Below are 126,853 nucleotides of genomic sequence, written 5' to 3'. Positions count from 1 at the left end.
AAATTCAGATGCTTGTGCCAATATGAAGGGTGGACACTCCTTACAAATAATGGAAAAGAAAAATCTACTATTTTAAAAGAATGTATCCAGAAATTTGATACTCATCAAATTAATGGAAGTCCATCAACAATCCAAGAATCATGCAGATTGAGGGAGTGCCCCACATGTAGACAAAATTGAGAGATTGATGGATGGAAAAAAACCTACCACTACCAAAGCATCTGACTAGCTGTGTATGAAGACAAAGATGGAAAAACAATAATAGAAGAGCATCTAGCCAGCTGCATATGAAGCCAAAGATGACAAGGCAATAATAGAAGAAAAGATGCCACTTTGATAAAAAGAAAAAAAATGCATGTGAAAATGTAGACCCCAGGAGGAAAAGAATGGAGATGCATGTGAGCCTTTTTTCAAAATTCTGATGTATGCAATGATGTAATAGATCAATAATAGTGAGTTCGAGTCTTGTATAAATAGAGGTCTTTGAGGAAAGAATGGGATATCTCGAGTTAGAAACCATTCTCTTTCCTTAAACTTTCAAAACCAGTTTTCTGGAAACCCCTTGTATACAATAGAAATCTTGTATAAATCATTATAGAAATAAAATTTCAATTTTTTGATATTAGAAAGACATGAATTTCTAAACTTCCTATCCCATAGATTCTTGATAGATTGAAGAAGAAAATTTCTTTCGTACTTTAACAAAGAGAGAATTTTCTTTACTTAAGATCTTTATTTTTAGTTCTAAGAAAAGATACAGTGAGGGTAAGAAGCTGAAATAGCAGAATTCCCATTGAGGCAAGAGGCCGTTTGAGGGAGCAGTTTGCAGATTCAGAGCCTGAAGGTCACTCGATTCTAAGAATACAGATTTAAGATCAAAAGTAAGGTAAAATTATTGTCTTTGTTAAATTTAGAAAGAATTCTTCTAATATCTTGAAAGAATCGTAGGGATTATTTTTTCATGTTTGCAAAAAACTTATCTAACATATTATTATTATTCATAAAGTTTGTAAGGAATTATCTGAATAATGTCAGGTTATACAATTAAAGGATTAGATAATCTGTTAGAAAAACTATTAGAAAAAATAAGAAATATTTTTGCCCAACTAGAGACTATGGATATTTCATCTAAAAAATATGATAATCTTAGTAAATTACATGACAATTATATTACAGACTATGCTAATTTATTAGATCAAAGGATGAAATTATATATTAAAACTCGAAATGAGAGAAATAGAGGAATTTTAGAACTATCCCAATAAATTAAGGATATCTTGTGCAAAATATGACAAATCCTTTCATTAAGGGTATTATAGACATTTTATCAAAAATGAATAGTGACAGGCCATTTATAAAAATCTCCCGTTCACACCCTCTGTCCGTAAAACTTAGCACATTACCCTCATTTGGTTAGCTAAAAGAAAGGGCAGTCATAATCCCAAAGACTTTTGTTGATTCATCTCCACATTTTTGTTTATTAAATGCTAAATATATTCACACCACAATTTTATATTTTAATTGCATAAAATAATCATAACATTTACATATTTCACATTTATGTCTCAAACTTTTTTATCACTTTCTTATTCTCAAAATAGTAATTAATTTTTCTGGTTATGGCGCCTCTTCAAAATTTTCTTTAAACAGAGTAAAAATACTCATTTATCTATTGTATTTTCAAATAAGCAAAATAAATAATAATACAAAAACAACATTAAATATTTGGCCCCTCATTTTAAAGCACGTTAACAATATTTTTGGACGAAAATCGTGATTAAGAACAAAATTTTCTGATTAATGTAATGTTAAAATAAGAATGTGATGAAGAAAAAAATTAAGAATATAAATATGATAATAAATATAATTAAAAAAATGTGGTATACCAATGAAAGAAGGTTGTGTAAATAATACCACCCTTAAATGGTCATAAATAATATGACATAAATAACATCCTAAGTAACGCCAATTTATGTACACCACAAATTAAAATCTCAAACAAAGTACAAAGCAACCTCGTACTAATTAATTAATTGTAAGGCATATGCTATAATTGCAAAACTTTTTGATTCATTCCAATTGCTCACGGACTGAAAATATATCAGAGTTAACGATTCACCGATTTAATAAATTGGGGATGTTTTTGCTCCCTTGCCAAGGTTGGAGATGTAACGACCCATTTTCTTTGGATAAAATTAGTATGAATCGTTATCAAAAGCTTTCTTTAAAATATACGAGTTAACATGCAATTTCGTATTAAAATTTAAAACAAGACTATAAAGAAATCAAACTACTATTTAATTATCAAAGAATAAATTAGTGTCGTGCCGGTGAGTATAACTTTTAATATATATGTTCCGTTTATTAAGAAATGTTGACGGAACAAAAACACACTATATTGAATTCTACCAATATATATTTTATTACGGTCGCGCTATACGTACAGAAACTCGTCTTACAGAGGCCATACAAAATGGCGTGGCAGCTGGAGACTTTTTAAGGAAGAGAAAAAAAGGCTGAAAAATAAAAACATTCATCATCCCTCATTTTTCTCCTTCCCGTCTCCGTTCAAAATTGGGAACCCTAAGAACGACCCACTTCATCTCCTCCGGTGCCCACTTGCGGTCAACCTCTGTCTGGCGACATTAAAGTGCGCACATCTCACGTCGAACCCCCAGTCAAATCGCCTCCTTCCTCTTCACCAGAGTCGCAAACAACGCACTCTTCCTCACCGCCATCACATACGCCGCACTCTTCTCAACCTTCGACCAGCGAGTCAGTCCACAAGAGCCAGGTATCTTCACCTTCGTTGTGTGGGTCTTCTTCTGAAATTTACCCCAAAGTTATCAAATACAGATGTTTGGGGCTTCTTTTGGAACGGCATAATTTACCCCAAATTTGTGAAAAACATTAGCTTCTTTCTTCTTTCCAAGCTGTAAGTGAAGTATCTTTCCTTCCAAACTGTAAGTGATATAAGTTCTAGAAAACTGAGTTTCCTCACCTTTGTTCACAGATGCCCCACAGACCTCCACTAGCAGCAGTCGATCAGTCCACAACAGGCATAAGTGAAGTAAGTTTCTTTTGAAGCTTGTTCAGTATTTCACACTTATATTCTCTGTAAATTCTTTCGAGATACTAGTGTAATTGGTCAGATTAGTAGAATTGCTGATAACATTGGTGTTTGATTCGTGTACAGGATGAGACAGAAGAATGTTGGTGTTTGTCACGCTTGTAGAAGTACAGAGCACTTCTTCAATGATTGTCCAGTTAAACGAGGATGTCCATGGTGTCCATGGGGATGGGAGAAATGCTTTGAAGTTGAAAAAAAGATAGACAACCAAGGGGCGATTATTTAGAACGTGCAGTAATAATTGTGGCTATTTCTTTTTGGTGGAGAATGAAGAATCACGTGGTGAATCGAGTATAACAAATGAAGTGGTGAATCCTGTAGCCATTGATAAAGTTGACGAAGATTTGCCAATCTTGTTCGATAGCCTAGCTCGAATAGCTGAAAAATGAGACATCTAGATAACGTTAAATGTGACATTCCGCAAGGGAAAGGAAACTGCAGAAGTGGCTGGAAAGGGAAAGGGCCGAGCTTCATAAGTAGCAGGATAATTTTATGGTTTTGTTTGTGTGTATTAGCTGTAGCAGGACCATGTTATGGGTTGTTTGTGTGTGTGTGGCAGCTGTAGTAAATGTGCAATTGAAATGTGTAAGGCTTCATTTTGCATCTTGAAAGCCTGAATCAAGTATTGATGTGCATTTTGTATGGAAGGCATGGGACTTCCTGTTATTGAAATATGTAGTTGGTGTTGAAAAACTTGTGTAAACCATGATGAATGAATTCTAATTTTCTTCCAAACTGCTCTCTAAATTGTGTATGGCATTTTTACTTATCTTGGTCACTGAATTGCAAAGATTGGTCGTTGAAAGAATGTGCTGCCAAGTTTTGGTTAGAATCAAGAAAAAAAAAATACATAAAGGTTGTTTTCAGCTGAACAAGCAAATCATCCCATGGAAGAGAACATAAGTAATATCCCAGACATTCTCCTGATTACCTAAAATTCAGAATTTCTATTGTACAAAACAATCCAAACGACAACATTGATGACCATTCCATATTATATAAACATATAACTGGACGCTATAAAGGTCAACCAAAATTTGAAAATGAACAATAGTCATACAAAATGATAGGAAAATACCCTGTGGGATGTCTAAAAATGTTTATCAATACATATGGGATGACATAAAACCAACACAAGAATGACAAAAAAATCGAGTTCCACACATATGTTTATAATTTAGGAAGTTCACATGGGATGCAATGGCTTTCGCTCCCATTTCACTTCCCATACGAGATTTCATCATCATTGTAATTTGAAACCACTGGCCGAATACGAGCAAGGTCGTCTGCAATGTGGGAAGGTCTTGGGAAATGAGTTCCGCCATGGAGCTGAAAATAGAATACAGACATTTCATTATCAGTGATCATTTAATGTTTTCACCCAAAATGCATAGGAAACAAAGTAAACCTTTACCTGAGTAAAATATGGAGCTGAAGTTCCTAACGTATGATATGGCATCAACACATGTTCACCTTGGGCATTGAATATGACATTAGTAGATAACGGAGGGATAAAAATGGATGACGATAACTGTTGGGCACACACTTGGCTTTGGACATCACCCTGCATCATATGACAACGTTAATGGAACTTGAAGTGAGCATGAAGTAAAATTTAATCAAATGAAAATCGTAAACTTACCAGCAACAGTTGCGAATATGAAAACGGGGTCGGCTGAGAATCATGAAGTTGTCCAGATAACTGAAGGTCCGATGCAGCCTCTTCCATATCAATACGGCCAACGGCTGGTCTCTTTCATTTGGATTTAGTCGAAGTAGCCTGTACATATACATGGAAAGAAATTAGATTTCGTAGCGAAGCTCCTTTTCTATTTGACGAGGTTAGTAAAGCAACTTACCTTAGCCTTCTTTGAAGTGGACTCCAACGCACTTTTCCTCCGAAGTTTCCTTGGCGTGCCCTTTCTATTCGATGTCATAGGATCTAATACATTCACGCCGCTAGGACTTCGTGACTTATTACGTTGGCCTAGTAAATGCATACTTGGCTGGGATTGAACATTACTACCATTACTCGAATTTAAAGACCTCACTTCTGCAGCTTGAGATTTTATCCAATCCTTTACCGCACAAGCCCGTCTTTCGTCATTTGCAACAAGGTCCGCCAACTCTAAAAATGTCTTACACAGATCATTGTATCGAATTTGTTCTGGAGTACTAGCCAACACATCATAGTTCACCGCAACTCTTATGTGTGGTCTACTGACGTCTCTCCTCCATCTCCTGACTATATACCTATCCGGCATTATCATGACATCATTACGATCTAATACTGTAATTGCATGCCTACAAATAATCCCTCGGAACTCAAACAAATGGCAGCTGCAAAGAACTTCACGTGTGTCCATTCGAAACGACACAAAATATGTTTTCTTTCTTCTGTCCTCGGGATACACTAAGACTCCCGAATCTCGTACTTTGTCCCAAAACATCCATCTGAAGCTGCAATGACATCACAATACACCTTCCCTATGAACTCATCTTGCACTTCCTTGAACTTGGATATTGTATAAATCGATTGAAATTGCTTTTCCATTTCGAAGGCAGTTGCACAAGGCACCATTTTAGAGTATGATCTAAAATCAGCTTGGAATTCTTTCTCGACCTTGCTCCGAAGTGCTCTTTCATACTATTCCACAAACTGCTTCAATGAGGTTTTCGAATGTACATATCCATCAAAGAATGCATTCATACTCTCGCTTCGTTGTGTTGTAGACATCCCTACCCAGAATGTTGTCTTCAAAAAGCACGGTACCCAACGTCTTCTATTATCATACAAGCTCGACAACCAAGCATTGTCATGCAATTCAAACTTTTCAACCATCGTTCTCCAACCTTCTTTGAATTCAGCAATACTCTGGGAATCATATACCAATCCATGTATAGATGAGAAAATTGAACCTTTGTTAATGTAATAACCAAACTTTTCTGGCAACTTTTTCATAATATACCATAAACACCATCTAGGTTTTGTATTTGGAAAAATAATCTCAATCGCATTTTGCATAGCCTTATCTTGATTCGCAATTATTCTGTGGGAAGGATGGCCATGCATGCACTTGAGCCATGTCTTGAACAGCCACACAAATGTACCCGTGTCCTCGTTCGACAACAAACCACAACCAAGCAATGTTAATTGTCCATGGTGATTAACTCCAACAAAAGGAGCGAAAGGCATGTCGTACTTATTTGTAAGATACGTCGTGTCAAAGGTAACAACATCACCAAACTCTTTGTATGCTTGCCTAGATCTGTTATCTGCCCAAAATATATTTTGAAGCCGTGACTCGTCATCCAAATCCATACTAAAATAAAATCCCGAACACCGTGCTTGCATATTTGAAAAGTAGGTTGTAAAGCTACGGCGTCTCCTTCTCCAAGTCGTAACTGTCTCACGTGTTCAATATAGTTGCGACAATCATTTTCAACATAAGTCATATTCTCATATCCACCTGCTTCGACAACTGCGGAGTTGTAACTTTTGTGCAATGACTCCTAACGGTTCTCATTCCATACAATTGGTATTATCCCCAACTATCTCATCATCAGACAACAATAAAGGGTCTTCATTCACATCTTCCATACTTTCACGTGTTGCAACCAAATTGGATGTACAAGATAATAAATACATTGTTAAGCCAACATGGATGTGATTTCACGCAGCAAATTTTGTTAAGCAAACAAATGTCTCAAACCATAGCAACGTCAAAGCGATCAATTACAGTGCTTAATAGCACTTTATTTTTTTAACTTTCAAAAATTTCCTTCAAATTAGCATATGGAGATAGATATTTTGTGGCATTCAGTTGCATATGAAGGTTTTGCTAATATATGGCGTTCATTTACGTGTGTGTGTGTGTGTGTTCATTCCTTTGCATAGGAGGGTACATATTCCAGCAACATTCATACATTTTTTTGACAGCATATTACGGTGTATTCATTCCTGTGGTGTGTGTTCAAAATGACAGGATTAATTTTATCCCCAAATGTACAAAGAAACGTTCTGTGGTGTGTTCAAAAATCATAGCATAGAAATTACATTTGGGCAATTACCGTCTCTGGGGTAGGAAATCGTCGCTACACTGGAGAAGACAGTGAACTCGCTTGCACCAGTGGAAAGAATGACGGTCACTCAAACACGAAAAATGCTCCAACTCCGGTGCTCTGCAGGTTGGAGAAGAAGTGGAGATCCAGCTCCGGTTGGAGAAAACAGTGAACTCGCTTGCACTAGTGGAAAGAATGAGGGTCGCTCAAACCCGGAAAATGCTCCAGCTCCGGTGCTCCAATGGTATCGGAGAAGAACTGGAGCTCCAACTCCGGTGCTCTTAAGGTCGGTGGTGTGTGGAGCTTTTTAGTTCTTATTTTGATGGTGAATCGAGAGGTGGTTCAGCAGCGTGTTTGATTCAATTCAGCTTTGGGGCTTCCATTTTGGTAAGTGAATGAGAGAATTTGGCGGGTTATGAAAGAAAAACCAAAGTTTTCCCTCTTTTCCTTCTGCCACGTCGGCAATGTTTTAAACTTCTGTACAGCTACTGTAAGAAGTCCTCTGTACATCTAGATTTATTGATTTTATTATAGTGCCCAAGTATGGCAGCCAACTAACGTTTAATTGGAAATGAGCTTGGGAGTAAGCACAAAAATCCAGATACTTTAAGCAGCGATATTGCTAGAAGGAAAATAATGTAATTTACACCAAACATTTGATTCTAAATTTAATTTATAAAATTGCAATCTAGACATTATCCACTAGAAGACAGACGGTTTTATCCAAATAAATACATACAACAATTTAATTAAACAAAAATGCATATTGCAATTAATTAAAAGAAACAAAGTTAGTTGCTTAAATTTTAGCCCCATGAAATGAGGCACGCGCACACCATCAAACCGTCAAACTCCAACGTGATCCATACTAACCTGTGCGGTAGAGGAAATAGGGTGGATAATACTCAATAAGATACGAATATTAGTACAAACCCGGATAATATTTATACATTCATATATCAAAATAAATCGTACTGTCATATCATATCTTTATTACTGATAAGAGCTCATACCATATTATATCATTTGCACCGGATGGCCATATCCATCATATCGCGTATCATATCACTAGTAAAATATTTATCAATATGAAATAACAAATATTAAACAAGACAAAACCATTTGTATGTCGTTATCCCACCTTGTAATCTTCAAATGCGTTTCTACTAAAGGAAAAACGCCAAGATAAAATATGTACTATAAATGCTATGGACAATTTCTTCTAGTGTTGATACACCAAAAATATGGAAAGAAAATTAGTAATAAAATATGGGAAGACAAGTTATGAAATGTTAAAATGAAAGAAATCGTGAGGTGATGTTAAATAAATAAAGGAATTTATGGAATCTTTCTTATTAGTTAAGTGGGGAAATGGAATGACAAGTGAGAATGCAAAAGTTTTTTAAAGGTAGTTAATTTGAGTGGAAGAGAGAGAAATTCCAAGATAAAAACGCGTTAAAATATTAACATACATATGCTTATAATTATACATATATCTATATATCTATCTATATATACATACAAAATTCTCATCTTACATTATATAACTATAAATAAAAAATCAACAATTAGAAAAATTCACATTTCAATTAAATTTGGACTGATAAAATAATTTGGGCATCTATATTGCTCCTTCACGATATAAAATAATTGGGGGTATTACTGGAGAAACAACAATTGTATAAATGGACCACATACAAATACCTCAATGTGAAAATGGTTCAGTCCACCTATGAAATATTTTCTTGATAATCTACAGTTCATTAATTAATTATAAGAGACATGATACAAGATGAGAATCTGCATAAAAATATAAAGTGGGGGTAAACCGAATTTGTGGAGAATAAACACAATTGCATGCTAAAAAGAAAAAAAGTACTCCAACAAGACTGTAGCGGACAACAACCTAAAGATGGTCGAGTTAGATTCCACTATGCAATTTTTTTTCCTTAAATAAAAAAAGTGTATATATATTTATACAGATACATATACTGGTCAAACAGAACCACAGACATAATCAATCATAAGGCTTGCTCCCGCTCGATCCAGCCATCATCCGATCGAGCCATTCATGCTAGGAACTATGGTGAAGGATTTGCAGGAAATGGTTTCAGCATCTGTTCTTGCACCTTTGAACTGTCCTTGGTGCTGCATTGGAATTCAAATGAGTATGTTTCTTCAGTTAAGCTTTCAAGTAAATAAAGACAGATCGATTTTGTTTAATTTGTTTCACAGTGACAGAGAATCACAACAATTTTATCAGGCATGTACATGTCGAATTGCCATGCTTTACAGGGCATGTTAGGTAAGCTCGACTAGACAAGGACTAAACAGTTTCATCAATCTTGTCTACTTTTGTTCAATTTCATCCAATCAAGCATCCCAAACATGCTCTAATTTCATTAGTTATAGGGTAATACCTAGTCCGATGGCTTCTGAACCCTTCATTATACGTATGCGTTTGCACGAATCAACAAACATCCTGGTTAGAGAAGGAGTATGCGTTAAGTGTTTTTAATTCACATAGGTAAATTTTGCTAACTACTGTGTATAAAAATAAGAAGAAAGCAAAAGAAACTTGAAAATGTAGGAACAACTTACTCCCACGGAACATCACCAACAAGCATCCAATCTCCATCTTTGTCTTCATAAGTAGGTACACAATCAGAACCATTCAAAAGATCAATCAATTTGCTCTCATTCATAAAGTCTTTTAGTCCTTGAGAACCACAATTACCTAAGTCAAGTGCAGCAATTTTCTGTTAGGATAATGTTGGTTAAATATTTTGTGTTATTAGTCAAAAGAATATTATTAATTCCCTATGTTTATATTTATTTATTTACCAATGGTGAAAGAGCTGAACATTTTGCTTAGGGCATCATATAGTTGTTGGTAGCTCTTATATATTTTTAAGTCCACTTTACGGAGGTAAGGTGCGCCATCCACGCTGACTTTGACAAATGCCATGTGGCTGCCACCTGATTTGTTGACATCGGTGGTAGTGGTATCCTTTTGGACGGCAAGGATGTTCTTCCTGAACGATCTAACTGGTGGCCATCCCACAACTTGGGCCCTGAAATTTCAGAAGTCCCATGTAAATTTACTATCATTTATTGTACTTCAAGTTAATAAAATAGTTCTCAATACATCAGATCTAGCAATCGATCGTATTTAATTACGCAAACGAATTCATGTAAATGGCTCCAAATTTACTGGGATTCTTATTGAATTTAATCAAACTACATGATTCAAGCATTTTTGAGGGGTGAACCGAATTTCTCTAATAGTGTAGCAATAAACTCTAAAGACCAGTTCAAGTTGTTCTACTTTGAGTACAGAAGTATGTTTTTCCTCTCCACGGACATAACAGTGCTCTATGATGCATCTACACGGATACGTGTGTCCGACACAAAAAAATGTCTAATATGACGACATGATATTTTTTTAAAAAGTAACAACCCAACATGTCGCCGATATGTTGATTAAATTCTTTAATATTCTTCATTTATATAACATAAATTTAATTTTATACTTGTTATTAATTTTTCTTGTTGAAATTTTTAAATATGAGTACCTATTTATGACAATGCTTCTTCTCAATAATTCTTACGCCCTCAACTTGTTCTAAACTTGCAGGACTCTGTTTCAAGTTGATGGTATGTAAATTTTATACTTCACACGCCCTATAAAATGACCTTCTATTTATTCGAGATTCAATACTATTAGACATAACTTAACACAACTAAGAAATTGATCCAAGTCTAATTCTATCCAATCTCAGCTGCCACACAACTAGTATAGCATTCATGGTGTCTTATCCAAATCTACTCACGTTTACTTTACTGAATACACAATTATTCAAAGGCGAATGTCTCCTCCACTAAAACTATGGGTGTTAAAAAAGTAAGATTCCATATGTTTTTTGTTTTATTATTGGATTATCCACGATATTATCAAGCCCACTTGAATATTGACAGGAGCCTCAGCCAGGTTTTAAAAGTGGACACATTTTCTTATCCCTTGAGAATAAATACAAATAGTACGATACCATCCGTCGGGTGATATCAAACTATTCATTGAAAAAAAAAAACACTAGAAATGAGGAAAGAATCATAATAAATGACTATTCTTCTAAAGTGTAACGAGAATTCAAGGATCAAGTATATAACATCAACAAATTATTCCGATAAATTTAACAATTTTATTTTATTTTCCCATTTCTGTAACACCTTTTTTAATTTCCAAATGCTACATTTTTCAATAACAAAATAAGGTTTAACTTAATATCCCGGAAAGTAACTTTTAAGCATGATTTAAGACGTAAAATCTGGATCTTCCTCTACATGAATAACATTACTCTGGAAAAATCCAAAGAAAAAGGAAAGATAAACGGGTACTAACTTGGTAGGTGGTTTAGCAGAATCACTGGAAGCCGGAATTATATTCTTCTGTTTCATATCCTCAACTTGATTTCCATCAGAACTGTTAGAGTTCAGATTCAATTTCAAATCAACAGTTTCCGAGAATCCTCTCTTCCCGCTACTATTTCTGGATGTTTCTCCTTCATTTTCACCTCCTCCGGCTCCGGGCAACCCCAGGCGGAGCTCCGTCTTCTCAAAATCAATCATTGTGCTCCTCATTTCTCCACAACCTGACCTATAAGACCTAATTCTCGCTTTCTTTTTCCTCAAATTTGCGTGCAGTTCTGAAAACTTATTCGAGCGATTACAGTGCTAGAAAAAGGCGAATTTAGCAGATAATAAGAAAAGAAAGTGGAGCAGGAACGGGTAATGATATAGGAAATTGCTGTGTGCACAGCACCGCCCAATGATATATTGGCAAAAAAAAATATTTGGCTTAGATATTTGGACGGATGAGATGCTGCCACATTGAGTTTTTGGATTGTCGAAATAGCCCCTATCCTGTCGGGTGAGTGACGTAATTAATGACATAATGTTATGCATTAGTGTATCGAGTTTAAGGGACAGAGCAGCTGGCTGGTTCTTTGGCCTTTCTTTCGGATGCACTTGCTTTATTTATTTATTTTCATTAATAATAATAAAAAAAGGTTAAAACAAAAATAAAGGTCCCAGGCTCCCAACAATCACATTACATTAAATATTACATAATAATAATAATCATGGATGAATTGAGAAAATGTAAAGGGTAGCAATACAAAATAACTAATCAAATAGGATAACTACACTTTAACTTAATTTTAGTTATTTCTTTATCTAATTTTATTTACAGAAATCAATGTTGCGATGATTTGTAAATAATGGTCATCACACGTGATCATCAGTTGCTAACTTGCTATATGTACAATTTTAGTGAAATAAAAATTGGGCTTCATTTATTGACTATCTTCATCGATTTTTGTTAGTCTAGATTACGAAATTGGAAGGAGCTATTCGATTGAAATCAAATTAAAATATAAATACTTAATTGAGTAAAATTGAAGTACAATTATATGATGACGTTAGGGTAAAGTATACGTACCACAAATGTACTTGTTTGTTTAATAATCAAACATAAGAATAAATAGCATAAAGTCAACGTGACTAATGAAGATATTGTATCAACTTGAGATATTAGATAAGATACTTAACATGATATTATAGTTACAATGATATTTAAGTTGAGTGACATTGTCATTCGTTTGCTAAAAAATGAGTACACGTTGAGTTCTCGTGGAAAAATAATTGTGATCTACACTCGAGGAGAGTGGTGATGATTAATTATTAATCAATAAACTTAATCCTATTTAACAGCTTTTAATTTTTAGATGGGTTGATTAAATTGTTGCAAATTTATTTTGCACACTGTAGGGACTTGTGTAACTAAAGATGCGAAGAATCTTTTAATAATTTTGCATCCAAATAAGAGCATTTCCATTACATCATATGGAGTATTGATTGCTATATATGTGACATGCAAGTTCAAAAACTTTTCAGTTTACGTCGTATTGATGTCTATTAATAGACATTCAGTCCAGAAATACTCTCCAAAATTTACAATATAATAATATTGTCTAGGTGTCTACTATTTTTTTTTTTTTTAAATTCAAAGAAAATCACATCTAAGTTTATATAGGAAACATAAATTTTGTAGAGTCTACATATTAATAGAACTTTTTAATCTATACAAAGCTCTAGACAATGTTTATTTTTTCGTCAAGAAATCGTTTGACAAAATCTTTCTCAAATAGTATATTCGAGAGGAATTTTATAAACATTGTTAATTTTACTTACGTAATAATTTTTTAGTATTGAAGATGCTCTATTCATATGTTTCATTTCAAGTGGTCTCATCTACATTCTTAAGGCCTTATTTGAGCCCCATTTTTTGGGGGAAAAATAAGTTTTAGAATAACGATTTTTAGAAAATGTGTGTTAAAAAATAGGGAAAATTTTATATTTAGATGTAAAATTATTTTACGAGAGAATGCGTGGTTGAAACTTGGGAATGAGTTTTCAAGAAATGAGCTTCGAAAAAAATGGAGCTCAAACATAGACTAAATTCAGTCCTAATATAGTATATGGCTTAAAATTTATATATCTTTGTTAGTTGGATTTGGTGCAATAATCATTTATCTAATCTTGGTATATATTTTCCATTGCTTAATAATGCAATTAATTATAATCAAAGTGGGCAACAATCCCGAACGTGATTTGGTTTGACCGTGATGGGTTGATTTACTTAAAACATTCTTTCCATTTACAGAAAATTCAGATTAACAAAGATATTTCACTGAGCTTAAATAGTTTTCCTTGACAGGATGAAAATGCTTATTTTAAGTAGGCCAACTTCCTTCCTAGAAGTTAAGGCCAAACACGCTTCTAAATAGCGAACGAAATTTTTGATAATTCAATTTATCTTTCTCAGGCAAAATCTATTTTTCTGATTTTTGTTATTCTCAGTCATATTCACAAGAGAACCAGGCCCCCTTTCTGTGATGATTAGAGAAAAAAGGATTCTCTATATTGATAAAAAAAAAAAAAATAAAAAAAAAGAAAAAAAAATTAAAAAAAAAAAAAAAAGGGTGAGAAATAAGATGTAAGCAATTTGAGAATGTAAAAAAAAAAAGAGAGAGAGAGAGAGAGAGAGAGAAAAGACGACACAAAGAACATGACTAAACAAATATTTAGTTAAAAATCATTTTCAAAATAAATAAATAGCTAAGTAGGTAATGCATTAGCATTTTGAAACGAGGTGGGCCAAAAGAAAGTGAATTTTGAATGGATTTTCGGACTCGATTCTGGGTGATATATGGTGGATTGCGTCTTTGCTATGCGTTATAATTTTTGAACTAAGTGGTGACAACGTCGTACATTAGTTGATACCAGGACTAGAAGTCAATGTATTTGAGTGAATACTGAAGCATTACCATACAATGAGTAGATAATATAAAGCTTGAAATTGAAGAACTTAAAGTGTACATGTGATGAATTCCCCAACTTGATTTTCTTAATTATAATTTTTAGGATAATACCCTACATTAGTGGGTCATCATTGGGTGTAGAGTTTTGAGGAGTATTTTTCATTGTGGCTGTCCAACATATTCATCGTTATTCCTTTACAAGTTGGGAGCCAAACAAAGGAGGGGGAATGTTTAATGGAGAGGAAAAAAGTCAAAATGGAGAAAAGCATGTGCTTAGCTTTATTGGAGCAGAGAAATGGTGAGTCGGTCCACTCTCATGTGCGAATGGGACAAGTAGGGCATGTCATCCTCGGTAAAGCATGACTCAAATTTAGTGAAATTTAATTTAAATAGTCACATGTTAGCGTGCGTTGCACGTAATTTTGAAATGCTTTATAAGTGTTGTAAAAATAATATTTGACGATGCATTAATATAAAAAATAGTTAAAAATTGTTTATGTGAAATGAACTTTTTATACAATTCAATTATTTATTTATGTGCATGTATAATAATTAACATTTATGTATATATATACCCTAATATAATTCAATCAATTAATACTTCGAGTTCATGTACACTTTATATGTTTTGGGGCTATATAATTAATCTAGAAGTCCTACAATTCACTTATTTATGTATGAGCATATATAATAACTAACGATTATTTATAGATATGTTAAATATCACATCAAGTCTTCGAGTTCATGTACACTTTCTATGTTTTGCAGGTCATTCAATTATTTTAGGAGTAAATAAAATATTCATTAATTACTATAGAAGTAGATAAATTATTCAAGTTCATGCACATTTATTAATTTTTGATATTATTCATTTAATCTATGATATAACACCCTTTGTCTAAATGTATATAAATTATTATTTTCTATATCTATTAATTCAAATTAATTAAATTCCATGTCGGTTCATGTATGCATCATTTGTCTAATTGTATATAAATTATTCATTTTCTATATTCATTTGAATTTTACGTTGGTTCATGTACACACCCTTTATCTAAATGTATATAAATTATTCTTTTTCTATATTCATTGATTCAAATTAATTAAATTCCATGTTCATGAATGAATTTGATCGTTTTTATACAATTCAATTATTTATTTACATACATGTTTAATAATTAACATCAACTAAATACATTTTGAAAAATGAAAAGAATGTATCATTGAAATAATTGAATTATAGTAGGGTTAGAATCGTCCAAAAAATGATTATCCCTTAATGTGATATTTAATATATTATAGATTATAAAAAAATTTAAACAGAGAAAGTAATAAATAAAATAAATCTTTTTTCTTATATTTCAGTTGATGTCAGGGATCCAACAAACTCACTTCCCTTCGTCACTACATGTCGGACCGGACCGATCGATTCAGTCTGAGAAATGTCTAAGAGAAATTGGAACAAATTGTTATCGAAGAGTTTGGTAAGGTAGAGATTAAAACCTGCGCTTTCCAGCCAGTAATATTACTTCCTTGACCATTATGAGACATGTAAGATTTTTGAAATAAATGTAAGGGAAATATATATATTTAAATTTTGAAAAAATTGTGTCATTTTGTTTTAAAAATATCATTTAATTAAAATTACAGTTTCACAATGATCTACCTGTTAAACCATTAACCCAATAACCCAATGATTTTTCTAGGTCGATAATAGAGCCGAGTCCGAAAACCATGCTGCAGGTGTATCCACCCATTTTGCGTCCGTTACTCTTAGTTGTTTAAATTTTAAAAACAAATATATGATTACTTAATGCTTTTTTATTGGGCAAGTACGGTGAAATTGAATAAATAATTAATAAAATATCTTCAATTTTTTTTCGATTAATTTCAACATATCAGGCGGGTATGCACTTTTCTTATATTAGCTGGTTACACTACAAATATTGGTTAAAATTAAAACCTACAAAAGAACAATACAGGAAAACATCTCTATCCTTATCTATATCTTAAATACCACACGGTTGCATTAATTTCGTACTATTGTTACCTTTTCATCTATGTCTTCATTTGACTTACTCCCTCGATGTCTATACTTCTTAGTTGTGTCCCTCTCAACTTGCCAAAGATTCAACAAAAGTAAGTGAAATGCCATGTATTATGTTATAATAATGGTATTGGATTTTTTAGTGTATCAAAGAGTTGTAGTTCTTATATTAATGTTATTGGATTTTATAGTATATCACTGAGATGTACAATATATCGATAGAGTTGTTTGATACCTCGATGTCGACTCGTCACATTCTATAATTGAATTTGATCTTTGAAGTCTACTTGATCTACAAGATTATGATTGCCCTTAAGAGCGATTGTAGGCCAAACTTTATATAGGAGTATTCAATACGATGATATCATTAATGGTAATCGACTAGACGACATGATATATACATTGATGTGCGAGCATCACACATTGGCATTTATGTTCTTTTAAAAGTTGTGCCGGTAATGAGTGTTAAGAACTGTTGTTCAAAACAATAAAATGCGGTATGTGGAATGATGAAAAAATGGGAAATGGAAGCTGTTACGTGTTGTCATACTTGGCCAACCTACTTGGGCCTATGGCCCACTCAATCCGAACCACGTGGTGCTCTAGCCAAGATTGTTTGTATGGCCGAGACTCATATGCCGAGGCCCGTGAAGATAGCCGAAACCCTAAAGCGGAAGTATTACGTGAGTGGCAGAAGCCCCGAATCTGAATCCGAAGCCGAAGCGGAAGCCTCTGAACCATGAAGGAACGTCTTCCATGATCACTTCTCTCAAGAGATCTTCTACATAAAGATCTTGTTAGAATGATTGATGGAACGTTTGTCATAAGTGTACATGTCAAGTCTTGTCATTAGCATGGGGGTTCTGCATAAGCAATAAATGCGCAGCAAGCTAGCAAGTCAAGAATGATACATAGGATTGGATGTTTGAATTAAAGAGATGAAGTCATGTGCCACCTCATCCAATGGCTGCCATTTCACATGTACCACTATAAATACTTCCCTTGTGTAACATTGAATGACTAATGCAAGAATCAATACAAGAAACCACACTTTACTCTATCTTTCATATTGCTTTACAACACAATACGAGTTCATACATATTTACATGCACATTTATGAGCACCGATTAGTAATTATTGTACAATCGGATTACGAACATTCCGTCGGATTTCGAACGTTCTCGTCCCACGTCGTTGAGCTACTTCCAAGCCCTTGATCTGTTCGTCCTAGACCGTCCACCTGTCTTAGCGTGTAGCACCTTCGCTCATGTGTGCGTGGGTAGGGTCCGACATCTGTTGGCAACATTTTTTGGAGTCAATAGATTGGCGTCGTCTGTGAGAAACCATACCATAACCACGAACAACCTTGTAGTGAAAGCTTATTGAAGAGCATTGGGCATCTCCCTTGAAAAATGATTTTTTCTTGAAAAAGAACAAGAGGAAGCCCCACAACTTAGCAAAATCTAAAGAGTCAGACGAAAAGAAAATGAGTTCAAACGAAGACACACCCCCCAGAAGGGTAAGAGAAAATGCAAATATGCCTCTTCCACCCACTGCCCCAGCAGCTCGGCAAAGACTCCACCACCATCAAAGAAGAGTGGAATGCGGGCGACGGCATGACTATCAAGAAAAATGGCTGCCACGGCGGCCAACATGAGGGATATTACTAGCCAAAACTTGGCTATGAGGGAGCTTATGGCCCAAATGCAGGACCAGGGAGGCTTCCTCATTCCTCCATATGCCCCTCAAGGGCACTACCAGCAAGAAGATGAAATTCAAAGTCATAGAGCTGCCTCGCAAGACTATAGCCGAGGTGGAAGCCCATTTGAAAGGGAAGTTGAAGTTGATGTTTCCTCCAACTACGCTTCTGGCTGCCCCACCGAGGTCTCATTGAACCATGATAACTTCCCACCTCCGTATGAGCAGGAGTCAAGACATAGGAGGGCAGGCAGTGTATTTGAAAGAATTAGCCTCGTTGAACCGAGGTTTAGGCAACAGTAGACTCACCAGCCTTGGACAAGGCCACCGCCTTCACCTCCAATGCCCCAGCAGTCGGAAGAAAAGCATGAAAATGCCCTCATGTTGCTCCGCCTAGAAATAGGCGCCAGAGGAAGGAGGAAGAGGCTAGGAACCGTCCCGGAACATCCCACCAACAACCACGGCATGAGGCCGATGAATACGATTCAGATAAACAGTAGAGGTCCTGTGACCTGGACGATGACGATGAGAATTTGCCGTTCTCAAGGGAACTAAGGAGTGCCCAGGTTCCAAGCCACTATGTAATGTCAAAGATACCAAAGTATGACGGAAGAGGCGACCCAGAGGAGCACCTGAATACTTATAAAACTCACATGAGCCTAAGGGGCGCCACTCCAACTGTGAAGTGTAGAGCTTTCCATTTAACATTTAATGGAGCGGCCGAAATATGGTACAGTAGGTTACCGCCTGGGAGCATAAGAAGCTGGCCCAAGTTCAAGACAACATTCTTGAAGAGGTTCGTGGTAAGCAAAAAAGGAGAGACCCCCATCCAACGTCTCCAAGACATGAGACAAGCACGTGGGGAGTCCCTAAAGAGCTTCCTATCACGCTTCACCGATAAGATAACGTATTGCGTGCAAGTCACCGATCGTGAGGCGCTATCCGCATTAAGGGAAGGTCTGAACATGAATACCCTATTCTGGAGGGACGTGCAAAATCAAGATCCCACCACCTATGACGTCCTACTCGAGATGATGAGGCAGGAAATCATCAATGAAGAATTGATTGAGCATAGAAACATGGCAAGAAGGGGCCTCCCACCTCCTCAAAGGCAGCGCGCTAGAGGGCCGACCTCCCACCTGATGGACTACCAAATGAACCAGGCTGGAAATGAGAGTTCTGGCCAAGCACTTGCCACCACCACTTTGAACTCGGTTCCTAGCTTAGCATATGAGGATATCAACCCAATTGCTAACATCCAGCAGACGGAAACCCCACAAGGATCTCGTAGGGAGAGAGGTCGAGGCCGGGGGTTCGGAACCTAGAAATAGGTCAAATCAGAACTCACCGGGATACTGCGTACGCCACCGGTCCTATGGACACGACACAGGGGATTGTCTAGACTATGCGCACCGCTCCCGAGTAGAACTCCCTAGGGACAGAAATGAATCGCCCCAGGCGAACAGGCCCCCGCCCAGACACGAAAATCGACGTGGGCGTGAGGAGGCTGCTCCCCGTCAAAGGGATATTTTCCCATGACGAAGGGAGCGTGATACGGAGAGGCCCAGGGAAGGGCGCAGGCACCAAAGAAACCGACACGCCCAGGATGAGGCCCCTATCCACGAGGTGGATACCATATTTGGAGGACCATATGTTGGCGGTAAAACATAAAACGCCAAAAGGAATTATGCCCGGGACGCTAAACACCCCCCTTTGGCAAGCTACATAGTGGACAGCAGCTCCCGGAGGAGCCAAGTTCTACCCATTGTCTTCACCCAGGAGGACGCCAAAGGAGTTCACTACCCCCACTGTGATGCACTTGTTGTGAGAGCCGTCATAGCCCAAAATGGGCTTAAGCGAATGTTAGTTGACAACGATAGCTCTGTCAACATTCTATTCGAATCCGCCTTTGACAAGATGATATTGGATCATCAGTTGACACCCACCATAACTCCTCTGTACGGATTCACCGGAGATAGCATCACTCCAAGGGGAAAGATAACACTTGCAGTGGAGATGGGAGAGTCTCCCCAAACTACGATGAATTTCATGGAGTTCCTCATTGTTGACAGTCGATCGGCTTACCATGGAGTATTAGGTAGGTCAGCCCTAAAAGAATTGGGAGTAGTAATCTCCATCCACCACTTATGCATGAAATTCCCGACGAAAAATGGGGTGGCAACGGTGAGAGGTGACCAAAGAAGATCGAGAAAGTGTTATCTAAGCTCCATCAAAAAGGTAGAGCCCCGGGACGTCCATGTAATCATAGCCGATATAGTCATGGCTGATGTCTTTAGGTGATGTTCCTACCGAACCAGAAGATATCGATATGATTGATGTGCCACCCAATTTGAGGTATAGGTCATTGATGAGATTGATCATCGCATAATTGAACCCGAACCTCAAGCATTCCCGATTGAGGAACTTGAGAGCTTCTCGATAGACCCCCGAGACCCATCCAAGATGCTGAAAGTAGGCATGGGCTTATCTAACATTTTGAAGGAAAAGATTAAAGACCTCCTAAGTAAGAACCTTGATATCTTTGCTTGGAGGCATGAGGACATGGTGGGCATAGACCCCAAGGTCAGTTGCCACCATCTGAAAGTCGATCCTAAGGTTGCCCCCGCACAGACAAAAAAAGAGAGCCCTCAATCCTGAAAGGTACGAAGCTCTGAAGGAAGAGGTTCAGAAGCTCATTCAAAACGGCTTTATCAGGGAGGTTACATATCCGAGGTGGGTCTCCAACCCGATTTTAGTGAAGAAACACAACGGCAAGTGGAGGATGTGCATCGACTTCATCAACCTCAACAGAGCTTGCCCGAAAGACAGCTTTTCTCTCCCAAGAATTGATCAACTAGTAGACTCCACGGCTGGGCACGAGTTGTTGAGCTTTATGGACGCATACTCCGACTACAACCAAATACGCATGCACCGGCCAATGACGAGTACACCTCTTTCATTACAGACCGAGGCCTTTATTGTTATAGGATGATGCCCTTCGGGTTGAAAAACGTCGGAGCGACTTACCAATGGCTCGTCAACAAAATGTTTATAGACCTTATCAGCAAGACAATAGAGGTATACGTGGACAACATGTTGGTAAAAAAGTTTGGAGGCTGAGGATCACATAACGCACCTCAATAGTACCTTCCAAATCTTGAAAAGGTATAGGATGAGGCTCAACCCCCTCAAGTGCGCCTTTGGAGTGGCCTCCGACAAATTCTTAGGATATATGATTAATCAATGTGGAATTGAAGCCAACCCTGAGAAGATTGAGGCCCTATACAAGATGAGGTCCCCCCAAAACCCAAAGGAGGTGCAAAGTTTGACTGGACGAGTGGCCGCACTTAGCCGCTTTGTCTCCAAAACTACAGACAAATGCCTCCCATTTTTTAAAGTGCTGAAAGCTGGGAAGAAGTTCCAATAGAACGAGGAACGTGAAGAGGCCTTCCAAGGCCTGAAAAGGCACCTGGGGCAGGCCCCCCTCCTTTCCAAACCGAAGCCCGGTGAGATCCTATAACTATATCTGGCCGTCTCCAATGAGGTCATCAGTTCGATTCTAACCCGAGAAGAAGGGACCACCCAACTTCCCGTTTACTATACAAGTGAAATACTCTTATCGTTAGAAACCCGTTACCCCGATATGGAGAAACTCGCTTTGGCCTTGATCACGACCTCCAGAAAACTGAGACCCTACTTCCAAGCTCACACCATCCACGTGCTGACAAACTTTTCGCTAAGGCAAGTGCTCCAAAAGCCCAATGCCTCAAGAAGATTATTGAAGTGGGCAGTGGAGCTAAGTGAATTTGACCTGATGTTCAAGGCTAGGGCAGCTATCAAGGGTCAAACCTTAGCTGACTTTGTGGTAGAATTCGCCAATTTACCCGAGGTAGATGAAATCATGGAACCCACTGAGCCCCCTACGTGGAACTTATTCGTTGACGGGTCGGCCGGAGACGCCGACTCAGGTGCTGGAGTTGTCCTCATCAACCCCGAAGGTCACAAGCTAAACTCAGCGGTGAGGTTCGAATTCAAAGCCACCAACAATGTAGCAAAATATGAGGCACTTCTTGCAGGCCTCAGGCTGGCCAAGGAAATGCAAGTAAAGAGGCTACTCATCAGCAGTGACTCCCAGCTGGTTGTTAGCCAAATAAATGGTAACTTCTCAGCCAAGGACAAAACGATGGCTTCCTACTTGAAAATGGTGATGAACCTCATCCCATCCTTTGAAAAGTTTGAACTAACCCAGATCCCTCGCATCGAAAATTCTCATGCGGATGCACTCTCCAAACTCGCTAGTAGCAAGGATTCAGAACTACTCACAGTAGCACCTATAGAGCATCTCCTCCTACCGTCAACCGAGACCCCCAATGTAATGTGGGTCACTGGAACTCCTACCTGGATGCAGCCAATCGTAGCATACCTCAAAGACCGGGTACTTCCCACTGACAAGCATGAGGCCTACAAGCTAAGGAGGAGGTCATCCCACTTCCTCTTCGTTGATGATGTTCTCTATAAGAGGAGCTTCTCCTCCCCACTCTTGCGATGCGTCGGAGGAGAAGAGACTACTTACATATTAAGAGAAGTCCATGAGGACGTGTGCGGCAATCACTCCGGAGGTCTATCTTTGGCACAAAAGATATTGAGGCAAGGGTACTACTGGCCTACCCTGAAAAGGGAGGCCCTCGAGTTTGTACGAAAGTGTGACAAATGTCAACGATTCTCTTCGATACAAAGACAACCGTCGCAGGATTTGACCATGGTCTCCAGCCCTTGGCCTTTCTTGAAATGGGGTGTGGACCTCATAGGTCCTCTACCTAAAGGTAGAGGAGGTGCAAGCTTTGCAATTGTGGCCATTGATTACTTTACAAAATGGGTTGAGGCTGAACCACTGGCAAAAATCACAGAAGCTAACACTTCCAAGTTCTTATGGAAGAATATTATATGCCGGTTCGGGATTCCCTACTCAATCGTCTCAGACAATGGTAGACAATTCGACAACAAGAAGGTCAGGGCACTATGCAAAGAACTCGGCATCCAGAAGCATTTCTCCACGCCTCACCACCCACAAACAAATGGCCAAGTTGAGGCTGTGAACAAAACAATCAAACATGTCCTAAAAAGGAAGCTTGATGTGTCAAAAGGGGCCTGGGTGGATGAGCTGCCACAAGTACTTTGGGCGATCTGAACCACCACGAGAACTCCAACCAGGGAAACACTTTTCCTCATGGCATATGGTACTGATACGATGAGCCCCGTTGAGGTTGGGCTTCCATCTCCAAGACGTCTGCATTTTAGTGAGATGACAAACGATAAGCTTCTAAGGTGCGACCTCGACTTCATTGAAGAAAGAAGATATGACTCCCAGTTGAAGCTCGGCACATATCAAAGGAAGATGATGAAGTACTTCAACTCAAAAGTAAAGAAGAAATCACTCTAAATCAATGACTTGGTCCTTCGGAGAGTTTTCCTCTCCTCAAAGGAACCTGGTTTCGATTCCCTGGGTCCGAACTAGGAAGGCCCATATAAAATTAGAGAAGAGATCCAGTCTGGGACTTACTAGATTGAAGACATGAACGACAAGGTCCAACCTCGTCCATGGAACATTGAGCACCCCAGAATCTATTACCAATGAATGTACTACCTCGCTGGACGATCTTTCCCAACTCTTGTAACATTTCTATGGTTCAATAAAATTCTATGATTAAATTAACGTGTCGCATTACTTCCTCACCTCAGACGAGAGGCAAGCATCCCATCTTTGGGCCACCTTGCTTGAACTCCGAGGCGCATGCACATGCCTCCCTTCGACGAGGCTGAACGCCAAGGAGAAAAGTCTCAGCATGGCTGCACCATCCACCATGTTGGGAAGCGTCGTCACCTCGAAGGAGAGGCTAGCGTCCTATCTCTGGGTCACCTCGCTTGAACTCCGAGGAGGATGTACATGCCTCCCTTTGACGAGGCTGAACGCCAAGAGGAGAAGCCTCAACACGGATGCACCATCTACCATGTTGGGAAGCGTCATCACCTCAGAGAAGAGGCCAGAGTCCCATCTCTGAGCCACCTCCTTAGATGCCTAGGCGCATGCACATGCACCATCCACCATGTTGGGAAGCGTCGTCACCTCGGAGGAGAGGCTAGCGTCCCATCTCTGGGTCACCTTGCTTGAACTCCGAGGCACATGCACATGCCTCCCTTTGACGAGGCTATATGCCAAGGGGAGAAGCCTCAATATGGCTGTACCATCCACCATGTTGGGAAGCATCGTCACCTCGGAGAAGAGACAAGCATCCCATCTCTGGGCTACATCGCTTGAACTTCGAGGCACATGCACTAGCCTCCATTTGGTGAGGCTAAACGCCAAGGGGAGAAGCCTCAACATGGCTGCACCATCCACCATGTTGGGAAGAGAGGCCAGCGTCCACCTCTGGGCCACCTCGCCTAAACTCCGAGGCTCATACACTTGAATCGGAATAACATTCCCAGTTCGGCTGCAACGATTTATTCTTAAGATCTCTTCAGGTTACAGTTATTAAGCTTAAGTACAATTCATTTGCTTAAGTCCAATATTGGTCATAACTCATGAGGCTTGCGTTCAATTCATCTGTTCAAGTGATTGGAGTTAGGATACCCAGTTAAAGTTATTTAGTCCTTCAGTTAACTAACGTTCAATTACTTAACGAGGCCAACACACTTAAGAGAAAAAAACAATATTGAATGAAAAAGAGATTATATTGATTTTCAACTGATATTACAAAAGGGGGGCCTGAGGCCAGTACATCATGCATAACTGAAAAGAAAACTATCCTAAGCTTGGGAAGATGATGGAGGTGCCTCGGCAGTTGGGACTTTCGCAGCTTGAGTATCAGAATTTGTTTCTTTTGCCTCTGCTACTTCATCTCCCACCACTTCATCAGCTGGGGTTTGAGGCACTTCGTCCACAAACTCCGACCTAAGTTGCGACAGATCCTGATTGGGATACAACTCCTCAGCCCGCTCCATCACTTCAGCACAAGCAAAGTTCCTCCAGTAAGTGCTGAAGCTCTTGTACTCCTCGGTATTGTGGAAGTTGGCAATGTAGTCTCTCACTGCCTCCTCCCTTGCATTTTGGGCTTCCTCCCTAGCATGGATTGCATCATCGACGTACCACTTAATTTGGCCCTCAATGAACTTGTATGCATCTTGGGCCCCTGCTAGCTCCCTGTTAGCCTTCTCCAAGGCTTCAGCTGTCACCTTCTGGTGGTCATTGGAAACCTCCACCTTCTTAGTCAAGGAGGCAACCTCACACTGGGACTCATGTACCTCCTTCTTCAATGCCTCTATTTGAGCCAAGGCAGACTCCAGCTTTGCCGATTCTTCAACTTTCTGGGCCCTAGCTTCTTCAGCCTCGTCCCTAGCTGCCTTCAGCTCCTCTGCAAGGGAGGTAGCCTTCCTCTCAGAGGACTGGGTCCTCGTCTGAAAGTCAGTAAGGGCCTCCATGCACTCCAGTGCGAGACCAAAGGTCCTAACACTTTGACTCACAAGAGCCCTTGTTAAGTCCGTGGCATCACAGGTGGAGGCGTGTAGCTGCCACCGATCCATCCAGAATTTATAAAAACTTTTAGTAGCGCTTCGGATCTCAGGTAGCAGGGCCTCCACCAAAGCTGGGGCCAGAGACTCCTCCCTGTCGGCAAGGAAGCTCGGAGACTTCCCTTGTACTCGAACAGGTTTCTGTTTGGCAGCCTCCACCTTGGCCACCTCAGCTTGCCTCCTTATAGCCTCCTCCCTCACCTCATCAGCCTTGGCACGCCTTTCCATTTCAATCTTAACCGCTTTCGAGGCGGCTGCCAGTAGCTTCGGCGGTCCAGCTTCTTTGCCTTGGGACACAGAACTCCCAAATTTGCTATACGAGCTGGAGATGTGCACCAGCTTCCTCTTCTTTGGCTCCTCAGGGACTTTCTCCTTCCCCCGAGGCTCCTTCGACTTTTTTGGCCTCTGGGGGGGTCCTCTCTTTGGAAGCCCTTGATGTGCTGTCCTTGGAGAGACGCTCCACTCTGCCTCAGACCTCCTTGACTCCAGTTGACCCCGACTTTAGGGGCCTCGCCTTCACAGTAGAGGTTGCCTTAAGTATGGACGCCATGTCAGGAGCTGGGTACTCCCTCCTCTTAAACTTGTCTGCAAAATACAGCTTGTTAGTATCAAAATGAAAACATGAAAATATACAAGTGTGGGAGTTTCGTACCCTTGGAGGCCATTAGCTCAAATCGAGGAAATAGCGACTTCTATCGATAAGGTGGTCGAAGTGGCGAAACTTCATAGGTCTCTTGTAAATGTCCTCTATCACCTCAAACTCCTCCTTGCTCAGCTCGAACTTCGTACTACTATCTGCAAAGGACGCTTCAACAGTTAGAAAAATAAAAATTTTAATACAGATTACAAACTTGGGTTGGGAGACTCACGAGTTTCGTAGTACTGGGTCGGTACTATGCAAGCCAGGGCTTTGTCCCACTTCACCGCCTGCCGCCTGCCTCGCACCCAGAACCACGACTCCTTCCACCCCTTGATGGAAGAAGGCAGTCCCACCACAAACGATGCATAAGCCTCCCAAGGACTTAGGTAATACTACCCCTTCGACTCCTTCCCTATTACCCTAGGCTGGAACAGGGTCATGAAGACGCGGAGAGACAAGTCCTCCCCAAGTGATACTTCCTTCCACAGGAAGTACGAGCCGACCAACTGACTCCACCTGTTTGGCAGAACCTGAGTCGACGACAGCATGAAGTTTCTCAGCATCACCCTAAAGAAGGGGTGCAGAGAAAGACACATACCTGCCTTAAACAGGTATTCACTCACCGCCACACAACCGGGCCTCAGATAATAGGCCCGCTCATGGGCTTCGAGAACTAACATTTCCACATAGTGAGGCACACAGTACCTCTCCCTAATCTCCCCCAGCCTCTTCCCTGTCATATTTGAAGGCACCCTGGTCGCCCCCCACTCTTCGCTATAGTCCACTGGCTCCTCGGTCATAGCATACCTATCCACCTCAGAATCCCCCCCCAAAACTGACCCCATGGCCTAATGACGCTACAGTGACCAACTCCCTACCTGAAGTGGACTCCATCTCAGAAATAACTAAGAACGCAGTAAAAGGAGGATTTTCTGTGAAAAATACCTACTGAAAAACTAAACAAACAGAGTGTGCCGGAAAAGCAGTGAACGGACTCGCCTCAACCCCGGAATGTTTAAGTTCTAAAGAGAAGAAATCAGATTGCAAGTGCTGGAAAATCCGGAAAAAGAGAGTTCTCTCGCCTTTTATAAAGGGCCAGGAAGAACCCCCACCGTCAGATCGAGACTCATTCAATCTGAACCCTTCATTTTAAATCAAATCCGAGGCGTAGAATTCAAACGGCTTTCCAAACCTACGCATAAGATTTAAGCGTGTCTCCCACACACCTCAGCCAACGTGTCTGCTTCTAAAAGCTCCAATTGTTCTAATAATTACGATTTTAATTCGGCGGCAGCAGGCGCCTTGGAAGTCGCAACGGTTCAACCACCTTTCCTCGAAAACATGAGCAAAACATCAAATCATTGGCACAACTGCCAAAGAACAATTATTGGCAATGAACCTCGGCTTCATCTACAACATTCATCCATCAAGCCTCGCAGGTTCGGTTTCCCAACCACCTCGGCTTCATCTACAACATTCAGCCATCAAGCCTCGTAGGTTCGATTTCCCAACCACCTCGACTTCATCTACAACATTCAGCCATCAAGTCTCGCAGGTTCGGTTCCCCAACCACCTCGGCTTTATCTTCAACATTCAGCTATCAAGCCTCGCAAGTTCGGTTCCCCAACCACACACTTCTCGCAACCATCTTCAACACTTCTCGCAAGCCTCACACATTCAATTCATGCCACCACCTCAGCTTCTTCATCACTCACCCGCAACAATTCATTTCTAACTCCAACCATGATATAATTATCTATACTTGGACTTGGAGGACTATTATTTATGGTTCAAAAATTCTTTCAATTTTTACCCAACCCACTGGCTGTACTTCATTAAAGTCCACGCATTACATAAATGACTATACTTGGACTTGCGGGACTATTGTTACGTGTTGTCATACTTGGCCAACCTACTTGGGCCTATGGCCCACTCAATTTGAACCACGTGGTGCTCTAGCCGAGGTGGTTTGTATGACCGAGGCCCATATGCAGAGGCCTGTGAAGATAGCCGAAGCCCTAAAGCGGAAGTATTACATGAGTGGAAGAATCCCCGAATCCGAAGCCGAAACAGAAGCCTCCGAACCATGAAGGAACGTCTTCCGTGATCACTTCTCCCAAGAGATCTTCTACATAAAGATCTTGTTAGAATGATTGATGGAACGTTTGTCATAAGTGTATATGTCAAGTCTTGTCATTAGCATAGGGGTTCTGCATAAGCAATAAATGTGCAGTAAGTTAGCAAGTCAAGGATGATGCCTAGGATTGGATATTTGAATTAAAGAGATGAGGCCACGTGCCACCTCATCCAATGGCTGCCATTTCACATGTACCACTATAAATACTTTCCTTGTGTAATATTGAAGGACTAATGCAAGAATCAATACAAGAAACCACACTTTACTCTCTCGTTCATATTACTTTACAACACAATACAAGTTCATACATAATTACATGCACATTCATGAGCACCGATTGGTAATTATTGTACAATCGGATTACGAACATCCCGTCGGATTCCAAACGTTCTCATCCCGCGTCATTGAGCTACTCCCACGCCCCTGATCCTTTCGTCCTAGACCGTCCACGTGTCTTAGCATGTAGGACCTTCGCTTACTTGTGCGCAGGTGGGGTTCGGTATCTGTTGAGAACATTTTTTGGGGTCAACAGAAGCCAAAACATGTAGTGTTTTATTCACACCTCATTAATATAATGTTGAAATAAAAAAAGTTAGGAACATGAGTGTGACAATACGTAAAAATTATGAATCTTCGTATAATTAAAATGTGATACGGATATACTTAGCACTAACCAATAAAATTAGAACATTCTATTTTGCTCTTATTTTATTCCATAACTACATAAAAACACTGTTTAGTTTTATATGTAGAATTCTTATTCATATTCGAATCAAATCGTGCATATCGATAATATTGGACAAATTCTTTAGTTGTTTCTATGGTTTTCACTAAAAAAGTATTTAATTATAGTAATCTTTCAGGAATATTATATTATTTCCGTTAATGGAGGAGGCATATTCCAACATGCAAAATGCTTTTTATTTTAAAAAGTCACCTCTTAAAATTCTAACAAACTCTTTAGTTATATTTAAGAATAGATAAAAAATGGATAAATTTTAGTTTATGTATGACTCGTGTTTATAAATAATTATAAATACCTCATTTTTCATTCACACATAACACATATTGAAAGAACAAAAAAATATACTCATTATTTATTACTTATCTCTATCTATTTATAATTTAAAACATTTACTAATACTTTCCTAACATACTTAGCCCTTGTTCGAGCTCCACTTTGGAGGAAAAATGTATTTTTGAATAGTGTATTGATGGAAAATATATACTTGAAGATAAGAAATTTTTTTGATTTGCATGTAATATTATTTCATTAAAAAATGTGTGTTCAAAATGATATTAAAATACTGTTTAAAATTGTATTTTTTCCCCCAAGGAATGAGACTCAAACAAGGGCTTAATTCTATCCTTCCACAGTGAAATCCGACAAAAAAAAATCCCACTCAAATGATCAACCTCTGTATTCTATCATATAATATCATAGAAAAAGTTCCCACTAAACCAAAAAAGGGGTATCTCTATTAAGTGAATCCTTCCAGTCCACTTGCTAGGCCATCTTCAAAACTAGCCCACTTCTTTTACCTTTTGAATTTCAGCCCTAATTGTCAGCCCATTCACAATTTTTTCTTAGGAAAATTACATAATTCCAGATGTTTAAAGATTACAATTCAAATATCAAGGTTGAAGTTTTACTATTCATAAATCAGGTATCAATATAATAATTAAATATTAAATATTCTCCCAAATTATTCCAAACCTTAATCATTTTTTTCCTAACCATTTCTCTCTTTACCATTTCTTCTCTCTCAGTCTCTCCCATCTCTCCATCACAATCGTCGTCGAAAATTCCTGATTCCTCCAAGGCACACTCAATTCTCAAGCAATGGCACTAAGAGAGAGAGAAGAGATCCGTGGGTGAGTGAAGATGGTGGCCCATCAAAGGTCACTCTCCAGACCTCCATGGCTTCCTTCACAGTTGAGGTGACTACTTTCTTCACACAAATCCATCTGTATTAGTACATTTTTCATGCTCTACTGTTATATTTTTTTTCCTAATTGATGAAACAAAAATTCATGAAAATATGGTAGATGTACTACGACTATGCACCCAAGACTTGCAAGAACTTCATAGAGTTGGCTCGCAGAGGCTATTACGATAACGTCAAATTCCACAGAATCATTAAGATCTCTTTGTTTGTATAGCTAATCGCTATTCATATTTGTATATGTAAACATTTCTAATTTTGAACTGATAATTTTTATGTGATATTGGAGTTCAGGATTTTATATTGCAAGGTGGGGATCCAACTAGGATTGGCAGGGGTGGCAAATCAATTTATGGGTATTTTTTTTAATAAAATGTATTTTTTAATTTTAGAGTGTGCCTTGCAATTGGTTATTTTGAAATTAATGTTTTCTTTTGGTTCCAAATACTTCTCATTTATGTAGGATTTTTATAGATCACCCTTTTATGGTGTGGTGATGGTGGTGCAGTGAATCTAGGTAGGACGACGGTGTTGGTGATGGTAGCGACGGTGCTTACATTGGCAGGGGTGATTGTGGTTGTGGTGTTTTGGAGATGAATGGCTGGTGACGGTGTTGATGGCGTGGTTGAATTGTTGGTGGTGTAGGTGCTAGCGCGATGTTGCTACAATGATGGTAAGTCGGTGCTTGGTTTCAATGGTGTTGGTAGTATTTGTGTCCAATTATATATGTTGTTCGGTTGGTGCCATCATGGTGGCAATTTTGGTGGTGTGTGTTGGTTTGTTTTTGTCGGGAGGGGATGGCAGCGGCGGCGACGATTGTGATGGTGTTGTGGCCGGGATAGTGTTTGTGACCAGGTATTATGGTGGATCGGGATTGGGTGTTTGGCGTCTGTGACCAACTATTTGGTCCTCTGTGACTGTATTAATCCTTGACTTTAAGATTCTATCATTTTGTAACTAAAAAAGTAATCTGTGAATATCAAATTTAAAAATATGTGACATGTGACTTATAATTTTTTTAATTTGTGACCATTTGTAACCTATAATTTTTTTTATCTGTGAATTCGAAATAATCTGTGACGTATCAAAATTTTGATTTCTGAGCTCGAAAAAATCTGTGACAATTAATTTAATGATATGTGACCAGCAAATAAATATGTGACTTTATTATCATTATTTAATAAATATTTTTAATTAATTAGTTAAAACCAGATTTTTGCATTAATGAAACTTGTAACCTGAATTTTGAATTATGCATAGTTAAAAACATGATTTGTGAACTCTTCCCTTTTTTCTTTCTGCTTGTTACTTGTTGTCTTCATCTTCTCCTGTCTGTTTGGAGATGGCGTTCCAGGTTCAGAAACGTCCTGTAGAGAAGAAACTGAGACTTCAACATCTCCTCCTCTTCTTTGGTTGTGCCTCTATGTTGCAGTCCCAGACCTTCAAGATTTCTTTTAATGGCTGCCTTCGGATTAATCAGTAACGCCACATCTTTCGGAATTGCCTCCAGTGATTGTGTCGTCTTGGCCATACTATTGAGTTAAGTACTCCACTGCTCTTTCCAGTCCAGGTTAGCATTGAAGTTCCGTTTTCAATTCCTTCAGCTTCTTCTCTATTGCTTCTACTCTGACTTCTATCTTCTTCTCGGCCATTAGATCGAATGTGCTCTGATACCACTTTGATATAACTTCGCAAGAAGAAAATAAGAATAGAGAATATCGAGAATATTGATTGTATTGCATAAGAACAATTACAATAGATGAACTTATAAAACTTGGTCACACTCAATATTTGCCTACTCTACTGAGCCTCCCTCCCCTCTTATTTGTAGCAATTATTCCCTAACTACTTTTCCCCCCATTTGCCATGTAATTGCTGTTATTCCCCCTTCTTCTAGTTGCTTCTCACTCCTTGTTTCATCTAGAATGAGCGAGGTGGAGGGAGCCTATTTCTTGTTTGGTGTGCAACGAGGGTGTCTTGGTCACTCACCAGACACCATAAATGCCTGGCATGTAGTGTTTGATTGGAAGTATCAACAATGACGGACGTAGACATTTTAAATTAGGGGCAACAATCAAACTTGCAAAAAAGTTGTGGCCAATTTGCCAACCATAGGCTCGAATGTAGTTACTCCACATTAATGTATTGAAATTCTCAATTATCTTTTTTTAAATCTATCATTCTCATGGCTTGACAATTGTGGCAATTCAGACTCATATTTTATGCTACTGTAAATTATGTATTTCTGGATTAATTCCTAGTGAAAACAAATATAATAGCTCGTGGATCGATAATTTGAGAGAAGAAGAGATATATTACAAGGTTGTTGAATAAAGTTGGCTGCCGATGTGTTTAATTTATTTTCCTTAAAAGAAATAAAACTCAATTTTGATTGTTGGTGGATCACGCGACCCAACATGCCCCCATTATGCATCCGCCATTGAGTATCAAGGCCTACATTACAAAAGTATTAACCAACATATAAAGATTTGACCTAAATTTTACATAAAATTTGTGGACATTCTTTTTAGTTTTAGAAATTTCTCTTAATAGAGATAATTGATTTTACACTACATGTTTGGTTGCGTAGAATGAGTTGTGTAGCACCCACAAATGGAAGCCACAAATTCCTTGATATAGAGCCTCAGGGATCTAACTAGAAAATAGGAACCTCTGGTCAGACAAAACAGATGAATACACACTGATTTCCTCTCCGTTTTTCCACAACAAGAGCACAGTTGCCAGCCAATGTTTGGCCTACAACCATAAAATCTCAAGGTGGTATACATCGATACGTTGGTGGAGATCGCGTCCAGTTAGAGACGAGCATGTTCTTGCGAGGAGTCTGCCATTCCAGTGATGATGGAAACACTCAAGCTTGAAATCATATTGTTCGGCTAATTTGCTTAACCTATTGTGATTCCGAATTTATTTTTGAGAAAACAAAAAAATATAATTCAAGCTCACCCAACTTCAATTTGGTGCCTTTTCATCACTTTATTCACTATCTAACAGCTTTTCTTCTATCTAATTTTCCACTGCTTAAAGAAATTTGAAAACCTAATTTTTCCTTAATTTGTTTGATTTTAAGCTTTAAATCATGCTCACTTTTATTAAGATGATGTATTCATGTTTGACATGACATATGTTGAATAAAGACACTTGTCAAACATGTTCAGCATGCCATATTATAAGCTCTATCTTTTATATTTTTAAAATTTTTGGACACTTGTGATGTACTGTAAGTAATTAACATGTCAGTTGTCTGACTAAGGCTCTCGTTTGGTTGTAATTTTTCACTCCAAAAAATTAAATTTTTATCGTTATTTCACTATTTCAGCCGTCATTTTTTTCTTCTTCATTCGCACGTAAGACTCACTTTTCTCTCTAACAATCAAAAAATCAATTCTCATAATCACTATCGAACAAGCACTAAGTTCAACTGATGGTTAGCGAGAAGTGAGTCTCATAATCACTATCGAACAGGCGCTAAGCTCAACTGATGGATGAGAGATAAGTTTATGAATGTATACTTTTTTGAAATAAAGTTAATGTGAATATGAAACATCAAAGGGTAATTAGCACAAAACGTCCCTACCTTTCATGATTTTTTGTGGAAAACGTCCATACCTTTCGTTTTTTGGTACATTTCATCCCTACCTTTACATTTTCTTATACAAAACATCATTTTCATCATTTTGCTTAATAAAAAGCTATAAAATGACTAATATACCTGATATGTGTGTTTTTGCACACTTATTTAGGTCACAAATATGACGTAATAACGAGCAAAATGATTGAATTGTGACTTAATCTCGTGTATTTGTGAATTGTAGGGAACAACGATGAACATGACGCGAAAAATGATTAAAATGACTCAAAGTGAAAGTTCAGGGACCAAGGTGTAATCATCTAAAAGTTGACCCGATGAACAAATTGAGAAATTGATTAAGCCAATTGTCAATTGACGATATCTTTGGATGATTGAATGGAAAGAATGAAGAAAAGATGCCAAGAAGTGAAGGATTCAAGTAGGAGGACCAAAATGAATATTTTTCATAGTTGGTAGCACTATGTGACTGTGCTACTCTCTATGCAGTCGCATAGAGGCATACCGAAACTAAATGGCCACAACATTTTTACTCTATGCGACTGCATAAAGCAATTCCCGGGTAAAATTGCAGTTTCCTTTTTCTGCCGAAACTCTTATGGAAACAATATTTTTAGAGTCCTATATAAACAAAAAATCGACCAGAACGTAGGGGACGCCGTTTTGACAAGTTTTTTGAGAGATTTTGAAAGAAAAATGAGAAGAGAACAAGAGGATAACATCGTACCAAGTGAAGATTTGATTGAAAATTGATTTGGGTGATGACGTTTCTTTAAATATTTTTATGTTTTCTTCTTTTTAGCATGTTAGGCTAGATTTATCATTGCTAGGAGATCGATGAACCTTGTAATATTACGTTTGATTTTTTATTTGGATTTTTTGACGTACTTAAATGCAAGTTCCGGAATTGATTGATTTATTATGTTTTTATTTTCATATGATTATTGTGCACGTAATTATATGATTGTGGTGGATTGTTTTATGCATTCGAAAGAAAAAAATAGGTTCCACATAGTATAAATCATCATAGGGTCTGATAGAGGATAGAAATATACCTCTATGCCTTGTGTGAATTATTGGATATTCATGAATTTATAATGCATTTCGGTATATTGGTATTCGTCATAGAAATATAGTCAAATCATATATTGGGATAGGTTTGACATTGTTCAAGAGAGATTGCTAAATTAAAATAGGAATATTGATTCATTTTTAGTGGAATTGTATGTCAAATTTGCATAATTGAAAATTGAACAGGTATTGCTTGGGGATTCGTGATCCTAGTGTGTTAGTATATTCATTAATTCCATAAATTCAAGTTAAATTGCATCCAAGTTATTTTGCATTTAGTATAATTTTTCATTCATAATTCTATCAAAGTTTACATCTTTTTAGTTAAAGTACAAAGCATCAATTTTATTTTCGTATTTCGATTAAGTTCATAATAGGTTAATTTGAACTAATTCAATCTTTGTGGGATCGATACTTGGACTCATAGTCCATTTTACTACTTGTTAACGAACAGTACACTTCCGGTGGATTTTAAATCGAAACAAATAATTTCGTGAACAATACCCTTCTATTTAAATAAAAAAAATAAAGAATTAAATGCAATCGTAGTTCCAAATAAAAAAATAAAAAATTCTCATCTCTACCTCCTCTTTTGAACTTTTTAAAAAATTGGAACTATGATTGCAATTTGTTCTTTTTTTTTTTTTAATTTAAATAGAATGGTATATTTGTCATTTTATAAATTTTTATTGAGAAAAATGATGAAAAAGATGTTTTCCACAAGAAAATGTAAAGATATGGATGAAATGGGCCAAAAAACGAAAGGTATGAACGTTTTTCATAAAAATTATGAAAAGTAAAAACGTTTTGTACTAATTACCCAAACATCAAATACCATGTACCTAAGAAGCGCTAGAGAAGCCGAATAATATGATTGGATATTAGGATCCTAACTTTGAATTTGGGCCTTAGATCCGACCCGTTTATCTGTACCGGTGTGAGAGCTTAGAAAATCAGTCGATTACTCCAACTACTGACTCACTACCAACCAAGTTCTTGCGCGAATTACATTTTCTGATATCAATTTTGCAAAAACCCATCAAATCTAACGCAGAAGGTTTTTGGCTGAAATGACGACCATTTCAACTGCCGCAGTTGCTTCAAAACTAAACCATACACCTACTACGAGATTTACCACTGTGTTCTCTTCATCCAGCTCACTGTTCTTTGGTGATCATATCTCTAACCAGGCCGGTCTTCGCCTGGTTTTGGATCGGCCCAGAAGAGCCCGTACGAGTGGGAAAAGAGGGCTATCGTGTAACTGTCTTTTTGGGCTCGGAGTGCCGGAGCTGGTGGTAATTGCCGGCGTCGTTGCGCTGGTTTTCGGGCCCAAGAAGTTGCCAGAAGTTGGCCGGAGTATTGGCAAGACTGTTAAGAGCTTCCAACAGGTTCCTTCTGTGTTTCTATTAAGCTCATCGTTTAGCTTTCTTGCTTTTATTTATAAATATACTTATGATTTGACTTTGTGATATTATCTTGTTTCGTGTCGTAGTTCGCCTATTTTGGATATTGACCGTGTCGTTTGAGTCGTTTTTGAAAGAATACTGGTAGGATTTCCTAATACTAATTGGGTAAAAATATGAGAATTCTTTTCCCTGTTTCAACATTCTAGAATTTGGTGTGGTATCTGTTAAAGGAAATCATGGAAAACGGAAAAGAGATAATCTTTACGGGAAATATATTTATGAAAAAAAAAAGTTAGGTTTATTTCTGAGAAGTTACCAATTTTCAATTAAATTATCAGAGTGGATTTTGTTCGTGTGAATTGCTTCTATCTGAGCTTCCATTGCTGATCATTGGATTGCCAAAACTTTACTTCTTGATGCACTATTTACTTTTTTTCTGCTTTCCTTCCTTTTTGTGCAAGTTCATTCTAATCAAGGGAAGGGTATTTCTTCTGCCCGGCTGAATAATATGATTGGATATTAGGATCCTAACTTTGAATTTGGGCCTTAGATCCGACCCGTTTATCTGTACCGGTGTGAGAGCTTAGAAAATCAGTCGATTACTCCAACTACTGACTCACTACCAACCAAGTTCTTGCGCGAATTACATTTTCTGATATCAATTTTGCAAAAACCCATCAAATCTAACGCAGAAGGTTTTTGGCTGAAATGACGACCATTTCAACTGCCGCAGTTGCTTCAAAACTAAACCATACACCTACTACGAGATTTACCACTGTGTTCTCTTCATCCAGCTCAGTGTTCTTTGGTGATCATATCTCTAACCAGGCCGGTCTTCGCCTGGTTTTGGATCGGCCCAGAAGAGCCCGTACGAGTGGGAAAAGAGGGCTATCGTGTAACTGTCTTTTTGGGCTCGGAGTGCCGGAGCTGGTGGTAATTGCCGGCGTCGTTGCGCTGGTTTTCGGGCCCAAGAAGTTGCCAGAAGTTGGCCGGAGTATTGGCAAGACTGTTAAGAGCTTCCAACAGGTTCCTTCTGTGTTTCTATTAAGCTCATCGTTTAGCTTTCTTGCTTTTATTTATAAATATACTTATGATTTGACTTTGTGATATTATCTTGTTTCGTGTCGTAGTTCGCCTATTTTGGATATTGACCGTGTCGTTTGAGTCGTTTTTGAAAGAATACTGGTAGGATTTCCTAATACTAATTGGGTAAAAATATGAGAATTCTTTTCCCTGTTTCAACATTCTAGAATTTGGTGTGGTATCTGTTAAAGGAAATCATGGAAAACGGAAAAGAGATAATCTTTACGGGAAATATATTTATGAAAAAAAAAAGTTAGGTTTATTTCTGAGAAGTTACCAATTTTCAATTAAATTATCAGAGTGGATTTTGTTCGTGTGAATTGCTTCTATCTGAGCTTCCATTGCTGATCATTGGATTGCCAAAACTTTACTTCTTGATGCACTATTTACTTTTTTTCTGCTTTCCTTCCTTTTTGTGCAAGTTCATTCTAATCAAGGGAAGGGTATTTCTTCTGCCCGCAGCCTGACTGCTAACCTTTTTCTGTTCCTTGGAAGATCACACTAAAGAATAAACGCAAGAACTAGAATCTTCGATTGTTGCCTGCGCCCAAAACCAATGTCTTCTTACATTTCTAGCACTATGATTTCTCATGGCTTTGCTGTTTTCTGTATAAGCTGTGGCGGTGTTACAGCTCCAGCAATAGCTTGTGAACTCACTCCATAAAAGATACAAAGATCGTCCCCGACAATCCAAACATTCTTTAAGGACCTTTCATAAACTGATTTTAGGGTAGGGTCAAACTTGTAGACAGAGAATAATATGGGACTAAGATGTGAATTTTTAGACTGCACAAAGCAACATAAATGTTAATCAGACTTCTTTTTAACTTGGGATGCTTTACACTTTGCCAGAAGCTGCACCATGCAATTCTAGTGATTTTTTAAATTTCGAATGATCTTGAAAAGAAAATACGGAGCTGGATAAATTTGGCATATGCCAACAAACAAATGACAAGTAAGACCTCCTTTTTTGGTGGCATCTAATGCGTTGTCATGTGTCCTTGCTTGGGCAAAATTTTGCTTGATTAGCATTACCTGGATGTGAATCTTTTGAAAGCACTTCTGACATAAGTGCATTAAAGCTCCAAGTCTCCAACCATATCTATACAAAGTTAAGTGTTCTGTTTTCCTAGCAAATATGTCCTTTCGGTTGGTACTATTCATCGTAAAGTTGGGGACTCAAGTGCATGACCCTCCATCCAATCTGCCTTTTCCACAGGCCTACTCACCTCCCAACGTACAAATCTGATGCAATAGAGAGATTTTCAGTCAAGAACATAATAATTTCGTCCAAAAAGAAAATCTTGGTAATCTAGTATTTCAAGCACCGCGGGTATCATCTTCAAAACACCAAAAGTTTGAAGCAATTATTTCTAATTGACTTGAATGATGCCAAGTCTGCAAAGAGATGTATATTGACTCCCAATAAGGCCAGAGTAGGTTACCTGTTTTGAAACGAATATTCTTTTCCCCCAAAGTAAAGGATGTTTCTTTGTGTGCATTCTGAATCACTCATTATACCTTCACTGCTAATTTTCCTTGATTAATAACCTCTTTCCATAAATATTTAGGATTAAAGAGATGAAATTCTTGTCTAATTAGTAATTACAACCATATATAATTACACCATATAATTATCTAGTTAAATAAGTTAACTAGCACACCTACACAAGGGAAATACAATTAATGGGTTCAACAGAAAAGCAAAAGAAAACAAGGAAAGAACAGCCAACAATATTTAGGAATGTGATCTGATCTCATAATTGTGCACACGATTGTCAGCCATATTTTATAGTGCCAACTCAACTGCACCATTCCCCTGCTGGAAAAAGATTCATAATCAAATCTTAGCTAATGCCATTGTCCAACAGTAAACTTCCCGTGTATGGTAACGATGAAGATCTCCAATGTTTTAATGTAACTTGGTATTTGGTAGTAGAGTAGCTTCCTTGCTGAAAAAGATAATATAGTTGCCAACCATTGTCATCATTATCTCCAGTTGTCAAGTATACTCGCTGGACCACCAATAAATGACCTGTTTCACCTTGCACTAATTCTTTTATTCATCTTACCCCTCTTCCTGAAAATTGTCAATTAATACTCTTTTTAGATTGTTGCTGGCCCAAATCCCCACAGTCGAAACACCGTACACCTCAACTGTGCCCAAATGGTAGTCCACCAGATTGTGTGTGTCCAGCTAATAGAGATCCAGTTTGTGCTGCCTCTAAGGAAGCGTGAAGCGTTGCTGTTCTTCCTGATGCAATAGCTGTTGGAAAAAATGGGTGATTTGTGTATAGATAAACATATCAACTAATAAATATAAATAACATAATTCAATAATTGCATAAACATAATAATATAAACATTATAATTCAACGATAAGAAGAGAATAGTTAGAAATACAAGCCTTAGGCATTCACGTCAAGGACATTGTCCCAAAGTTGCTTGGTCTCCCCTTTTGGCACTACATGGCTTCAAGATAAAATCCATATTACTCACAGCTGGCTCTTTTTCTATGTACACGATCATAGGGAGATAAATGAACGAGTCTCTCATCGAGTTGTCAAAATAATATGATATAAAATTGTAAAGAAAATAATACTTCAAGTTGTTGTATTCTAGTTCTATTTTTCAATGAGATATAATCACATTTTATAGGTGAATATCAACCCTAACAATTAAACTATTAAAATGTAAGTTAGAATATGATTTATGATGTTTTTTAATTTGTGTTAAAACTGATTATTAAATCAAAAAACAGAAAATTAAATGGTTTAAATATTGAAAGATTACAACTTTATTTTTATGTTACAACAATAGCACCACAATAAAGTGATGCTGCCTCTCGTGTTGAGTCATTCAGAGCCAAGGGTGGTGGCTGCTAACTACTGTTGCTGTGCTAGAACCAAATGTTAGCTCCCCATCCTTTGTCATCTGTCTTTCCAATTGAATGGTTCATCAGTGAGCCTTCATTAATTACAGTGGTTAAAATAAATTCAAGCTGTGTTGGAAAGAAATGCACAAACCAACATTGTATCTGGAATCATTTGGTCTTCCAATTCAGATAAAAACTCCGACATGTACACTTCCACCGAACATGCCCCTTGTTGCAAATTCTGTAGGCTTCCGTACATCATTTGCTTACAGCTGTAGGTAAGAAGGCTGCATGCATGTGTTTCTTTTAATTTTTCCAATGATGCAGCCTTCGTCTTCCCCAATCTGATCGCACAGCCTCTTGTTGCCACCAGGCTGCTGCTTGGCCATGAAATTGGGTGATGACAAGGGACACGCCTGCAATCTGGAACCTCCCCAAAATCCAACATCTCCTCAACCGTATTGATCCAATCCAAGAATACTTCGGGTTCATGTCCGCTGTGAAATTCAGGAATGTCCACCTAGAAACCTGATTTCTGCCCCGTCTCTGTCATCTCCCGCCCATTGCGCAACCCCCTGCCATGATTTCTGTCACAGTTGTTGCTTGCTGCATAGCAGCCAGTTGCGCTGTTGAAGACTAGACTTGGCAGCATAAACCCCAGTTCTCATCTTGTAGCAATACTTCTTCCATTGGAATCTCACGAGCGTTGTTTTTCCTCCTCGTTGGCACCTGGCCAGGAATGTTATGAAGTTTTAGCTTTACAAAGTTTCCTGAGTTTGCTATAGTTCCTTAAGTTTCTCTTTGATTTTAGCAAGAGTTTCTGAATCTATTAAATTAAAAGAGAAAAAAACATAGGAAGTTTTCTCGAAGTTTCTAAAACATTTCTCAAAGTTTCTAAGGAGTTTTGGTTTTCAAAACATGTCTGATAATGCTAACCTTTCAGAAGTTTCAGTGCTACCAAGCTTACGTTAATTGTGTGGGGGTTTTTCTTGTTTCTTTTTGTTTCTCAATCCAAGAAATTACATGGGGTTATGTTTGGTTCTTATTTTCTGATCCAAGAATTTATGAAATGGGATGATGGACTAGAGGAAGTGATGTGAAGTGTAACACGTAAAAATTACTGACATGGTACATATGTATGCTTCTGTTGATTGCTCTAAATTGTGATTCCTCTGTTCATATCTCCGCAAATCACAAAGAGAACGGGCTACAAACTCAATTTTTGAGCTTTAAGTGATTAAGAACTCGGTTACTTCTGTATATGTGTATGTCCTCTATATGCATAGAGTATATAACTCATTTCTTCCTATAAAATCATCTAAACTAAGCAGATTTTATATTTACCATTCAACAAGGTTCTCAGTTTTCCTTCGATATATTCAAGAAAAGACTGAAAAGTTATGAACTTTTTATTTTTATTTTTTTTAAACTCAATGCACATAGAATATAAACAGAAATAAAACACTACAGGTATTGACACATTTCTGTTGTAGGCTGCAAAAGAATTAGAGTCGGAACTGAAGAAGGATACTGAATCTTCGGAGGAGCTTCCTGCTGAGAAGATTACTACAGTCAGTGAAGAGGAGAAACAAGAGGCTAAAGTCCCGAGCACAAAGGAGAGCTCTCAAGTTTGAGACATGCTAATGTAATCAGAACTTGTTATAGCTGCAACTTTTTTCGCGTGTTCGAGTCCTCCATTTTGATACTGTGTCCAAATTATTGTTATTGATGTTCTTGGTTCAGTTCCATCAGAAAATGGATTAGAAAGTTTGCTCGCTTTTTGATATATTTTTGGATATTTTGTCATTGGTGGATCTTTGATAAACGTAGGCATAATGAATCATTGAACGCAAAAGTTATCACGAAGTTGATGAATTGTGAGTTGCTCTTTTTCCTCATCAATCCTTGGCTAGCTCCTTGAGATTCTTTATTATCCCTTGAATCAGATTTTCTCCTTTTCTCAAGCGTTCAATTCGGACAATAAAAACAAGATTTTTAATAGATTTTAATAAAAGTTGAAATATTTGATTAAAAAATTGTGGATGTGATTAAAAATGAACTTTAGGATACATGAATTTTACAAAATAGAAACCAAGTATGTATAATAGCGTATAGTAATATTTTCCACACTACATGACCGAATGATGAATGACGAAAAGAGAGTGCTCTACAAAATGTCACCACAAATGCCAAATGGATTTGAGCAAGACCAAAGAAAAAAAAAAATTCTGCAATCAAAATCACTATTTATGCTAACATTTGTCAATTCTTCAAATCTAGGGACCCAAATTTAGTGGGAACTTAATTTAACATTCACAAAGTTTCAAACACAATGCAATCATATTAAAAATAAAAAGCAAAAATGAAAACTAACCTACCAGACAAACCTTGAGTATTAAAACCTGAAAAAGGCTCTACCTTATTTGGTATAAATATGTGGGCAAGAGTACCTTAGTTTTAACCATTCAAATGCATTTAAGGATATACTTCCTGTTCAATATTTGACATATCATTCAAGTTAAGACCAACAAATTAGGTTACAAATCTTTTCCTTAAAGCATCAAGACACAAATAAGGAATTTCTACATATAAACCAATAGAAGTTGGTGAAGGCCTTTTTGTCAAGATCTTCAACATACACTTACTGTTTTCCTGGTCCACCACGGATTCGCTTCTGCAGATGTTCCAAGCTAGCCACTCGCTGCTGCGCGGAAACCGTTCTTCCCACCTCGTTCCCCCTCACTTCTTCTGTTGCAGAATTGTGCTCTATGTTATCCACCGGAGGAATATCTACCAGACTGTTTTGAACCCTAGGATCATTCGTCGACAGGTGGTTATTAGGAGGAGGTTGATAGTAAGGCTGTCTTGAGACATCTTGTACTGGTACAGCAGCATCTGCTAATGTATCAGAACTAGCACCAAAGGATGGCATACCCATAGTGGATATTTCAGACATGGCTTGGAGCAGAGGGTTCAATCCGGTAACCCTTTTAACAGTCTCTTCTGCCATTTTCACCTGTTAAGGAAAGCGAGATTACCTATTAGACTTGGATACTGGACTCAAGTAATACAGATCTGCAAACACAAGTCATACAATAAAATGATATAACAATCTACAGGGAAATAACGTGCATTGGAACCCATGGATATGGACCTGAATCTGATATAAAAAGAACAGATAAGAGCATCATTTTTCCTACCCATTAAGCACCAGTGAGATGATACTAAATTTTTTCTATTATTATTTCTCTTTCTTGAGGAAATGCAATGGTTTTTCTAATTTAAACGCTCCTTTTGAACTACCCAAAAATGATTTGTAAGAATAAAATGGCACATACTTGTTTTACTCACCTTTGCTCTCAATGTCTCAACATCAGCTTTCAGAACTCTATTGTCAACAGCAGCTTCACTATACTTCTGATTTATGTGAGAGAGGCGCTTTAATAAAGAAGAGTTCTCCATGTTTAGTTGAGATACCTAGGAAGTAGCACGAGCAAGAAATGACAAGAGGATAGCCAAAACGTAGATGAAGGTGATGACTGATGAGAGTAGAGCATATACCTGTGTTTCGAGCTCCGTCAAATGGGCTTGCTTTCTTCTTCTCGAGCGCCTAGCAGATTCTCTGTTTGAGAGCATTCTGAAAACAAATAATTGCACTATAAGAGGACTGAACATGGTTTGAAACTAGTATATGCCACATTCTACGCACATCATCACAAAAACTAATAGGAAACGATCACATTGTAAAATGGAAAACAAATGATTACATCATATTTTAAAACATAGATAACAAGGTAAACTAATTTTTGGTTAATAATTATTGAAGCCAGTCTATTTGTCAATTTATTGTTCAATGGTACACATGCTTTTATTCTCATTATTTAAGATCATTATTTAGTATAGAATATCGAACATAATTAATGAGTTTTATTAAAAAGAAAAGCAGCCTTCCCATGGTTGAAAAAGAAAAGAAAAATTTGACACAAGTATGCATGATCTAATTCGCATCTCTCAAGATATGAAATATTTCGAACAAGAACTTTGGACATTATTAAATATTTGTACTCTTAAGCAATAGGTTACGAGTATTCTAGCGACATACATTTTTCTCCATTGATGCATTTTCCCCCCCACATATTATTACAATTTCTAAATCATATGATAGGATGTATAGCACTGGCTCTTTTGATCTGATGTTGATCTTAATTCTTGTAAATCTTTCCATTCTTATTAAGAAGTAAATGTAACAATTTCAAAATATAGATTGGCTATATGTTCTTGAGTAACAATTGGCCGAGTGGCATGTTCTAAAAATTTCTTATACATCAGAGAAAGAGATCACTTAAAATTGTTAATTCGGCCAGTCTGCATTAGGAGAAACTTACATAATACAGAAAGGATATTCAAGTGAATTATGTCACCACACTTAGAATTAACAGGTCAAATAAGTGTCTTTCAGCAAATTTGGACATGCCAACCTCCAACCACAGACCACACAACACACACAAAAAGAAGAAAGATGGAGTTCAAATTAATGAATTACTTACTATATGAGCCAGAATTAAAATAAAAACAAAATATATAGTTTTTTCAATTTTCTCCCTATACCACCATTTCTTCTCTGCCAGCTGAATTAGAATCTGAGGTGATAATATATATCTTACGTAGAATCTCAGATCTGTTGATATAATCCATGTCTAGCCAACTGAATTTCTCTGATCTGTGTGATATCCATATAATTTCACATTTACTTTACTAAAGAGTTGGTTGCCTTGGAGCTTCCTCAACTGTTGGCTGCAAAGGCAGCATTAGGAACCTTCCGTGAACCACCGTTGACAACATTCTCCTCACGTCCCCACTATTATTAGATTTATAATTCATTACTGGATTGGTGAAGCAAGACACACAGACATACAACCACGCAAAAAAGAGAGAGTCCCTTTTGAAGAAGGATCCTTCAGAGAGGAGACTAGTAAGATTTTATTATCAAGCTCTCAAAGTGTAGATTTTTCATACAAATTGCTTTAGCAATTCTCTTATATTGTACTCATCTAATATGACGGCCAAATAAAGGTTAAGCTGTTACTACCTTCTCATGCGTTTTGCATCTGTAGGGTCCATATTCTCAGTTGTTTCTGCATCTCCCTCAGCCTCATCATCATCTGACTGGTCCCCAGATGATCCACTAGTTGTTGACTTCACCTGGGTCACAGATTTTCTTGGCATTGCAGGGAGGGAAGGTACACCAATTGGTGCACTAGAGTCCTTATCTTTGCCTTTTGATGAACCCCGCCCAACTGTTATAGAGGTACAAGACTCAAATAAGAAACAATGTTAGAAACAGTTTTTAACCTTGACAGTATTTTCTACACCAAACCATAGTCATTTATGCCTTGTGATTAATTCCTCGGCACTTGATGCTTAAAAAAAAAAAAAAACATGGTCTCATGGAGCTTATACTGGTTTATTATATTTCTAATACTTCTCAAAAGTAAAGATGTATCCAATAGGAAAGTGTTTCAATCACAGATTTCTAGATGACTTCACATTCTAATATTAAGCCTGAACGCATAAATTGAAAGATGATCATTAGTAGATAAGAAGAAATGAAGAAGTCAAAGACTTCAGTTGTCAACATTGCATATCAGGGGATGGTAAAAATGTGAGTTGTAAAGTTGGTTAGTTGTCAGCTAAGTTTACAACATACATCATCATTATGAGCCAGTACAAACTTGAAGGTCCTGTATAAACAGGATTTAATATCCAACTTTGAAGCGTAAATTTTAAAATAATCTCAAATGTGTTCATCAAATATAAAAAAGAACCCGAAGACGGATAAGGTGATGCCTTGAAATGGACTAAGAGAAACCAACATAAAGGTTTTGGCAAATACACCAAGAGCATTTTTGTTGTAGTTTAAAAAAAAAAAAAAGGAAAAAGGAAAAAAGAAGAAGAAGAAGAGAGAGAGGGCAGAAAAATCAACCTTGGAGTAGAGAAAAGCCAAAGTCTGAATTAACAATTCTGGTATGTGATTCACATTGTAACAACAATGAGACAATGTTCATATAGTTACTAGAGTGTAATAGGTTTCGGCACCTAAGGACTTCGCCACATAGAGGTTCCAACAAACGCTTTGGACCAATTTTAAAAGCAAAGCTTATATCATTAGATCTTAGGTTCAACCATGTAAGTCTACAGTTTATGCTCTTAGTTTGAATAAGCTAGTCTCATTTTTAGTTGATACAGTGTAACTTTTAGTGGCATATATCATTCAACAATAGATCTGCCTAATTAAAAAAATCTTGTAAAGAACTCCGAAGGATATTTACTAATGTAATAAGGATAAGTCTCATTCAAATAGTAATATCCAATGCAAAAATAAAAAAAATAAAATGAAGTCTTGTAAAGAACTTCGAAGGATATTTAGCAATGTAATAAGGATGAAGTCTCATTCAAATAGTAATATCGCTCCTTTGAGCCCTATTTGAGACTTAAGGCTAGCTCTTGATTTATAGGTAGCTGCTGAGTAATGGTTTCATCAGTCGCGTTACATTATGGTCTATTACAAGAATGAATAAACAAGAACTTAATAAGAAAAACTAACATTTCCTCCTTTTTACCCTCCAAAAAAACACTAAGCACGAAGGATTCGAACTCAGTAGCCTCGTTAGCAATATCAATACACTTAGGCATTTAAAATATAGCTCTATCACAAGCACCTAAGTTTATATGAAATCAGCATTGTTCATGAAAAGACCATTTAATCCTTGGCCATCAGCTCTATACAGAACTCTTACTAATCCACATAACATCAATACATTGCAAGTGTTTGAAGGGGAGAAAATTAAAATCAGCTACCAAACCCTAACAAGAGACAAGGTTTAAAGGTGACAACATTAAATTTAATGCAATTAGTACATGTGCAGAGGAAAAATAGCCATGAATTTGAAAAGCAATGAGAATCAATTCAAGCAAATCTCAATTATTAGCTCTATTTATGATAGTACATAAAATATTTGACAGCTGGTGGCGGTTGGATGCCTGTTACGTTCCCTTCTCTACTTTCTCGTTTTTCAATAACATATAACTTCACTAAAAGGAGAAATTTTTTGACCTCTCCACGGCTACCCAACGGTATAAACATGCGATAATGTAATGATCCAGTTAGTTTGATGATGCAGCCAACAGCATTTTTGTACATTCATATATCACCATATCAAATGTATCAATTTACATACGTTTCCTCGTAAGGAAATAATTTAATTAAATACACTGCAGCAAGCTCACCTTTTTGAGGAACCTGAGGCCCCCGCTGCGATGAATTAGAGGTCTGCGACCCATCGTCTGATGTTGCAACTCCTAAATCTTGAGCCTTTACATTAGCTGCCTACATAGATCGATTCACAATGCAGAGATTAGTTGCATTTACATGTTTAAGTTACTGTAAGTGAAAAAAATAAGAAGCAAATTGTACAACTAATAAGGCACGATGTACAAAATGCTAAGGTCGGCTTAAATTAATTCCAAGAGAAACAAGCAGAGAAAGTATCCAACACATCACACAGGAAACTCCAAAGTGCTCCATTTTTTTTTTTTTTTTGTAAGAAAATGGAAAATTGAATAACTGAATAATAAAAATAAAAAGAAGTACCCTGGTAAACGCCACGGCGGCACAAGCCAACTCGAGGCGGCTTTTAAGGAAGGCCTGGTACTCATCAGAATTCACTGGAATAGCAGGCTGTAAAGAGCCCCCAGCTACTGCCGCCGTTTCCGCCGCAATCCTCCGATGCTGATTAGAATTACCATTATTAAACTCATTTTGCTTAGAATGATGAATATTGTCTTCGATCTCCACAACGTCGGCGTTTTGGAGATTCATCGATGACGCTGAGGAATGATTAGGTGCGGCAACTTCCTGTAGGAAACGCTGAAATGCCCATTCTGATGGACTCCGGTTCATCTTCATCGCCTTCGATGAGGAGGACGAGGCAGCAGTAGCGGAGGACGACGACTGCTCCTCATCATCCTTCTCTTGCAAATCCAGTCGGTTCGACGGCGGCTGTGGCGACCAGAACTGGTCCGCCATCTCATCCACTGAGAACACCCTATCCATCTCTCTCTGGGTTTTCTTCTCTCTCAGTCCTTGCACTCGTCAAAAGAAGAAAAAAATCCCTTGTACAGCAATTTACTGGGTTTAATTGTGGGGTGGAGAAAATGGTCAAAATTTTCATGAATTATTTGCCAATGACATTGAAATTTTGTCTAAATTTTCTTAAAATGTAGAGGAGAGAGAAGCCGGCTCAGGCTACTTTATTTATTAGAAGTTTCTTTTATTTTAATTCTATTTATGCAAGTGGTACATACTAAAAGGACAATAACAGTTCTCATGAGATGATCGAGTTAGTGAAGTAAGTGAGCGGAGAGGTTTTTGATCACGAGTTCGATTTTTCTTACCAACACTTTCTCGATCGAGTATGTTGGATAGGGCTTGCCTAATGCGATTTACATGGTTGGAATAATTTGCAGGCTATTGCGTCAATGCGAAAGTTTACCCAATGCGCACCCGAAAGGTAATGATTGCGGATTCTCCTATCATTAAAAAAAAAAAACGAGGGAGGGGACGAGGGGTGGGGGGGGGACATTTTTTTATCCTTTTATTTATGAAAAGATAATCAAGGAATGTCTACGTTGAACATAAACACTTACTCTTAATACATTTAAACGAAATTGAAGCCCCGTGGATGATTAATATCGATCTAGTCTAAACTTAACCAGTGAACTAATACATTAATTTAGCCAAATTTCAAAAGCTTTAATAATTCGAGAGTTTAATCGAAATGAAATTCGAGTGATTCCGTTGAAATGATAGTTAATTGGTGTTCAACAAGTAGAGCGTATACTTGCATATAGCATGTATATTGGATGCTGCCAAATAATTATCAATAGCATGGCAATGCCTAATGAAAGTTTGAGGCAAAATATTTGTGTTGGACTTTTGCGTCATAATATTTCATAGCAGTTGGATTTTCATTGGATGCTATTCGTTAGAGTATTTTTAGTTCCCCATTTGTTTTTAATTTTTTTCTCAAAAAATATGACCGTTATCTATCACATCAAATCAAATTTGAATTTTTATCTCTCATGTGGGACCCATAACAACCATATTTTTCATTCTTATTATCATGAAAACAGGAAACAAATGGGGCCTAATTTCACCTTTTTTTCTCTACAATGTACTCGTTGACTCGTGATAAAGAAGGGTAAAAATGCAAATGCCGAAAACCACATTTTGGAGAAAGAAAGTATTCAAACGAGAGTACCTAACACAATGTTTGCTTCAAATTTTATTTTATTTTAACCTGTGTTTCAAAGATAAAAAAAAATATATCAAATTCCAATAAAATATGTCCCAAGTTAAAATATTACTCGACCTCAAGTACGAAATCTTGACTAGAGAGACCAAGTAAATGATTGATTTTTTAGAGGGTGTTTGACATCCATTTTTAAGGAAAAATAAGTTTTGGAATAGTAGATTGATGAAAAATGTGTAGATAAAAAGTTTTTGATTTACGTGTAATATTATTTTAATGAAAAATGCGTGGTTAAAAAGAAGAGAGGGGAAAATGTATTTTAAGAAAAATGGAATCAAATGGGCATTAATTTCTAACCTATGAGTTTTAATGTTTTACTATAAAATATGTCCAACTTTTATTAATGTTTCCAAATTATGAATAATGCTCTACCATCGTTATTGCTTTCAATTATATATACTTCATTTACATTAAGAGAATTAAAAAATATAGATTTGTCTGAACGGGCCTTCATCTTCGTTCATAAGTTTTCGAGAAATCTATTGCTCTTCAACAAATAATTATGTATGCAACAAAATGCTGGGCTCACCATTTTAAAGATCGTTAATACGCTTATATATTAAGAGAAATTTGTAAAAACTTTGTGAAGAGCCGAGCCACATTTCACTCAGAAAGCCGGATCGTGTTGTATGTCAAGTTGAGTTCGTCAATGACAGATCAATTGACTCAACTCGAGTCATTTAACACCTCTGGACCTTTCATTTTTTCTCTTTTCTTTTTCCTTTTTAAAAAAAAAAATATTAATCAAAATGTTTGTATAAGGAAAGACAATGAGATGAAAAATCTTTAAAAACTGATTCTGGGTTAATATCTAGTCCATGTGCGGCCCAATTAATTATAATGTGAAATTGTAGAATTTTAAATAGGTGTCGACATTTTAATCGGAATCGAACCTTTTGAATCGAATAGAACCGAAATCAAAGGTTTCGTTCCGGTTCAAAAAAAGAAAAAATGAAAAAAAAGGGAACCAGAACCACAGGTACCCTAATGGAACCAATTTTTTAATTTACAATTTTATAGACTTGGCTAAAAAATTTGCAAAACCTAAAAGCCTTAATTTGGGTAGTAATTTGTCTAAAACTCTAGATACTAAGAAATCAAGACTCGTTCCTACTTTTTTGCCTCTCACATCACATCAAATTGTTGCATTTCAGAAAGTGAAATTTATATAATACTAGTTGTTTAAAGATCACAATTCAAAAAATCAAAGTTAAAGTTTCATTATTCATAAATCAGATATCAATATAATAATTAAATGTTAAATATCTTCACCCAATTATTTCATACCCTAATCATTTTCCCTATATTTTTCTCTCTCTACCCTCTTCATTCTCTCTCTCTATATTATCTCCAATCTCTCTATCACAAAATACCACCAAAGATTCCGTTGCACATGAACTACAGTTGCCCGTTGGAAAGCGTTGCCGATGAAGACACTTTTAGGCAAGGAGAAGCAGTGCGGCAACGATGAAGTTACTGCGTACGGCTTTGCACAAATCAAGGATGGTGGTTATTCATCGTTACTACAGCAGTTGTAATGGTAGGCTCAGTGATGGTGGGTTTGTGTGTCGTCGCCACCAGCTGTAATGAAGAGGAGATCGGAGTGTTTGGTTTGTGGTATGGCGATCTGAAAATTTTGTCAGTTCGGTGATTTGTACCACGATTCGGTGCTGGTCAGATCTACTTAGGTGGTTTTCATGTTGTCGTCGCAGTAGTGATGAGGTTAGAGATGTCAACGAGACGAGCAAGCTTGCGAGCCGAAACTTGAGGCTCGGGTAAAATGTGCAAGCTTTTTTTTAGAGCATAGGCACGATCAAGCTTTTGGCTCGGGCCTTTCCAAGCCAAGCCGGGCAGGCTTGCTTTTTTCTTTGCTTTTTTTTCCCTTTCATTTTGTTGCTTTTCTGATGGTTTTTTTAAAGGCTCGTGGGCTGGCTCAGGCTCGGCTTGAGCTTTTTCCAGGGCGAACCACGGGCAACTTGAGCCGACGAGTCGAATTGTCGTCCCTAGATGAGGCATTGCAGTAGTGAGATGTCGATGATGGTGGTGAATTTGCTTGGGGTATGGTGGTCGTGTTGATGCTACTTGTAGTGGTGGTAGTGGTGGTTTAGGGTGATTTTGGAGTGGTTTTAAGTGGCTTTCGTTGGTTGTGCAGATAGAAGTATTAGCAATGATGGTGGATTTGGAGATGATTTTTGTGTGGTGATACAAGTGGAGATGTTGGTGGTGGTGGTGGTAATGTTGTGGTGCTGGCGACGGTAGCAAGGTGAGGGTGGTCGCAAGTGGCAGTGGCGATAGTGTTGGTGGTGGTGGTATGTAACCAATTATTTCGTTATCTGCGACCAAATATTAATCTGTGACCTTAAAATTTGATAACTTGTGATTGAAAAACAATTGTGACTAACAAATTTGAAAATCTGTGATCGATAGATAAACTGTGACCTGTAATTATTATTTTTTTTTATTTGTAATCAATGAGATAAACTGTGACTTATAAATTTTTTGATTTGTGACCTCGAAATAATCTGTAACCAATTAATTTGATAATATATGACCAGTAAATAAATTGTGACCAATAATTATATATATTTGACCATTAATTGTACAATTGTAACCCTATTATATTTAATTAATAAATATTTTTAATTAATTAGCTAATATCTAAATTTTGCATTTTGAAACTTAACACATGAAAATTGAATCGTGTCAAAGTTAACACCTGACCTTTGAATTTTCCCTTTCGGAGATTAGTACATAGGGGTGTCAATGGGGGGTTCGGCCCGTGAAAGCATGAGCTCGGCTCTTCCAAAAATGGTAAAAAACCTAATCCCTCCTCCTTTATCCGTGTTTGGGATCGGCTACTTAAATTTAGAGTATGCGGAGTTAAAAATTGTGTTGTTTGTTTGTTTGTTTGTTCGTGTACAATGTTTTAAAAAAAATTAAAAATAGTATTAAAAATTATTTTTTCAAGTAACGATGCGCGTCCCTTTACATATAATCTTCGAAATAAATCTTTTCTAAAAATTGAAAGGGTAATCGAATGCCCTTTCAATTGTCAGAATGAATTTATTTCGAAAATTATATGCAAAGGTACGCACAGCGTTATTCGAGAAAAGAATATTAAATTTAAATTTAGACATATAGTAGTAATAGTACTAAGTACTAACAACAATTTAAACTAACAACAATTTAACTAAATTGGTGGAAAGATTTTTTTTTTTTTAACTAAAAGAGATAGAAATAAATAAAAATGAAATCTTTATTTTTTTTATTTTTCTTTTTAAAATAGATAAAATATAAACCCTCCTCCTTTATCCGGGCTTGGGACCGGCTACTTGAATTTTCAGTAGGCGGAGTTAAAAATTGTACACGAATAATTTATTGTAGCGTGTACAATTTTTAAAAAAAAATTAAAAGTAACGATAAGAAAAGAAAAGTTTCATTAATATAATTAAATCAAATATTACTTACTTGACGACATGCAATTTCGACATATTTATCTTGTGGTCGAAAATGAGCGTCCTGTCAATTCTTGACGCACATTAACACTTCTAAAATATCTTCTTTTAGTCGGCTCCTAACCTCGCTCAAAACTCTTTGATCTGCACTAAAAGTAGACTCCGAAGCAACTATGCTAACCGGAGGTGTCAACAGATCTTTTTCAATCGCAGATATAACTAGCCAACGTCGTCAACACTTTCGCCAGAATTCAATTACTTCATCTGAACTTTTTTTAATTATTTTATCTGTTGGCATATTCTGGTTAAAATAATCAATTAATTCAACAGGCAATGCATTATGACTTGAGCCCGTAGATGTTTGATGAGAATGAGATACAGATGTAGACGACATGGCAGTGATAGTAGATGAACACATTGTTGATGAATCATATCTATACGAATTAATGCCTTGAAATAAATTAAATATTTTCACATCTTTTTCTTCAATTTCAGCGGAAGGAGCAGGTGCAGATGGTACCCGACTAATATTGGTACCCATTCGGTTCGCATATAGTTCATACATTTCACATAATATTTGCTCTAAATTTCTATATGTGATAAGTGTATCAAATGTTAAGGCGTTTGAAATTTGATCAATTATACATTTAGTTCCCGATAAATTATATCGGGGGTCTATCACGCATGCTATAGAAAATAACATAGGTAAATCTTCCCAATTTTTCTAAATTTTAATTCCATAGCAATTATAATTTCACTAAAATCAGGATCATTTTTGTATTTATGAAATATTCTTGCAATTATATAAAGACTCTCAAGCACTATACAACTGGTGGGATAGTAAACGCCCGATAAAATTTTAGTGGTTTCATAAAAAGATGTCAAAAATCTTTTAACTTTCAAAGCTATTTGCCAATCCCGTTCAGTCAACATACCCTCGTCATCACTTCTAACATGTCTATTGTTATAAAAGTCAGTTATTAAATGTTCAAAACTTTCACATGACTTAATAATAAGTAAGTAGAGTTCCACTTATGACTTACGTCGCTAACAAATGTTTTAGCATTTTGGACTTCTATTTTGGCACAATAATACTCAAATGCTTGTTTTCTACTTGGAGAGATTGTGATATATATTAATGCGCTCCTAATATTTTGAAATTCATCCTTTATATATTTTAAAGCATCTTGGACAATTAAATTCAAAATATGACATACATAATGAATATGAAACAAATACCCACCAAAATCAGGTTGCAGTACCCTATGAAATTTATCAGCAATTACTTTATGAACACTAGCATTATCGAAAGTAAATGAATGAATTTTACTTTCGCAATGATATTCTCTAACAATACTAATAATAGCATTAAATATATTATTAGCGTTGTGAGGAAACTCAATAATTCTAAAAGCAATAATTTTTTTATGCATGCACCAAAGTGGGTCTATATAATGTGCAGTTGCAGCTATATATGCTCTTTTATTAATCCATTCCCATATATCCGAAGTTAAAGATATGACACCCCCCATATTTTTGCAAATTCATAATTAATTGTTGTTTTGTTTCAGTAAAATATTGTATTGTATTGGAACGAAGAGTGTTTCGACTTACCCCAATGTACCTTGACTGCAGATATTCTTTCACATACGAGACGTAGTATTGGTTGTCAATTAATGCCAAAGGCAACTCAGCACCAACAACAAGTTTCACCCTTCCGATTCGAGCTCTCTCCTCCGAATACACCCATGTGGATAAGGGTGCAGCAGAACCACCGTCGTCTGGACTGACAAATTGCAATTGTATTTGACAACCTAGAATAAGTCCGCGTTTGGCCACACATACTTTGTAATGACGGTTGAGATGGGTGGTACCAATTCCTCTTTGCCATACCAATCTTCGTTGGCAGTATTTACATACTGCTTTGGATTCTGGGACTCCATTGATGATTTTTTTCGTTGAAGTCAATTTAAAGTGATCCCAACATTTTGCTTGTTTTTTTCCCTTTCGCTTTTCCCTCGCATCAGGATTGTTTAATTTAGTCTCTTTTTTCTGATCGTATTCCGCTTCAGGAACGTCAACATCATTCAAATTAATTGAATAATTTGGATTGCCGCTTACATGATGATGAAGATCCAAATCTGGAGTAACTTCAGGTAGGAGTACGTCATTTAGACCTTCAAATTGATTCTGAAATTGACTTTGCGGTGTCATAGGCGATTCGTTTCCTCTCACACCGAACAAGTTTTCGACAAATGTGCGTGAATCCATTTGTTTAATTGTAATAAGTAATAACTAGTAAAAAAATAATCGTATAAATGTAGTGAGAAATGAAAATTGGATATTGTATAAATTGTATATAAAAATTGCACATCTATCAATATAACACAAAAGAGTTGAGAGTGAATTGTAGAAAATTTTGTGGTTAAATGCCACTATTTATAGAAGAAGAAGAGAGGAAAAAAAAATGAAAGGACCGAAATGGTCACTGAAAAAATTATGTGACCGTTAACGATCATAAATTTTTAATAAATAAATAAATAAATTTTCAGGGACCGAAACGGTCACTTTTTACAAAAAGTGACCGTTTCGATCACTTTATAAACGAGCCACGAGCCACTCGCGACGGCCCGCGAGCGGCTGGTTTAATTTGCTAGCACAGCGGGCTCGGCTCGCCCACCGAACCGACTCGCTTGACTCGCGCTCGCACTCGTGTTTTTACGAGCCCAAGCCACCCACGAGCTCCGTTTTCGCGAGCCGACGAGCCGCTCGGTCCATTTGCCGCCCCTATTAGTACATGTTAATCTCTACAATTTGAACTCTCTCTGAATCAAAATGTTCAAATTAGATTGTGGTATAAGTTAATAAATAAAAGCGTTCAATCTTTGTCATTTGAACTTTATACTTTCTTGCATTGTTTACAAACTTAAAGTGGTTTTTAATTTTTAATTTTTTTTTAATATAACGAGACAATTGAACTTAATATACTCGTAACTTGGACTGTGGTGTGCCTTTTTTATTATATATATATATTATTTATTTTTTTTTTTTCATTTTATTTCAACGGATCGAGCTCAATATTTAATTTTTGATGTTTTGATTTTCTCCTCTTTTCGTGATTTTTAATTTTGACTCTTTTGCATCTTGAAGATTTCTTAGTTGAATTTTCTCATTCGCACAAATATTGTCAAATAGTAACACGTTAGGTACATGTATTAAAAGAGCTTATATCATAAATGTGTATGATAAAATGTTATGGGTAGAACTAAAAATGAACTCCATTTGGCAAGTCACATTCCGTGTCCTCTATAATTGGAGTTCGCTTTAGTTTCAAACTTATACGCGCCTTGAAACTCCCAATAAAATAAGTCACCGCTATAAATTTTTAGAGTCTTCTCCTCCCCCTATCATAGGGGGATAGATCCCCTGCATAATTTTTGAAATTTTTAATAGCTATAAAAAATAATAATTCCCACTAGCAATCGGGATTGTGATTCGTTATAGAAAACTAATCTTGAAATTTGCGTACTCATTTTTTGAGTTTTAGTTGGATCAAATTACTTGTTTGAACTTAATAAACTCTAATATCATATTAAGAATTTGAATTCCATCTTAAAAGACCAAATTTATTAAGGGGAGTAGTACAAATCTATATAAATTGGTCTAGAATTTCATCTTTAGTAGATGTGAAATTTTATCCCTTTAACACTCTTTACCCCAAACGTTAATTTGATGACATGGCATAAAAACAAGGAGTAGACGTGAAAAATTATAAATGTGGTCATTAACGTAAATCTTTCCTATTAAATGAAAATAAGTAAGAAACAGCAAACTAATGTTTTAGTAAGTGAAGACTTGTGAATGCTATGTAAATGATTTATATCGATATGAATATAGCAGTAACATGAAACAAAATGACAAAATCTATAATATTACATATCCAGTCCACCAAGTGTAATTTATGTGAAATATAAAGAAACGGAAAAGTAGCACTGGTAAAGAGAGAACAATACCAGTATAATCACCAGGGCCTTTTCAGTCAGCAGCATCATAAAGAACTGTATTGGCTTCTAACTTCTCTGCAAATTTCTCGAGGATTTCCTTCAAGAGAACCATGAATTCATCCTTCTCAGCTTCTGAGTCCCTTTTCTCGCTCTCTATCTCAGTAAATACTTCATCAAAGAGAATTGCTGTTTCATCTACTTTTGAAGGCGGTAAGCCCAAATCCTTCCCACTTTTCTCCAGGAAAACACGAATTATTGATGTGCTTTTTCCTTCCTTCTTGCTATCATTTTTTTCCAGCAATATTTTCTTTAAAACGCCATCCAGTTGCTTTTCATCGGTCAGAAGCTGCATCATCCAATGTAATACCCAAACTATTCACTGTAAATAATGTAAAATACTAACAGCGACTAGATCTAGATTCTCATATTAACGTCTGAATTCATGCCAATGGAATAGGCAAAGTATCAAGAAGTAAAATTATTTGTCCTCTTTAAACCTTAAAATCATTGCGGCAATATCTTTTTTAGTTCATTAATCAAATATGTTACTGAATATTATTAAAATAACTTAATTGAAAAGTGAAAGCACCTGTTTAACAAAACCAACCAAATATATAGAAAACTATGTCCTCAAGCATCACTATAGGAAACACTACCGAGTATGCAAGAAAAAACATGGAATGACTTGCTAGTGATATAAAGTTTAAAAATTTCCAAGTATATTGTAAGAAACATAATTTGCCTTTAAATTGAATGGCTAGCACACAGAAAATAATACTATAAAAATTTACTTGTAAATCAGCAAAAGAGTGCGAACTTGTGAAGTACGAACATCAAAACTTGCACACTAAATATCTAACAACGAACAAGATAGCCAAGAACAATTTCCTAGAAAGGCATGTGTTTAATGTGTCTTTAACTGCTGAAGAAAAACCAGAGGTGATAAATTACCTTTCTAATCTTAGAACCATTCACGATTTTGATGTTCTGTACCATCACAATACGCTTCTTAGCAAGAGCTTCTGCCAGTTCTTGGAGCACAGACTGCAGTAACTGTGCAAATTGTGCCTGCCCCAATTCTTCCTTTCCTTCAGCTCCATGCCTCTTTAAGATATCGCTTAGTTGAGGAAACTCTGTTCGACAACATTATTACCTTAGCATCAATGCCATATGGTTACATCAACTTAAAAAAAAAAAAAAAAAAGTAATGTGTGTGTGTGTGTGTGGATATATGTACGTATATATGTATTATGTGTGTGTGTGTGTATATATATATATATGTATGTATGTATGTGTGTGTACGTGTGTGTGTGTATATATATTTGAGAGAAAGTGAGGGCATGCCTGATAAAGGAGGAATTCCCATTTCTAAACCCATATGAATTAGAGCATTCTGGATCTCATTCTTACTAATCTTTCCTGTATCTTCTGTGTCTAAATCAGTGAAAAGATTCTCTGCTAGCATTGCAAAGTCATCTTCATCTTCCAAAAACATTCGAAGAGTTCTTCCATCAAAAATTGCCACAACAATGGGATCGTCTGAATGCAAAACAGGAACAACACATAGTGTATCAAAATCCAAGCACAGAAAAATGTGGATAAGAGGCAAATAGCTGAAAGAAACAAGTGGAGTGCTTAGGGAAAACTTTATCAAACAACAAAATAATAATAATGACATTATTACAAACATATATTTTTCTGGGCGTTTTTAGATAATTATCTAAATTTATTTACGATGTTATAAAAAATATTTAACTTGAAGAGAGAAGGAAGCAATGGCCTAGATGAGTCTAGAAATAACTGCAGTTGCAAAGAGCGACTGATACCTCATCACCAACACATTCCACAGTCAAAGATGTGTTCTTTTAAGTGCAGTTTATGGTATGGAAATGCACAAAAACATGAGTAGTGTCCATCTACTTAAACTTATTCTCTTGGAAAGGCCTAGACTGTTAAAGCTATAAATTGAACTTACCACCTCTTTATCCAAGATAAATGTGTTCAACGTGTCATTTTCCTATAACTTGCCTCTTCAAGAGGGACCTTTATGTATCGTGGAATTACTGAGTAAAATCTGACAAGAATACTTGTCAACATATTAAGAATGGAAAAATTACCCGGGAGACGTTAATATCTCAATTGAGTGTGACCTGCAATCACATTTTTCTTCAATTTGCTGCTTCAACTTGTTAGATGGTGTGAAAACGAACAGAAGTAGAACCAAGAATACAAAAAGATGCCCACTGTTTCAATGATGCCCCGAGTTCATTTTTTCATGCAAAATGAAGGGGCAGGGCAAACCTGAACCACATAAAAAACTGGTGGGATGACTCTGAAACAAGTTGAAGTTAAGGGGTAAAGTTTCTCAGTGGAGCTGAAGTGGTTTTCAATAAATAAGTCTTACAATACTAAAGTAAAAGGTCTATTAGTACCAGTTAGGAGGACAAATTGATGCAAGAAAGGGATTTAAACAGACCAGGTGATGTGGTCCAAGACAAAGGCATACACGAGAAAGCAGTTTATGAGCTTTAATTAGGATTTCAACCGAAAATGGACAGAAAGAAGTGATTGGTGCAAGGACAAAGTACGTTTCCACTTCCAAGGTGCAAGGATGATTTTCATGGTGAAAAGATGAAGTTTATTTTCCTTTCCGAGTACTGATTAACGTAAATTAATTCATAATTTACGTTGCCTTAATTATGATTACCTTAGCTAGGTGATACAGTGATAGGGGGTACATTATGCCTTATTTAGCCTTTTTATCTTTTAATAAAACTCAAGCTATTGGGATTGTACGGATGATTCAATAAAAAATCAGCTTCCATTGGCAAATTTTCTCCAATTTTTCGTTAAACTCAATGAATTATTCGGTATTCCTTTGCGAATTATTGAGTATTCAATATATCTAAAATCTCGAGTATTCGCAGAATCAATAAGCTTTTGGATTCTTCCGTTTTATTTTGCTCAGCGCTCCATGACCAAGCCTCTAATCAATCCCAAAACTGAGACACTCAGTTTTCTTGAGAAGGAATGAGGCACAATAACATCACACAACTGAACTCCCACAATTTACGTTCCCAATCTCATCTTCCAGAATCCAGATATTGATACTTGTAAGGAATGGAAAATGCAATCAAAGAAGGTTCCTATGCATTATTTTTTTCTGGTCTAATAATGAATTCCATGAAATAGGTCTGATTAGCTAAAAGCACTGGAACAAGTCACTCAACTTCCAAGTCTTCAACTATATATCAAGTTCGGGATATAAAATTTCTTTCACACCACATGTTCGAATATTGCTTAATAGAAACGACGAGTTCTAGAGAATTTTATGCTACTTTATAACTTGAAAAATATCCAAAATAATAATGAAATATGATTTATAAAAAAAAAAAAAAAAAAAAAAAAACACTAATTGCCGACCGAAGCATTTTTCTGCTTTATCCAAAAAATCCTTTGGAAAAGTTGACTTGTTTTTCGCATTTACGAGTATGAATATTCATAATTTGATAAATTTCAACTTCGTCACCTACGATCGTACTTACTTTAGCACAATCTATTATTTATTGATATCAACAAGTTTCCAAGGGGGACAAAAAAATTAATAAATTGATTAATTAAGAAGTCACAACACAACCTTTGAGTTCATCGGCGATCGCGGACACATAAATTTGGAGAATCGACGAGGCGTTGTTATAATCGAACTCCGTGGTGCGAAAGGCAGGGCCATAGGAGACGCCAAGCCGTTGGAAAGCGGCGGACTTAATACTTTCCGGTAATCCGAGGCCGTGAAGAGCGATTGAGGCTCTCGACTCCGCGAGCTCCAGTACCTCCTCGCCGGTGATCACTCCGCCACCTTCTGCCAGCGGCAGCGACAAGTCCAGTGCTCTCAGCTGTGTTCCATCGATAATCGTTAAACCTCCTTCCGACATTTTCAACTTTTAGAGAGAGAGAGAGAGAGAGTTGAATATTTGTATGTAGTGGAATGGGGCAGAAGGTACAACGCGGGGAAAATGAGAAGAAAAGGAAAACCGCGTAGCGCTTAATTGAAGTTTGAGTCTAACGCTGATGTTTTAATAACTACGGAAAAGGGTTGAAGTTTGGAAAATGAGATTTGACCCCATCCAGAATTGGAGAAAGTATGTGTTGACACATTAAAAGTGCAGCTCAAATCGAATAGTTCAAAAAATGAAGTTCAATTGGAGAATTCTCAAATCAAATAGTCCAAAGAATGAAGTCCAATTGAACAATTCAGGATAAATGCCCAGATAAGATTATTAATGAATGCAGTGGAAGCCCACGAATACGGTAACATCATCGCCCAAACTTGCAAGACGCCCAAAATCTGAGCGAATGAAGTGCTTTACAATCGCCCAGAGCTATGATCTTGTTCTCGTCCAAACCTTCAAATCGCCCCAAATCTTAACAAACATAAGATGTTACGGTTATTTAGAAGTGCAGTTATTGAAACAGTTATTGAGTAACCGTATCACGTTCCACGATTCAAGGAGTTTAATGGAAGATGGTTGAACGACAAAGAGTAGTGGCAGCAGTTAGAGACGGCAGTTCCACGACAAGTTAGCCACCATAAAGAAAGTGGGTAGTTATAAAGCAGTCAAACAGTTTCTAAGCGGTTGATCACGAAAAAATCATCAAGGAAATATAAAAAGAAGAGAAGACATAGAGCAAAGGACCCCGAATCAAACACTCTTAAACAGAGAATATGTAATTTCAATTTCTTAGTTTAGATTTAAACATTTCTTTTCAGTACTCGTGTGCTTGTGCCCCTTGGAGGCATTCTGTTTAGTTCCAATTGCAAAGTCATCGCCAATAAAACACCCCTTTTTGGGACTTTGTCTCAAGAGGTTTATTCCTTACACAATCGTCCGATCCCTTTTTAATTGTTAGCGACTACCCGCGCGAAACAATTTGGCACGCCCAGTGGGACATTGGTGTTTGGTGTTGAAGATACAAAAGGTGAAACAATATGCCTCAGAAATCTGATAAGGAAGCAAGTCAGGGAGGAGTCCAGTCTGTGATCGAGGGATATGAGGAGCAGCATAGCTCTCCACGAACAGATGGACAGAATCAGAGCAGTCATAGTCGTTACGAACCAATGACAGAGTTGAGTCCTCGAACTATGAGTGCATTACTTGGAAAACTCACACAGGATGTCGTTGAACAGGTAAATTTACGAAATATTCATAATATGGAAAGATTTACCCAGAATGGGAATGCACATTATGACAACATGGCCAAACAACTGAATACTTTGAATGAAATAATGAATAAGTTAGTAGACCAAATTTGTCAGCTAGTTGTGCCTCTTGCAAATCACTTCCAAGCTAGGACAATTGTGGGACATAATCCCCCAGTCCTAAGTCCAAATCAAGGGGTAGAACCACATTTTGGTCCCTCTACTTCAAACCAGGGGATGGTGTAATGCCAAATCAGAATAGTGGCAATGATACATCTAACTTGGGGGGTAACCTAAACGTAAGAGACAATGTCCTAAATAATGGATAGAATGCCCCACGTGTTAATGATGGAATAAATATTCAGGCCAATGGTAACAATGGCCCAAATCATGGCAACTTTGTTGCCAACCAAGGACCAAATATCAGGCATCAAGCAAATTAACCGGTCAACCAACCTGTAGGAATTCCATATGACCCCAACGTCATGTTGAGGAATCAAATTATGGAAATAGCACAGGATCAGATGGCTTTTGGGGTACGTCCTGTCATTAGGCCGACTTACACAAAGTCATATCCTGATTGGGTAGACCAAGTATATCCATGACCTAGAGGGTATAAAGTGCCAGAATTCTCACTATTTACCGGTTTAGGAGAGGTGTCTACTCTAGAATATATAGGGCAATTCACACTGCAAAGTGGTGACGTAACTGATTACCATAAAATGAGGATGTTCCCTAGTTCATTAACAGGAGTAGCTTTCTCTTAGTTCATCAATTTGCCAGCGAACTCTGTTCAAACATGCCAACAATTGGAGCAATTGTTCCACGCTCAGTTTTATAAGACTGAGTCCGAAATTACTTTGGCCGATTTGACGAATCTACGTCAAATGCCAAACGAATGGTCAGAAGGTTTCCTTCAAAGGTTCAAGACAGCAAGAAGTAAATGTTTTGTACTTTTGCCCAAAAAAAGAGTTTGTTAAAATCGCTCAAGGTTGTCTAAACTTTGATTTGAAAAAGAAGTTCCAAGACAAGGAATTTCCTGATCTTTTTCAATTGAGCGCGAACGTGATTAGGTATGAACGATTAATAAGAGAAGAAGAGTAAATGAAAAATTCTAGCAAGGGGACTTATTATAGAGACCCAAATTTTGGTGTTCATACCATTAATGACGAGTATTGCGATCAAATCGAAATGTGTTTGGCAGAATTAATCAAAGGAGACGCGTATACTTGTCCTATAATGGCTAAGCCTAGACCGTCGGGCAAGGATGAGCCTATAAAAGATGAAAACAAAAAGGCTAGAACGTTCTCGTTCGATGTAACCAATGATGACCTTATATTTGATAAACTATATAAGGATAAATAGATAAAGTTGAGTGATAAACATAAATTGCCAAGCCCTGAACAAGTTAAGGGTAAAAAATATTGTAAGTGGCATAATGCATGGTCATATTTGACTAATAACTGTTTGGTTTTTGGCCATATGTTACAGGATGCTATTGAATCAGGATGAATTACGTTCGAGGATAAGAGGAAGATGGCAGTGGATGAAAACCCTTTTCCACAGCCACTTGGGGTGAACATGGTGACGACTGGTTTCAAAAACAAGTTGCCAAAATTCAAGTTAGTTATAGATGACGGGAAAGAGGACCCTGGACCACATTCCAGTGTCTTTGAATGTATCAAAGGGAAAGAGCCTGAAAAGGATGAAGACGTCCTGTGTGCAAGATGTAAAAGAGAAGTGAGTGGGAACACAAAGAAACCAGGGATATGACAGCATCATCATCGCCCTAGTTTTTTCCCAAACGCTCAGTCTGGTAGAGGGCGAGGTACATCATTCTATAAGGGACCGCCTTTTGAGAGGCAGTTCAGGCCAGTAAATAATGGGAGAACATTCAGGCCGCAGTCTCGCCAACCAAATGTTTGACATTCGTTCCAATATAATGCAGGAAGGGCGATACCCTTCAACGAGATGACTAGAACCCAACAAAGGTGTTTTCAACGGAACTATGGACGGATGATGAGGCAACAACAGGGAATGTCACGTCCTAAAGCGTCTAGACTACTCGAGGTAGCCAATTAAAATGTTTTCAAAGACAGTGAAGAGACTGGTACAGGTAAATAGATGAAAGAATTGCCAGAGACTTCTTCTGGGAGATCGAAGTTTGAGCGAGATAGAAAAGATGGAGAAGATCCAGATCGGCCCCTTACTATTCAGTTCGGTACGTTACCTCTTGTCGTGGCTAATAACTATTTACTAGCCAATGAGTTCAAGAATAAGGAGAAAGAAGAAGGAGAAGAAGAAGAGAGGGAGGATAACGAAAAAAAAGCATGTGTGTTGGAATATGAAGAAGGCCAGACTTCTAGAGGGGCTTATGATGATGAAGGAGATGATGGTATGACGGACATCAAGAAGAAATTGATCTGGAAACTCTGTTGAAGCAACTACATCGAGAGGGGGTTCGTGAAGTGGACTTGTTGGGGGAACCGTCTGGGCATTCTTTCGATTATTACGTGCTGTACGGGACACCCAAAAGGAAAAAGAGAGTTCCTCACTCTGAAAAGTATGGATCACCTCCAAGAATAATGCCTCCTCCCACAGGTTGGGTAACCGAAGAAGAAGCATTAGAAAATAGTAAAAAGGAAATTCAGGAGACGGAAGTTCAGTGCGACATACTACACGTTGACTTATCACAAAAGGATAACTCGACAGAGGATAAGCAGGAAGTGGAAATAGATGCTGCCGAAAAGGTTATTTTTAAGCGACCAGCCATAAAGTTGACTAAACACTTGAGGCCATTGTACGTTAAAGCTTTAGTTAATGACATACCTCTAGCAAAAGTGCTTGTCGATAATGGAGCAACTATAAACACCATTCCATCTAGGATGATGAGGAAATTTGTGAAGACAGAAAATGATATGATCCCAACAGAAGTCATCCTTACAAGTTTCAATGGAGAAGCAACTTCAGCTAAAGGGGTTATGCCATTGGACATAATTATAAGGACAACTACTAGGACCACAGTCTTCTTTGTAATAGATGGTCCTACTAGTTACAATGTGTTATTAGGAAGAGATTGGATACACTGAAGCCGCTGTATACCCTCATCGCTCTATCAATGCCTGATTTTTTGGAATGACACGGGCGAAGCAGAAGTGGTGCAGGCCGATCATAGACCTTTTGTCGCAGAAGCAAACTCAGTGGAAAGGTTCATGTACGAGGGAAATTATGGACCTGTCAGAGTAGTCCAAGATGGAGAAGAAACTCAAATTGTCGCGCAGAGTGAAGAGCCATTTTCGGTGGATACACTTACTGAAATGTTCAATCAGATGAGGCCAAACATAGTGGCCTTAGAAGAGCCAGTAGTTGGCAAAAGAGTAATTAAGGAGTTTTAAATGAGTTGTAAGCAACAAAGGCAAATGGCCGATATTCAGGCCTTCAAAGCCAAATTAATGGCTTTCAATAAAGAATGTAAGGACAAGACGAAAGAAGAAGCAGCCTTGAAAGCATTGAGAGACAAATTGACAGTGTTCTAGTTGGAACAAAGTATTGACCGAGAAGTCAACAAGGTGGATTGTTTAGAAGAAGAGGCGTCTATAAGGGAATTAGACGATGAAGTAATGACGATCACCAAGCCTGGATACGCTCAAGCACAGGACCCTCTGATTAAAGTGAATATTTGCAATGAAGGAGAAGATTGCCCAATATTCATCAGCCAAATGCTCGATCAAGAGGTTAGTGATAAATTAATCGCTTTATTAAAGGAATATAAGGATTGTTTTGCTTAGGAATATGAACATATGCCTGATTTAGATAGAGATTTGGTGGAACATAGATTACCAACCAAGCCAAATTTTAAACCTCATAGGCAACCTCCTAGGCGTTTTGCTCCTAATGTACTCCCTGAGATTAAGAAAGAGATAGAGCGATTATTAAAAGCAGGCTTTATTAGAACAGCCAGGTATGTCGAATGGTTGTCCAATATCGTGTCAGTACTAAAAAAGAATGGTAAATTAAGGGTGTGCATAGATTTTAGGAATTTAAACATAGCCACACCCAAAGATGAATATCCAATGCCCACGGTAGACTCTTTAGTAGACTCAACTGCCGAACACGTAATGTATTCCTTCATAGATGGGTATTCAGGATACAATCAAATTTATATAGTTGAGGAAGATATACACAAAACTGCCTTTAGATGCCCTGGGTCTCTAGGATGTTTTGAATGGGCAGTTATGTCTTTCCGCCTGAAAAATGCAAGAGCAACTTATCAAAGGACAATGAACCTGATTTTTCATGATATGATAGGCAAGTTTGTTGAGGTGTATGTAGATGATATAGTGGTCAAATCCATTAAAGAAGAAGACCATTTTGAACAATTGAGATATTCATTTGAGCGAATGAAGTAATATAAACTAAAATTGAATCCCTTGAAATGTGCATTTGGTATTAATGCAGGAAACTTCCTTGATTTCTTAGTACACAAAAGGGGGATTGAACTTGATAAAAATAAAGCGAAGGTCATTTTAGAGGCCAAACCACCTACCAACAAAAAAGAATTGCAAAGGTTTCTAGGCCAAGTAAACTTTTTAAGACGCTTTATTTCTAACTGTGCAGGGCGAACTAAAACTTTTTCATCGCTTTTAAAGTTAAAAAATCAGGACGAATTCGTCTGAAAAGAAGAGCATCAAAATGCTTTTGAAAGCCTAAAGACATATTTATCAGGTCCACGAGTGTTGGTGTCATCAATCCAAGGACGGTCAATGAAAGTGTATTTATCGGCTGAAAAAGAATCAATAGCTGGAATGGTCGCGCAAGAAGACCAATTTGGTGAAGAAATGGCGATTTACTACTTGAGTAGACGGTTAACAAAATGTGAATTTAATTATTCTGCCATTGAAAAATTATGTCTTGCATTGTATTTCACATGTACAAAATTAAGGGCTTATTTACGGCCCGTAACCGTTTATTTGATTTCCAGAGTAAATTTGGTTAAGTATATGTTCTCTCGCCCTATTTTGCACCAAAGGGTAGGCCTTTGGACATTAGCATTATCGGAACTCGAAATACAATACATATCCCAAAAGACAATCAAAAATCAGGCTTTGGCTAACTTTCTGGCCGATCATCCATGCCTTGACATGCCTGAAGAAATTGATTTAGAAATCAATTCATTCGAATTAAAACCTTGGGTTTTATATTTCAATGAGTCAAAAATCTCTAAAGGTGCAGGAGTAGGAATAGCATTGATAAATCTTTTAGGGATTTGTTACAAGTTCGCATTCACTTTGGATAGGATGTACACCAACAATTAAGCCGAATATGAAGCCTTAATCATGGGCCTAGAATTAATGATAGTTATGGGGGTAAAGAATGTGATCGTTAGAGGCGATTCTCAATTGGTAATTCACCAATTGATTGGTGATTTTAAATGTCAAAGTGATTCCATTATAAGTCAATATGAAATCGCCCAAGAGTTGTTGGAAGAATTCGACCAAGTAGAGCTTCAATGCGTTAATAGTATATATAATGACATGGCAAATGAGTTGACCCAGATAGCCTCAGGGTACTCAAAGCTTTTAAATTGAAAGTCTACTTATGAGTATGGAACAATATTGCCCGTGGTCCAAAGAAGGGCGAGAACGATTGAAATTCATTGCATACAAGATGGAGATGCAATAGCTTGGAGGGCAGAGATTAAAAGGTTCCTTAAAGAACCTAATAAAGGAAATAGTAAAAAAATGAAGTTGCGTTTGCTAAACTATACACTGATAGATGAAGAGTTGTTTAAGAAACGCTCTGATGGTATATTACTAAAATGTGTAAGTTTGCAAGAAGCCAGGACGATCATGACTGAAGTGCATGAAGGGATATGTGGAGCTCATCAAGTTGGCCAAAGAATGAGAAGGTTGATTATTAGGAACGGATATTTTTGGCCCAAGATGGGAGAATCATGTGTTCAATATGCGAAGAGTTGTCGAATATGCCAAAAGCATGGTCCAATACAAAGGGCACCAGCAAGAGAAATGACACCCATTATCAAACCCTGGCCGTTCAAGGGTTGGGTGATAGACCTGATAGGAAAGATTTATCTCCCATCGTCCAAACAACATCCCTTTATTATAGTTGCAACTGATTTTTCACTAAGTGGGTAGAAGCGATACCTTTAAAGAAGATCACCCAAAAGAGTGTCATAGAATTTATCCGTGATCATATTATTTATAGATTTGGAATTTCACAAATTTTGATTCTAGATCACGAAACTTCTTTAAATGGAGATCAAGTGAATAAATTCTTGAGTGAGTTTGGAGTTAAATTAGTAAACTCAACACCATATTACGCTCAATCCAACGGACAAGTAGAATCTTCTAATAAAACTCTAAAAAATATCATAAGAAAAATGATAGATGAAAATGTCAGAAATTGGCACGAATGTCTAAACAAGGCCTTATGGGCTTATAGGACGTCGCCTCGGTCAAGTACCAAAATTACTCCTTTCCAACTTACTTATGGATAGGAGGTCGTTTTGCCTATAGAAATCAACGTGCAATCGATCAGAGTGTGTTTGCAACATAAGTTAAGTGATGATGAATATACCGAATCACTAGTTCAAAACTTATTGGAGTTGGACGAATTAAAGTTGGACGTCCTAGATAGATTGCAAGTTCAAAAACGAAGGATGGCTAAGTTTTATAATAAAAAAGTTATAGCCAAGTCATTCAGCCTGGGCTAATTAGTTTGAAAAACAATACTCCCTTTGGATAGCAAGGATCCAAAGTATGGCAAGTGGTCGCCCAATTGGGAAGGACCATATAAAGTAAATAGTGTGTTGCCTAATGGAGCCTATCATTTGGAAGATTTAGATGGCACGAAGCACATGAGATTCATTAATGGCAAATATTTAAAAAATATATTCCTTCCTTATGGGAAAGTGAACAAATAAAAGCGTAATCAAATCGCGTTGAACGATCGTAGATAAAAAAGGGTCAGAGCGAAATACGTTCAAATAAATTCCTTTATTCATTACAAAGTTGCAATACTAAATGCTCTATAAGCTACAATTGAGAGCAAACTAATCTCTCGATCGATTGCCAAGTAAAAGGGTGAACTGACCTTGATTGCCATCCTGATCGCACTGCTGCAAAGGCAAGCAGAGAGGCCGAGAAGCACTCTCAGCAAGCAAAAGGGAAGAAAAGCACCCTCACATTGCCTACCTAATCGCATTGCTGCAATAACGGGCAAGGAGACTGAGAAACACTCTCAGCAAGCAAGGTGGCTTGCAGGCATCCTCAAAAATTGTCTTCCATCATTGAACTCCTTGTAAAGAATATGGAGACGATGAGAAAAACTTTGCTGGCCAAAGAATATTTCCTATATCTCCCATACCAAAAGTGACATCAAAATAGATAGCAAGACGGGCGGATAAAATGGTCCATTTCTATGGAAGACGAAAATTTTGGATCAATCGTTGAAATGCCAAATGATGGCAGTAAATTAGTTTTTGAAGAAAAGAATGGAAATGAAAATAAAAAGTGCGAAATATGCGTGCATTTATAGGGACGTGAAGGTGAAGAGACGGAATATGAACGGCCACGTTCGTGCCTAATAATTGGAATCAAGTGGCCCAAAGTCTTGGGAAAAGAGATAGAAATACCAAGAGAAGATGTACATGGATCTTAGTATAAAGCAATTAAATGCTTGGAGGATTGACGATTAACGACAAACGTCAATAAATACACAAGAAGACAAATTAGTAGTTCATTAATGACAATGGCTGCTGTTACATTCAAAATTGGCAATGGCTATCAGTATGAGGTTACAAGAGGAAAGTTAATACGAAGTTACAGAAAGAAAAGTTAAGGCATTAGATGTCTTAATTAAAATTCGCCCCAGACCGAACGAATTCTTTTCCTAAATCTCCCCCAATCCTCGCTCTGCTGAGAAGAAGTGACATTCAATTCAGCTACAAAATCATCATCAATCTCCAGCTTCTTGTACTGCTCGACCAAAGACTTGGTTCGCTCAATTCCTTGGGAAGCATTACGCTTTTTAGCAGCCATTCTCGCCTTGCAGTCATCCATCCTTGCTTGAAGCTCCTTCATCTGTGCAGCCAAACTGGTCATCAAAGAGTCTTCAATCATAACTTCGGAAGAGATTTCTTTCAATTTGTCCTCAGCTTTGTTGATCTCCAGAAGCAAAGACTCTCTTTCAGATGCAGCGCAAAGATATTAAGTACTCTTGGCCTTCCGTTCAACATTTTTGGCCAGCAAAGAGAGGATGTCAGAGTGGACAACTTTCAACGTCGCTTTAAAATCAGCAGAAATATTGAGCAACGGAAGTGTCAGTGCTTGCGCCAACTTCGCACTCAAATGCTCAAGCTTATCCTCATGTTTGGCAGCACTAGCCTGACCGATGTCCATGTCCATAAAAGATACATACTCAAATATCGACTGCTTGAGAAACTTCATAGCTTCCTCTGAAGAAGCAGAAGGACGACCGGTTGAAGTAGGGCGAGACGTCTTGACTTGCCCCCAAGAAGTGAACAAGTTTTGGATGGAACGCACAATCTCATCAGCATCCTGCAAAGAAAAATGCCAACATTGAAGGTTTTCACTACAATAAACAAAGTGAAAATAAAAGTGAAGCAAAAGGTTACCTCATCAGCAATCTTGGGAGGTGGCATATCGCCAGTTGGCCCCACCACTTGTGGAGACTTTCCCTTGTCTGGGCGAGAAGACTCTGCCACAATGGGCAGACCCATGGGAGCCTCTGCATGATTAAAGAAAAAACAAATCAGAAACCAATAGCACAAGCAAAAGTAAAACATCAAAAAATGTATTACCTTCTGGTTCGACGTTTGGAGGGTCGGCGCCCTGGAAAGAAGGTGGCTCGTCCATTGGTTGTGATGAAGGTTCCGGGACTAAAGGTTTCTCTTTAAGCGTAGTCCCTTCATCAGCTGGTTTGGACGAAGCAGCTCTAGCAGAGGATGATGGAGCAGGAGCTGCCAACACCAAAGCCTTCAAAGGAGAGGCTGAATTTTTCTGAGAAATTCAAGAAAACCATTAGTACATAGAAAGGTATGCTTGTGAGTAAACAGAATTCAATTACCCTTCTCCTGAATATGAGAGGAGTGTCATCATCATCATCATCATCCTCCAAAATGGGAGATGCTGAAACTGGCCGTTTGCGGCTTGGGGCACTCTTAGTTGCATAGGTTTGGCAAGTAGAGAAGAAAAGGGACGAACAGATTGTTTAGCACGAGCAGGGGAGGAAGGATTCCTAATGGACACAGGGGTGACCAAAATAGGAGAAGCGGAAGGAATGTTTGGCTGATCCAGTGAATGGAAAGCACGATTGGTATCAGTTGCAAACAATCTGCGCTTCACTGATGACCAGAGTTGTTCAAAAAGGGGATGAACGGCACGGCTAGGATTGAAAGGGGCTAATGAAAAGTTACTCGTCAAAAGAATATTGCGAGCATCTATAGCTTGTGCCTCTGCCTTATTAATGGTGTGAAAGCGGTCTATCAAATTTTTTGAATAACAAGGGGGAACAGGCCAAGTTTGGCCAAAACCAAGTTGGTGAGCAAAAAATTGGGGAGCAGATATTTCAACCCCAGCTTTGGCATTGGTTCCAGTTAAAATATCATGGAACAACTCCCTCCCAGTCAAAAACTGAACCCAAACGAGCAGAGAGGCGCTCGTACTGTCCAGGGTGGATGGAGGTTGTACATAATCTGGAGTTAAATGAGCAGGAAAGGGAAAGAAGGAAGGAATTGAATTTAAAGTATAAAAGAATGAAAAAATGTCCCTTCTGGACATATTTACAGGGCTAAATGGGTCAATGGCTAGCCCATAGCAGCTAGCAGAACGAAGGGACATGGATAGAGTACCAAGTGATGGAAAATAGGCTCTCAACCACAGTTGAGTGAACCAAAAAGGCCTACTGCCAGTGGGAGATGCACCATTCTTCAATTGAAATTGAAGAGAAGCCATGCCTCTATAGAGGGCAGCTAAAAAGAAGGAACACAAATTCAAAGGCCTACCACGCGCCAATTCGTGCGCTATGGGTAAATAGCTCATAGAAGGCTTCATACTGGGCATACACAGAATATATTTACAAAGCCAAATCTGAAGAAAGGCCACACGCTCAGAGTGGGAAGGCTTAGCGTTTGAGTGATTATAACAGCCTTGCAGGCTTGAATAGGACTCGGTGAGTTTTTTGTCAAATTTTGGGACAACACCGGAAATCAAAATACCAAGAAAAATGGTGTCGCCCAAAGTTGGAAGATTTATCAGGGCCCCAATATCCCTTAAAGTAATAGACATGGGACCAAGAGGGAAAATAAAAGTATTATATTCAGAAGACAAAAAACTTAAAGTAATAGGAAAAAGTGCTGGGTCAAAAATTGGGAGTTGAAGAGAGATTTCTAATAAATCAGAAATCATAACATGATCAAAAATTGCCTTGGTAGGACCATGGCCCACAAGGCGAGCATGCCATCTACGGAAAACAATATCAGATTTAGGCCAAGTGCGAATACTTTTTTCGCGAATCGGCCTCAGCGGCAAAGAGTTCAGGAATGGAGGGCCTTGAGTACAAACAAGGGAACAGCTGGCCCATCGCCACTTGTTCGACGACTTCGGCATTGTTACATGAAGGACCCAGATAGAACTCATTAAGTTCGGCATTGACTGGTGCAAGGAAGTTCGGATTTACATATGGCTGAGTGAGGATTTTCTGGAAATCTTCGAAGCTAAAAGAGTCGTCAGATTAGGTTTGTGGAGCAGCCATTGCGAACGAAATACAGTTTTGTTAAAGTTTGCTTGAGAAACGTAGCAGAGAAGCAAGAAGATGAACAGTGGTGGTATTGCGATAAAGAAGCGTGAAATAATGAGGCGTGATTTAGTGGTACAACGAAATGGCGTGTCTTTGGGGTTTATAAGGGTTTGTGGCGTCGCACTTTTTCAAGCTATGGAAGGAAATAATGATTAAAATTCTTGGGAATTTCAAATGTTGTTGGGAAACACAAATTAAATATGGCAAAAATTAATAATTGGTATTAATTCTACCATATTGGAGGGTAATTGTTGACACACTAAAAGTGCAGCCCAAATCGAATAGCCCAAGGAATGAAACCCAATTGGGGAATTTCCAAATCAAATAGCCCAAAGAATGAAGCCTAACTGGGCAATTCAGGATAAAGGTCCAGATAGGGTTATTAATGAATGCAGTGGAAGCCCACGAACACGGTAACATCATCGTCCAAGCTTGCAAGACGCCTAAGATCTAAGCGAATGAAGTGCCTTACAGTCGCCTAGAGCTATGACCCTGTTCTTGCCCAAACTTTCGAATTGTCCAGGATCTTAGCAAACATAAGATGTTATGGTTATCCAGAAGTGCAGTTATTGAAGCAGTTATTGAGTAACCTTATCACGTTCTACGATTCAAAGAATTCAGTTGAAGATGGTTGAACGACAAAGAGTAGTGTCAGCAGTTAGAGACGACAGTTCCACGACAAGTTAGCCATCATAAAAAAAGTGGGTAGTTATAAAGCAATCAAGCAGTTTCTAAGCGGTTGATTACGAAGAAATCATCAAGGGAATATAAAAGGAAAAAAAGACATAGAGCAAAGGACCACGAATCAAACACTCTTAAACAGAAAATATGTAATTTCAATTTCTTAGTTTAGACTCAAATATTTCTTTTTAGTACTCGTGTGCTTGCGCCCCTTTGAGGCATTCTGTTTAGTTCCAATTGTAAAGTCATCGCCAATAAAACACCCCTTTTTGGGACTTTGTCTCAAGAGGTTTGTTCCTTACACAATCGTCTGATCCCTTTTTAATTGTTAGCGATTACCCGCGCGAAACAGTATCATCAAATTTTTTTTGCACCGTGTTGGGTTGTGTTTCCAAATTAGTATGAATGGATCGAATGCTTGTTGGTTTGATTTATCCTCACTCGATCCGTGAACAACTTGACCTCATTTTGAGACAGTTCATGAAACAAGTCTAACTTACATTTTTTTCCAAGAGTCAGCTCGTTTGGACTCGTGGGGATAGTTTAAACAATCAGCTCATTTTCCCCACTTATTATATCAAATTCCTAAGTTTATTTATTTTTAAAAAGACGAGTCGACTTGTCGATGATTCCATTCTACTTGACTCGTTTTGACTCTTGAATGGACTCGATTTGTGAGGCCCATAATTGAAAGGGCCCAATTGATCCTAAAATTTGGACAAGAGCCGAGCTCGAATATCTACGGGTCCAATCAATTCGGTTTGGTCATTGCCACTCTTACAGGGGGCAATGTCATCAAATTCAGGAGTCCGTTAAACTTCATACACCAAATGCCTATGATTGAAGAAATAAAAATGAGTGGCAAATTCCATTATAAAAAAAAGCCCAAATTTGAACTGAACCCTAGTCAAGGCTCTGTTTGGAGAAAGACAATTACTTATAATTACACACTCAATCGACTCTTTTGCAATCAGCTTACAGTTATTGGGTGAGATTCAGCCTTAGTTTGTTACCCATTATTTCCAAAATACATCTCTCTTATTTCAATCAAATATTTTTTAATAAAATAATATTACATGCAAATCCAAAATATTTCTTTATTTTTTAACCATACGTTTTTCAACAAAATACTATTTAAAAATATATTTTGAGCAAAAAATAAAGCTCAAACATGCGCTTAATCTATTGTGGAAAGTAAGAGTACTTATACGGTTATACCACTCACTTGTGCTCTAATTGCACATTGTGTTCAAACCGATCTCTCCACACTTGCCTTCTCTCTATAATCGTGTGCTTGGGTTTCTTCGTTCACTGTGTGAGTACTCTTGGTGAGTGTTTAGAAGACTTGAGTAGAACTTCTGGTTCTTTTTGTGGTCCCATTAATGTAGTAGTACGTGATGAAGATTTGAGTCTAATTTTTCAAAGCGTACTATGTATCACTTCGAACCCTAATAATTGCGGATATACCTTTGGCGCTGATATTTTGATTTTCAAATTTGTATTTTAATTTTGCGACATCAATTGAAGTTCATGGTGTAAAAGTGGTATCAAAGCCTTGGCGGCAATATAGTGTTCATGTTCTTCGTCTAAACATTTAGGAATTCCACTTGTGTTGTCTAGAACCTAAACGTTCTTCCCCATCAGAGACAAGCCAATGGCTCAATTCTTGTGTCTTGTTGATCATATCAAAAGAACGGCCAATCGTATGCATTCTATATTTTGTACAATAATTTGAAATTTCTGTATAATTTAATTCTACATTTAAAATTATTACATTCTATATGTAATTCTAATGCAATAAATCTATGTTTAAAAATATTAAATTTAAATATACTGATATAATTTATGTACATGTGGGAAAATTATGATCCACTTCGGCTTTATATAAATACAATTCAATAAGAATTCAAGTTAAGAATAAAAAGGATAATACACATAATGTATAAAATAATAAAAACATTCATAATACTTTACCCGATTTAAAAACTATATGACATAGAAACAGTGTACGCATCTTAAAGATATATATGACTATTTGTTTTACTTTTATGTGTAAGATAGTCATAATCTTTTTCTGCATACTCGTATCAAAATATTAAAATATAAAATAAAACAAAACATTTCTCCTAAAACATTAATCTCAAGACTCCTACCTTATTTTCTGATTTTATGTTAAGGATACAATCCTTGTTTTTGAAGGACAAAAAGAGCTAAAATCAAATTGTAGACTGTTTTTATCATCAATCAGACTTGCTAGATATAAACTTAAACATTTTGATCCACAGAGTCATCTACTCTCAATAACATTTATCGATGCCATATTTGAGATCGACTACACACAACTATATTCTTAATTAAGGTTGACGTGAAAATTATTATTTTTTGTTTCCCATCTACAACATACTGAGAAGAATTCCTTCATAACCCATTCCTAAGTTTATCTAATTAATTATAAGCAATTGGGTAAACTTATATAGCAAAAAGAACACTAATGAAGTTCCATGCTAATAAGGAGAAACAATTAAATCCAAGGTAAATTTTAATACTCCCAACAGAAAATTATTGAAACATGTGCTGCGAATTAGATTTGTACCTACTATGACAGAACATTTTATTGTCCATTCTTCGATTTCTTCATTGGAGGCTTTGCAGATATTTCACTGTCGTCTTCTGAAGAGACCTCTTCGGGTTCATCAGGAACTTCAGTTGGAATATTATGTTTCGTTATGAAGTCCTTCAGTATGCCCATGCTCTGCTCCTTCACTGAAACCAATTGCTCAGAAAGAACCCCATTGTTTGCCTGAACAAAGAATCTTTCTGATCCTAGGTGAATGGTGGCTCTAACACATGGATAGGCAGCTACAGCATCTGTAAGCTGAGCTTCCATGATGCAAATTTTTGCCGCACCTGCATCATGGACTTCTTTATTCATATCATATTCATATTTAAACTTCACTTAGCTTGACTAATATCAAATCACACACTAGCAGTTAGTAGTAGCACTCAATTCACCCAGTCCCATATGACCTGTGCAACCTGGCTTTATAAACGCATAGGAAGCAATAGTATGCTCCCAAACCTAACATTGTTTAGATAAATATTGTGGAAATACACTAGGGAAAAAAAATTTGGTAGGGATGATGGGGGAAAATTAAGTTTGTTGGAAACTACTTGATGTCTCCTAGCCTAAGCAAGTTTTTGCCTTCTTCAAAAATGAAAAGTTTTGGTTACATTTAATGTCATTGAAAATTTATGAATTTGGTGGACCAAAGTCACATTTAGAATGTAAAGTCCTTTAATTTGAGTGAAAATAGTAGAGGCTCCCAACCCATCGTAATAAGCTGGTCTCCAACTGTTGTAGTTTGTGGTAATTGGTCCACAGTAGGTGGTTGCTGTCAATTTAACCGTTAAAAGTAGAGTTGTACCTTTATTTTAAATCAAAATAGAAAAATATACAATGATAAAAGAAGAAAGAAGAAAAAAACACCTATTTTCTTTGTCCCACCCATCCGCAGCCATGCCCACTGGGCAAGAAATGTGGAACCAGGAACCAGGGAATCAAATCTGAAGGATGAAACAAAGGAGGAGGGGAAGCAGCTAGCTGCCAGTGGGAAGGGAAGAGCTGCAGATGATAGACAGGCAGGAGTGAATTGCAGGGAAGAGCTGCAGAGGATACATGTTTGCATCTTCTCTCTCTTCCCCCCCCCCGGTGTTTCTCATGTTTTTAAATGAGAAGCTGAAGGCTGTCCAGCAATAAATGGTGGTACAGCTCGAAAGAATATAATTAGAAAAGAAGAATAAAAGATCAGGCAAGAGAAACAGCTTATGAATCTCTCTGAGGCAGACTATATAACCTTAGAAACATGCCAAAGCCTTCTAAGCATCTCTCTTAGGATAAAATTAATGTAGTCTCACAGTTAAAGATGCAAAATTACAGGAAAAATTATCTTCTACTAACAAAGGGGGTGAATCGGTCATTATTCAACAGTTTTCGACTAAACCGAGGTTCATCACTGACCAACGAAAGATTCCATATTTAAAACACTTCAAACTAAATGTCGAGTTTCCTCCTTCTATGGGAGAATAATACATAACACCAGCAATGAAAGTCTAGAGAAAAAGAAACTACAACCATTAAAGATGAAATTATTTTAAGCTCTAAAATGGGCTCCTTAACGTTTCCTAATGTAGCAATTTTTCTTTTCATCAGTATTTATTTCATCAATGATCCATGGTTTAATAGAAATATATTTCTACAATTAAACTTCGTTTTTGTGATACCTTTATTCTTCACCCAACTTGTCTACTAATGGTCACATGTTCACAACTAAGCCATCTATCCCTCAAACATTTTGTTACCTGCACCGCAAAGCAATGTATTGGACCCCAGAAGTGTACAAGTATTAATCATGAAATATCCCATAAACGACTCTGCATGATAGCACCTTTGAAGTAAGCAATAGTTCCCATTCTCTACAGGATGCAAATTGGTCAAGAAGACAGTGTCGTGATGTTTAGAATAAAAACCAACATAGCTCGTACAGAAGAAGTAAAATGGATGGAGAGGTCAGGGATAAGATTACACACTGTTCTCGGTCCTTTCTATATGATTATTCATAAATTTTACTAATATGCAGAAGAACATTAATCCTAAACCCAGAAATTCAGTTCTCAGAACAGTAAAATTAAAATCACCGAACCAAGAAAAAAATTTTAAAAATTGGACAACTAATTCTCCACAAGTCCTAATTTTGGATTCTATAAATTCCCAAAAGCAAAGGCACGAAATAACGCAATTCAATATGGGTGATTATTTAGCAGCACAAAAAAAAATTGAAAGACGAATACAAAGAACAACCTGGTGATACAGAGTTTCCAATACTGTGGACGATTGCAGCGTCCAAATTGGTCGCCCCCTTCGTTTTCTCTTCACCCCGTGTTCTTTGCAGTTTTTTTGGGTTAACGGTAGGGGCAAATCCAATTATCCAAAACCCTTGTGGCTGTTTGTCGCCCTTATTTTCATAAATTATATTTTCACCCACCAAATTCTAATAATACTAATTTGGACCATCAAATATTTTCAATTTATAAAGGAACTACAGTTAAACCTCGATAAAGTAATACTCTCGGGACCAAAAAAAATATTCATTTAGCGAGATTATTTATTTATCGATAAATGAATAAATTATTCATTTATCGATAAATAAATATTTATTATTTTAGAGAGAGCTTTTCAATATAAAATATGTACATTGTATGTGGTAAAAAAAATCAAAAGACACTAATCAAAATATTATTTGAATCTAGAGAAACTCAAAAGTTTTAATGAAACTTAATGTCACTAAAAACTAAGTTCACGTACATAACAAATGAAAATGTTTAGTCTTTACCTATAAAAGCTAGATGTTTGGAAGACATATTCCAAGCAAATACAATATTTTGTTTCCCTTCCAATATCTTCTCATCATTTGAAAGGAGTAAAAAAATCAACTTTAATGATTAAAATGAGGAGTGCAATATGTGAGCATAAGAAAGAGAATCCAACTATTAGCCAAAAAGATATGCAAGCATGGGTGCAACAAAAGTTTGATTTGACTATTAGTCAATCAACAATATCGAACACTCTCAAAAGGACGTAGGAATATTTGTCAAATGAGATGAAAAATAGCGATGTTAAAAGGCACAAATCGACAAAATACCCTGATTTAGAGAAAGTTTTGTATGAGTGGTTTCTTCAAAGGTAAGATAAAGTAAACATGTCTGGAGAAATTATCCAAGGAAAAGCAAAAGAGCTTTTGCAAAAAATATATGGTGAAACTAATCCAGAATTCAGCTTTTCTAGTGGATGATTAGAATGTTTCAAGGCAAGATATGGAATCAAATCTTACCGACATTTTGGTGAAAGTGGTTCAGTTATCATGTAGAACATTGAAAATGCTTTACCTGGAATACGATTAAAACTAGACCAGTTTCAGTTGAAGGATATTTACAATATGGATGAAACTAGATTATTTTACCGATTGGAAGCTGATCATTCACTTGCTACCAAGCAGCTTGAAGGACGCAAAAAAGATAAGGAGAGAATTACTGTAGTTGTTTGTTACAATGGTGATGGATCTGACAAAGTACCACTTTGGATTATTGGTAAGTATGCAAATCCTAAATGCTTTAAAAATGTGAACATGATCGATCCAACAAGAAAGCTTGGATGACTTGCTTGCTTTTTTAAAATTTTGTTGGTTGGCTTGATAAGAGAATGAATGACAGGAAGGTTCTTTTAATAGTAGACAATTGCCCAACTCATCCAAAGGTAGTTGAAGGCTTGAGAAATATAGAGTTATTTTTCTTACCTCCTAACACAACGTCTAAGATTCAACCATGTGATGCTGGGATTATTCGAGCATTCAAAGCTCATTATCGTCGTCGTTTTTATTCTAGCATCTTGCAAGGCCTTGAGGTTGAAGCACCAAATCCTGAAAAAATTAATATTTTGAATGCTATTAATTTTGCTAACATGGCTTGGAATTTCGATGTGAAAATAACAACAATTGCAAATTGTTTTCGGCATTGCAAGATTCGGTCAGAAGAAAACAATATTCCCGAACCAGAAGTTGGTGAATTAGATAAATGTATCCAAGGATTAAATGATGTCATCTCTAATTTACACTATAGAAATGTGATGGATGTTGAACATCTTTTGAACAATCATAGCGAGAATGATGCAGTTATGGAATCACCTACAGTCGAAAAAATTATTCAATCGGTAATGAACAGTAATGATGATGAGAATGATCATGAACCAGATGATAGTAGCGTTATCCCAAATGTGTCGTCAAAAGAGACATTTCAAGCAATAGTCACCTTAAGCAACTACTTACTACAATACGAGCAAAATATTCCGAAAGTTGTGTATGCTCTACAAAAAGTTAAGGATGAGGTTCATTTTGGTTTAGATGGGAAGAAAAAAAATCAAATATATATATATATATATATATATATATATTATTCTCAATGAAATCCAGTAATTATTACTTTATATTTTTATTGGGTTCTTAAGGATTCAATTTTTTTTATTACTTAATGCATTTAGCGAGGTTATTACTTTAGTCCATTGGCCCAATTCGGGATCGAAAGAAATTATTATATAATCGAGGTTATTACTTTATCGAACATTACTTTATCAAAGTTTAACTGAGCCAATGAAAAGTGGTTTTGTTTTCATGATAACTTTCAATTTTTTCATTTTTGGAAAATTGCTAGTCTAATTCTATTGGAATTGAGCCAATGAAATGTAATCCCTACAATTAAGCAATGTAAAAAATAAAATGAAAGTATAATGGCGCCAATATTAAATACAGTTTAAATTTAGATCATGTTCGAGCCATGTTTTAAAAGTTCATTTTCATATAAAATTCAAAATGGTTTCCTACTTTTTAATCACACATTTGTTGAAAAAATCACTATTAGAAAATGTATTTTTCCAAAATATTACACTCAAATAAACCCTTAATAAAAATGAAATGAAATGGGATGGAGAGGGCACGTTCTCCATATGCTCGATTCCACAGCCGAGCGGGGAAATACCCATCGCATTTGAAGTGTGGCTGGATCAAAAAATTTGCCATCCTTAAATTTTAATTAAACATGAATACTATTTGTCATGGCTTGTTTTGTTAGAATAAATCTACTTAATTCAAAAAAATTTAATGATGATTTTCTCTTAAATATTTTTTTGAGATTTTACGCACCAACATATTTGGTATTGTTTATAATTGGTCGAATCATTTTTTATTCATACATTTTGTGAAATTCACGAGTACCATTCCTTATTTATCACTTATTTCCATTGAAATTTGTTGACCCTGTTTTTGCATTGGAAACATCAATAACAGATGTCGGATCCACTTGTGTCCACGCAAGCAAATTTCGGCACATGCTGATTAAAGATACAATTAGAGACTCACAGCGATAATGGACGTGGGAAATGCTCTACGATACAAAACAAAAACGTTCAAGCACCGATAATATGATCAGATTGATCTTAAACGAAATAATCCACTATAGACAATTTCATAGAAAAATATAAGGGCCTGTTTGAAAGCAATTTTTTCCTCCAAAAAATTGATTTTTTGACCGTTATTTCACTATTTCAGCCGTCATATTTGACTTCTTTTCTCATAGGTGGACCCTACTTTTTTCATAACGGTCAAAAAACTAATTCTCAAAATCACTTCCAAACAAACTTTAAGGAATTACAAAGGTCCAACATGTATAGTAGTGGACTCGTGGTTTTATATATGATTAGTTTGCATGTATTTTTTTCTTCCTTCTAAATGTTATAAAGAGATGCTATTATAGAGCTTAAGCCGACATGGTGGCCGTTGGATCAAAATCACGTGACTCCATCTCATTAGTTGAAGTCTCGCGTCACTTTGCTATACATTGAATGCATTGACAAGGGGCTGGTTGCCCTACACTCTAAACTGAAATTTTGACACTTATTAATACAAACATTACATCAATCGTTCTTATAGATACTCTTCAGATCTGCTTTAAATGTCACAAGCACTTCCACTTAAGGAGAGAGCTTCGGACCAACAGTGGTCCAGCCAGAAGAGAAAATGCTTCGACAAGTGACTTTGGATGGATATAGTGCTTCCACAAAAAGGTAGCTTATTCCCTTTCTTTATTTTGACCTTGTCAACCGTAAGATGTATGTGCCTCCACATGGCCTCCAGTGAAGACTTTAATACGAGGCATAACAAAACTGATTATAATCAACTCCAAAATATGCTGAAATATCTTCCATAAATTCTAAGTTCCTAAGCTTGTATAAGTTTGTCAATCTTTTCGATTTCTTGCTGGCCGTGAATCCTCTTTCTTTTAAGATTCATGCATGTTTGTTTTTAAAGTTCAAGGATGTTCGTATATTTATTTCATTTATAAAATTAATTATCTTTCCAATTCATAAATTTCCCATTTACTTACATAGTTCCTAGATTGGGGCCAAGTTCTTTTAACACAAACATACACAAACGCGACTTTTATGCTTTCTCTACAGAGAAAAGTACGCACATTAATTCCTCACATTACCGTGCTTATTATGCAGTACTGTATATTACACCATTTGCAATTCACTAGCATTCTTGGACATGATCGACGGGTATTCATCAACATCATAAATTGAATTACTCTTGGCATTCTCAAATCTATCCCCATCGATCCACAAAGCATATGCTTCTTCTCCATGCACAGCATCATCACCAATTCTCAATTCCTCTTCATTTAACCTAAGTGGTACTATCAACTTTATGAACAAACAAATCAAGCTTGTGGTAACTATATTAAGACACACTATGAAAACAATCCCTATAAGTTGAATCCCCATTTGTTTAAGCCCAGCTGAAGTTCTACCAGTTTGGAGACCATAAGCTAGCCCAATATACTTTTCCCAATCTGGTACCTGGAAAAACAATCTGCAGAGTTTAGGCATTGCGAAAAAGCCGGTGAGAATTCCGCCTAAACTTCCGGCTATGGCGTGGCTGTGGAAAACCGCAAAAGTGTCGTCCACTTGTTTAAGAATATTGAACTTGCTGTGGAGTATCATCATTGTGTACCAAGGCAGGCTCCCAGAGATTAAACCCATCAAAATGGCTGCCCAGCACTGAACAACTCCTGAATCAAATAAATTTTCTGAATATGTTAGTCGCGCGCATGGAATTTAGCCCTGTCTGGGAGTGCTTTTTATCCAATTTGTAGCAAAATTTTTACCGTTATATAGTATATGTCAGTCTCTTATCAGCTGCAATTGTTGACTGAACCAAGCAGAATGACCTATGTGTCCTTTAATATTTAATTCATTCTTCTTAAGGGCATTTTTGGTAATTTATTTCTAAGGTAATCAATAATTGCAGCAGCAACGGTCGAAAATTTGTTAAAAATGGAATAAAAATCGCTCCCAGATAGGAGCTTAGTGACCATTTTTATTATACGGTTCTTTCTATACCTGCACCTGGGGTGATGCAAACTAAACCAGTTATCATGCCCTGCACAGCTCCAATTACAGAAGGCTTGCCAAAAACAACGGTGTCAAGCAGCAACCAAGTTAGGAGGCTAGTAGCAGCACACACGTGTGTGTTGAGGGCTGCCAAGGACGCAACGGTGCTGGCGGCGTACTGTGCTCCACCGTTGAACCCCGTCCACCCCATCCACAGCAAGCCGGCACCCGCCAGCATCATAAGTACGTTGTTCGGCGGGAATCTTTCTCTGTCCTTGTCAATTCTCGGTCCCACCTATATATATGAATTCATGCAGGTCCAATTATATTTCTTTTATGTATACTTGCATCATCTTAATTCATGATTTTACGTTATGATCAAGCAATGATCAACTTGTTGTCATTTCGAGTTTTGTGAATTGAAGACAAGCTTTTGCTACACTAGAGTCTGATAATATTGGACAAGATAATAAAAAAATCAAACCTTCAAAAGTGATGGGTGGGTAGGAGTTATCTTACCTACCGCTGACGTGGGCCTACAATTTCTGACAATTCAACATTGAATTGTTAAAACTTGTAGGTTGGACCATTGACGTGACAAGACATGTTCTACGTTAAATTGTTAAAAATTGTAAGCTTAAGTGTCATGTCCATTATGAGTAAAAGCTCATTTCTAATCAAACCTTATCAAGTGGATGTATATAGTAATAGTACATGTCTAATCTAGTCGAGTACCACGTATCTATAAACGAAAATATTAGAGGTTACTAAATTACCCAATAAGCAGCAGTGAATCCAGCTACACCAGAGGAGAGATGAATAACAAATCCTCCAGCAAAATCAATGACTCCAAGCTTTGCCAACCAGCCATTCGGGCACCAAATGCTAAAAGCGCCAATTGTATACGAAAAAGTATGCCAAAGAGGAACAAAAATCATCCATGCAACAAAATTCATTCTCCCTAAAAGTGCACCCCCGATCAAAATAGGAGTAATTGCAGCAAATACAAACTGAAACAACACCATTGTTGCTGTTGGAAAGTAACCCAGAAAGGCCTGTCCAAGAAGATACTTCTGGTCTAAAGCCACCGCAGGTTTTCCCCAAAAATCGACTAGTCGTTCTCCGAATGACATGCGAAAACCCCACCCGACCCAACAGATTAGAACGACTGCAAATGCGTAGAAAGCCATTAATGCTGAATTGATTGCCCATTTCTTCTTCACCATGCCGCCGTAGATGATAACCAGTCCCGGTATGCTCTGTAGCCCGACTAGTGTGGCCGCTGTGAGTTGCCATGCGTTGTCGCCTTTGTTCATCCACTTGGGATTGGCCTCATCCGGAAGTATATTTGGAGGAAGCTCCATTAATTGATTATACACGATTTGGTGGTGAAATTAATATGAAGAAATTATGATATATGTATACATGTAAAAGATTAGTTAAGGTGCACGCAAATGGCTTTTGCAGCTCCTTGTCTCTGCGAGCATTGGCATCAATGGCCGGCATAGACTTGCTTATTTATCTTTGAATGCAAACTCCCCCATTAATAATAATTTAAAAGTTCTTGAAAATGGGAAATAATGAAATTATAAAAAGTAAGTGTCTAACTCAAAGTTGATTTTTTGCTTTTAAAATAATTTTTACTTTTTCTTAGACTTGGAGAAGCCAAACAATTGATAAAATTTACAAATCACATATAAATGATCAAACTTCATTTTTAATAGTACGTTCTAATGGATTCACGTGTACCATTCACCACTCATTTTCATATATTTATAATTTAAAATTAATTTTGTAATCGCATATTAAATCCTTCTACCTTTCTTTGATATTTGAATGGTGCTGTATAATATAAGTAGAAGTTAAATTTCATGAGAGAATTGATATTGTTCAAATTGTCAATCTATCTTTAAAAATCCAAAAAGTTGATATCATCTTGTTTATTTATATATCTTGAGTGCATGTTCGATATGTAATTATAAGTTGTGAAGGTCATACTAAACATGCAATTATCAAATTATAATCCAACTTAATTAATAAAGAATTCTTTTATGAAAATAGTTCAATAAGGAATTCTTATATGGATATAATACAACTGAGAACAAATCTCAGAATTAATAAAGATATAAAAGAAATTAAAGTGAAAAATAAAATTATATTGCTATAGTTTTCTATCAATTTATTTTGTATTGAACTTGATATGACTACTAGATTAAATAATTTATAGTGATGAGATCAAATATTCAAGAATTAATCAAATTTAACCATAACCCTGACCGACAAACTTCCTCTCAAGAAGAATCCAATATATCCTTTAAACTGTTTAACAAAATTGATTCTTTAATTCTTAACTTTCATAAGGATGAAATTACAATATTATCCTCCACATTACCAACAAAGTAAATAAGACTAAAATTAACATCCAAAAGATCATGCATTACAATGATTTGGAAGAAGGCCGGCTGGCCGGTAGTACCTTTGAAACATTCTTGATTTGTCTTCTATGCTTCAAACCTTAACTTCAGTGCGTTAACAAAAATCAACTTATATGCTTCTCTTAAATCACATTGTAAAAACATATCGATTTTGATGTGCTTTGTGATATAATCTGCGAAATTGTTATCCGTAAATCGTTGTTTAAAACTACTACAATGACGATTTTTTCTTTTAAAATTATATTTTAATATTTTTTAGAATAATTTTCACAATTTCTAACTTACTATCAATCATGAATATTAATTAAAAAATGTCATTTTGTTTAAATTTTTACAATGACTGTTGACCTCGAGAATTGGACCCTCCACGTCGTTAACGAATAACTACTCCACGTAATCCTCTCTGTGCACAACAATGCACAGTCAGAAGCACACGGTCGGAATCAAAGGTGGCGGCGGCGGCTGCATACATTCCGACGGTCAAATCAGCGTTGGGTGATCGGAACAGTGCTCACGTTATGCAAGAGAGTGGGTAAGATAATATATATATTTCTTAGTACGGAGAGCTAAGTTATAAGAGTTTCATTGACTGTCTCTTGTCAAATCTTGGGTATTTATAGATGTAGAGCACCATTGGATGTGGGACACGTGTATGCATCTGACGGTGTGAGGCATCTGCTCATATGCGTCAATCAGCCGCGTCTAGTGTGGGCAGGCAATTAGTTAGGTTAAGTTGACATAAAGTCAATATGTCATATCAACTAAACCTATGGAGACGTCACATCAAGATCCGGACAGATATCTTTCTGACAGTGGCGACGGAGGGATCTGTTAAGGGAGTACCTCGGATCCTTCAACATTTCGACGTTGAGGGACACTTCGGTTGCTTCATTGGATCTACTCTTCACCTTGTAACGCGTCATGAGGTCGTCAAGAATCGGTATCACTTCGGAACTATTTCGGATGGACATGTGGCGCTTCGGAGAGTGGGGTGAATGTTGTGTCCAAGTGGTTGAGTACCAAAGTGTCTTAGTTAGGGGCGTAACAGTGGTCCCCCCAAGTTCGGACATGAATATTCATGTCATGGGTGGACTAGTTTTCCTAACTGTGTATGCCGGCCTTAGAGTAAGTACTGTGGATTCTGATGAGATGCTGGTGTGAAAGAGTAAAGTGTTTAGGTGTGCCGAACACTTGTTGGTTGAGGCGAAGTGATAACCGAGGTGATGTGGGTAGGTCGTCCTGAGGTGGTGACCCACAGAGGACTCCGCGTCAGTAGCGCTGAAGCTTGTAAAGTTGTGTGAAGAGCTCATCTGCCAATTGTGCGCCGACCCACATGGGACGACGCATTGGAAGATGGCTAACGCCTTGTAAAGCTGAGGAGTTGTTCAACCGAGGCGGTGACCCATAGGGGACTCCGCATCAGTGGTGTCAAAGCTTTTGAAGCTGGGTGAAGAGCTCATCTGCTACTAGTGCGCTGATCCACAGGGGACGACGTGTTGGGAGATGGCTAAGGCATTGTGAAGCTGAGGAAATGTGTGATCGAGTCGGTGACCCACAGGGGACTCTGTATTAGTGGCGCCGAAGCTTTTGAAGCTGGGTGAAGAGCTCATCTGCCACTTGTGAGCTAACCCACAGGGGATGATGCGTTGGGAGATGACTAAGGCATTGTGAAGCTGAGGAAACGTGCGACTGAGGTGGTGACCCACAGGGGATGATGCGTTGGGAGATGACTAAGGCATTGTGAAGCTGAGGAAACGTGCGACCGAGGTGGTGACCCACAGGGGACTCCGTGTCAGTGGCACCGAGGCTTGTAAAGCTGAGGAGTGTATTCATCTGAGGCAAATTGAGACGGATTATCTCAGATTTGAAGTGTCTTATTATGACATTAATCGATGTGACAGCTGTCGCCTATTTTCAAGGCGACAGTTGGATGTGATTCCTGTTCCCAGAAAAAGAGCTAATGCAGCTACTTATTGCTGACGGCTATTGTTTGTTCGAGGTGACGCGTTTTATGCGTGTGTTCGCGAAATAATTCTTTTGATTTAAAACTATCGCAAGTGTACGGTTCGTAACAAGTAATAAAGTGGATTTTTAAAAGTCTGAATATCGTCCCTCAGAGATTGAGTAGTTCAATTCTATATAATCTAACCTTAACCAAATCTAATTGAGTGATAATATGGTCTAAATGCAAAAAGCCCTAATTTCAATTAAAAACCCTAATTTCTCAATTAGAAACCCTAATTTCGAAATTTCTTTAATTAAATGACTCAAACACTCAAGTAAATGAAATTATGCAAATTCAATTGCTAATTTATGGAAATGAATCAAACTAAAGTCACTAGGATCACGAATCCTCAATTGAAGTTATAAAAACTCTAATTTCATAAAATTAATGACCCGATGGAAATTTGTCAATTCAATGTTCCTAATTCTATCCAATATATTCTCTCGATATATATTAAACCTATTCTTACACACCACCAGCCTATATCTCTATGGATGATGCAACTATACAAGAATGCATGTGGTTTTGTGAACAATTAAAGAATTGTATAAAGCATAGGGGTATATCTCTATCCCCTATCGGACCCTATGTTGATTTACACCTTATCAAACCTATTCCACTTCTCTCGAATGTAAGAAACAAGTCATCAACACTCACACAATCATTAGCCACTAATTGTGGAAGAAAATTAATGCATATATACCAATCAAATTATTCAAACGAGTCTTTATATTAAATTCATGAAATATGGAATTAAAACAACAAACAATGGTTCATCGATCACCTAGTAATTGAAAACCTAGCCTAGAAGATTCATGATTACAGAAAAACGAAATTAATAAATAGAAAGAATAGCATCCGTATGAAAATTCTTGAAATCTTGAATAAAACCTTGAAAACCAGCTTGAATTCTTGTGAAATCGGCTTCAAGTTCGTGTTCCCTATCTCCAAAAGTTATATTTTTCTTCTCCCTTGACGTTCTGCCCTATTTTTGATGAATTTTGGCTTTTATATCATATACTCACGGAGCCCCGAAAGAGTTTCAATTAAAAACGGAAGTTCAGATTTTTCTTCGAATGTTAAAGCCATGCGGCCGCATGGCTCCAATTTTCTACTCAACAAAATCCCTGCCTCCTCATGTGTGGCCGCATGGTATAGTTACATGCGGCCGCAAGGTTGTAACTTTACAACCTTGCTATTTTGGTCCCTGAACTCCGTTTTCTCTTTTCTTGATCTATTTTCTTTCTTTCCTTTGTTCCATTATCAAATATTGACTCCTAATTGATGTTTGGGTCAATTAATTCCTTGATCACTTGCTCGGCTCATCTTTTGATTAATTGCAATTTAGTCCTTCATTTTTCACTTTTCTTCAATTCAGTCCAATGTTATTTCTTTCTTCCTCCGATCATCTTGTATCGTCCTCAATCTCATACTTGGTATATTTTCATTCTAGTTCTGCACTTTAGCTCAACTTTCCAATATTTGCACCTTTGGTCCTCGAACTATCGCTTTGTTCTGTTTTGGTCATTTTCCGGCTCTTTTATTCTGAATTCCATCTTTTCCATAGAAACACCTACATTGCATGAATTTAATGAGATTGAGTCACAATTCAACTACTTTGTCCATGTTTAAGTCATGTTTGTGAGCTAAATAAGTGTGTAAAAACACACTTATCAGCGTGCGTGAGGGACACCATAAAATCTTGGGCGTTAATCAAATCTGGCGTTTAATTTCAATGATCTAGATTTGTGATGTGATGAACGGCCTAGATTGACATCGTTTGAATTCAACGGTGTGGATCATTTGGGGTTTCTGCACTCCATTTGTGCTCGATCTACCGAGCTCAATCAAGGAATGGAAGAGCTCATGGTGCTGGGCCTCAGGGAGATAAGACACAATGGAGGAGGACCCCCTGGCGCCTCTTACGGTCCCCACTAAGTATTCTACACTTAGTGAGTACTGAGCTTTGTGATTTTTTGTGTTTCGCATCAGCTCGAAAATTAACTATTTGTTATTCTTACTACTCTTCCTCGATGCGAGCTTTCTGCCAGGAGTTCGACATAATCTGTATCGTTTATCAGCTTCTGCTGAAGAGGAGGTCTTATAACGAGCTTATTAGGAAGAAATTCTCTTCATTACACATGAAATGATGGCCTCCCAAGGTAACTATCCGGAGTGTACCTATTTTAATGTGTTTTTTAACTCATTGTACTTGTGTTAATCCATTTTGTTTTGCTGTAGATGATTTCAAAAAGAAGAAGTCGGTGAGGCCCGACTTTAAAACTATCCAGCGGATGATGGCCGAGGCAAGAGCCTTGAAGACTTCTTTCTTTGCTTATAAAAAGCAAACGGATGACCTAGTGGCTGCGAGCAAATAGCTCCAGCCCACAGCAGAAAAAGAGGAGGAGGAGTCGAGGTAGCTCTCCAAAGGAAGGGAAAAAAGGCTACTAGCTTGTTGGAGCGGCCTACAGTGGCAAGGGTTGTCCCGGTCCTCCGCCAGACAATAATCCCTACTGGTGTGGCCATAAGGGAGGGGCCGGTGGCCCCTGTTGTGACTACTGTTGTCCCTATGGGTCTCGCTATCATTGCCATTCCAGTCGCACAAATGCCGATACAACAGGGGAGAAAAAGGGCTCACCTAGAAAATGAGGTAGACTTTCTGGGCACCAACAAAGAGGAGTCAGTGAGGGAGGTGTTGGAAGCCTTGCCTCCGGAGATGGCGGCCATAGCCCTGGTCCACAGCAAGTATTGGATCGAGGAGTGGAAAGACCACACCTTCTCCTGTACCGCAGAGGACCTGGTTGCTGCTAACAGTGCTTGCATCGCTCAGGCTCTGAGTACAAGTGTTCAACTTTAGGGCTTGGTCAAGGACCTCGAAGCTAAGAGGGAGGATCTGGCCAAGCGCCTGGAGGAGACACTGCACAATGGGAATGTGGTGCAAGCTACCCAAGAGAAGGCCTCGAAGGTAGAGAAGGCAAAGCAAGAGGCGGAAGGCCGGCTGGTGAGGGCCAATGAGGAGGTGGAGAGGCTGAAGAAGGAGCTATACGAAGTGGAGTGCCAGGTGGTTGCTAAGACGAGGAGGATTGATCATGCCAATGAGCACCATCGGCTCGCTATTGAGGCTTTGGAGGCCTTGAACCAAGAGAAGGCAGAGCTGAGGCTACGGGCAGCGGCCTAGGCTGAGGAGATCGAATCTCTGAAGGCCGAGGTAAAGGCAGCGGGGGAGTTAGCGGTGCAGAACTTCATCGATCATTTCGAATAGCACCCATTGTACGATGACTTTGCCAACTTCTGGGCCTCGTGGAATGCCTAAGTAATGTTAGATCACTTGAGGGAGGTCCACCCAACTCTGGATTTGACTTCATTGGAAGCGGAGTTCGGTAGACCTATCAGAGGTCGACCTGATAGGGGCCGTTGAGGAAGCTATCGAAGCCGCCCTAGAGGCCGAGCTGGAGATCGAAGCTGAGGATGCCTCTAGAGTAGAATAGGAACACCTTGTAACGGCTTCGGCCCATATTTTTTACTTTGTTTTGATATTAATGAGATTAAAATTTTCCCAAGTGTTGCTGCTTCTTCTTACTTTACTTTTATATTGAACTGTTTGTATCTTATAAGTAAAGTAAATATTAAGCTCCACTTACCAATAATAACCAGTCGATGACAGAATAATTGACCCATATAAAGCACTGAAGAACTGAGGCACCAATTGGTTAACAAACATAACAATGGAGAACTGTGGTACTATAACTTTGAAACTTCCATCATATTTTTACCACGGCTGTTCAACACTAAGTAAGATAGGAATGTTACAATATCGGACAAAATGTAGATTGGATCAGGACATACACATCATTGATAGTACTTCCTCCAGTGTGTACCTTTCCTGCCATGTCTTCTATTTCATAAGTGCCGGGTCGGGATTCTTTGCGAATGTAATAAGGACCTTCCCAGTTCGGTCCAAACACTCTAGACCCAGTTGATTTTGATGATTGGAAGACCCTTCTGAGTCCCCACACAAAGAGTTCAGTTTCTGACCTTAGTGTTGTAATAACGGGTCATCTTTCTTTGATACTTTGCCAATTTTATTTGGGAAGAGTCTCTCCTTTCTTTGAGGAGGTGAAGTTCGTACACTCGAGCCTCGTCGTTATCAATCTCATTGAAATGCATCCGACGATGAGAGCGAACATCCACCTCGACAGGACTCATGACTTCGGATTCGTAGGTCATGGAGAATAGTGTTTCACCTGTTGCAGTTCGGTTGGTTGTTCGAATGGCCCAGAGGACATGAGGAACTTCATCGACCCATGCCCCTTTCAAGGCGTCAAGCTTCATTTTCAGGGTATGCTTGATAGTCTTGTTCATTGCCTCAACCTACCCGTTTGCTCGGGGATGATGGGGTGTTGAGAAGTCCTTCATTATGCTGAGTTCGTCACATAAGTCTCGCATCTTTTTGTTGTCAAACTGCCTTCCGTTATCAGACACTAAAGAGTGGGAAATGCCGAACCTACAAATGATATTTTTCCAGACGAATTTTGTGGTGTTCGCTTCAGTGATTTTTTGCTAGAGGTTCAGCTTCAACCCACTCGATGAAGTAGTCAATGGAAACAATGACAAAAGTAGCGCTTCCTCTTCCTTTTGAGAGCGGGCTGATAAAGTCTATGCCCCACTTGGCGAATGGCCACGGGATGGTGACCACAGAGAGGCTTTGAGAAGGCTGCCTTTAAATGTTTGAGAAACATTGGCACTTATAACATTTTTGAACAAACTGGCAAGAGTCCCTTTTCAGGGTCGGCCAGAAGTAGTCTAGTCGAAGTGCTTTGGGCGCCAGAGCCGTTCCTCCGGAGTGGTTACCGTAGACTCCCTCATGGATCTCCCCGAGTATATCCATGGCTTCTTCCCCTCAAATGCATCAGAGAAGTGGCGAGGCGAAGCCCCTTTTGTAGAACACATCATCCTAGAGGACAAAGTGAGCAGCCCTCCTCCTCAATTTCTTTGCCTCACTTTTCGAGGTTGGCAGTGATTGATCTTTGAGGTAGGCTACGATGAGTTGCATCCAAACTCAGGTGCCTTCAATCCATAGTACCTCTTCGCCTCCAGAGATGGAGGACTTCGGTAGGCACTCAATTGGAACAATTTTTAGTAGCTCCGAATTCCTGCTGCTGGCCAATTTGGAGAGGGCATTGGTGTGTGTATTTTCGAGGCGTGGGACTTGAACCAGTTTGAATCTCTCGAAGTGAGGGACTAGGTTTATAACCAATTTCAGATACGTAGTCATGCTGTTGTCTTTGGCTGCAAACTTTTTGTTGGCCTGACTTACCACAAGCTGTGAGTCGCTACTCATAAGGAGCCTTTTCACTTGCATTTCTTTCGCTAGTTAAAGGCCCGCTAGGAGGACCTCATATTCCATAGCATTTTTCGAGGCTTTGAAATCGAACCTGACTACACAGTTTAACTTATGGCCCTCTGGGCTTTCCAAAACAACTCCTGCTCCAGAGCCAGTCTCTCCTGACGATCCATCCACAAATAGGTTCCATGTTGGGGGCTCGACTGGTTCCATTGTCACCTCCATTTCTGGGGCTTTGGCAAACTCGGCCACAAAATTGGGGAGGGCTTGGCCTTTGATGGCGTTTTGGGGTCGGAACAGTAGGTCAAACTCAATATGTTTGATTGCCCATTTTAGCAAATGGCTCGAAGTGTCTATTCTATGCAATACTTGTTTCAGGTGAAAGTTGGTGAGAACCTCAATTGAATGGGCTTGAAAGTATGGCATCAATTTCCTCGATATGCAGCTCCAACATTTTTCATTCCGAATGACATCACCTTATAGCAATAGAATCCCCTGTCTGTGATGAACGATGTGGATTCCTCATCAGGTCGAAACATGGGTATCTGGTTGTACCCTAAGTATACATCCATGAAGCTCAAGAGCTCATGTCCAGCAGTGGAGTCTACCAGTTAGTCAATTCTTGGGAGAGGGAAGCTGTTCTTAGGACATGCCTTGTTCAGATTTGTGAAGTCTACACAAACCCTCCATTTTTCGCTTGGTTTCTTTACGAGGACATGGTTGGATATCCACTTTAGGTAGATAGCTTCTTTGATGAAGCTACTGCGGCTGAGTTTATCGACTTCTTCTTTGAGCGCCTCATATCGCTCTGAGTTCAGGGCTCGTCTTTTCTGTCGATGTGAGACACATGAGGAGTTGATGTTAAGGTGGTGGCAACTGATCCTTGGGTCTATTCCCGCCATGTCTTCGTGTTTCTAGGTGAAGACATCCATGTTCCTTTCAGGAAGTTCATAACTTTTTCTTTTACCTCGGGGGGTAATGCTTTTCCTATTTGTAAGACCTGAGTGGGGTCTTCAGGGTTGATGGGGAAAGTTTCCAGTTCTTCCATTGGAGTCGCATTTGGTTCCGACTCGATAATTCAAGGATCTAACTCATCAAGAGAGTGCCCTTCTTCAGGGGCCTCCACCATGTCAACGTCTCCCTCCTGTTCGGAGTTATGCCCTTGTTCAGGGGCATTGAACAGTTCCACGTCCACGCCGGCTTCATTGTCGACTTCTGTTATAATGACATTAACAGCGCGGGGCTTGAATTTTCGCAAAGAGTTGAGGTAACATGCCCTTAAGCCCATTTGGTCGCCTTGCACTATAGCAATCCCATACTCAGTTGGGAACTTCATACACAAGTAATGGATAGATGTAACTACCCAAAGATCTTTCAAGGCAGGTTGGCCCAATACTCCATGGTAAGTTGATCTGTGGTCCACTACCAGGAACTCCATGAAGTGGTGGGCCACTAGGAGGCTGACCCCATCTGACAGGTCGGGTAATTCGCCCTCGTGGAACGATGCTGTCGCCAGTAAATCCAAATAGCGGGTCAGTCATGAGGATCAACCCATGTTCAATCTGCATTTTATCAAATGTGGTCCGAACAGTATATTCACCGAGCTGCCATTATCGATGAGCATGCGTTTGAGTCCGTTTCGAGCCACTACGGTTCTTACTACCAACGCATCACAATAGGGGTGGTGAACTTCTTGTGCATCTTCTTGAGAGAAAGTGATCGGAGTCATCCTGTTGGCCTCTATGTAAGTAATCATTAGGGATCATTTGCTTCCCTTGTGCAGTTCCTCTGGGCGTTCCCGATTTTGCCCCCGATGTGAGATCATCCAATGATTGTATCAATTTCCCTGATAACTTAGCCCCCAGATGGGGCCTAATCTCTACGCCTGAATTCTCCTCTGTCCCTGGATTCTCTCCTCCGGGGTGATTGGTCTCTATATCACCTCTCTCCCCTATTCGGAGAGGTGGACCTGCGGGTGCATTCACTCCTTGAGGAGCATGGATTACTCCGGTTCGAGGATCGAGGAGCATCCCTACATTCGCTGGTGTCGTGTTTGTAAAATTAGTGAAAGGTGCAGATCCTTACTACTTCCAAGGGCCTCTTTGATCGCTTCTTCTTCTTCTTCCGATCGTTGTTTTTTTCCCCGGATGAACCTGCTTCGGTAGGAGCATTTTCATATGCTAGTACTGGCACTGCATTTAGAGTGGCTGAAGTCAATGCCTGTCCGGATGTAGGAGGCTACTGTGTGACCGACTTGGGTCCATTGCTGGGTGACGACGTGTGCGGCTGGTCCTTGACCTATTTGCCTCTGAGGTGGGGGAAGTCCCTGAATCTCCTCATTGATGATTTTTACCCTCATCATTTCAACCAGCTCGTCATAGGTGGTGGGATTCTTGCTGGGTACATCTTTCCAGAAAAAAGAGTTCATGTTGAGGTCACCTTTCAAGGCTGAAAAAGTTTCTCTGTCAGTGACTTGCTCGCAGTATGTGATTTCATCGGTGAATTTGGCGATATAGCTTTTCAGCGACTCGTCAGAAGCTTGCCTCATATCTTGCAGTCATTGCACTAGGGCCTCTCATTCCCTTCGTGAAAGGTATTGGTTTAGAAATGCCTTCTTCAAATCTGGCCAACTTCCGATGCTCAGGGGTGGTAACCTGCTGTACCATACTTCAACAGCTCCGTGAGGATTAGATGGAAGACCCTAATTTCAGTGCTGGCGAGGCACCTTTGAGGCTCATCTGCGTCATGTACTTAGTCAGGTATTTCTGTGGGTCCCCCTTTCCTTCATACTTTGGAATTTTAGGTGGCATGAAGTTTGCAGGCATCAGGAAGCTTCAGATTTCTTTGGAGAATGGGAGGTTTCATCATCGTCATCAATTTCGTAGGAGCGACATGGCTCTTCGGAGCCCTCCCCCTCTGATTTATTTTGGAGAGGTAGAGGTGCCTTTTCTCGACTACCCCAATCCACTAGGTTTCTTCTCTCCTGCCTATTTCTAGGTGGAGGAGGTACTTGTCCTTGTTCCTACTCTTGTCAAACTGATCTTTGCACGGAGCGGACCCTATTGCTAGGGTTCTGCCCTATTCTGTCGAAGACACCGACAAACCTTTGGGGTTTGTATTCTGGTGGGAAGTTATCTCCTAGTGGTGGTTCTGCTGGTTAGCTCCCCTGTGCGTACGATGTGACATCAACACTCACTTCTCTTTTAAGGGGGTGTTCCCGACGTTGGCTCGACTTGCCTCAGCAATGAGGCGCAGGAATTTTTGGGCTGGATATGGCCCTTGATGCATCTGGAAGCCCTGATGATCTTGGGCCTGCATAAAGAATTCAAGCATCGCCACATTCTGAGCAGCAATGTCCCTCATTCTAGCAGCTATTTGAGTCATTCCTTCAGTGAACGCTGCTGTCCTGTTGCCTCGGTGACGTCGATGATGGGGTCTCCAATGCATGACATTGGTCTTAATTAACTCTTTTTCAGAGGCATCCCTGTGCCATCTTCATTACTATAACTCATTTTATCTACCTTTTCAAGGGTGTTAAGAACTTTATAGGTTGACTTTGTTCTTTTTCAAAAACGTGCCCTTTTTAGGGTAAGTCGATGGTTTGATGGTGGCTTTTCCGGTAGACAATGTGGAACTTTTGGACGAAAATTTCCCACAGATGGCGCCAATCTATTGACATCTAGAATTGGACCCTCCACCTGGCCAATGGATAGCAACTCCATGTAATCCTCCCTACGCACGACAATGCACAATCAGAAGTACACGGTTGGAACCAGCGGTGGTGGTGGCAGCCGCATACACTCCGACGGTCAAGTCAACGTTGGGTGATCGGAACAGTGCTCAAGTTATGGAAGAGAGTAGGTAGGAGAATATATATATATATATATTTCTTAGTATGGAGAGTTAATTTATAAGAGTTTCATTACCTGTCTCTTGCCAAACCTTGGGTATTCATAGATATAGAGCACCATTGGATGTGGGACACATGTATGCATCTGACGGTGTGAGGCGTTTGCTCATAGGTTTCAATCAGCAACGTCTAGTATGGGCGGACAATTAGTTCTTCTGGGTTGAGTTGACATAAAGTCAATATGTCATTTCAACTAGAGCTATGGAGACGTCACACCAAGATCCTGACAGATATCTTTCTGACAGTGACGGTGGAGTGATCTGTTAAGGGAGTGCCTCGGATCCTTCAACGCTTCGACGTTGAGGTACACTTCAGTTGCTTCATTGGATCTACTCTTCACCTTGTAGCGCATCATGAGGTCGTCAGGAATCGGTATCACTTCGAAACTACTTCGGATGGACATGTGGCGCTTCGGAGAGTGGTGTGAATGTTGTGCCGAAGTGGTTGAGTACCGAAGTGTCTTAGTTAGGGGCGTAACAATGACCATTTGGCTGCAATACTCACAAAAGAAATCAGATTGAATAATAAAATAAATACATCTATAACAAAATTAAGGAAATATAAAAATGGAAAACCTCATGATATATATATATATATATAGAAAGATGAATAAAATTCACTGTAGTTGCAATAGTGTTCGGACTTTTACTGTAGACAAACAGTAATTTCATTGTAAATATTAGACATGCCCCTTTTTTTTACTCAAAAGGACAGTGAAACCATTTTCTCACACAAACCCATTTTCTGACGACAGAAGTTTTATTCATTATCATCATCATTTTCTTCTCTCACTTCTTCTTCAAATTTGCTTTCGTTTTTTCTGTGATTAATCACTTCGTGCAAAATTCTCGTGAATAGAGAGGTAAATCCTGACATGCCGTTTTTCTCAGATTATGATTTTATTTATTCAAGATTCTACGTGAAATTTTTTTTTATTTCGAGTGAATAGAGAGATATGTCTTCGATTTTATCTGATAATTATAATTTTGTTTAATCGATTCACAATTTTGGGTTTTTATGTGAATAGAGAGGTATATTCCTGGTTTAATGTAAATTAAAATACTTATTAATTTGTTAATTCATTTATGTCTCTTGTGCTCTCATGCATCAACAATCTTGACAAAAATCGTGAAGTATGGCTTATTGTTGCAATTTTGGTGTGGAGTCCCCGCACGAAATTGGTGAGGGGACCCCACACAAATTGTGCGGGGTCCCCACACCAATTGCGTGAGGACTCCGCACAAAATTATAAATGATTCTTTACTTATATTCATACAATTTTAAATCTAATTTTTACTAATTGTCAGAGAAGATTCATGCCAAAAAAATTAATTCAAACTTCAAAATCATGTTAGGATTATGCCAAATATATATACATGCCCATTATAGACAGATATGAAATACCTCAACAACTTTCATAGACAACTCAACTAGAAAGTAATTGAATATAAACATAAATTCATATATGAATTCTTATGTCCACATTCGGCAAAAAACTTCAGACAATCCATCTTATACTTCCTCAGACCTTGGTTCAACAAAAATACAGAAAAATTATGTTTGTAGGACTGCCAGACTAATGGAATTCCACACAATCACAAATTGCGGGAGAGCTAAGAGAATGAGTTGACGAAAATAATCATATCAACAATTGGTAAAATACAGATCTCCTTAAAATGGATTGTTGAAAGATTTCAGAAAAAAAATTTCACGGTAATATGCCACTTAAAGCTTGAAGGCAGGTTCATGCGTGCAACACCCCGAAAACTCTAACTATGCAAGTACAGATCCCTCAATCCTCATCAGGTTTCTCCTACAGAAATGCATAATGTCTTTCCCATCCATTCAAACAATATGAACAGCCACTAAGGAAAATTTTCCTTTACCACTTCGAAGCAAACTTCTTGGTACTTGATGCAACCGAAGTAGTTGTGGGGAACTATCTTGATGCATTCAGTGAATGAGAGATGAGAAAAGAAGTATATTGATCATACCACAATGAGCTAAAAAATGAATGCATCCTAAGTGTTGACAAAAAAAAGCATTGACAAGGAAAATAATTGTAAATTCAGGAAGGATAGAATTCTTGTATACCTCACGTTTTGCATTCAATCGAGTTATCATCTTGGAGATTACTTAGGAAATTGTGACCTTGCTGGCTGACATGAGTTCTGTAAATATAGACTGCAAGACCTCTTTGGCTTCCACTTCCCTGTCCTCTTCATCAATGAGTAATACCTGAGCTGTATGTGCACTACCCACCATCTCTACAATCTCAGGTACATTTTGGTGTTGGGATCCCGCATAAACTATACGGGGACTTCCCCGCATGAAATTGGTGCGGAGTCCCTGCACAAACTGTGCGAGGACTTCCCCGCACGTCCCCGCATAGTCCGCACAAAATTATAAATTATCTTTTACTTATATTCCTACAATTCTAAATCTAATTTTTACTAACTGCCAGAGAAGATTCATGCCAAAAAAATTAATTCAAACTTCAAAAGCATGTTAGGATTATGCCAAGAAAACTAAAATCTCTACATCACGCTAATAAAGACACATTAAATACAATAATCGTGCAACGCACGTGGTATCGACTAGTATATATATATAAAAGGTAACGAATTGATTCTTTGTAATAGCTCTAACATAAAGTCCAATGATGATGGAAAAAATTACTTTCTTCCATTTTTTTTTCCGATTACAAAAATAATTATACCACATATTATAGTATAACACGTCACATGGTGCTTATTTAACAAAAAACAATTTTTGCTATCAAATTTATAAATGTGAGTAAAAATATTTAAATAGACCAAAATACACATAATAAAATCAACAAATCGCACTGTTTGAATTTTATTATGTTACACTTTACATACCAAATTTTTACTTCTTGTTTTTTTTCCCCTTCCAAAAGTTCAATTACTTAAATAGACCAAAATACCCAAATGAGAACTCCAAATCACACCCTCTGTATTACATAATATCAATATTTTAAAAATTGACTTGGACATCAACTCGAAAAAGGAAAATGATCAAAGGTCAAAAGGGACAAATCGAAGTCGAAATGGTATCTAATTGGATGCCAAAATTGAATGAATAAATACGCACATAAACTATAATAATAATAATTTTTTTTTAGTTTTTATTTTACTAATTGAAAGTAAATAAAAATTCATTTTGTTAACTAAGCTCCTGTTTGAGCTCCATTATAATTAGATTTTCGAGAAAAAAATATTTTACAATAGTGAATTTTTGAATTATATGGTTAAAGAAGAAGGAAAAGATTTGAATTTATTTGTAATGTTATTTTATTGGAGAATGTGGGATTGAAAATAAGAAAGTAAAAAAATCTATTTTCCGATTAATGGAACCCAAACAAGGGCTAAATTTATTTTCCTAATTTATTTTACAACTCTAAAAACTAACAATTAATATGTCCAATAAAATTGCTTTACTCAAAATATAAAATTATTTTGATTATAGTTTTATTGGGGCCATGATTTGTTAATAGAAATAATGAGGTAAACTATTAAATATTTAAAATTTGCTGCCAATTTTTTCCAACATTGGAAGAGTAATGAAAACAGGGAAAGAGTGGTCTCTATAAACTTCTTTGGTACTTAGAAGAAGAAAGTCAAAATCTTTTGTGCGCCCATCAAGAAAGTTAAAATCTATATATATATATATATATATATTTTTTTTTTTTTTTTTTTAAGGGAGTTGCTATTTTCATCAACTATCCTTATACATCTACCCCTATTAAAAATTTTGAAATTATTATATTCATCCACATTAAATTTCAAAATTATCTTTATTGAATTCATTTGTTAAACATTATCTTTATATTTCCCCCCTATTTTTATATATCTATCCACTTTAAATTTATCTCTATTACAACTTTAAAATTTTTAAAAAGTACAATATTCATCCCAATAATATTATCATATTACTTTTATTAAATTTATTCATTTAAACACCAATGTTTATAAAATCGAATCGGACTAGCTGGTTCAACCGGTAAAATTGGGAACCAGACCAAAATTTGGTCTAGTTATACTAAATTAACCGATTAATTAATAATCAGTCAACTAGACTGAAAATTGGGAACCGATCACGATTTTTGGACCGGTTTCCAAAACTTTTTTTCTAAAAAAAATTACTCTTATAAAATAATGATATTTGCAGTCACTCACTGTCGTAGTCATTCTAAGTGGCATACATGCAGAATGTCACGTAGAGTGACTACTGTAGTGAGCAACTATAAATAGTATTACTTTTTCATTTAAAAAGCCTAGTCAAAGCACAAATTATATTAAGCCCAAGAACTATATTTTTTAGTTAAATAGCCTAAAGATACAAAAAAGTTAAAAATACAATTTGTGAACTACTAAGATGTCATTTTATGTAAAAAGACATTATTGCTTTAATTTCCCTTTTAATTTCCATTTAGCTCCAATTTAATTTTGGCTTCCCTTTCATGAGCCAAAGTTTGGCAAATAACGAGATGGGAGGAATAAAGCTAGCAATAGATCAAGGGATCCTGCTAATTCAAGTGTTGAACAACTAATTCTGAAGAAAAAGGGAAAGGGAAAGTTGAAAACTAGGATTTCTTTCAAAACCTTCTCTTGAGAGATGCGGATGAGAGATCCAATGATGTGGGTGTAATGCCTATAAATTATCACTCCATATTGGATCATCTTATTAGACCCGAGCCAGGCCCGTTAGTGTTGGGCCTCAAAGTTGAGGCTCTGACAAGGCCAATCGAGGCGCAGTCGAGGCCCTAAGAACTCCAGCCGAAGCGCCTATTATTTTGCTCACCTCGTATTGGGCTCAGACTTAGGCCCACTAACTCATTTGGCCCGCTTCACATCCATTTCTCTATATATATGGGTTCAATTCACACAATCAAGGTATGTTCTACGCTCTCTAGCCAAACCCCCATCTCCATACTATTGCACTCTACATTTCTTCTCCGTCCGACCGTTGACTTGACCATCGGAGTGCAAACGGTCGCCAAATCTTCTTCTCGTCCGGTCGCCTTTGCCTCTTGACGGGGTGCTACTTGCGCAGGTTTCGAGGGGGCGAGACTAGGGAACCTGTTGGAGCCATTTTTGGAGGTCAACAGATTGGCACCATCTGTGGAAAACGCTACGTTAACCATGTTATAACACATACCTAAAGGTCGTCGAAAATTGAAATATTTTCGGGTGGCAGTGTTCTACCAAAAGGGAGAAGGCAGCAACATTTCTAAAAATAATTTTATTTCTAGCAGAAGGCATCATCAACCGGAGAAGAGAAAAAAATGGCAGCCGAACCATTTGAAAAATTTCCTTGAAAAAGGGAACTTTCGGCATGAATGGAAAAAGCCGGCCAAGGGGTTGAATAAACCCACCATGAAATGGCTATTGGAAGCTGGTCCGAACTTGGGTTTTCCGGCAAAAATGAAGGTAGCAGCAAGTGAACCACAAAGCAACCACAATGAAAAAGAAAGGGGAAGGAAAGAAGTGGCCATTTATCCAACAAACTTGCACCAGTGGGTATGTCAAAAAGATGTTTTTTTACCCCTCTTTATTGCTGAAATTATTCACCATATTCTTGAGAAAACCCAACAGCAAACAAGACAAAAAAGACCCAAATGAAAGCAATAAATCTGCCGAATATTTTCCAGCAAATAGGGGAATCTTTTTAAATTGAAGCCAATGACAAGAAGAAAGACACCAACAAATAGTCAAGACTTCACCCCATTGCTACAAGAAAATAAAACCACGATCAGATGACTAATTTCGGCAACTAAGTATTGCTACAACGGTCCAAACCATTGATTTCAGCACCAAAAACTACAGCCATTTTCTCCATTGCCATGGCAACAGATGGTAGAAAATGAAGCATTGGCAGCCTTGCATTTTGTCACTTCCGGCCAAGACCGTTGAAGTCGTAGATGATGGGTGGTCTCCAATCTCCTCTTCTATTTTGTCCCTTAGATTAGCATTGAATGTGATAGTGATGGTGGCGTGCAATACGAGCTCTCAATCTCAGATTTTCCAAGACTTTTGCTAGCATAGATGGGTAGGCTTTTGCAGTCAAATTTTCATCAAATTTCAGATACTCCACGTGCAGCTTGCTATCCTCTTGTTGGGTTGAATTGTCCAATTAAATAACTGGATATTAATTTCTGAATTTGGCCCAATTGTTAACAAAGCAAAAGGCCTTGGAAATTTCCAATCAAGATTCAGTAATGGGTACAAATAATTGGGCCTCTAGGATTTATTGGACCACACTAATATTGGACTCAAAAATTTATTTTCTCTTGGCCCACAACTCTTCCTATTATACTAAAGCATTTGAGCTTGGTGGACACTTCAGCTCTTCCAGACTTCGGCTCTTCCAGGCTTCAATTCTTTTGGGTTCTTCCACTTCAGCCTCTACCATTAACCTGGGCAGATCCATGAGGTAAATTTTGGTGCCCATGTTAATTATTTTAATTCAATAATTACTCTCCTCCAGTGGCCCATGTTAATGGCGTCTTGTATGAAAAGAGAAAATCGGCCGAAGCTAAGTGCACTAGTCGTTTATAGCAATATGGCTGTAAGCTGTTTTTTTATCTACAAAATTTGAAATTGCCATCACACGAAACTTCTACCCGCAATCAAACAAGGGCAATAAAATGTAGAATTAATGCTTGGAAATATATTAGTTCGAGGTCACCAATTAGACATGGGTTTTTCTTAAAGTCTTCAACAGACCACTTACTTCCATTAGGATTGGAGCATGATTTAGCAGGATATAGTTTCCTTATTTATTAAGGACGAGCCCTCACACATCAAGGCTAGCTTGTGAATTCTTTATTTATTGAAGATGAGCCCCAGCTCATAGATTTCTTATTATACAAGGCAGAATTTTATTAGTCCTCATTCTTTTAATAAAGGAAGAGACGATATGTTATGAGTCATCGTCTCTTGAATAAAGGAAGAGGTATATTTTTTGAAGTCTTTGTTTCTTGAATAAAGGACGAGGCTAATTGTCAGATGTGTTCGCCCTTGCAAAAGGAGCATTTCCTGACCTATTCGCGGGATGCTTATTCCCCACCTCATTATCGTCGAGCCTAGCTCTAAGTCCTCGTTTATCCAAGGCTAGCTTATAAGACTCCGATCGTTTAACACTTCGCCAGATGTTTATCCCTAGCTTCGCGGGATGTTTATTCCCCACCTCATTATCGTCAAGCCTTGCTCTAAGTCCTCATTTATCCGAGGCTAGCTTATAAGACTCCGATCGTTCGACACTTCGCCAAATGTTTATCCCTAGCTTCGCGGGATGCTTATTCCCCGCCTCATTATCATCGAGCCTAGCTCCAAGTCCTCGTCTATCCGAGGCCAGCTTATAAGTCTCCGAGAGTTCGACAGTTCGCCAGGTGCTTACCCCTGGCTCAACGAGACTATTCCTCGCCTCACTATTGTTGAGCTTGGCTCTAAGTCATTGTCATTCCGAGGCAAGCCACTAAAACTCCGATAGTTTGACAGTTATATGCGGGATGTCTATTCCTCGCTTCATCAGATGCTTATCCCTGGCTCAGCGAGACTATTCCTCGCCTCACTATCGTTGAGCTTGGCTCTAAGTCCTCTTAATTCTGAGGCAAGCTACTAAGACTCCGATAGTTCGACAGTTCGCTAGATCTTTATTCATGGCTTCGTGAGATGCCTTTTCCTCGCTTCGCTATCGTCAAGCTTAGCTTTTAGCCCTCGTCCACCTGAGTTCAGATTATAAAACTCCGATAGTTCGACATTTCATCAGATGTTCATCCCTCGCTTTGCGAGATGTCTTTTCCTCACTTCTCACTATTGTCGAGCCTGACTCTAAGTCCTCGTCATTCCGAGGCAAGTTACTAAGCCTATGATAGTTCGAGACTTATTCGTGAGACGTCTATCTCCCGCCTCACCAAATGCTGTCTGCAGCTTGACAAAGTTTCAACCCTCCCGACGCGGAGTCCCCTATGGGTCATCGCCTCGGCTGTAGCGTTACGAAAGCTTTACCGACCTTCAGCCATCTCCTGCATCGATCACACATGACCTCCTTATTCAGCTTTACAAAGTTTAGACGCACCTGACGCGAAATCCCCTATGGGTCATCGCCTCAATGGCTGCGTTCCCTCCTAAACTTTACAAAGCTTCAGCCATCTCCCGTATTGATCGCAAATGAGCTCCTGTCTCAAGCAGGCATTGAAGCTTCAGCATCTCAGTCGAAGATGTGTCTCGATCTTCAGCTTCACAACCTTTAGCATCTCCCATGCGTCATCCTATGAGTCAACGCTTCGGTAGAGATAGCTGAACCTACAGCCGCAGCAGCAACCATACAGTCAGCTGATATTAAAAAGTAAACGACCGGTATACATCAATATGCTCCAGTATCAGTACAGCTACTTATATTCAGTCCAGAGCACCGCCTCTGCTATCAGAGCATCGCCTCTGCTACTACATCCAGAGCATCGCCTCTCTACTATGTCCTAAGCATCGCCTCTGCTACTACAATCAGAGCATTGCTCCTTTATCCAACGCATCGCCCTTGTTGTCTATGCTACTTACATTCAAAACATCGCCTCTACATCAACTTTATCACAATGGTACTTCAAGTCCGACCCGTATATAAATATTTGGCTCAGACTTAGGGGGCTGCATATTACTGCTAGCATACGCATCACATTACTACTTCCAAGCATGAATGACATATCACTGCTACTATGTCATACATTATACGCATCACATTACTACTTCCAAGCATGAATGACATCATTGCTATCATGTCATACATTATTTTCATCAAAACCAGTACGTATGTCGTATCATCATTATTTTCATTTTATTGTCGACATCATGTTACTTGCTTTACTATAGCACTATCGATACACTAAGCTGTGCGAGCACATAATTTACTATAATGCATGACAGACCCTCTGCACATATTTTGGAGAAATGTGATATGTTACACCTTATGAGCATTTGAAGGGGCAAATGGACCCCAAATTTATTTGGTATATGTGTTGTGGATATATTGTATTGTATTACAGGATTGATTTAGTCCATATTACAGGGGAGATGCTGCCGAAATTTTCAAAAAAAAATGTGCAGTATATCTTTTGAGGCAATTCGTAAGCCCTCGCTTATTCTGACACACATTTTCTGAGGCAGTTTGTAAGTCCTCACTTATTGGAGCAACTCATATTTCTCGTGTCAATTCGTAAGTCCTCGCCTATTCAAGATCGATGTATATTTTCGAGGCAGTTCGTAAGCCCTCACTTATTGGAGTTACCTATCTTTCTAAGGCAATCTGTAAGACATCGCCTACTTCTGAGTTTATATTTCAAGTCCGACCCGTATATAAATAATACGACTCGAACTTGGGGGCTACTGTTATGCCTATAAATTATCATTTCATATTGGGTCATTTTATTAGACCTGAGCCAGGCCCATTAGTGTTGGGCCCCAAAGTCGAGGCTCTGACAAGGCCAACCGAGGTGCAGCCAAGGCCCTAAGAAGTCTAGCCGAAGCGCCTGTCGAGGCACCTATTATTTTGCTCACCTCGTATTGGGCTCAGACTTAGGCCCACTTCACATCCATTTCTCTATATATATGGGTTCAACTCACACAATCAAGGTATGTTTTACACTCTCTAGGCAAACCCCAATTTTCATACTATTGCACTCTATATATCTATCTCCATCCGACCGTTGACTTGACCGTCGGAGTGCAAACGGTCGTCGGACCTTCTTCTCGTCCGGCCGCCTTTGCCTCTTGACGGGGTGCTACTTACGCATGTTTTGAGGGGGCGAGGCTAGGGAACCTGTTGAAGCCATTTTTGGAGGTCAACAATGGGGTTGTATATTCCACAAGTTCATGAAGTTTATTTTATAAGATGGCCTCTGCAGAACAAAGTGCATCCTTAAATATCAAATCAAATGGTGTGAAAAATCAAAGTGCAACTGATGCTTTCCTTCTTACAGGAAATTATGTTCAAGCGATCAAGGTTAATTTTGAAAATGGAGAAAATGTTTAGGTAGTAGTTATAAGGGACAACACAAATGAAAATTTCTCAATTCCACAGGGAGTTAAAGGACAGGAGAACTATTTCCAAACTATACTATCTAATTTTCTTACCTGAAGGTCTAAAAGTGAGCTTTTATGAGATTTCAGAAACCCAAAGGCAGTGTTACGTTGGTAATTATGTGAAAGGTGATGGGGTAGGAGTCTGAAGTCTGAAATATATTTAATTATTTATTGATGGCAATAACTTTAGAGCTTTGCATCTTTAACTTTGCTGAAAGAGTTCATGAGAACACAAGAAATGTTAAGTACTGATATTTATGCCTGATTTGTAGATCAATTAGGAAACCCTTTTTTTTTTTTTGGGTGCTCTAATGCTTCTACGTGTAGAAAAATTCTTATTATGAAAAGATGCTTAATAACCTTTCTGTGGTATTTTTATTTTCAATTATATGCCCACAGATTTGATAACATTGTGGAGAGACTTGAACGTTGAAAAGTATGTATTCGCATCTCTAGAGTTTAGATGTATATTTATTTAGATGTACTGTTAACATGGTGTTATCTATTATTGCATGATTTTTGTAACTTTTAAACCTTGAGTTGTAAAAATCTGATTGGTGTATATCATATTCTTAGAATTACATCTATTGTATTCTTCAAGAGGTGTGAGAGTTACTTGTCGAAAACCAATCTTGGCACAATAAACTATGGTAAGAGTTATTCTATTGTGTAGGGGAATAACTCACGAGGGAATTATAGGTGCTGCATTAGCAGTATCTGTATGATTCCCTTTTTTATTTTTTGCTATCTTCCAATGTAAGGCTCAATATGTTAATATTATGTCATGTGCAATAATATGTTGGTTTCCCCACTTGTCCAAGGTTAAGTACTGGGTTTTGATATATATATATATTGTGTTTGTGTTATTAGAACGACATTAAAGTAATTTTATGTTGCTGTGTTTATTCCTTTTTTTTTACATTACAGACAAACGACTTTTAATTCGTTTTATTTTTTTTAGAATGACACAAATGTCGTTATAGCTGTAACATATGTAATTGAACTTTACATATTTCCAAGCCTTCATAACTTTCAAGTTTAACTATCATACATGTGCATGATACTAATATTGTTTCATGACCAATAAAAATGATATTTAAGTCGTTAAGTGAAAATATAAGTACCACTTCACATAATGATGTAGACTCATTTATGTGATACAAAACAATATTGATGTCGTTTCACTACAAAAATGCACTCATTCGTATAACAACATTAAGATTGTTCATCTGACACAAAACGATATTGATGTAAATCTAGTGCTAAAATACACACAATCATATAATGACTTTGAGATTATTTCTGAGACAAAATGATAATGATGTCGTTTCAGTACGAAAATTACACTTAGTAAAAAAATGATATAGAAATCGTTCATGAGATACAAAATGAAGTTGATGTTATTTTAGTACCAGATATACTCAGCTTTAATGATTTTAATAACGACATTAAAGTCGTTAAAGACTAATAAAATGAAAAAGAAATCGTTTTGCTAAAAATCTTTCACGGCTTGCATGACTTAGTGCGTTGTGCCTGCTCAACTAAAGGACAATTTGTCCCTATTTAATAACCTCTTTTGATCATCCTATATAAGTTGGAGGTATGTACGATGGTTATGGACAGTCAAATCGACATTTTGAGCCAAAACGATATAACTATCGTTATCTATGAAAATAAACGATATCAATATCGTTATAGTTATGTTTGGTACTAAAATGACTTGAATGTCGAAAAATTTATATTGAAATGATTTTAATGTCATTATGGAAATAATATAATGACATACATGTCGTTTTAGTACAAATTTGACTACATTGAGATCGTTTTAATTCAAATCATAACTGCAGTGACATAGATATCGATTCTTTTCATATAAAACAATAATTATTTCGTTTTGGCTAAAATCATGATTCAACTATCCACGACCACTTGACATACCTTCAACATGCATAGGACGATCGAAAGGGATCATTAAGTTGTTTCGATCTCACTTAAAAGAGTGTACCTATAGTTGTCTATCACCTTCAAACTATTCCAATAGAGAAAGAGTATCTACATTCCTTCTTTCTAAGCCATTCGAGTGAGATCGAACCCACTTGATAATTTCTTTCAATCGTCTTACGTATGTCGAAGGCATGCCGAGTGGTCGTGGATAGTTGAATCAAGAATTTCAGCTAAAACAATATAATTGTCGTTTTATATGAAAAGAATTGATATCTATATCATTGTAGTTATGATTTGAACTAGAATGATCTTAATGTTGTTAAATTTGTACTGAAACAACATGTATGACATTATGTTATTTTCATAACGACATTGAAATTGTTCCAATATAATTTTTTCGACATTTAAGTTGTTTTTGTACGAAACATAACTACAACGATATTGATGTCGTTTTTCATAGATAACGACAGTTTTATCGTTTTAGTTCAAAAAGTTGATTTGACCGTCCTTTGCCATCGACATGCCTTTGACATAAATAGGGCGATCGATAGAGGTCATCAAATAGGTTCAATCACTTTCAAAAGAAAATATCTACAACATTTAATATTCACAACGTTATCTACCACCTTTGAACTTATCCAATGGAAAAAAGTATCTAAGTTCATTATTTCTATGTCATTTGAGTGGTATCAACCCATTTGACGACATCAATCAATCGTCCTAGATATATCGAAGGCATGTCAGGTGGTCGTAGATGATCAAATAGACATTGTAAGCTAGAACGATATATTTATCGTCATGTATGAAAAGAAGCGATATAAATATTGTTGTAGTTATATTTAGGACTAGAACGACTTTAATGTCGAAAAATTTGTATTGTAACAATTTTGATGTCATCATATTATTTTAGCTATTTCATTCAGAACGATATAGTTGTCTTTACATATAAAAGGAAAGGACATCAAAATCGTTTTAGTTATGTTTTAAATCGGAATGACTTCAAAAGCGTGTAATAGAACGAACTTAATGTCGTTTTGTTATTTTTGCATTTTGATCTAAAACGATATTGTTGTCAGTACGTTTGAAAAGAAACGATATTAGTATCACTAAAGTTATGTTTCGGACTGGGACAATTTCAATGATGATAAATTTGTAATGGAACGACGTTAATGTCATTACTCTAACTTGATACATGCAATACAAGTCATTTTATAGACTTTTTGAAGTTGAAGGACTAAATTATAACTTTTTAATAATCGATCTAGACCACCAAACAACTATTGAAGGTCTTACAGAATTAACTGGATGAAATTAGAAGTTAAATGATGAAAAATGACTCAATTGAACGAAGTGTGAAAGTTTGGGGACCACAATGTCAATTTTCTAGACTATGGGTGGCATGCGTCACAACTTTCATCACATGCACAGTACAATTTTTTGGCTTAGGGCATGTTTGGTAGTGATTATGAAATTGATTTTTTGACCGTTAGGAAGAAATGTGAGTCTCATCTGTGAGTGAAGAAGTCAAAAATAAATGTTAGAATAATGAAATAACGGTCAAAAAATCAATTTTTTGGAGTGAAAATTTTTTACCAAACGGGGGCTTATAACGTCAATTTTGTTTTGTTAGTCTTGAATGACTTCAATGTTGTTATGTGAATTAGTACAATTCTCATACTGGATTGACAATAAAATCGTTTTGTTTGTAAGGAACGATTTGAACGTCGTTATGTGAAGCATTAATTTTTCGTAAAGAAAGCTCAATTGCAGCAATAATTGCACATTCATTCCCTTGGACTAGCAAAAGCAATGGCATTTTCCAGTTATGCCAATAACTTCAATGCGCGCCCACAAACAAGAAATGAATACAACATGTACTTTCATTAGGGAAATACATGGAAATGACCCAAATAAAGAGGTCATTTTTCCAAAATAGCATTTGGCTAATTTTGATATCTAAAATACCCCTTTATAATATTACATAATGAGTTAATAAAATATAAAAATCTTTCATTTTAGTCCTTTAAAAATTAAATACTGCTTGAATTTTAATAGATTACCAATTTATTTGATTTTTGTTCGCTCTAAGTAGCATCATTTTAAAGAAGTATCCAAATTTGCCAAGGGAAGGAAAATATATTTGAAATCCTACTCAATAAGTCCAGAATATGATGGAGTTATTTACTATCCAGTTGAACACATAATCTCAATTGGATATGTTGCAGCCAATTTCCAAATTGATTTTATAGAAAATAATAGAAAAGTTCCAACAGTGACAAAATCATGAGTCAGACATAGAAGAGCACTTAGAATTAAAGTCATTTACAACATTGTCAAAAATTTGTTTGATAAAAAATTCACATGCTTGTGCCAATATGAAAATTGGATGTTGGTATCCAATGGAGGGCATGGAAAATCAGAAATTTTAAAAGACTATATTACAAGATTCGATATACATCAATTTTCAGGATATCCTACCACTATAAAAAAATCCTGCCAGTTAAGGGAGTGCCCCAACTGCATGTGAAGAAATGAAGGAAGAGGACAATAATAGAATACATTTGACAAAGATGTATGGAGAACAATAATACAGCTGCATGTGAGAACACTGAAGTTAAAGAGCAATAATAGAAAAAGATGCCATTTGAATAAAAAATTGAAACAACATGTGAAGATGTAGGCTCAAAGAGGAAAGTAATAGAGGGCAAGTGTGCCTTGCTATTGTACTCAATGATGTAATAGAGTCTCATAAACTTGTATAAATAGAGACATTGTCATAGATAAAGATCATCTCATCTTATCTTGAAATCTCGGGTTGTAAGCAATAGTTACTCAAAAAATCATTCTCAGTTTGAAAAACTAGTTTTTCTGGAAATCTTTTTGTACCAAATAGAAATCTTGTATAAATCCTAATAGAAATAAAACTCCAATATTTTTATATGAATATGAGTTTCTAAATCTTTATTCCCATAGAATCTTGAAAGATCTGATAAAAAGTTTCCTACTTATTTTAGCAAAAAGAAAGTTTTTCATTAACAGAAGTCTAGAATTTTATTCTTTAGAAGTTGATTTAATAAGAGCAAGTAGCTAAAATAGTAACATTTCCATGAAAGCAGGAAGCCGTTGAAGGAAGCAGTTTACAGATTCATAGCTTGAAGGTCACTTGGTTCTAAGAATAAAAGTCCAGATTAAACCTAAGGTAAAACCATTAAATTTTTGCTAAAATTAGAATGAATCATTTTAAGATCTTAAAGAATCGTAGGAATTAATTGATGATTATAAATAAATGTCAGGATATATGATTGAAAGATTAAATAATCTATTAGAAAAAAATGTTACAAAAAATAAAAAATATTATCTCTCAATTAGAAAATATAAATTTACCATTTGAATAATATAACATCTTAATTAGAAAATATGAAATATATGTTGAAGATTATTCTTATTTATTAGATCATAGAACGGATTTATGTTCAAATATTCAAAGTAGAAGATGAAATGTTTAAAAAATTAGGATATAGGTTGCAATGAAGAAAGAATTATTTCATTAAAGATAATATAGACCTTTCAACAAAAAGAAATAGTGATAGGCCAAATAGAAAAATCTCTCCTTTCATTATATACATTTAGCCCTCAATTTCCAAGAACCCAAGGCTATGGATAATTGATTCTTCAAGTCAAATAGCCATATTTTCAAGAAATCAAGCACCTATAAGTAGATTCATCAGGAAGGCTAAGAAAACCCTAAATTTTGAATTCAAGATATTAAGGATTTTCAACACATGGATTGCCTCCAGCCAAGAAGAAACCCAAAATTGATTTCAGGACTTCATGAAGAAGAGAAGATGATGATAAAGAAAGAAGAAAATTTGAGAAATCAACTTCCAACAAGAAGAAATGAAAATATCAAATAGGAGTTAGGACAATAATGTATTTTTGTATACAAGAATATTTTAGTCATTTACAAATTGTATTTTTCATTTTTTTTTGTATCTTTTGGCGTCTAATTATTTAAACTACTAATTAGTTTGAGGTCTTTTAAATGAAAGCCCCTTGTGAATTTGGGGAAGGTGTTACGTGTTGTCATACTTGGCCAACCTATTTGGGCCTATGGCCTACTCAATCTGAACCACGTGGCGCTCTAGCCAAGGTGACATGTATGGCCGAGGCCCTTCATGCTGAGGCCTGTAAAAGTAGTCGAAGTCCATATGCCAAAGCCTATGAAGATAGCCGAAGCCCTATAGCGGAAGTATTATGTGAGTGGCAGAAGCCCTGAATCCGAAGCCGAAGCAGAAGCCTCCGAACTATAAGGGAACGTCTTCCATGGTCACTTCTCCCAAGAGATCTTTTATATAAAGATCTTGTTTGAATGATTGATGGAATGCTTGTCATAAGTGTACATGTCAAGTCTTGTTATTAGCATGGAGGTAAATGCGTAGCAAGCTAGCAAGTCAAGGATGATGCCTAGGATTGGATGTTTAGATTAAAGAGATGAGGCCACGTGCCATCTCATCCAAGGGCTGTCATTTCATATGTACCACTATAAATACTTCCATTGTATAACATTAAAGGTTTAATGTAAGAATCAATACAAGAAACCACACCTTACTCTCTCTTTCATATTATCTTGCAACACAATATGAGTTCATACATATTTACATGCACATTCATGAGCACCGATTGGTAATTATTGTACAATCGGATTACGAACATCCCGTCGGATTCCGAACATTCTCGTCCCGCATCGTTGAGCTACCTCTACGCCTCTGATCCGTTCGTCCTAGATCGTCCACGTGTCTTAGCGTGTAGGACCTTCGCTCACGTGTGCGCAGGTGGGTCCGGCATCTATTGGTAACATTTTTTGGGATCAACATAGACCGTCCACGTGTCTTAGCGTGTAGGACATTCGCTCACGTGTGCGCGGGTGGGTCCGACATCTGTTGGCAACATTTTTTGGGGTCAACAGATTGGCGCCGTCTGTGAGAAATCATACTATAACCACGAACAACCTTGTGGTGAAAGCTTATTGAAGAGCATTTGGGCATCCCCCTTGAAAAAGGATTTGTTCTTGAAAATGAACAAGAGGAAGCCCCAAAACTTAGGAAAATCTGAAGAGTCAGACGAAAAGAAAATAAGTTCAAACGAAGACACACCTCCCAGGAAGGTAAGAGAAAACGAAAATGTGCCTCCTCCACCTACTGCCCCAGCAGCTCGGCAAAGACTCCACTACCACTAAAGAAGAGGTGGAATGCGGGCGACGGCATGGCTGTCAAGAGAAATGGCTGTTATGACGGCCAACATGAGGGATATTACTAGTCAAAACTTGGCTATGAGGGAGCTCATGGCCCAAATACAGGGCCAGAGAGGCTTCCCCATTTCTCCATACATTCCTCAAGGGCACTACCAGCAAGAAGATGAAATTCAAAGTCATAGAACTGTCTCGCTGGACTATAGCTGAGGTAGAAGCCCATTTGAAAGGGAAGTGAAAGTTGAAGTTTCCTCCAACTACGCTTCTGGCCGACCCACCGCGGTCCCATTAAACAATGATAACTTTCCATCTCCATATGAGCAAGAGTCAAGACATAGGAGGGCAGGCAGTATATTTGACATAATTAGCCCCACTGTACCAAGGCTTAGGCAACAGCGGGCTCACCAACCTTGGACAAGGCCACTGCCTCCACCTCCAATACCCCAGCAGCCGGAAGAAAGGCATGAAAATGACCCCATGTTGCTCCGCCTAGAAATAGGCGCTAAAGGAGGGAGGAAGAGGCTAAGAACCGTCCCGGAACCTCTCACCAACAACCACGGCATGAGGCCGATGAATACGATTCAGATGAGCAGCAGAGGTCCTGTGACTTGGACGATGACGATGAGAATTTGCCATTCTCAAGGGAACTAAGGAGTGCCCAGGTTCCAAGCCACTATCTAATGCTAAAGATACCAAAGTATGACGGAAGAGGTGACCCAGATAAGCACCTGAATGCTTATAAAATTCACGTGAGCCTAAGGGACGCCACCCCAGCTGTGAAGTGCAGAGTTTTCCATTTAACACATAGTGGAGCGGCTGAAATTTGGTATAGTAGGTTATCGCCTGGGAACATAAGAAGGTGGCCCAAGTTTAAGACAACATTCTTGAAGAGGTTCGCGGTAAGCAAAGAAGGAGAGGGCCCTATCCAACGTCTCCAAGACATGAGACAAGCACATGGGGAGTCCTTAAAGAGCTTCCTATCACGTTTCACCAATGAGATGACGTATTGCGTGCAAGTCACCGACCGTGAGGCACTATCCGTATTAAGGGGAGATCTGAACATGAATACCCTATTCTGGAGGGACATGCAAAATTAAGATCCCATCACCTATGATGCCCTACTCGAGATGATGAGGCGAAAAATCATCAATGAAGAATTGATTGAGCATAGGAACAGGGCAAATAGAAGCCTCCCACCTCCTCAAAGGTAGTGTGCTAGAGGGCCGACCTCCCACCTAATGGACTACTAAATGAACCAGGCTGGAAATGAGAGTTCTAGCCAAGCACTTGCCACCACCACTTTGAATGTTGCTCCTACCTTGGCATATGAGGATATAAACCCAATTACTGACACCCAGCAGATGGAAACCCCACAAGGATCCCTTAGGGGGAGAGGTCGAGGCCGGGGTTCAGGACCTAGAAATAGGTCAAATCAAAATCCACCGGGATACTGTATACACCACCGGTCTTATGGACACGACATAGCGGATTGCCGAGACTATGCACACCGCTCCTGGCTGAAACCCCCTAGGGACAAAAATGAATTGCCCCAGGTGAACGGCCCCCGTCCAAGCACGACAATCGACGTGGGCGTGAGGAGGTTGCTCCCCGTCAAAGGGATGTTTCTCCAGGACGAAGGGAGTGCGATACGGAGAGGCCTAGGGAAGGGTGCAGGCATCGAAGAAACTGAGAAGCCCAGGATGAGGCCCTTATTCACGAGGTGGATACCATATTTGGAGGCCCGTATGTTGGCGGTGAGACAAGAAACGCCAAAAGGAATTAGGCCCGGGAGGCTAAACACCCTCCTTTGGAAAGCTATATTGTGGACAGCATCTCTCGAAGGAACCAAGTTCCACCCATTGTCTTCACCCAGGAGGACGCCGAAGCAGTTCACTATCCCCACTGCGATGCACTTGTTGTGAGAGTCGTCATAGCCCGAAACGGACTCAAGCGAATGTTAGTTGACAACGGTAGCTCTGTCAACATTTTATTCGGATCAGCCTTTAACAAGATGATATTGGATCATCAGTTGACACCCACCACAACTCATTTGTACGGATTCACCGGAGATAGCATCACTCCAAGGGGGAAGATAACACTTGCAGTGGAGATGGGAGAGTCTCCCCAAACTACGATGAACTTCATGGAGTTCCTCATTGTCGATAGTCGATCGGCCTACCATGGAGTATTAGGTAGGCCAGCCCTAAAATAATTGGGAGCAGTCACCTCCATCCACCACCTATGCATGAAATTCCCGACGGAAAATGGGGTGGCAATGGTGAGAGGTGACCAAAGAGGATCGAGACAGTTTTATATAAGCTCCATAAAAAAGGTAGAGCCCGGGACGTCTATGTAATCATAGCCGATATAGTCATGGCTGATGTCCCAGGTGATGCTCCCACTGAACTAGAAGATATTGATATGATTGATGCACCACCCAATCCGAAGGTATTGGTCATAGATGAGATCGATCCATGTATAATTAAACACGAACCTCAAGCATCCCCACTTGAGGAACTTGAGAGCTTCTCGATAGACCCCCAAGACCCATCCAAGGTGCTGAAAGTAGGCAAGAGCTTATCTAACATTTTGAAGGAAAAGATTAAGGATTTCCTGAGTAAGAACCTTGATGTTTTTTCTTGGAGACATGAGGACATGGTAGGCATAGACCCCAAGGTCAGTTGCCACCACTTGAAAGTCTATCCTAAGGTTGTCCCGCACAGACAAAAAAGGAGAGCCATCAATCCTGAGAGGTATGAGGCTCTGAAGGAAGAGGTTCAGAAGCTCATCCAAAACGGCTTTACCAGGGAGGCTACCTATCCGAGGTGGGTCTCCAACCCGATTTTAGTGAAGAAACATAACGGCAAGTGGAGGGTGTGCATCGATTTCACCAACCTCAACAGAGTTTGCTCGAAAGACAGCTTTCATCTCCCAAGGATTGACCAACTAGTAGACTCCAGGGCACGAGTTATTGAGCTTTATGGACGTATACTCTGGCTACAACCAAATACCCATGCACCCGACCGATGAGGAGCACACCTCTTTCATCACAGATCGAGACCTTTATTGTTATAGGATGATGCCCTTCGGGTTGAAAAACGCCGGAGCGACTTACCAAAGGCTCGTTAACAAAATATTTATGGACCTCATCGGCAAGACAATGGAAGTATACGTGGATGACATGTTGGTAAAAAGTTTGGAGGCTGAGGACCACATAACGCACCTCAACAGCACTTTCCAAATCCTGAGAAGATATAGGATGAGGCTCAACCCCCTCAAGTGAGCCTTTGGAGTGGCCTCCGGCAAATTCTTAGGATACATGGTCAATCAACGTGGAATTGAAGCTAACCCTAAGAAGATTGAGGCCCTATATAAGATGAGGTCCCCCCAAAAGCCAAAGAAGGTGCAAATTTTGACTGGGCCAGTGGCCGTACTTAGCCGCTTCGTCTCCAAAGCTACAGACAAATGCCTCCCATTTTTCAAAGTGCTGAAAGCTGGGAAGAAGTTCCAATGGAACGAGGAATGTGAAGAGGCATTCCAAGGCCTGAAAAGGCACCTAGGGCAGGCCCCTCTCCTCTCCAAACCGAAGCCTGGTGAGATCCTATAGCTATATTTGGCCGTCTCCAATGAGGTCATCAGTTCGATTCTAACCCGAGAAGAGGGTACCACCCAACTTCCCGTTTACTATATAAGTAATGCACTCCTATCGTCAAAAACCCGTTACCCCGATATGGAGAAGCTCGCTTTGGCCTTGATCACGGCCTCCAGGAAATTGAGACGCTACTTCCAAGCTCGCACCATCCATGTGCTGACAAACTTTTCCCTAAGGCAAGTACTCCAAAAGCTCGATGCCTCAGGAAGATTATTGAAGTGGGTAGTGGAGCTAAGTGAATTTGACCTCATGTTCAAGGCTAGGGCAGCTATCAAGGGTCAAGCTTTGGCTCACTTTGTGGGAGAATTTTCCAATTTACCCGAGGTAGATGAAATCATGGAACCCGCCGAGCCCCCTACATGGAACTTATTCGTTGATGGGTCGGTTGGGGACGCCAGCTCAGGTGCTGGAGTTGTCCTCATCAGCCCTGAAGGTCACAAGCCAAATTCAGCGGTGAGATTTGGGTTTAAAGCCACCAACAATGTAGCAGAATATGAAACACTTCTTGCAGGCCTCAGGCTGGCCAAGGAAATACAAGTAAAGAGGCTACTCATCAGCAGTGACTTCCAGCTGGTTGTTAGCCACGTAAATGGTAACTTTTCAGCCAAGGACAAAACGATGGCCTCCTACTTGAAAATGGTAATGAACCTCATCCCATCCTTTGAAAATTTTGAACTAACCCAGATCCCTCGCATTGAAAATTCTCATGCGGATGCACTTTCCAAGCTCGCTAGTAGCAAGGATTCAGAACTACTCACAGTAGTACCTATAGAGCACCTCCTCCTGCCGTCAATCGAGGCCCCCAATGTAATGTGGGTCGCTGGAACTCCTACCTGGATGCAGCCAATCGTAGCATACCTCAAAGACTAGGTACTTCCCACTAACAAGCATGAGGCCTACAAGCTAAGGAGGAGGTCAGCCCACTTCCTGTTCGTTGATGATGTTCTCTATAAGAGGAGCTTCTCCTCCCCACTCTTACGATGCGTTGGAGGAGAAGAGACTACTTACATATTAAGAGAAGTCCATGAGGGCGTGTGCAGCAATCACTCCGGAGGTCTATCTCTAGCACAAAAAATATTGAGGCAGGGGTACTACTGGCCTATCCTGAAAAGAGAAGCCCTCGAGTTTGTACGAAAGTGTGACAAATGCCAACGATTCTCTTCGGTACAAAGAGAACCGTCGCAGGACTTGACCGCGGTCTCCAGCCATTGGCCTTTCTCGAAATGGGGTGTGGATCTCATATGTCCTCTACAAGTTTTGTAATTGTGGCCATTGATTACTTTACAAAATGGGTTGAGGCTGAACCACTGGCAAAAATCACAGAAGCCAACACTTCCAAGTTCTTGTGGAAGAATATTATATGCCGGTTCGGGATTCCCTACTCAATCATCTCAGACAATGGTAGACAATTCGACAATAAGAAGGTCAGAGCACTATGCGAAGAACTCGACATCAAGAAGCATTTCTCCACGCTTCACCACCCACAAGCAAATGGCCAAGTTGAGGCTATGAACAAAACAATCAAACACGTCCTGAAAAGGAAGCTTGATGTGTCAAAAGGAGCCTGGGTGGATGAGCTGCCACAAGTACTTTGGGCAATCCGAACCACCATGAGGACCCCAATCGGGCAAACACCTTTCCTCATGGCATATGGTACTGAGACGATGAGCCCTGTTGAGGTCGAACTTCTGTCTCCAAGATGTCTGCATTTTAGTGAGATGACAAACAATGACCTTCGGATGTGCGACCTCGACTTCATTGAAGAAAGAAGAAATGACTCCCAGTTGAAGCTCGGCACATATCAAAGGAGGATGACTTAGTACTTCAACTCAAAGGTAAAGAAGAGATCATTCTGAATCAACGACTTGGTCCTTAGGAGAGTCTTCCTCTCCTAAAAGGAACCTGGTTCCGGTTCCCTGGGTCCGAACTGGGAAGGCCCATATAAAATCAGAGAAAAGATCCAGCCTGGGACTTACTGGATTGAAGACATGAACGGCAAGGCACAACCCCGTCCGTGGAACATCGAGCATCTCAGAATCTATTACCAATGAATGTACTACCTCGCTGGACGATCTTTCCTAGCTCTTGTAACATTTCTATGGTTCAATAAAATTCTATGATTAAATTAACGTGTTGCATTACTTCCTCACCTCGGAGGAGAGGCCAGGGTCCCATCTCTAGGCCACCTCACTTGAATTTCGAGGCGCGTGCACATGCCTCCCTTTGGCAAGGCTGAACGCCAAGGGGAGAAGCCTCAACATGGTTGCACATCCACCATGTTGGGAAGCGTCGTCACCTCGGAGGAGAGGCCATGGTCCCATTTCTGGGCCACCTCGCTTGAACTCCGAGGCGTATGCACATGCCTGCCTTTGGCGAGGCTGAACACCAAAGGGAGAAGTCTCAACATGGCTGTACCATCCACCATATTGGGAAGCGTTGTCACTTCGGAGGAGAGGCCAGGGTCCCATCTCTGGGACACCTCGCTCGAAATTCGAGGCGCATGCACATGCCTCTCTTTGACGAGGCTGAACGCCAAGTGGAGAAGTCTCAACATAGCTGCACCATCCATTTTGGGAAGCGTCATCAGCTCGGAGGAGAGGCCAAGGTCCATCTCTGGGCCACCTCGCTTGAACTCTGAGACACACGCATATGCCATCTTTTGGCGAGGTTGAACGCCAAGGGGAGAAGTCTCAACATGGCTGCACCATCCACCATGTTGAGAAGCGTCGTCACCTCGGAGGAGAGACCAGTGTCCCATCTCTAGGCCACCTCGCTTGAACTCCGAGGCTCATACACTTGTATCAGAGTAATATTCCCAGTTCGGCTGCAACACGGTCCACTCTTAGGATCCCTTCAGGTTATAGTTATTAAGCTTAAGTACAATTCATTTGCTTAAGTCCTATATTGTTCATAACTCGTGAGACTTGTATACAATTTATTTGTTCAAGTGATTGGATTTAGGATACCAGTTAAAGTTATTTAGTTCTTCAGTCAATATTATGTTCAATTACTTAACGAGGCCAACACACTTAAGAGAAAGAAACAACATTGAATGAAAAACAGATTATATTGATTTTCAACTGAGATTACAAAAGGGGGGCCAGAGGCCAGTACATCATGTATAACTGAAAAGAAAACTATCCTAAGTTTGGGAAGATGATGGAGGTGCCTTAGCAGCTAGGACTTCCGCAGCTTGAGCATCAAAATTTGCTTCTTCTGCCTCTGCTACTTCATCTCCCACCACTTCATCAGCTGGGGTTTGAGGCACTTCATCCACAAACTCCGACCTGAGTTGGGATAGATCCTGGTTGGGATACAACTCCTCAGCCCGCTCCATCACCTCGGCATAAGCAAAGTTCCTCTAGTAAGTGCTGAAGCTCTTGTACTCGTCGGTGTTATGAAAGTTGGACTAGGTCCTCGTCTGAAAGTCAGTGAGGGCCTCCCTGCACTCCAGTACGAGGCCAAAAGTCCTAACACTTTGGCTCACAAGAGCTCTCGTCAAGTCCGTGGCGTCACAGGCGGAGATGTGCAGCTGCCACCGATCCGTCCAGAATTTATAAAAACTTTCAGGAGCGCCTCGGATCTCAGGTGACAGGGCCTTCACCAAAGCTGGGGCCAGAGGCTCCTCCCTTCCGGCAAGAAAGCTCGAAGACTTCCCTTGCACTCGAGCAAGCCTCTGTTTGGCAGCCTCCTCCTCGGCCACCTCAGCTTGCCTCCTTGCAGCCTCTTCCCTTACCTTTTCAGCCTTGGCACGCCTAACCATTTCAATCTTAACCGCTTTCGAGGCGGCTTCCAATAGCTTCGGCTGCCCGACTTCTTTGCCTTCATGGGACACAGAAGTCCCAAACTTACCAGACGAGCTGGAGACATACACCAGCTTTCTCTTCTTCGACCCCTCAGGGACTTTCTCCTTCCCCCGAGGCTCCTTGGACTTTTCTGGCCTCTGGGGGTCCCCTCTTCGGACGCTCGCAATGTGCTGTCCTTGGAGAGATGCTCAACTCTACCTCGAACCTCCTTGGCGCCACTTGACCCCGGCTTCAAGGGCCTCACCTTCACAGTGGAAGTTGCCTTAAGTATGGACGCCATGTCAGGAGCTGGGTACTCCTTCCTCTTAAACTTGTCTACAGAACACAGTGCGTCAGTATCAAAACGAAAACACAAAAATATATGTGTTGGAGCTTCGTACCCTTGGAGGCCATTAGTTTAAAATCGAGGAAATAGCGACGTTTGTCGATGAGGTGGTCGAAGTGATAAAGCTTCAAAGGTCTCTTGTAAATGTCCTCTATCACTTCAAACTCATCCTTGCTCGATTCGAATCTCGTACTACTATCTGCAAAGGACGCTTGAACAGTTAGAAAAATAAAATTTTCAATATAGATTACAAACGTGGGCTGGGAGACTCACGAGCTTCGTAGAATGGGTCGGTACTGTGCAATGTAAGGCTTCGTCCCCCTCCACTGCCTGTCACCCGCCTCGCACCCAAAACCACGACTCCTTCCACCCCTTGATGGAAGAAGGCAGTCCCACCACAAATGGTGCATGAGCCCCCAAGGAGTTAGGTAATACCACCCCCTCGACTCCTTCCCTATTACCCTAGGCTGGAACAGGGTCATGAAGACGTGAATAGGCATGTTCTCCCCAAGTGATACTTCCTTCCACAGGAAGTACGAGCCGACCAACTGGCTCCACCCGTTTGGTAGAACCTGTGTCGGCGACAACATGAAGTTCCTCAACACCGCCCTAAAGAAGGAGTGTAGAGGAAGACACATACCTGCCTTAAACAGGTATTCACTCACCGCCACACAACCGAGCCTCAGATAACAAGCCCGCTCATGGGCTTCGAGAACTAACATTTCCACATAGTGAGGCACACAGTACCTCTCCCTAATCTCCTCCAGCCTTTTCCATGTCATATTTGAAGGCACCCTAGCCGTCCCCCACTCTTCGCTATAGTCTACTGGCTCCTCGGTCATAGCATACCTATCCATCTCGGAATCCCCCCCATGACTGACCCCATGGCCCAATGACACTACAGTGACCAACTCACTACCCGAAGTGGACTCCATCTCAGAAATGACTAGGAACGCAATAAAAGGAGGATTTTCTGTGAAAAATACCTACTGAAAAACTACGCAAACAGAAAGTGCTGGAAAAGCAGTGAACGAACAGCTTCAACGCCGGAAAGTTTAAGCTCTAAGAGAAGAAATCAGATGGCAGGTGCTGAAAAATCCAGAAAAGGGGAGTTCTCTTGCCTTTTATAAAGGGCCAGGACGAACCCTCATCGTCAGATCGAAGCTCATTCAATCTGGACCCTTCATTTTAAATCAAATTCGAGGCGTAGAATTCAAACAGTTTTTCAAACCTACGCTTCAGATTTAAGCGTGTCTCCCACGCACCTCATCCAAGGCGTCTGCTTCTAGAAGCTCTAGCTGTTCTAATAATTACGATTTTAATTCGACGGCAGCAGGCACCTTGGAAGTTGCAACGGTTCAACCACCTTTCCTCGAAAACATGTGCAAAATATCAAATCATTGGCACAACTACTAAGGAACAATTATTGTCAATTAACCTCGGCTTCGTCTTCAACATTCAGCCATCAAGCCTCGCGGGTTCGGTTTCCCAACCACCTCGACTTCATCTTCAACATTCAGCCATCAAACCTCGCAGGTTCGGTTTCCTAGCCACCTCGGCTTCATCTTCAACATCATCTTCAACATTTAGCCATCAAATCTCGCAGGTTCGGTTTCCCAACCACCTCGGCTTCATCTTCAACATTCAGCTATCAAGCCTCGCAGGTTCGGTTTCCCAACCACCTCAGCTCATCTTCATCTTTCAGTTCTCACAAGCCTCGCACATTCAGTTCATTCCACGACCTCGGCTTCTTCATTATTCACCCACAACAGCACATTTCTAACTCCAACTATGATATAAATATCTATACTTGGACTTGGGAGACTATTATTTGGGGTTCAAAAATTCTTTCAATTTTTACCCAACTCACTGGCTTTACTTCATTAAAGTCCACGCATTACATAAATGACTATACTTGGACTTGGGGGTCTATTGTTACGTGTTGTCATACTTGGCCAACCTACTTGAGCCTATGGCCCACTCAATCCGAACGACGTGGCGCTCTAGCCGAGGTGGCATGTATAGTTGAGGCCCTTCATGTCGAGGCCCATATACTGAGGCCTGTGAAAGTAGCTGAAGTCCATATGCCGAAGACCATATGTCGAGGCCTGTGAAGATAGTCAAAGCCCTAAAGCGGAAGTATTACGTGAGTGGCAGAAGCCCTGAATCCAAAGCAGAAGCCTCCGAACCATGAGGGAACGTCTTCCATGATCACTTCTCCCAAGAGATCTTCTACATAAAGATCTTGTTTGAATGATTGATGGAACGCTTGTCATAAGTGTACATGTCAAGTCTTGTCATTAGCATGAGGGTTCTGCATAAGCAATAAATGCGCAGCAAGCTAGCAAGTCGAGGATGATGCCTAGGATTGGATGTTTAGATTAAAGAAATGAGGCCACGTGCCACCTTATCCAAGGGCTGCCATTTCACATATACCACTATAAATACTTCCCTTGTGTAACATTAAAGGGCTAATGCAAGAATCAATACAAGAAATCATACTTTACTCTCTCTTTCATATTATCTTGCAACACAATACGAGTTCATACATATTTACATGCACAGTCATGAGTACCAATTGATAATTATTGTACACTCGGATTACGAACATCCCGCCGAATTTCGAACATTCTCGTCCCACGTCGTTGAGCTACTCCCACGCCCTTGATCCGTTCGTCCTAGACCGTCCATGTGTCTCAGCGTGTAGGACCTTCGCTCACGTGTGCGCGGGTGGGTCCAGCATCTGTTGACAATATTTTTTGGGATCAACATAGACCGTCCACGTGTCTTAGCGTGTAGGACCTTCGCTTATGTGTGCGCTGGTGGGTTCGATGACAACATTTTTTGGGGTCGGGTTTACACGAGTGAATAAATAGGAAAAGCCAAATTTGGGGAAGAAGGGCTTACGCGAGTGAATAAATAGGAAAAGCCAAATTTGGGGAAGAAGGGTTTATATAACGAATATGAAACCCCAGAATGCAGAAATTGAAGATCGTGAAGACGATTTTTTGGACAGAATATATGGATGGATTACAGAATGAGATACGATTTGGTGTGTTCTTGGAATGTATTGAAGTTTTTTCCGTGAAAGAATCTTGAAATTGATTGTTTGGAACTATAGTGGTGAGACAGTAGATTGGGGATTACTATGGCGAGAATTGGAGAATTGGGGTGGGTTATGTGGCTTGATTGGTGGATTGTTTTCAGCTTTGGAAGAATTAATCAAGGGATTGATCATACTATTTTCTATTTATGCTACAATGTAGTATATTTGGATAAAAAAAAATTGTGTTTTGTAAAGAATGATTTTTTTCTAATTTTAGAGTATGTGGTGAAATTTTCTCTTATATATTCATGCGAAGAGGCGCTGCTTAGGTCAAAGAGCTTGAAGAAAATTAGAAATGGCTGAACAATTTGAGATGCCGCGCGTGAAACTCGGAAGCCAAGGACTCGAGGTATATGTCAAATTTGCTTAATTCGGTTTCGTGTTCAATTCAATTTGTAGATCTAATTTAAAGTTTATTCTCTACCGAATGAACCAAGAGATTTATTTGATCTATTTAATTAATTTTACATTTCTGGCCCTTTCAACTGCGATTCTTGTGTTATACGGTCTTCTATTTCTTGCAATTTATGTGTTTCGAGTATTTAATGCTTAGGCTAAAGTTATTTTGATGCTGATAAGAAGCTCATTTGCATCTCAATTTCTTATGTTTCTTTGCCTCCTGGGTTAAATTATGGCATCCTGAATATATTCAATCGAATCTTTAACCTTTTGTATTGCAGTGAATTACGGGGGCGGGGCCAGCAACTGGACCACTTGGCTCTGTCCCTGACAGTGAATTTAGAATAAAGCTGTCTATACTCTATTTTATCCGTCCATT

General features: G+C 38.5%; 7 protein-coding genes and 1 pseudogene across 12 annotated transcripts; 3 read left to right on the top strand and 5 right to left on the bottom strand.

The window, feature by feature from the left end:
• Positions 1-8,932: 8,932 nt before the first annotated feature.
• On the bottom strand, positions 8,933-12,004 carry LOC111383761 (auxin-responsive protein IAA16). Its single transcript, XM_023007910.1, has 5 exons — positions 11,595-12,004; positions 10,037-10,266; positions 9,794-9,929; positions 9,613-9,674; positions 8,933-9,340 (listed from the first exon to the last, which is right to left on the bottom strand). The coding sequence occupies exons 1-5, from the start codon at positions 11,831-11,833 to the stop codon at positions 9,303-9,305; spliced, it is 705 nt and encodes a 234-aa protein (XP_022863678.1). The 5' UTR covers positions 11,834-12,004; the 3' UTR covers positions 8,933-9,302.
• An 18,390-nt stretch (positions 12,005-30,394) lies between these two features.
• LOC111383739 (peptidyl-prolyl cis-trans isomerase 9-like) lies at positions 30,395-32,808 on the top strand. 5 transcript variants are annotated; one of them, XM_023007884.1, is made up of 4 exons: positions 30,395-30,606; positions 30,715-30,818; positions 30,906-30,967; positions 31,966-32,808. In XM_023007884.1, the coding sequence occupies exons 1-4, from the start codon at positions 30,586-30,588 to the stop codon at positions 32,067-32,069; spliced, it is 291 nt and encodes a 96-aa protein (XP_022863652.1). In that variant the 5' UTR covers positions 30,395-30,585; the 3' UTR covers positions 32,070-32,808. The 5 variants fall into 5 exon arrangements, 2 of the variants coding, with proteins under 2 accessions (XP_022863652.1, XP_022863657.1); XM_023007889.1 differs by having other exon boundaries at positions 31,120-32,808; XR_002700789.1 differs by having other exon boundaries at positions 30,715-30,967; positions 31,075-32,808.
• A 3,433-nt stretch (positions 32,809-36,241) lies between these two features.
• LOC111383724 (sec-independent protein translocase protein TATA, chloroplastic-like) lies at positions 36,242-42,531 on the top strand. 2 transcript variants are annotated; one of them, XM_023007874.1, is made up of 2 exons: positions 36,242-36,680; positions 42,150-42,531. In XM_023007874.1, the coding sequence occupies exons 1-2, from the start codon at positions 36,363-36,365 to the stop codon at positions 42,288-42,290; spliced, it is 459 nt and encodes a 152-aa protein (XP_022863642.1). In that variant the 5' UTR covers positions 36,242-36,362; the 3' UTR covers positions 42,291-42,531. The 2 variants fall into 2 exon arrangements, with proteins under 2 accessions (XP_022863642.1, XP_022863635.1); XM_023007867.1 differs by lacking the exon at positions 36,242-36,680 and adding an exon at positions 37,298-37,724.
• A 560-nt stretch (positions 42,532-43,091) lies between these two features.
• LOC111383717 (light-inducible protein CPRF2-like) lies at positions 43,092-48,913 on the bottom strand. The gene is made up of 6 exons (XM_023007857.1): positions 48,308-48,913; positions 47,944-48,043; positions 45,746-45,953; positions 44,218-44,293; positions 44,008-44,133; positions 43,092-43,672 (listed from the first exon to the last, which is right to left on the bottom strand). The coding sequence occupies exons 1-6, from the start codon at positions 48,767-48,769 to the stop codon at positions 43,298-43,300; spliced, it is 1,347 nt and encodes a 448-aa protein (XP_022863625.1). The 5' UTR covers positions 48,770-48,913; the 3' UTR covers positions 43,092-43,297.
• An 8,424-nt stretch (positions 48,914-57,337) lies between these two features.
• On the bottom strand, positions 57,338-61,531 carry LOC111383710. Its single transcript, XM_023007850.1, has 4 exons — positions 61,124-61,531; positions 58,831-59,025; positions 58,438-58,619; positions 57,338-57,832 (listed from the first exon to the last, which is right to left on the bottom strand). The coding sequence occupies exons 1-4, from the start codon at positions 61,416-61,418 to the stop codon at positions 57,518-57,520; spliced, it is 987 nt and encodes a 328-aa protein (XP_022863618.1). The 5' UTR covers positions 61,419-61,531; the 3' UTR covers positions 57,338-57,517.
• A 15,121-nt stretch (positions 61,532-76,652) lies between these two features.
• Positions 76,653-79,240, bottom strand: LOC111383702. Its single transcript, XM_023007838.1, has 2 exons — positions 79,062-79,240; positions 76,653-77,110 (listed from the first exon to the last, which is right to left on the bottom strand). The coding sequence occupies exon 2, from the start codon at positions 77,088-77,090 to the stop codon at positions 76,815-76,817; it is 276 nt and encodes a 91-aa protein (XP_022863606.1). The 5' UTR covers positions 77,091-77,110; positions 79,062-79,240; the 3' UTR covers positions 76,653-76,814.
• Positions 79,241-79,959: 719 nt separating this feature from the next.
• On the top strand, positions 79,960-81,284 carry LOC111377577 (annotated as a pseudogene).
• A 2,037-nt stretch (positions 81,285-83,321) lies between these two features.
• Positions 83,322-85,564, bottom strand: LOC111391366 (ammonium transporter 3 member 1-like). Its single transcript, XM_023016567.1, has 3 exons — positions 84,977-85,564; positions 84,210-84,495; positions 83,322-83,878 (listed from the first exon to the last, which is right to left on the bottom strand). The coding sequence occupies exons 1-3, from the start codon at positions 85,562-85,564 to the stop codon at positions 83,322-83,324; spliced, it is 1,431 nt and encodes a 476-aa protein (XP_022872335.1).
• Between the last annotated feature and the right edge of the window lie 41,289 nt (positions 85,565-126,853).

Source organism: Olea europaea, chromosome 3 (assembly GCF_002742605.1).
Source record: "Olea europaea var. sylvestris chromosome 3, O_europaea_v1, whole genome shotgun sequence".
Classification (NCBI taxonomy): Eukaryota; Viridiplantae; Streptophyta; class Magnoliopsida; order Lamiales; family Oleaceae; genus Olea; species Olea europaea.
Note: the sequence above shows the minus strand (reverse complement) of the source record. Positions and strands in the feature narration are given on the sequence as shown.

Coding starts and splice junctions, on each gene's coding strand:
- LOC111383761 (XM_023007910.1), bottom strand. CDS start 11,833: ATGAGGAGCACAATGATTGATTTTGAGAAGACGGAGCTCCGCCTGGGG. Junction 10,267..11,594: donor TCTGCTAAACCACCTACCAA/GTTAGTACCCGT, acceptor CTGAAATTTCAG/GGCCCAAGTTGTGGGATGGC. Junction 9,341..9,612: donor TTCAGAAGCCATCGGACTAG/GTATTACCCTAT, acceptor ATTCCAATGCAG/CACCAAGGACAGTTCAAAGG.
- LOC111383710 (XM_023007850.1), bottom strand. CDS start 61,418: ATGTCGGAAGGAGGTTTAACGATTATCGATGGAACACAGCTGAGAGCA. Junction 58,620..58,830: donor GGGAATTCCTCCTTTATCAG/GCATGCCCTCAC, acceptor GTTGTCGAACAG/AGTTTCCTCAACTAAGCGAT. Junction 57,833..58,437: donor ATGGTTCTAAGATTAGAAAG/GTAATTTATCAC, acceptor TGGATGATGCAG/CTTCTGACCGATGAAAAGCA.
- LOC111383702 (XM_023007838.1), bottom strand. CDS start 77,090: ATGGAAGCTCAGCTTACAGATGCTGTAGCTGCCTATCCATGTGTTAGA.
- LOC111383739 (XM_023007884.1), top strand. CDS start 30,586: ATGGCTTCCTTCACAGTTGAG. Junction 30,607..30,714: donor TGGCTTCCTTCACAGTTGAG/GTGACTACTTTC, acceptor AAAATATGGTAG/ATGTACTACGACTATGCACC. Junction 30,968..31,965: donor GGTGGCAAATCAATTTATGG/GTATTTTTTTTA, acceptor ATGGCGTTCCAG/GTTCAGAAACGTCCTGTAGA.
- LOC111383724 (XM_023007874.1), top strand. CDS start 36,363: ATGACGACCATTTCAACTGCCGCAGTTGCTTCAAAACTAAACCATACA. Junction 36,681..42,149: donor CTGTTAAGAGCTTCCAACAG/GTTCCTTCTGTG, acceptor TTTCTGTTGTAG/GCTGCAAAAGAATTAGAGTC.
- LOC111383717 (XM_023007857.1), bottom strand. CDS start 48,769: ATGGATAGGGTGTTCTCAGTGGATGAGATGGCGGACCAGTTCTGGTCG. Junction 44,294..45,745: donor GATGCAAAACGCATGAGAAG/GTAGTAACAGCT, acceptor ATTTGTTTTCAG/AATGCTCTCAAACAGAGAAT. Junction 43,673..44,007: donor TTGAGACATTGAGAGCAAAG/GTGAGTAAAACA, acceptor TTTCCTTAACAG/GTGAAAATGGCAGAAGAGAC.
- LOC111391366 (XM_023016567.1), bottom strand. CDS start 85,564: ATGGAGCTTCCTCCAAATATACTTCCGGATGAGGCCAATCCCAAGTGG. Junction 84,496..84,976: donor GATTCACTGCTGCTTATTGG/GTAATTTAGTAA, acceptor TCATATATATAG/GTGGGACCGAGAATTGACAA. Junction 83,879..84,209: donor TTGCATCACCCCAGGTGCAG/GTATAGAAAGAA, acceptor TATTTGATTCAG/GAGTTGTTCAGTGCTGGGCA.